The 121896-nt window shown below is 38.6% G+C and overlaps 6 protein-coding genes across 9 annotated transcripts; 3 read left to right on the top strand and 3 right to left on the bottom strand.

Annotated features, from left to right (window-relative positions):
- Positions 1 to 2457: 2457 nt before the first annotated feature.
- LOC122648782 (probable arabinosyltransferase ARAD1) lies at positions 2458 to 7771 on the top strand. The gene is made up of 2 exons (XM_043842003.1): positions 2458 to 3467; positions 7026 to 7771. Exons 1-2 carry the CDS (start codon positions 2547 to 2549, stop codon positions 7581 to 7583), a joined length of 1479 nt encoding a protein of 492 aa, XP_043697938.1. The 5' UTR covers positions 2458 to 2546; the 3' UTR covers positions 7584 to 7771.
- A 1389-nt stretch (positions 7772 to 9160) lies between these two features.
- LOC122647663 (probable lysophospholipase BODYGUARD 4) lies at positions 9161 to 11441 on the bottom strand. Its single transcript, XM_043841023.1, has 4 exons — positions 10966 to 11441; positions 10170 to 10519; positions 9669 to 9862; positions 9161 to 9588 (listed from the first exon to the last, which is right to left on the bottom strand). Exons 1-4 carry the CDS (start codon positions 11414 to 11416, stop codon positions 9267 to 9269), a joined length of 1317 nt encoding a protein of 438 aa, XP_043696958.1. The 5' UTR covers positions 11417 to 11441; the 3' UTR covers positions 9161 to 9266.
- A 2952-nt stretch (positions 11442 to 14393) lies between these two features.
- Positions 14394 to 26689, bottom strand: LOC122647641 (zinc finger protein VAR3, chloroplastic). Of its 3 annotated transcripts, none has more exons than XM_043841008.1 (6): positions 26067 to 26689; positions 25791 to 25908; positions 18337 to 18620; positions 16584 to 16682; positions 15000 to 16475; positions 14394 to 14900 (listed from the first exon to the last, which is right to left on the bottom strand). In XM_043841008.1, the coding sequence occupies exons 1-6, from the start codon at positions 26519 to 26521 to the stop codon at positions 14507 to 14509; spliced, it is 2826 nt and encodes a 941-aa protein (XP_043696943.1). In that variant the 5' UTR covers positions 26522 to 26689; the 3' UTR covers positions 14394 to 14506. The 3 variants fall into 3 exon arrangements, with proteins under 3 accessions (XP_043696943.1, XP_043696951.1, XP_043696937.1); XM_043841016.1 differs by having other exon boundaries at positions 14394 to 16139; positions 16383 to 16475; positions 26067 to 26688; XM_043841002.1 differs by having other exon boundaries at positions 14394 to 16475.
- A 5120-nt stretch (positions 26690 to 31809) lies between these two features.
- LOC122659613 (mediator of RNA polymerase II transcription subunit 27-like) lies at positions 31810 to 59251 on the top strand. Its single transcript, XM_043854713.1, has 7 exons — positions 31810 to 32111; positions 37026 to 37191; positions 42802 to 43276; positions 58493 to 58552; positions 58643 to 58711; positions 58860 to 58903; positions 58973 to 59251. The coding sequence occupies exons 1-7, from the start codon at positions 31832 to 31834 to the stop codon at positions 59154 to 59156; spliced, it is 1278 nt and encodes a 425-aa protein (XP_043710648.1). The 5' UTR covers positions 31810 to 31831; the 3' UTR covers positions 59157 to 59251.
- A 7801-nt stretch (positions 59252 to 67052) lies between these two features.
- On the bottom strand, positions 67053 to 80940 carry LOC122666743 (transcription factor CSA-like). Its single transcript, XM_043862844.1, has 4 exons — positions 80312 to 80940; positions 79562 to 79981; positions 79222 to 79378; positions 67053 to 67104 (listed from the first exon to the last, which is right to left on the bottom strand). The coding sequence occupies exons 1-4, from the start codon at positions 80826 to 80828 to the stop codon at positions 67053 to 67055; spliced, it is 1146 nt and encodes a 381-aa protein (XP_043718779.1). The 5' UTR covers positions 80829 to 80940.
- Positions 80941 to 104170: 23230 nt separating this feature from the next.
- LOC122648908 lies at positions 104171 to 117328 on the top strand. Of its 2 annotated transcripts, XM_043842216.1 has the most exons (6): positions 104171 to 104559; positions 109999 to 110063; positions 110143 to 110203; positions 110626 to 110803; positions 111403 to 111437; positions 114920 to 115109. In XM_043842216.1, exons 1-6 carry the CDS (start codon positions 104286 to 104288, stop codon positions 114940 to 114942), a joined length of 636 nt encoding a protein of 211 aa, XP_043698151.1. In that variant the 5' UTR covers positions 104171 to 104285; the 3' UTR covers positions 114943 to 115109. The 2 variants fall into 2 exon arrangements, with proteins under 2 accessions (XP_043698151.1, XP_043698150.1); XM_043842215.1 differs by lacking the exons at positions 111403 to 111437; positions 114920 to 115109 and adding an exon at positions 116815 to 117328 and having other exon boundaries at positions 104190 to 104559; positions 110626 to 110772.
- Positions 117329 to 121896: the final 4568 nt, after the last annotated feature.

Here is a 121896-nt window from a genome sequence, read left to right as displayed (position 1 = left end):
AAGAATTTCTACCTTACCATAGAAGCAAGCGCAGCAGTCATTTTGTGTAGTCTTGTGTATGGTTTCAAGACCGCACGCCACACACGAGCAAGTAGCGTTCTTCCTCCTAAATAAATTTTCACTATATTTAATTAGGCAAAGAAATTACTATCTAGTAACTAAGGGTGTCAAAATCAAATCGAAATCAAAATTGAATCGAATCGCTTAAACTGAAACCATGAAACCGTTTAATAAATGGTTCGATTATGGTTTCAAAATTGAGACCGTTTAGTTATGACTTCGGATAGGGCTTATTGGAGGGCGAGGATCCAGATAGCAGACCCCATTTAGCTGAGATTCTCCTATCATGTTAGGTTAGGCTTTTTTCCTTTTACTATCTTTCATCTTTCACTTGTCATTTTCTTTTTTCCATTTTGTATCTAGTGTCATATTGCATCTTTCTTCAGTTCCCATTTCTTCTTTCATGTTGCATCTCTTGCTAGAACTTTTTTTTTTTTTTTTTTTTTTTTTAAATTTTGAAGAGGGAGATATTATATTATAATAAAGGGTAATAAGATATTACGTCCGATAATATTTCTTCCCGTTCGAGTCATTCCGTATAATAGCAGAAAGAGTCTCCGGGAGGCAGTTTACACTAAAATGCAACTCTTGACAAGAATATAGGAACCCAGCCAATACCTCTTGTTAGAACTTAATTTTATTTTGTTGTGTTTGGATTCATGTAGCGGATCCCATTCAGTTGGGATAAGGCTGAGTTTGTTGTTGCTATTCTTGTTAGTTAAATAGGTTTGAACCGTACCATTTAATACTTTTAAATATACATAAATGTGCCAAAAGTAAATAGAAACTGTTTACCGAACTGAACCGTTTAAAAGCGAAATGTGATACCGTTTAATAAATGTTTTGATTATGGTTTCAAAATTGAGACCATTTACTTAAACGGTTTGAACCGAATCGAGTTGTTTAATCGAAATCAGACCGTTTAACACCCTTACTGGTAACACACAGTCGCACAAAATAACTATCATGCCCTCAGGGATTTCTGTCTTTTCATGTGGGCACGGTAGTCATTCCGTACGACCCTGTCTGGGCATAGGAGCCGCACGACCAGATAGCTTTTTTTCTTCCATTTAATTAAGATTTGTAAAGTCAACAAAACCCAGTCAGTGTCTCGGTGAGGTTGCACCTTCATTAATTAAACTAATTAATTAACCCCAATAGGCCGGATAGGGTCCTCGAAAACGATAGCACCTCCCTAATTTAGTACGACTTTACATGCAAAAATTCCAATTAAGTATTGGGTTAGATCCCTTAATTAATCTATCACTTACCTCTGGACTTAACTCCTCTAGAGGAGAAAATTTTCTTACCTCTCATAGGGGACTAAAAATGACGGCCTCACCCCCTGTCCGAATACACTACTCGGATGGGGTGAAATCGTCCCTCTCTATGAGAGGAACCTACTAACCTGACCGGACAGGAACTGAGAGGAGAAAAATTCCTTACCTCTGAGAATTTGAGGCTAGCTAGCTAGAGTTTTGGTTTTTTTGTTTTTTTTTTGGGATAGAACTACCTAGCTAGAGTTGAGAGCAAGCATTCTTGATAAATAACTCATAAAATGGAAATTGGCAAAAAAAAAGGGAAAATAAGTAGTTTCTCATACGAACCCTTTCAAATCTCAGCTGTTTTTTCTTTCTTTTCTATACAAAAATAGCAAAAACCCAAGAACATAGCGACGAGCCCGCGTCCACAGTGGTAGTCCCGAAGCTCACGCTTGCAGAGACCTTTCAATCAGACCTTTGTTTCGTCTGTCCCATCTCTCCAATGGTATGATACGAAGCATCATTTCTCAGATTTACCCATTTCCTTCTTCTCATTCTTTTATCATTAATCAAACTCAGCTGCCCTTAACTAGAGTTTGTTCTTGATTTTCTTCTTGTTTTTCTGCATTGTCTGTACTTCTTCGCCGATGGGTTGGTGTGAGATTCGATTTGTGGAGCTCCTTGTGGTGAACCATTTGCTTTCTTCTGGATATATGTCTGATTTATCTCTTGAAACATGGAGGTGAATGGCATTGTTCATGCCTGGAAATTTTTTTTTGGCGGGTTAATGATTTGTTCAGCCCATTTTGAATCCATTAAAACTTTCTTTGATGAGTTGAAGTAAGTTTAGAAGCTATTTTGGCTGATGGGTATCAGTGACTTTTCTGAGCGTGAATCACTATGATGTATTGAAAGAAAAGAAAAGTAGTTTTTGAATATTAGTATTTACTAGTAGGTTCTTTGCCTCTCTGGTTTTCTGTGCTTCTTTTTAATATTTTACAGGAAGAGCATTAAATTCTCTGTATGTTTGAACCAAACTTCGTTTCTCTCTCATTTCCTTTCATGGGGTACCCTTTTCTTTTCTAATACGAAAGAGTATCTGGCTTAGGGAGTTAATAGTAAATGAGTTTTTCTTCCTCCACACATGTGTGCCTTCAGCATTTTATCTTCGTTTAGGGATATAACAGTTAAGAACCAATTCTGATTTCTTATATTAGTATTGCAATGGCCGAAAGGAATCCTCACTTTCGTCGTTCATCTCTGTTTTGTATGTTAGCAATCACTTCTGTCCTCTTCTTCCTCTCTTGGTTCTTTGTCTTGCGTTCCACAAGCCGCCCTCACTTTGTTGACCTCAGCACATTACCCAATTCCAAGCTCTTTGCAGTGGTTGAAAATGGAAACTCTCAACCCCGAAATCAGGATAACGTTGACCTTTCAATCCCCAACATGCCAGTCTCTGTGGATTATGAGAAGGAAGCACCCCAAGTTGAAAAATTGATGAAATGCAATCCAAATAAGGTAGTTCTCAAGGTTTTCATGTATGATTTACCTCCTGAATTCCACTTTGGCCTCTTGAATTGGAAACCTGAAGGGGATAATGTATGGCCAGATCTTAAAACCAAAATACCTGATTATCCAGGAGGTTTGAACTTGCAACACAGCATAGAATATTGGCTGACTTTAGATCTCCTCTCATCAACATTTCCTGACTCAGCGGGTGCTCGTAGTGCTGTGAGAGTGCACAACTCAAGTGAGGCAGATGTCATCTTTGTTCCATTCTTTTCCTCCTTGACCTATAACAGATATTCCAGGCTTCAGCCACATGAAAAGAAGAATAGGAACCAATTGTTACAAGAGAATCTGGTGATGTTTCTAACATCTCAAGAGGAGTGGAAGAGATCAGGGGGACGTGATCATATAATCATGGCCCATCATCCAAATAGCATGTTATATGCAAGGATGAAGCTGTGGCCTGCCATGTTCATACTTGCAGATTTTGGGAGATACCCTCCTACCATAGCTAATGTTGAAAAGGATGTGATTGCACCTTACAAACATGTTATCAAAACTTTTGTCAATGATTCGTCTGGCTTTGACGATCGTCCAACTTTGCTGTATTTCCAAGGAGCCATATACAGGAAAGATGTATGTTCCTCCTCTTTGTAGAGCATCCTGTCGTGTACCTCTTATCTATTTATTGTCTGGCTAATGTTCTTTTTTATTATCACCTTTCTATTTTGCAGTTTATTCCTTTTTTGAGGGAATGCTAATTTTGTAGTTTATTCATCTATGGTTGTTGCAGTAGTTTTATATCACATTTTATTTGACTCTTGATTGTGTTGCTTTGTTCCTATATGTGATTCTTCTAGTTTGAATTAAGAAGAAATATGGTCTTCCAGTTACACAACTTGTTTATGTCAACTGTTGAAATGCTACAAGATTTTTCCATGTGAAAAGAACAGACTCCACATAGGTTCATCTTTGCCACTTTATATACTGTTATTGCCATTTTTCCTCCATGACCAAGTATTCAATCAAGAACAACTTGAGATCGATTATTGCTCCCCAATCAGGTTGTTACTCCAACATACTAGATTCCTTGAGAACTCATACATAATTAGAAGCTATGTTGGGATGGGTGCAGGTTTTTGTTTTCTATCCCAGATGAGTGTCACAACTTTACTGTTTTGAAGGCAATTTATCATATCAAGGAGCTGAAATTTCTGTTCAAACGATCGCAGAAAATTGATATTTGTGGATTGAGCCAGGTCAACTCATTAGTCTCTTGCAGTGCCAAGCCTTATAACTAATTAGATTTACCAGGGTACCTTAGCTCTGCGTCAGTCATATCCTGGGCCTGTCAGTAAAAAAAAGGGCGTACCCAGTGCATGAGGCTCCAGCCAGTGTGGTCCGGGGAGGGTTATTAATGTATGCAGCCACACCCCTGCTTTGCAGAGAGGCTGTTTCCCGACTCGAACCCACAACCACTAGGTCACAATGGAGAAACCTTACCTGGGCCTGTCAGTAAGTGCCTTAGAAATCTATTTACCTGGAGTTTACTTAACCTACCCCCATGTGACATGTCCCATTACTCACTGACGACCCTGTTATACATCAATCCTGGTTGCTTTGTTCAAACTCAGTGGGTATAAAAGAGATTTCTCCATAGGTTTAAACTTTTAAAGAAGCAGAACAGTGCCAAAAATAAGTTTGAAATGTACAAAAGACAGATAAGTTGGAATTTGGGATGGCCGGGTTAATCCTTAGATCCTTACAGCATATAGAAAGTTGAAACCCTATATTTGGTTATGTAGTACTTGTTGTTCCTGGTTAATTCTTAGATCCTTACAGCTAATTAATATTTGCTTAAAATTAGCTGAAAGGAGCACAAGCACAATGAGGGTCAGATTAATTCTATTGATTGCATCTTCTCCAGTTCTCTGAGAAAAGCATGGAAAAAGGGGAGATGGGGGCTCGGATGTGCAAGCTCTCGTTGGCCTGTAATAGGAGTTGTCTCATAGAACATGGTCTGTCAAGATGCATAGTTAGGTTTTTCATTTTCCAATAAAGCCCACTCCTGCAACTGTACTGAAGGGATCACTGTCCATAGATTGTAGGTGACTAGGTGATATATGAATCTCAAGCAGGCAGGGAGCTGTATGTTCTAGTTCGATAAGAAGAGTGAAATCAGTGTGTATATTCAGTCACATGCATGGCTAGTACATCATATATAGATGAAGTGAGCAGGACCCAACACATCAAATCCCACATAATCATGCATAAGGTTGATCTGTTTGATTCTCTTGGATAAATTCTATCCTCTGTCTGAATATTTGTTATTTCTGAAAGATCCAAGGATGTTCTATGCTATTCGTATCAAGTTTTTTTCTTGAATGTTGGTACCATCAATCACATACCGTCTACGATTTTCTCCAGTGTTCCTTTAAAGTGCTTAGTCTTTCCTAGGATTTCATTGGATTTTAACGTTTTCCTTAGATTTAACCTGAACTATTTTCATATGGACTATAATACTATATACAAACAAGTCTTTAAACTTCCCTAGCATGAACCCTTTGAAGTATTTTACATGTCTCATGCTTCCAGTCCTCTTGTTCTTCTAGCCTAGTAGTGTCACTAACACAACCCTTAATTATTTGTGCAACAATGTTGATTCCAATCTAGATATCTAACTCAACCACCATTTAGGATATGTTGTTAATGTCAAGATTATCCTTACGTACAGGACAAAGATGCCATTTGTGTTGAGATTAGAAAGCATGCTCAGAAATCAGAACTGTTAAAATGTTTTTGTCCTTTTGGATTCGCTATTGTCCAAAGTTTCTAATGGCCAGACCCTCCTATATAAGTGATGCTGGATCTAACTGTTGATTTGTGAATTGTTTCATGTTGTTTTCATGTCTCTCTTTCCAAATGAAGGTTTTTAATCCAGATGGAAAGTTCATCCTTAACGTCTGATTGGGATCAATTGACCTGGCTGAATTTTGACTTTAGGGTCCAATCCAAGGGGTGGTTAAGAAGTTGGATTCTTAGCATTCATATCAGATTTAGGTGTTTTTCTGTCTCGGAATGAAATTGCTGAATTATTTTCTACAACTTAGTCATAAATTTTCACTTAATGTGTTTTGAGATGAAAATATCTTCCTACATAAGTGGAAGTCTATGACACCAGTTCCATGGAGACTTCAATTTTATAGAATTTTTCTCCCTCCCTCTCACAAAGATAGTTTTGAGGTTTTTTCACTCCCAAAATGTCTGTCCATTTTTAAAACCAAGATTTGAAGTTTTGTTAGATTCCCCATAATGCCCCTATTTAATTATCCATACATTTATTGTATTCACTTGACATAATTGCTTCCCTCTTACATTAGCCAAAATAATAGGGGTAATGTTGGGGATAAAAAAAAAAAAGGTTTGAATTACTAGGTGATTAATACATTGACAACAAGCTCCTTAAAATGAGGGATTTTTCAAACTAGACGGTCTTTGTGGGATAGAGGGAATATTCAATTTAAACATTAAATTATCCATGCTCGAACACTTTCTGCTGATGTCTCCTCCTTAATTTCTCGCATATCTTCTTTCATCTCTATTGGAGGGCCATTATTTGGTCCAATCAGAAATAATTCTCTCATTGAGCTATCTGCAATTCAATATAGATCAGGATTAATCAGTTAGTTCATGGATATAAGTACTGAACATGGGAATATCATATCAGCCATCCTGTTCCCAAAATGATTGTCCAAAGCTCAACTTGTATATTCTTTTATGTAGTGTTATTTGTATGACTCAATTGTTATCAGTGAATTGTTTTCCATTTATTTTGAAAATCTAAGGGCAGCCAACTGGTTCAACTGGATCTTGCCTTGGAGTCTTCTAGACTAAAGAACAAACTCATTGGCTAATTCTAGATCTGCTAGTAACCTGTTTATCTGCGGGTTGTTCATACTTCTCTGCGAATGCAAAAGGAATCTGTTTTAGATTGTTTTCATGGTACCCTGAGATCATCTACGTGGTGATTATTTGCTTATTAATTCCTCCTATTTCTAGGTTTGTCTTCTGCATTGGTGCTTTGCTTTCTGGGTTTGGATTATCATTAAAACGCAGCCAGTGCTTTACTCTGTTTCTGCTCCTATATCTATGATTCTATTCTGAGCTTATTTTATTTGACTTTCTCATCTTCAGGGTGGGATTGTTCGACAAGAACTGTTTTATCTTTTGAAGGATGAAAAAGATGTGCACTTCTCATTTGGGAGCGTTAGTAGGGACGGAATCAATAAAGCTAGCCAAGGGATGCACTCATCAAAATTCTGCCTCAACATCGCTGGTGATACCCCATCATCAAATCGCCTGTTTGATGCCATTGCGAGCCACTGTGTCCCTGTCATTATCAGTGATGAAATTGAACTCCCTTATGAGGATGTCCTTGACTACTCTGAGTTCTGCATCTTTGTACGCACATCAGATGCCGTGAAAAAGAATTTTCTCATTGAGTTAATTAGGAGTATCAAGAAGGAAGAATGGACCAGGAGGTGGAAGAGGCTCAAAGAGATCGAAAAGTTCTTTGAGTTCCAGTACCCTTCTCAGGAGGAGGATGCTGTACAAATGATCTGGCAGGCAGTTGCCCGTAAGGTGCCTTCAGTTCGATTAAAGCTACACAAGTCCAAGCGATTCTCTCGGCATAAAGACAGCAGGAGGAAGAGGGAAATCATAACAGTTCCAAGAAATTTTGGTGAGAGATGAATTAATCCCAATGGATGTCAAAGTTCCTTGCCCCATTCCTTCCACTCTTTTCTTGAGTATAGTGTTGTTGCAAATCAGATAAATCATGTAAATTTGCTGCTATGGCTCCATTTGTTTCCATGTAAAAAGATGGAAAAGGAAAATTTTCTTGTAAAACAGGATTTTCCACTGTTTTGATGTAAAATACACAAATTTCATTGAGAAATAAGAAAAATTTTACATGGAGTAAACTTTTCACATAAAATATCATTTGGAAGGGAAAAGTTTACAGTAAACAAACAGGACCTATAGGAACGTGATTCTTACTGTAAAATTTGATCCTAATTTTGTAATGTTATCAGAAAGGTGTTTCATTTGACAATTTGGCTTCTGCTTTTAGTACAATAAGGTCGGACTCTTTCATTTATGTTAGTTTGAAATGCTCGTATAGCAGATGATATGATTGGGTTGACAATGCCACTCTGGATGCACAAACTTTACCCAACCCACCAAACCCACCCATTGGTTTGCAGGTCGTGTCCAGGTTGAAGAACCCATGACCATGAGTGGTGATGCATTGGACACTGTAGCTCATAATAATATTCATTGGTTGACCCTTCTTCAGTTCTTCCTGTCCATGCAAAACAGCAAGTATCCTTCCCAGAACCCGAATTTTGCCAAGATTGATTGAAATTCCTAAGGCTAATGATGACAATCTCAAGCTTCATTCAGGTGATGATCTTGGGTTGGTGAGATGATTTGTTGCAGAGGTCTGACGGAGTTGGTTCTGGCCAGATTTTCAAAGGTTGCAGTGTAGAGTGTAGCCCTAGCTAGTAGAATATGATCGGTAACTGAGTAGCTAACTAACTGAAACTAGTGTGACTTTATAGTTAGAACTGGTAAACTCAGTGCTCTCACCTAGATTCATCAGTAAGGAAAAGGACTGAACCAACTTTTTTTTTTTTTGGTAGTGTGTGTGTGTGTTGTGTGCACATGTACTTCACTGAACCCACAGTTCACTGATATTTTGTGGGATGTTTACTACTTAGTAATCAGTGAAGTTCACTTGCTCATTGACATAATAGATAATCTTCACCATGCATTGTCAAAGATGAACTAAGTATATATAGCATTGTTGGTAAAGATTAGAAGTCTCCAATTAATTTTTGTTTCAATTTCATTTCCTTTTCCTTCACTTTTTTTCTAATAAGACGGCCAAATGGAAACTGGTTGTTGTAAATCAGGTTCAAAATTTTCAATTAGAACCCTACACTAGAGGAATTTTTATCCTGCCCGGTACAGTTGTCCAGTTCCTCTCATAGGGAGGCACAAATGATGACTTAACCTCACTCGGGCAGTGTGTTCAGGTAGGCGGTTAGGTCGTCATTTCCGGCCCCCTAAGAGAGGAACCGGACAACTGTTTCATGCAGGGAACCGGAGAGGATAATGATCCACACTAGACTGGGTTGAGTTAGGGAGGGAGTTGCCACATCCACTGTTCAGTCCCTTCTCGTTGTGTTCAACTGCTCTCTGTAGGAATCCCGAATAAACATTTATACTGTGAAGTAATATGGAAATCCATTGAAGTAACTAGGACAAAAATTGAATACAAATAATTTGAATAATTGAATTATGCACCTTCAAGTTGAGGCCAGATGGTACCAAGTACTAACCATCTTTCTGAGCACATCCATTTTACAATTTTTATTTCCCACAAAAATGCCATATTTGTTCCAACTCCCTCATAAATTCCTTTTCTCTACCCGTAATTACAGTTGTGTGATTTGCATTAGAGATGGTCTTAACCTCCACAAGTGGAACTTTAAGCTTCACATTGTGGCTACACTCAAATGGAACCACCTGGTCTTTGTCTCCTTGGATGATTGTAACTGACACACCCGACTTGTTCAGAGCTTCCAAGTATTCATCCATTAGCTTTGCTCCTCCACATATAACATTGTGCATTGTGTGCCAGGCTGAGTGATGGGTGTGCCTGGTCAAGTCCACAGCCATGAAATGCGGGTCCCTAGAAAAAGTTAAATACGAGCTATATGAATATTTTCTTGAGTTAGTATTGAAGGAAGAACCTTAATTTGATTAACTTACCTTCTAGTTAGCAGCTTAAGAATCCATTCCCATCTCCGGTGGTTTCTGCAGACAAGGAAGCAGATGCTTCTTCCAACATGTTCATACCATGACATGACTGAAGAACCAAAAAGCAATGGTGGCCACAATTTCTTCCCAGCAAGTCTATTGAGTGCAGTTAAGCTCGCATTGTCCTCGGATGAGGGAAAGTAAGGCTGAAAATAACATCCATCACTGACCCCAAATGAGCATCATAGTGTGTAATAAAATTGAGGAAATAAAAGAATACGCAAAGCAAGATGACTCAACAATGAGTACAAAGTCAAGTAACTAAGAGTCTGGTAGTAACATGGAAATTCAATCCCACGGAAAGTTACTCGTAACCTATCTGAGTTGAACTCTGGATTTGGACGACTCAATAACTGGATTCTAACAAATTGGATTTCCATATGGGTTCAAACTATTTAATGTTATTCATCAACACTAAAAAATCTGGTCTATCAAATCGCTTCGTGTACTCACCAGTGCTATCAGTGTAATTGACCTCAAAGACTTCGGATATTTTGCTGCCAAGGCCAAAGCAATTATACATCCCATGGAGTGGGCAACCAAGTGGAAAGAGTTCAACTGAAACCGATCAATTACAGATTTCTCGATCATTTCCAAGTGGTCTTTCAACGTGTAAAGACAATCCCGTGGTTTCGGGCTCCTTCCAAAACCTAGGAGATCTACAGCAAACAATCTGTAGCTCTGCTTTGCAGGTTCAGAGAGATTTGGAAATACTGTTTCAATCCAAAGGGAGGAAGAGGATAGAAACCCATGTAAGAAAATCACATTTTCAGCTGGCTTTCCCTTGCTGTCTTCATTGGTAGCTGTCAAACATCAATTGATAATTGCATTAACAACTAAAATGATTTCAAGCACAAAGGCATATAACCACCCTAAGGTCTTCCATCATTTCAATACCACTTACATAAGTACTTAACTGGTAGCAACATTAACAATTATCACCATTTCAAGTACAAATCCATAACTACCCTGAGGTCTTCCATGAGTCTTACCCACAACTATCATCTTTTCAAAAAGTTCTCCAACTTATGCTTGTTTTAGTCGCATGAAAATCAAAAGTCACAGCAGACTGCCAACTCTTTCTATCCTTTATTTACTTAATTACTTGAAGAAACTGATTGATAAGTCGATGAAAGCTAATGGAAAATTTGAAAGCCCTTACTCTCTTAGGCAAAACAACCATGCTTCGACCAAATAATAAATCTATCAATAAAAACGAAGAAGGGAGAAATTTGGGTTGTTCTAGTACCTGGTGAGGGCTCTCTGACAACAACATGAAGTTTCTGATCTCCATTGAGCTGCCATGAAACACAAGATTCACAATTGCAGTCTGACCACCTATTCACCACTAAACTTCCTTTCTTAATGGAATCCACCCTCTTTGCTCTCAACATTGGAAGGCCTAAATCCCTGGAAATATTTTTCCTCCTATACAAAGTTTCTGAAATCTCAGCTTCTTTATCCCCATTCACGTTCGTCCTCTGTTCTCCCCTGTCCTGGCAGTAACAAGAGGAGGTGTTTACTTCCAGGAGCCCATCAATTAAACTGTAAAAAATGCAGAGAAGGGAATCCAACAAATCCAGTAACGCAAAAACAATGAACCCAATTGCTGAAGTGAGGCTTCGGACAGCTTCTTGGGGCCAATTGTGAGCAAATACGGACATGATTCTCAGAATTTTGCCGGCGAGAGATAATCTCATCACATTACAAGTTTACAACAACACATATATACATAGATTTGAGAGAGCAGAAGAGAGAAAGAATAGAACCTCTGGGAATCGAATATGGGAAATCTCAATTGGGCTTTGTAGGAAAGATTCCATTTCCTCGCTCCTCCAAGAGACAGAGAAGCTGAGTAGCCAGCACGCCACGTACTCCCTCCCTATTCCCTGAAGGCCTCGAGAGAGACGGGGATGTGAAGACGGACAAAATCATGCCTTAGCAAATCTACCAACCAATGTGCATACGACACGTTGAAGATGGCGTTATGCCGTTAAGATCTTATATGGGTACAGTAGTGTTTTAATGGTCAAAGTGGTTTTTTATTCAATTTTTTAGGGGAGAGAAAATAATAAAACATTCATATGTAAGAGAACGTAGGAAACGCCTAATTAGAGGCTGGATTACATTTTCATACGAGAACGCGTAGGCACACAGATGGAATCCATTCACTCTCTTGGATTCCATTCGTGCGTCTAAAGGCATATGATCGGGTAGCATTCTTTTACGTGTTGGTCTTTCATTCTTGTTGAATCAAAGGCTTGGGTTTTGCTATTTTGTTGAATTCGGCCCTCTTAACATCGAAGAAGAGAAGATCATCAAGCACTTGTACTCTGTTTCAACGATCGATCTATTTATAATTTATCTATCTATCTATCCATCTATGACCGTGGTTTTAGTGCACGGTATCGGAACGGTTATCCATAACCTACAAAACAGATACAAAACCGATACGGTATCAGCCTAGATCTACTGTATCAGGCAACTTTGTCCCTGATTCTTCTTTAAAAATGAGTTTTTGACACTACTGTGCTACCGATTTGGTATTGGTATCGGTATCAGTATCGGTGACTATCAAAACCGGTACCGGGCGATCCGATACCAATACTTCAAACTATGTCTATGACCCGTGCTTGCAGATCGCAAAATTATGCAACCAATGAATTGCCGAAATTTGTTTTCTATGAATCATTGCTTCTAGACTTGTCTTAATTGCTTAGTTGCATTGTTGATGTAGGACCTGGCTCTCCTCCAGTTGTAGCTGGAGCTGGAGGATCTAGCCCATCAAAAATAGGGGGACCGCCTGTGAAATGACCCAAATACCCTTGTTTTTGCTAGGAATCCAATGTGAGAGCTTGAAATATTCTCCTCGAGAAATGATGAAAGTCTTATAATTAATTGGGCAAGAGATTGTTATTTGGTTGTGTAAACCCTGCATCAGCACAGGGCCAATGAGAGCGCACACAAGGGCATCAACACGGATGGAGTTTTTTATTCCAGGGAGGGCTGAATGGTAGTTTCGTGCAATCTTGCGCCTGGACACGCCGCATACGCAACCAAACAGTTTTCTTTTTCTCTAATTAGAATGCCACCTGGTCACGCCAAAGACGCCGTCCCTGTGCCCTGATACAAGGGCACACGAAATGACCGCCGCACCCCTGGTCATTTCTGAGGTTCCAGGGGGTGCATCGGTCATTTTGCACTCCTTTGTATCAGGGTGTACGCATGCGCTGCACAACCAAGTGGCATTCTCAGATCCAACTCCTCTCCTACGACTTGCCCCACCTCCCTCCCTCCTACCAAACACAAATAGGGGTGGACCCCACCCAGACAGGGGGTAGGATGGTTATTTCGGCCCTATTTGTGTCTAATAGGAGGGAGGGAGGTGGGGCAGATCATAGGAGAGCAGCCGGTGGCATGGTCTTTCCCATAATAGGCAGCTAAAGAAAACATTTTGGAACATACCGGATCCCAACATTACATAAAACAGTTTGGGGCCTTACAAAGCACTAGGGATTGATGGCCTCCCTACAATTTTCTACCAAAGCTGTTGGGATCTAATCAAACTAGACTTCTGTAAATTTGTTCATGACTTCTTAACTACCCATCTCCCCCTAGGAAGTAATCACATCAACTTAACTCTCATACCCAAGAAGGAGAATGCAAGTTCAGTTGAGGGTTTTTGCACCATTAATTTATGTAATATTTCTTATAAAATCATGGCTTTGAGGCTGAAGCCATTTCTTGACCGTTTTATCTTTTTCTTTCAAGCTGCTTTTGTCCAAGAACAACAAATTTCAGACAATGTTATCATTGCTCATGAAATCTTCCACTCCCTAAAGAACAAAAAATCAGGTAAAACGGGATTATTGATAGCTTAAAATGCCCCAGAAATCACCCACTTACTTTTTACGGATGATATCCCCAACTCATCCTCAGTTGAGGATATCACTACCATCCAATCCATCATTTCCCTCATTGAAAGTCTCTCGAGCCAATAAATCAATCTTGAAAAAATGGGAATCTTTTTCGGCTCTAACACCCCATCTACTGTACGGAATTCAATCCAGAAAGTCCCAAGGGTCAAAGACATGGAAATGAATATGAATTCACAATATCTTCCCAAACCCGGTGGCTGACTGTATTGTACAGATTCCTCGTGGCTTTAATTCACAACCAGACCAGGTTGTTTCACCCATCACTAAATTTGGAATTCTTTTCACCAAAGCTGCAGCGACATTCCTGATTCAATCCCTTAACCCCTCCCTGCATCTTTTAAAAAATTTTGGTTGACTATTTGGAAGCTTAAACTACATCCTAAATTTAAAGCTTTCCCTATGGAAAGTCCTCAGAGAAGGCCTTTCTTATCTTTCAACTGTGTGAGAAGTGTTCACCGAGGTGCGAATGTGGACAATTACAGAAAAAATAAAGAACAAGTTTCCACTGTGTGAGAAGAGTTCACCGAGTTGCAAATGTGTGGACAATCAAAGAAAATAAAGAACATAGTTTCCCCAAACAATGGTGGCATCAAACATGGATCCACATGCCACAACTACTGCATTAGATGGTCGCCCAAAGTCTACGCATGCGGCAAGGTCATAGAAGAGCCTTCACACAATAGAAAAACTATCTTCAATCAACTCTTCTTGTTATTTATTAAACTATGTTCCATAAACAAAATCACTCAAATGACCAAAATTTCTAATAGTAAATTTCACCTTTAGATTGTTCTTACAAGTTTCCTTTCCCACTAAAAAGAATATGAACAGATTTTTTACCCACCCTTAATTTCAGCTTGTATCGTTCTCGTTCTTCACTGGATCAGAGCTCACAATAGGAAGGTTCCTTCTGTATTGGGGGGATGTCAACCTCCTTTCCAACGGTGTCTTACGCTTGCTGACAACAAACCTGTTCACCCCTTTCCGCATCGGCATTATCTCAGGGAAGTCTTCATCAGGGATATTGCTCAACTCTGAAATGTCTTTGATCTGAGCAACCCGCCGAAACCATCTCTGTTCCTTGGCCTCCTGAGACATATCCAAGGGATCTGGTTCCTTCACTGCTGATCCCTCCAAACTCTTACCTGAAAATCCCTTGTTCCAACTCTCCCTCCCATTCTGAAGGTTCTGAGGCTGTTGGGAAGGATCTCCTGTACTCCCCTTCCAGGAGGATCCACTATTCCAACTCTCCCTGTTATTAGCGTGTAAATTATCAGATCTTGGGATAGAAGTTCCCATGGTTGGTGAAGCTGTACTCCCTTTCCAAGATGATCCACTGTTCCAACCCTCCCTACTATTAGTCTGTAGATTATCAGGTTTTGAAGCAGAACTTCCCACAGTTGATGCCCCATAACCAGCACCATCAGTATGCCCCCTCCAAGATGACCCACTATTCCAACCCACCCCACTACTATTCTGTAGATTCTCAGGTCGTTGGGCAGAACTGGCAACAGATTGTAGCCCATAACAGCTATTGTTTTCACTATAGCCATTTCCAGCTTTGGTAGTGTTCCAGCTCTCGCTGCTAGTATGCTGATTCTCCAACTGTTGAACTGAAGATCTGGAAGCCCCCAGGTCAGCAACATTACCTTCAGATGACTTTCCCAACACATTTGCAATGTTTTCAGCTGGCTCAGCAATGGAAGAAGTTTCACTAACAGGTCTCTCTTTTGAAGCTTCTTTTTCTGGCTGTGTTTTCTTCTTAGCAAAATAGTCTGGTGGAAAGGGAACAAAAGGTACAAAGTTAGTGTTGCTTGATTGTTCCATGGCCATGCGTCTCTTGTACAAGGGTGAGGTCAATGATCGGTCCTTCTTCTTGCTGACAACAAATCTGTTCTCCCCTTTACGCATTGGCATAATTTCTGGGAAGTCTTCGTCTGATATTGCACTTGAGAGATCTGTAACATCATGTAGCTCCGCAACCTTTTTAAACCACCTCTCTGATTTTTCAGCCCGTTCTTTGTCTTCCTGGCCCTCAGTCTGGTTTACTGGTTTTTCTGAGAGCTGCAAGCCATCACTTGATTTACCAGATTCAGCATTCCCAGAAACAGATCCCGTTGGGTCGCTTCTCTTGGAAGCAAGTGAATCATGGTTTCCTGCCACTTGCTCATTTCCCGTGTCTGATTTCTGAGGTTTAACAAACATATCTGCAGGTAATGGCACAAAAGGAACATAGCCAGAATTGTTCCGTTCAGAATGTCCATACTGTGTAGAAGTGGGGCTTGAGAACGAGGACCTTTCTGCTCCAGCGTTTTCCCCAGCAGCACTTATATGACTACCAGTCTCTGAAGAAGCTGAAGAGCGACCAAGAATCCTATCCAAACTTTGGCTTATTGATGTGTCCGGAGTCTTGTTCTGACTCACCTCACCTCCATCCCCTGCCTGAAGATCATTCTCCTCAAGGGTACCATCGTTGCCCAAGTTCCTTCGGTATTGGGCATTAGCCAACCTCCGTTCTAATGGTGTCTTTCTCGTGCTGACAACAAACTTGTTGACTCCTTTCCTCAAAGGTATGATTTCTGGGAAGTCTTCATCAGCTACGGCACTAGTCAGGTCCGAAGCCTTGTCCAGTTGAGAGAACTTGCTGAACCATTTCTCTGCCTTTTCATCATTTTCGGCAAGCCTACTCTCAATATCACTCTTGTTGAAGTTGCTTCCATTGCCAGACCTGGACATTATGGTGCCATATTGGACATCTCCAGGCCGCATGCAATCACACCTCATACATAATGAATTTCTCCCATAATTGAAGAAATCACACCTGAGAGAAGTGTCAATTCTCAACATATATTATTAAAATATCAGGACCAGAAAAAGAAAAAAGAATTCTGCAATTAAGGACAATGGAAAATTAGTTAAAACAGCTTACTGAGGACATTCCCATTCTTCACCAGTCAGCTGTCTCTTGGGCCGTGGCCCATTGCACTCTAGGCATTTCATGTTCCTTGCGAAGTTCATGAAAGTGCACCTGCCCAAGAAAGAAGATGCAATGATTCCATCTATCAAAGAGAATAATATGAGGTCACTAATACAATGTGGGGCTTGAGTGAGACACTAATACGATGTGGAATGAAATGACTACTTGTATTAAAAAAGTTGCTAAAGATGTATAGGCAAATCGAAAGGAAAAACGTCATTTATCTAGGGAGACGTCGTGGTGGGATGATGAGGTTCAAGCAGCCATTAAGACTAACAAAAACTTAGTTTTAAGACATAGCAAAGGACTAAGGATGTAGAGGATCTACAAAGGTATAAATTTGCCCAGAAATGAAGCTAAGAAGATTGCGGAAAAAGCAAAGGCGAAGAAATATGATGATCTTTACAACAACCTATGTACAAAGGAAAGGAAAAAAATTATTTATAAGATAGCTAAAGTGAGGGAAAGGAAGAGTAGAGATCTCGACCATGTTTGATGTATTAAAAGTGAAGATGGTAAAGTACTAATAAGGGATGAGGACATTAAAAAGAGATGGGAAGGCTATCTCTGCAACCTACTAAATGAAGGCACTTCAAGTAATAGTGTTCCAGAAGACTAGATATATACGAAAAATTAGGGTGTCTAAAATAAAAGAAGCTTTAAGAAGGATGAAAGTAGGCAAGGCACAAGGCCCAAATGAGGTCCCAATAGAAGTGCGGAAGAACTTAGGAATCTGTGGTTTACCTTGGCTAACCAAGCTGTTTAATAAGATTATGAGCACAAGAAAAATGTCAGATGAATGGAGGAGAAGATCGTGGTTCTGATCTACAAAAATAAAGGTGACATTCAGAGCTGCAATAACTATAGAGGCATAAAATAATGAGTAATACTATAAAATTCTGAGAGAGGGTTATTGAAACCCACCTGAGACAAGAAACTACTATTACAGAGAACCAATTTGGTTTTATGCCAAGAAGATCCACGACAGAAGCTATTTACTTAGGAGACACATGGGAAGATTTAGAGATTGCAAAATAGTAACTAATATGCGTTATTGTTAAGAGCAACAACTATTACTAAACAATGAGTAAAAGAAATAGACAAATAACTAAAAGAATCTTCTAATTGTTCCCTCCACAAGGCAAAATAAAGGGCTCCTAATGGGCCTAGACTTGGCCCATTAATTGGGCCTAAAACATTAAACATAAGCTGCATGTGAGCTTAAGGCTGGGCTCAATGTTCTTCATGGTTGGCTCTATGGGGCCTATGGGCTGGCTGGCCCCTCTTCCTCTTCTTCCTTCTTTGAACTACATCATAGTTCTTTCACCTTTTCATCTATGTATTTCCTATTTTTTCTTACATCAAAAAGGCATAAACAAAGTAAGCGTGAATATGTTCATACTCATACAACCAATTCTTATCCATATTGATGTATAGATGAAATGGATATGTCCTTGTGCTCAAGAGTTGAGAGCTGGTATTTCAAATACACAAATACAACCAAATTCAGATCTTTAAGCACTAAAAAAGTATGAGACATCAGAAGTAACAGTAACTATTTTATCCATTAAAATTGACAGTTCAGAAATACAAAGCACTCAAAGAAGATAAGCAAAATACCAATTTCACCACGCTATTTGGTAGGAAAAGATCAAATGAACAAGAAGAAAAACACTGAAGTGATAAACAGAAAATTCAGACTTACTTTGGGCAAATCCAGTCTCCTCTCTTCATTTCAATGTTTGGACCAACAGGCCTCGTGGTCTGTCCATATCTATCGGTAGATTGATTTGGCATTGACTCAGAAAGGTCCAACCCTTGATCAGTTCTACTTGCATCAGCCAACTGACTCAACAGATTACGAACAGATGATTCAACCAGTTCTTCATTGCTGAGGTTGATCCTGTCTGAAGCAACAAGAGGATTGCATGCATAGCTCAACAGAAACTGCATCAGATCAACCATGTCTGCCTTCTCCATCTCAACCCCCTAAAATTCGACACCAGGTCTCAGAGCCATAAAAAACAGGTCAAGTGTTGTCACAGGATGTGATTGATACTTCAAGGGTTGAATTAGGAAAATAAAAAACATTTTCTATTTTCACATTAATCAAATTCTATTTTTTAGGTTGATATTTCAGGCAAGGATTAGGTCAATATTGGAGTTATATAGCTGAAATTTTAAATAAAATTCTAGATGCCTCATGTTCATTTGCTTTTTTTTTAGATAGATAGTTTCTAGTCTGTGTTATTGTCTTTCGTACAGTTTCTGGTCTACGTTTTTATCCTTTTTTTTGGGGGGGGTGATTAGGGAGGATCAGCAGCAAATTTCTATTTCCTTCCGAAGAGAAGAAAAAAGTCCCTATACAAGATATTCACATCTCTACTTATTACAATAATACACTTTACACAACCAAAAGAAAAGTAAATCAGTCTCTATTCCCCCCCCCCCCCCAAAAAAAAAAAAAAAAAAACAACACAAAACAAAACAAAACAAAAAAACAAATTCTTTCATTGCCACACCCCAACCTGTGAGGTAAAGGCCAATATCAGCATAAATCTCTGGAAAATTCTATTTCTCTCCTTCAATGATTCCCCCCCAAAAAAAAAATAATAGCATGCAGGACCAGGTTTCACAATACGCTTCCTTTCATTCCAAAAGGACCCTCCAGCCGTTGAGAAACAACTATTTGATACTGCAAGGCCAAGGTCATACTAACACCCACCAAACAGATCAAGGAAATAAATCCACACCAATTAGGCACAGGGACAAGTTTCATTACAAATATAATTTCATAAGGTTTGATATCTGACACAGATGAATCAATTAGTTCCTAATCTAAGGGTGCCAATTGGTGCCAATTCTTTCCCTTCACTTTCGCAAGATAACAGTACTTTCTCTCTCTTCCATTCTATATTTTTTGTCTATTCTAAAGGACCAAGAAATTGAGATCCCAACTACCATCTTTAATATGCGGATGACATAATTATTTCTGCTAATAGTAATGCAAAAGATATTGAGGAGCTTGCAAATTGAGGGAGTTTCTGGCTAAGAAAGTGAACTACAAGCGCAACTTTTATATTTCTATCAAAAGCAATTGCTGGCAGGATTTTTATGATTAAAAGTCCCACGAATTTTACAAGAAATCAATCCCCTATGCTCTAATTGGAAGCTCCTACTCTTAAGGGTCAACTTGAACTTCACCACTCTGGTTATTTGATTGACAGAACCCACAAGTACTCCAGCCTGCGTTTGAGAACCCCCCCCCCCCCCCTTTTGGGATAATTAATGCTTTGCATATGAGAACAAAAGGAAGTAAGAAAGATGTCGAATAAGTATGACACAAAATATGATAATTCAAATTCTATCATTTACTCCTGCTACTAAATCTCTACGTTCTTTAACTGATTTTAACTGATAAAAGTATGACCCAAAATTTTCAGGGGGAGGGATGGAAACAAAGATCTTAGATTGCTTGAAAGAAGTTGCATAATCCTATTGAAAGCAGTATCTTAAAATTTATCCAGGCATGACATTCAATTATGTGTTGCTTTAAGCACTTTCAGAGGCCATTTCTTGAAAAGACTATGGCAAATTTTCTTTGAATATATACATGATATCTCATTAATCTGCATCCTTATTTTCTAAACACAGGCCTTGAACCTTGAACCAGGGGGGTAATCAGCCGTACCAGGCATCACCTAATAGTAGATAGATATAGCTCATTGGGGATGCTAACACTAGCTCCTAGTTTGATGACTAGTTTAGGGGCATTCCCCTTTGTAATCCTTATTGTATGAGAAGCCTTAAGAATGTTTTCCCATGACATAATCTGGACCCATCCTTAAGTCCCAGCTGGTGTTCCGACAAAAGCGCATTCATAAGATAATCTACTTGGAATGAGATTTGTGCCAATTCTCATATAGTTCATTCAGCCTCTAAGATCTGGGACAAATAACTGCCAATCAAAGAACTGAATGTTCTGCGAAAAAAATCCATGAAAATGTATTTCATGAACCCATGACTACTATATGAGAATTGGCACATTCAGATATTTGAAATACATTTTCATGGATTTTTTTTATTTTATTTTATTTTTTTTGGTGAAGAAAACGTCAACTCATTCATTAAACATAATACCTACATTAACAGTAAGGTCCTCAGAAGAGAAGTTATTAAGTCTAGCATACCTGGATAGTCTGTCTACCGGAGTAATGTAAGATCTAGGTTGTTTTATAATTTTTACAGACCTTAGGGATGAAATAAGGTGGGAGATATCAAATAACCAAGTGTAAAGATGATACGGCCAGGGGTGCTCCGCCGGGTATTCAATCCAATCCACGACCTCCTGTGAGTCAGTCCACACAATTACTTCTTCGCAGTCCAATGGAAGTGTCCCGGAGCCCTGCTTTGAGTCCTCGCAGCTCGGCCTCTTGGGCTGACTCTACAGGACCATGATGCACAGAAGAAGCACAAAAGTTGTTGTTATGAATAACCAAAAACCCCCACCCCCCAATTTTGGTCGTGTGACAGAACCTACCATCTGAAACAATAATAGAAGCACTCTGTGATCCCAGCTGTAAAAAATCAGATTTGGAGATGTGTTGCAGGGTGGAAGGATGTGGTATGGTTTGAGTGTGAGCAGGGTCCTGAATGTCAGAGGGATAGAGATGCAAGTCATGAACCTATCACATAATATTATTCATGATGTGGTATGGGTTAAGAGTTTTGGTGTCAAAGAGAATTTGATTCCTATGGGTCCAAATAAAGTATAATGTGATGCAGATAATGCTTAAAGTTGAGGAATGGTCAGTGGTCATTGTTATGCAACTTTGGAACAAATTATGAAGGGCAGCTAGGGAGGTGGTGCCAGTAAGTCTTTCTGTGCGTAGCCCCAGTGGCCCCGCAGCCCAAATCCTTTTAGTTATATCACACGAAAAGAAGAGATGCCAAATTGATTCCTGAGCAACCAAACAGAAAGGGCATCTATTGGTCGACTGGTCAGCCCAAAAAAGCTTTGATTGTGTGGGGATACCATCATGAATTAGTTTCCAGGTAAAAAGGGTAAATTTCGGGGGGATCTGTAGCTTCCACAACTTCCTCCAAAAGGTATTAGGCATAGTTGCAGGGGCTATATGAGACTGGTTAGCTAGAAAAGCTGCAATTCTCTTAGTGGTTAGTTTCCCCGATTTGGACAAATGGGAGTGCAGAAAATCAGCAAAAGGATTGGTCGAGAGTTGGATGGAGAGAATAGATGAGCATATTGGTGGGGGGAAAAGGGAGGCAACCAGAGATCTGTTCCACTCCCTATTAATAAAAAGTTCATTCACTGTCTTAAAAAGGGGGTTAGGTAGGATAACCTGATTAAGTGATGTGAAATCATTACTGGGAACCCATGAGTCTTCCCAAAGAAGGACAGATGAGCCAGTACCAATTTTCCAACGGATCATTTTCCTCAAATTAGGGATTATGGCTCGAATACTATTCCAAGTCCAAGACCCTCGTTTCAAGGTGGTTAAAGGGTCAAGCAGTGACTGATTAGCAAAGTATTTGCTTTTAAGTACCTGAGCCCAAAGTGAAGTAGGCTCAGTAAGCAACCTCCATCCGAGTTTGATGATCAAAGCCCGATTATGGTTCCAGTGTGTGCGTAGACCTAGCCCACCTGATTCTTTGGGTCTACAAATAGAATCCCAAGCAATGAGGGACAAATGCTTTTTAGCAGGTGACCCAGTGTACCAAAAATTGGAACAAATAGAATCAAGTTTGGTACAAAGGGATTTAGGAAAAAGAAAACAAGACATGTGATACGTGGGGATTGAGTGGCGCACTGCCTTAATAAGTGTCAATCGCCCTACCTGAGAGAGGAATTTTGCCTTCCAGGTCGCTAGTTTGGAATGTATTCTAGAAAGAACCGGTGAGAGTGTTGAGGTTTTGGATCGGACAGGGAATAAGGTAGTGCCCAGGTATTTCGAATCTAAGCCCATCTCCTTCATTTCAAGTGCCTCACAGATTTCCTTTTTAACCCTTGCAGGTGTGTTTTTGCTGAACATGATACTACTCTTAGCGAGGTTGAGTTGTTGTCCAGAAAGGATTTCAAAAAGGTTTAAAATAGTTTTAATGGTGTGTACATCAGACAAGGTTGCCCGACAGAACAGGAAAGTATCATCTGCAAAAAACAGGTGAGTGATTTCTAGGCCATGCCTAGAGAGTTGGATTCCTTTAAACAAGCTCAGTTGCCTGTAGGTGTGAAGTAACCTGGAAAAACATTCCATAGTGAGGAGGAAGAGATAAGGGCTAAGGGGACAGCCCTGTCGTAGGCCACGAGTGGGTTCAAAGAAGTCAAAGGCACTACCCTGAAGTTTTATGGAAAAGGTGCAGTGTAGGAGGGCCGAGACAAGTCGGATCCATAGAGGGCTGAAGCCCAAAAATTTAAATAAAGCTAGGAGAAAGCCCCATTCAACCCTGTCATAGGCCTTGGACATGTCAAGCTTTAAAGCGGGAAAGCCAGTTTTCCCTTTACGGTTCTTCCTTAGATAGTGAAAATTTTCATGGATTTGGTCTCATGCACCGGGTATGCCCTTTTTTATGCAATATGTGGTCTTATAACTTCCAATACCATAGTTATCAAGGCGTCGCCTAGACGTCCAGGCTCCTTGGTCGCCTTGGGCACCTAGGTTCACCTCGTTGCCATCACCTAGATTTTGGGCCCTCTCCAAAGCCTTGGTCGCCTTACCACCTTGATAACTATGCCCGATACCCTCACTCCCTTGCTAATAAATTCATGCAGGCTTCATGTATAAGAGTTATATCCATATAGGACCAAAGACTTCTTTGGTTCTTCTTAGGACCTTCAAATGGATTTAGGGTGATGTTATTGTTTAGAACAATGCTTATTCCAGTTACTGTACTCCAATATCCTCTTTGCTTTTTGTGGACACCTTCTAACATATTCAATAATGGGAGGAAAAACTCAGTTTGAGGCCTCTCAAGATTTCTGTTGGAATATGAAAACCAGCCAAGAGGTAAAAGCAATAAAGAGCAGTTTCTTTTCCTCCAAGAGACTTCCAACTAATTCTTAGTTGGGGGACCAAACCTTCCTCTGGTGGCTCCAAACTGAAACCAATGACATTAGTCGGACCTGCCTAGGGACAGTGATAGTAAGGGAGCAATGACCCCAAGTACCCAGGATTTGCTTGCAGGGGCAAGGCTAAATAACTTAGAGGAAATCCTCTGATTTCACAACCAAGTATCTAGCAAACAGCAACATTCACCTTCATCTTCATCTCACCTGCAAATCTACCTACATCAAGGCTCACCTTCGGATCAGTAATCCCCTCAAAAAATTTAGTATAAATGACATAAAGTTCTTGTGCCCAACAGAAAATAATCCTACCATTAAAATGGAGATTGGCATACCTCCACACCATAATATGAACCCTTCAAGGAAACTGAGGTTTCAGTTGAAGACAGTATCTTCCTAACGACACTCCAGAAAATGATGGAAACAAGAGAGATAAAATGAGGAATAACTACCATCAACCAGGTGTTTCCTCACATTAATAAAGCATCTGTAACCATTGACCCATAATGCAGGGGTGGTTGGGGTGGTTGGAGACCTGCTCCACCGCAGGGTGGTCGTAGACCAGGGAATACAATCATTCAGCATTCAATCTCAGAAAACTTAGAGTTAGCAGTCCTCTTTGAAAGCATCCCTTCATTGTAACAATTGAGTAAGCTAAACATGTAAAAGGGCTTGGATTTTTACAATACTTCATAATTCTCTAACTAGGTTTTAGTGATTTGTTACCACTCCTCAATTTTAGTAATAACATATCATGTTATTGTTCATTTACAAGAAATTTGTAATTTTAAATTTCTTCTTCTCAACAACTCAATTGCTCAACTCAGCCTTATCCCAACTAAATGGGGTCAGCTACATGGATCTTGTTTCTCCAATCAGTTCAATTCAAAATCATACTTGTTACTACTAGTCCTAAACTATGCATGACGCCATGACCTTCAATTGAAATCAAATCACCCCTCCGCACTGGAGCATTCAAAGGCCTACGATGTATGTGTTCATGCCATCTCAAACAACTTTATCATAACTTATCATGTATCTAAGCCACTCCTATTCATTATTTTATATTTCTAGTTTTACTACTCATCCATCTCACCATCCTCATTTCAGCTACATCATGTTTGTTTCATATGTTATTTCTTTCCATGGTTTAATGACATAAATAGTATGTGCACCAATATCTTCCATAAAAGGACCAAACCATAACAAATGAGAAGCTATACGACTTAGCTCCAGCATAATTGCTCTGATATAGCTGCCTCTTTTTGGCCTGATTTGGTATGATTTCTATTTCAATTTCAGGGTGATTTCTATTTCAGAATTGTTGGGTTTGATTTTTGTTCCTTTTAGTGAAATAGAAATTCTGAAATAGCTGAGGATCTTCTTCAGTTTTGAAATTGAAATTGATTTCACTCTTACTCTTTAATGAGCACATGGTTAACTTGATGGGCAAAGCAGTAATTTCATGTTAAAAATAAAACACCACACTTCTTCTCCTTATGGTCTCACCACCACCATGCCCCCACTACCACCCCGCCCCCACCACCACCCTCTCCCAAATAAATATAGAGAATTTATTATCAAAAATTGAACTACCAAGTGGACTTCGTATTCTTGAAATATTTTAGATTGATGCAACCAAAATAATTTTAATTTCTTAACCAAAATCTATGTGTTGACTATTTCATAAAATCAATCCGCAATTGAAATAGAAATCATACCAAATCTGTCCTTAGGTACTTGAATGCTTCCAACTGTTCTGGTCCATTTTCAGTTATTGCGTCTGTGAACATAGCAGCTAAATAATCCTAACATGTTATACACGAACCATTGTGGATAACAATATCAGGCTACTCATGTGACATAATTTTAGTTTCCTGATAACAATATCAGGATACATTACCGATATAGCAGGTTGACTTAACATCACTATGTTATATGAAAAAAGGCTTTACAAACTAAGAAAGAGCATTGGTTGTTTAAGGGGTCTAAGAAAAAGCATCCTTTTGTGGAAATCAAGCTTAGTATGAGTTCCACAGGAGGATGCGGAAAAACACGGAGCAATCAGGTAAGCTTACATTGTTTCCGCTGCCTCCTAAGAATGATTTCATCCTTCTAGCTGAATCCAATGCATTTTTGAAAATGAATGGCGATCCATTTTCAACGACCACCTGCATATCCTTTCGAGAAAGCGAGCTGTTTCAAACAAATTAAGGAAAAGGCAACATGAGAACCCGACCATAAGTCCATAAGACAATAGTTGGCTCTTCAGGTCAAAAAGCTCAGCAAGAAGAACCCTGCAGAAGCAACTTTACTATTGCAATAAGTAACTGTTTTTAGGAAAAAGGACTCACCCCAGAAGATCCAACCGACTTCGAGCGAATGATAAACACGCATTTGCTGCACCTACGAACTCCTCTGGTATATTTCCATACCCCGAAAACTCTACCTCCAATGCCGCAGACGATGAATTCTGATGATCGAAGTATCCACCGGCTCTGAGATTGTCCACGAGCTTTGACCATTCCGGCCATGGATGCGAAACCCGATTGTTGGGTGAAAATCCTAAGGATTCCCCGCCATAATCCTCCCTGACACTACTGGTTTGGGTGTGGATCTCCTCGGAAGCTTTGATTGTAAAACAAAAACGAGGACGAGGGCCCAAAGAGAATCTATTACGGTGAACGGTAGAGGAAACGCGAGAGATAGAGACACGTGAATAACGGGCAAGTCGGAAAGCTGAAGGACGAGGGTAGAGTAGAGGTAATGGAGTGCTAAGCAGCATCAACAACTTCGAAGCGCCACCCATCACAAGTGGATAAGCATCCGATAATGGCTGGAAACTGTCGGAGCGAGGGGGAGTATAAGCGAGACGAGTCGTCGGTATCTTGAACCCTACAAACTATGTGGGTCTGAGGCTCTTAGCTCGTCGTCAGTCGCCACTTCGAAGCCGTTCTCCAATTGTAGATAAGAAGAGCCTCACCCAGGGCAAGGGGGGTAGGGTGGAAATATATTTTTGGGAACAAGTTACCTGCGTGCGACGCAGGGGCCACGCCTACGCACAATGGGTGATGGAATGACCTCCATGCCCCCATGTACGGTGAAAATTCCACCTCCCATTGTGCTGCCGCACACGCTCTCATTGGCTGATGTGTGTGGGGTGGCCCCTACGTCCGACGCAGAGAACGACTCTCCTATATTTTTTTAGACGAAAGAAATAATTAAAATAACTAAGGAGGAGCGCAAGGTCATGCGCACGACACACCTGATAGGCGGTGATAGTCAATGAAGGCACACCCACTATCATCTCTGGGTGGGATTTCCTCCTTTCATGGGGGGTGGGGCAGTCATTTCGTCCCTACTGTGTTTTGGGCAGCCTTCCCCTCGCCCAACAGAACATGATCCAAATAGTTTCTCCATCCTTGCCTGCCCATTTATGAGTAATAGATGCAACATTCATGAGTAATAGATGTAACATTCTTAAAATTCTTAGAAAAATTAACTCCATTAAAACTTTTTATCACAATAACCGTATTTGATAATAGAGTAAACACATCTCATGGCCATCCCTCTTCCTTTCCTTGAGTAATCCAGTCTATTACTTGTGAACAATCCATCCACACGATTAAAAACTTTCCACTCTTGCTCCTTAACTCGTTGTATCCCTTGAAGAAGCATACTCCAAGATCTTTTATTCCTGTGGCAACCCTACAAAACTATAATCCATTGAGATCACAACAAACTTAGAGCAAAGCATCAAAACCGAGGCCCATCCTGATGCTCCTAACGAAGGTTCATTGCTACCGTCACATATAAGGATGGTCATCCCCTTCTGATACTCATCATTAGATAACACATAACTAGGAATGGGACGGTCAGTAACATTAAGGCAATGTCTCTAAATATTAATACATTTAAACATATTAGAAACCCTATAGACATTCAGGATTAAAGATAAACCTTCCATAAAAACAAGACCAAACAAAAAAGGACTCAATGAATATCCTTGTTTAATACCACAAGAAGGCTCAAAGAAACAAATTTACTGCATTCCATTTTGATAAAGAGACAAGAGATAACTTATCATATCATACCAGGTTTGATTAAAAGCTGAAAACTAGAAAAAAAAGCAGGTAAATATCGTCATTCTACCCTATCATACATCATGGACATATCTAATTTGAAAGTAGCCCAACCCATTCAACCTTTATGTTTAAGAAAATTAAATTTTTATGAACTGCTATGATGTTATTCGAGATTTGCATATCTTTGATAAAGGTTGTTTGAAAAAGGATAAATAAGACGCAGCAAAAATGGTCTAAGCCTATTTGTCAAGATCTTCGCAACAATTTTCTATAAGATAGTACAAAAGCTTATAAGCCTAAATGCATCAACATGCATAGCCGTATCCTTTTTAGGAACAAACGTACTTAAAATATGATAGACTCAATAGGGAAAGACTATATTATTAAAGAAATCATGTACATAACAAATAATGTCGTTCATTCTTAACTAGATCCTAAGAGTCTTGATAAAAAGACAACATAAATACCATCATGGCCTGGAGATTTAAGAGCACTTATTTTAATTACTGCCTCCTTAATTTCATCTTCTAATGGAAGAGAAGTAAGAAACTTGTTATCCTCATTAGATATTACATGATCAAACAAACACTCAATAAAAGGAAGGGTCTAAAGGGTTGTAAGTAGTGTAGACGGATTGAAAATGATCTGCAAATAACTTATCTTTTGAGGGTGTATCAAATATTTTTGGTCATAACTATTCACAATCCATGGAATGAAAATTTTCCTAAAGTGAAATGTAACCATAGTTGGGTGAAAATATTGGGATTTTTTTTCGGGAGGGGGTTTGGGGGGGGGGGATTTTGTACACAGGAGATTCTAGGCATCGATTCCCCAAATAAGGGGCTGGGATGTTACTATCATTTTGAATGGACATTTGCCAATCTCACTATATTTGATGTTGACTGTGCACGTGCATGGCCGTGCATAAAAACTTCTGTTTTCCTTTTCTTTCATTTTTTCATTATAAGAAAAGATTGGGCATGCTGTCAGGATGTTCAACATGTATCATCATCTTTCCTCCCCTCTTTGCAAAAGACCCTTGCCCTCTTGTGTCCAGCCCTGTGATTGGTGTAACCACTAACTTATTGAAAGCTGGTAGCATGCGCAACCCTCTCCCTTTTATTATATATATAATTTTCTATTGAAGAGCATAGCATACGCTAATGCCCGTTGTGTATATTTCTCTCCTTGCTCCATGAAATAACATCTATGCCTTTGTTGGGGATGAGAGAAATAGTCCCACGGGCAGTGTACTCAATCCCATATGATATTCAAGATACTCTTTTTTCTTTTTCTTTTTTTGATGGGAAAGAAATATTTGTATTAGCTAAAAACTACAAAGTACAAGAGTCTATACAACAAGGGGAGTGGGGAGCAGTAGCATAAAACCATCTAAACCAGTTAACAAAAGGTAGATTAGGGTTTAGCTTAAAGGATATGTCAACAATTTTAGCAGAAATCGTCAGGAAATAGTCTTACACTCTGAGAGGCCACGGAGAAAGGGATGGAGTTGGAAGAAGTCCTGGTAACAATTCATATAAGCACCAAACTTCTTTCAGCTTCACACCTCTAAGGGCAGCAAAATCAAGAGCGTTGAGGATTCCAGTGAGCTCAGGCTCCAACAAATGGTTGTTTTTACTTTGACCAATAGTGAGAAAAAGAAGTTTTCCATCAACCAAAAAATCAAATACCCAGCCAACCTTACCTAGGGCTTTTGAATAAAATCCTGCGCATAACAAAACATGAAAAATCTAAAGTAGGTAAATCAAGACGAGACAAAGAAGCAGGGTTAGTAATTTCTAATAATTCCAAACGAGCGGGGGATAATATATTAGACGTAAGTTGGGGTGGGGTAATCTTTAAATCTGTCAACCACTGGTTTATTCTTTGAAGAATTTGCCCAGGGTTGGGAGTCACTTAATTAAACATAACATTGTTCCGAGCCTGCCAAATAACATAACAGGTAATAATAAAGACAGGAAAAGAAAAAACAAATTAAAGAAGGCTTGTCAAGCTGTCGGTCCAGTAAAGCAGAGATGCAGAAATGTCTGAGAGAAGGAAATGAAAAGAATTCAGTCCTCAGACCCAAAGGATTAGCTACCCAGATGTGCTTAACCCAGTCACAAGAGAGGAAGATATGCCTAAGGGTCTCATTACAAGTGCCACAGAGAGCACAATTGGGATCGACCTCAGTCCATTTCGAAATAAGATCTTTAACCGGAATCCCTGCATATAATACACGCCAGAAAAAAAGTTTAAACTTAGGAAGAATTTTAAGTTTCCAAAAAAATTTCCACCAAGTGATAAAAGAAAAATCACTTAAAGAATTGGTAGAAATATAGGAGGACACCAATTTGGTTTTAAAACGACCATCCCTAGCAAATGTGCACCACCAGGAGTCAGGGGACTCCGAGCACGGAACAAGCAAAATTTGATTAAGCAATGTCGGGGCAGCATTCCGGAGAAGATCCACATTCCAACCCTGATAAGCAACAAAAAGATTCACCCTTTCAGGATATAGTCTATGGGAAAATCTAGGTCTAATCGTGAATCCAGGAAGAGAAGGGACCCATGGGTCAGTCCAAAAGTAAGTGTCCCTACCACTACCAATCCTACGGAAGCTAAATGATTGGAGAGGTTGAATAATCTTCGAGAGACTATTCCAACACCAGGACCCTTTCTTAAGCCTAGTATCCGGGTGAAACAGAGAGGTACGAGGGAAGTATTTGGCTTTTAAAACCCTAGCCCAAATTGAATTGTTCGCAGTTAAAAGCCTCCATCCTAATTTAAGGAGCAAGGCCAAATTTTGAGTACGAGCGGGTCGAAAACCCAGGCCCCCAAGGTAGGTAGGGGTACTCATAGTCTTCCAAGAAATCAAAGAGTGCTTTTTGGTAGTAGTAGTACCATCAGACCAAAAACTATAACACACGGAATCAATTTGCTTACATATAGTTTTGGGAAAATAAAAGCAACTCATAAGGTAAGCAGGTACAGACTGTAAAAATGATTAAATCAAAACACCGCGCCCTGCAAAAGAAAGATGGTTAGATTTCCAGATAGACAATCTAGAAGAAATTCTATGCACCAGGGGAATAAGTTGCTTAGTCTTTGATTTCCTAGGAAAGAGTTTAGTTCCTAAATAAGTGGAGTCAGACTGCAACTCAGGGATACCAAGGATGCTGCACAACCGAGATTTATCAGTCATAGAGACATTCCTACTAAAGTGTACCCCACTCTTGGAAAAGTTAATCTCTTGTCCTGAAAGATTAGAAAAGATATCCAAAATTGCCTTAATGGTAAGTAAATCTTCCGAGGTAACTCTGCAAAAGATGAAAATATCGTCAGCAAATAATAGGTGAGTAATCTCAAGAGCACCTCTAGCCACCTAAATGCCTTTAAACAGATTAAGCTCTCTGTAGGCAGCAATCAATCGGGATAGAACCTCCATACCATTGATGAACAAATAAGGACTTAGAGGACAACCTTGCCTGATACCACAGCTCCCCTTAAAAAAACCAAACGGAGAACCATTAAGCTTGACAGAAAAGGAGGTGGTGGAAAAGAGATTCTTCAAAAAATCACACCACTATTGTCCAAACCCAAGAAATTTAAAAATGCCAGAAATGAAGGACCACTTCATACGATCATAGGCTTTGGACATGTTGATCTTAATGGCAGCCCAACCCTCTTTTTTTCTTCCACAAAAAACTAGACCATTTATTCATCAACAATCACCTTTTCTCCATGGAATTTTCTTTTTCGGCACTTTAATTATGGTAAGGGTCAAGCCGGGCTATCATTGTAAGCTTGTAAGGACTCAGGACAGTCCAAATTTATATCACATGGTAAATTGAATAGGGTTTAAAGTATGTGGAAGATGGACCAATAGGTCTAAGAAAAAGAGATGGGCCGAGCTTGGGTCTTGGGCTGAAGTTTGTTGCATATTTGGAAATCCGTTTATTCAATATTACCGTAAGTCCGTAACAGTGACGGTACCTCCCTCCTTTGAAAAAACACTGTTGTGCGGGAGTAAAATGCAGCAGCGACTGCAGGCGCCGGCGACGACTACCACACAGCCGCTGCCGGAGGAAACCAATGAAACACCGGCGGACGCACCACCAAAGCAGGTGGCGATGGCAATGGAGTCTCTTGGGCGCGCGGGTCGCCTCATTGCTGACATCAGGATAGGTGTTGATCGCTTTCTCGAAGCACTTTTCGTCACCGCGCAGCCTCATCAGTCCAACAAACCCTTACATTTGATCCTCAAAGAGGAGGCTTTAATGCGTCAACACCTTCAAGATCTCCGAGCCATCGGTAATTTATTGCTACTACATTTGGACAAATTATGCCTCCTCTCTTCACTTTCCCCCACTCTCAGTCTGTAGTGACGGTTTTAGTTTCTTATTAGTCCAAAAGTTAAGTTCAGCTTTTAGATTGGGATTATTGACATAGTATAAAGAGGAATCATTTTTTTTTTGGGGGGGGGGGGCTTTTCTTGAACTTTGTTAACTATTATTTGACCCTAGAGTTGTCATTTGTTGCTCTAGAAGAAAATCAGTAATATTATGGAGGTGTTGTATGTTAGTAGTTTGCCTTTTCCGCTACTGCTCTTCTGTTGGTTATGACATTTTAGGCATTTTTTTCCCTTGAAATTGTTATAAATTTCAGGCGAAGAGCTGTGTCATAAGTGAAATGCAATTCATAAACTGTAAGTTGAAGATTCCAGGCTTTTCTTTTTTTTCCCATAATGATGTATAAACATTCATTTCGCTGAATTGGTTGGATCTGAAAAATTAAAGGACAAGAAGCCAGACATGGAGCAGTTTGTACCAGTAGCAAAGTTCATGCTTCCCATTAGCAGTTTGTACTAGTATCAAAGTTCATGCTTCCCATTGAGTATGCATGTTAATTCCATAAATTTATGGAAAAAAGAGGTGTCTCATTTAGCTTCTCAACTTGATGCTTCCTGCAGCATTAATGCGAAGCTCTCCTCTTTTGCTCTAGGCTACACATTTTTGAAGAGAAATAGGGTTCTGAATTCTGATCTCAACCTGCCCAAATTAAAAGTGTTAGGACAGTACTTAAATTGGCTATTCCTAGAAATAAGATCCGTGGGCATGGGATCCGTAGGGTTCTCTGTCCTTAGTTGTGGGACCTCAAATTCACCTATCTTTAGCAGTTGGACTTGGACTGGAAATTTCACTCAAGATTTTTCTCCTGTGATTCTGATTTTACTGGAAAATCTAGAAAGCCCCTTGGACTTCTATTGATTACTATTTTGTTGTACCTTAAAGAGCAGAGACTTATTAGTAAGGCCCTTATCTATGGAATAACATATTGATCCTTCCACCATATAATATTCCAGAACTGACCAGGATAGGATTAAGAAGCTATGTCTATTGGTTTAAGGACACTGGTTTACTTAGGGTCATGCATTTCAATGACAGAGATACAACATCTTATCATATAAAGGGAAATTGACTAAGATACCGTTCATAGCATTAGAGAGGACAGATGAGATAGAGAGGTGCTTTTGGAGTGTCATGTGTTCAGCACATTGCACTAAAGCTCAAATGGAAATTTTCTTGGACATTAATGTTTGTATGGAAGTGACTGTTAGGTGACAAAGAAACACCATATAAATAAAAATAAGGGTAGGTGAGATGGGGATGTTGAGGTGGATGAGTGGCAAAACTAGTATGAGAAATTAAAATATTTTCGTGGCAGTTTAGGAGTGGCTGTACAAAAGCCTTATCTTGACACGCCGTGCGCCATCTTTTCTTCCTCTTAGCCTTAGAAGGCTATAGTTTTTATAAGAAGTATCCCATAAGACTCAATAACGACTAAAAAGAAAAAGGTATACGAGCCGGTCAGGTCAGGCTTAATGGCAGGTGGGATTGCTACCTGATAGGAAAGATGGGACCATCGGAGACAAGGTAGGCTAATGACCAGGGTGACTCAGATGCCGTGACAATTATGCTTGCTTGTTCTTAATTATTACTCAGTAAATGATCTTTAACTAAGCCAAACGCGATGATCTCCTTTCTCTGTCTAGCCCCACAATTGTTCGTTTTCTGTGGTACTCCTGTCTTCTATTCTATCCTGTTCTCATCTGAGTCACATGACTGTTGGGCAATTTAACTGAAGATTGAGCCATTCTGTATTACTACTCATTTATTGAATAGAGGGATTGCTATTAGCCTATTACATTCACCAAGACAACCATGTCCAATACTTGCTTACTGGTTGAAGATAGCCTTGAAACACATTTTACAATGTTTTGTATTACAACTATCAAAATCTTCAAGTTATTTTCTAGACCAGTTTGGATTTCCTATTCTGGATATAAATTTAAGACAGACAGAGGGATAATTGCCTTCATATTAAATTTTGTTCTTTTGGAAAATAGATTGGTATAGGTGTTATGTACAAAAGACTTTCTAAGTCTGACTCATCACCACCACAGAAGAAGCTTTGGTTTGAAAATAGATTGGTATAGATGTTATGTACAAAAGCCTTTTTAAGTCTGACTCATCACCACCACAGAAGAAGCTTTGGTTTGTATTCTTCGCTTATTTATTTACTTCTCTTTTTTCTTTTTGTTTTATTGGATTTGCTGGTTATCCTGAGGCTATCAGATCCTGTCTCCAGAATGGGATTTGTCAAATTTTTATGCAATCAGTGCCCCTTGCCACTGTGGATAACTTAGGTTATGATTATGGAAGAAGAACTCGGTTTTGCAGCCCGGACGAGATATAGGTCAACTTTAAATTCGACCTGGTTTCAACAGGTTTCGCATGGTTTCGACACTGTTTCGGCCATATTTCGGTAATTTCGCAAGTTTTGACCTGAACACTTATTTATGCCAGCTATCATTTAAGTATACATATACTTCAGATATTATTCATAAATAAGCAAATACCCCCTATTTGAATCCAAGAAAATTAGTTAAAAATCAAATTATAGAAAAATAAAAAGTCAACCCCTCCAGTTCAAGAACAAAAACTGGATTTTCGGCGGTAGGTGCAATTTTCTACTTTTAAATGCTAGGGTTTTCCTCAAATCTAAAAATTCCATAAATCTTAATAATATGTCATTGCTAAAAACAAAAAATGTTGTAAAATATTAATTTGTTTCGATGTCTACAAATTTATTTCCATTCATAGCATAATGTAAGAGTAGAATACTAGTCCCAAATAACCCACAAAACCAAATTAGAAACAAAGGCAGAATTAGAAGGTTAGGGTTTCAAACCAAACCAGCCATGGGAATGCAACCAAACTTGGATCGATTGAAGCTTGTATGGAGGGAAAGCACTGCTGAAAGTTTCACTCAATTCGGGTGGCTGAGTTGGGATATGGCAGATATACCAAATTAAAAGGTTTGTAGAAAACTTGCAAATCAGCACTGCACTTGGTCTCCAAGAAGGATCGAGTGTAGGGCTGGGTATGAAGGAGCTTTGCTGCAATTTTGGTGAGATTCTGATGGATAGAAGTGAAGATATGAGAGTGGAATGAAAATAGAAGGTTTATGAATATGGAGCAATCCAGCCAACGGGATGGACCAGACTTGGGATCGAGTGGGGTGGTTGATGGTGTGGTTCTATGCTCCAAAACCCAGCAGGTTTTGATGGAGGACTGTGGGAGATATGCAGCTTTGCAGTAGGAACTCAAGTCCAGGAGCAGCAGCAGTCTTCACTCGAATGGAGGAGGCAGTAGCAGCAACAGCCTTGGATTGTGGAGTTGTTTGCAGCCTTCGATTGAATCTTCGCAGCACTTGTATTGATCACAGGGAAGCAGCAGCACACAGGGTTCGATTGTAAGGGAAAGAGAAGACAGAGAAGAGAAGATAGAAGAGAAGGGGCTAGAGGAATGGCTCACTCAGTTTGGGTCTCTCACCCACAGCTATCCCAGCTGTTGAAACTGGGAATTACTCTCATAATCGATGGCAAACTTGGCTAGAAAATTCTCTTCTTCAAAATCTGTTTCTATTACAAGAGGGGCTACCTATTTAATGGAATCGGTCAGCTTACAAAATTAGAAACTTAAGAAATAGTAACTCCTAAAAGAAATAGCAACTTCAAAAAAAAATAGAAACCTAATGAAAATAGAAACTAGGCTTTATAGTTCAGCCAACATGCAAGGAACACAATTAGAAACTAGTAAATATAGTAACTGCTAAAGGCAAAATTAGAAACTAAGATGCACCAATCCTAGTTGACTGGTCAAAGGAGAAGCTGTCAAAATCGTGGAGCATCTTTGGGCAGCTTCTAGAAGCCTGGCTGGGCTGGCTCGAGTTGGTCCTACTGTGCTGGCTCGAGCCAGTCCAGTTATGGCCCAAAAAAGGACCTGGTTCGATGGTTCTTCTGCTTCTTCCTCTGGCCAGAATCTACATCATAGCAATTTTAAAAAACATTTGCGCGCACCAAATTAAGTTTGACAGGAACAGAATTCCTTCAATATAAATCAGATTTAAGGAATTTTGGATTTGTTTAAATCTGATTTATATTGAAGGACTTATGTTCCGGTCAAACCTTATTTGATACCATGTCCAAGAACAATATACACTATCAAATGTGGGTCAAAACCACAAGTATTATTTTGAGTGTTCTCTATTTGAAACTAATGCATGGATTGGGTTCAAATTGTAAAAAATAGGCAGCACAACAAGAATTAGGCAAAAAAACAACTTCTGGGCCTCAAAACCGTGGTTTCAAGTTGGCCTGGTACTTCAAAATGTCAAAAATAGGCAGCACAACAAGAATCAGGCAAAAAAACAACTTCTGGGCCTCGAAACCCCGGTTTCGAATTGGCCTGGTGAAACCAGTGTCAGCACCGAGTTCTTGATCCTTGGTTATGATCTTCAGCTTCTAATACTATTTTTATTTTTTTAATATTTTCTTTTTCCGGAAAACAGTGTTTCCTATGAGCATTTAAATCTATTTCCTTTTGGAGATAAACAATGTTTCAATTTGTAAAAAATAATCTTCAGTTCTGATTGAACTGCCAAAAAAACATTACTATGTGTCACCTTGCCTTTCTGCTGACTGAAGGAGATTGTAATATGATTGATTTACACCTTTTAACCATGTCTGACTATTCAAAGGATGGAAATTGGATATTTCATTGATGAGCACCAATGAGATGCCTTTTTTTGGTTGTTTAAGAATGGAACTTCTACTGTGATATAAGTTAGCATTTTTTAATATTTGCATTCTTTAATTTATAGGAAGGCAACTGCAAGACTCCGGGGTTCTAACTGCATCTCTTTGTTTGCGAAGTAATTCTTGGGGTTTGCATATGCCCCTTGTTTGTCCAGATGGTGCTGTCGTTGCATATGCATGGAAACGTCAACTGGCTGGCCAGGCTGGTGCATCAGCCGTTGACAGAGCCAGGTAGATTGAGAGAACTTGGACATTGTGGTAGAAGAAGTTATTTAAGTTGTCAATATTTTACACTCATTGATTAATCACTTGAGAGTTTTCCATATTTTTCTTCTGTTTCCTCTCCATGGTGTTACATAATATTTTTTTCTTGGCATTGACTATGCTTTGCACGCACAAGTTTCGACAGAAAGATTTTGTTACTTCTGAGAACTTTACTGGCAACATGACATATGAGTATGACACTGCTACAAAATGACAACATGTGTGAAAATGAGGTTGAATGCGTAGAAATGTTAATTAATGTTTAAATGGAAATATGAGACTAATGTTGGTTTTATTGTTTAAACTTCACTTTAGGGTGGCTGGGAAGCTAAAACTGTAGGAAGTTCTCTATCTAAGGTGGAGGATGGGTGATAAGGATCACCTGTTAGATTGGTTGAGTGTGCTGGTCTACTGATGATGATCGGTCTATTTGGGAAGGATAAAAAAAAGGGAACTTTTTTGAGTATGACACTGCTACAAAATGACAACATGTGTGAAAATGAGGTTGAATGTGTAGAAATGTTAATTAATGTTTAAATGGAAATATGAGACTAATGTTGGTTTTATTGTTTAAACTTCACTTTAGGGTGGCTGGGAAGCTAAAACTGTAGGAAGTTCTCTATCTAAGGTGGAGGATGGGTGATAAGGATCACTTGTTAGATTGGTTGAGTGTGCTGGTCTACTGATGATGATCGGTCTATTTGGGAAGGATAAAAAAAAGGGAACTTTTTTTCTCTCCTGAATGATAGTGGAACTTCTTGAGCTAGATCTCGGGGAGGTCCTTGGCGGGAAGAAGTGCAATGACCAAAGAGTAGGTATTCGTATGCCCACAATGTTGTGCCTTCTTATCAAACAACCATAGTCGTCCAAGAAGAATGCGACATGCCTTCAGTGGGAGGACGTCACATTGTACCTTATCCACGACCCACAGATAGAATAAGTGAGCAAACACCTATCAATAATTTTAAGATTAGCGTTGGTCACCCATGTAACCTTGTATGCAGTGGGGCGTGGCTTTGTCTTCAATCCCACCTTGCGAATGTTTTTAGAGACGAGGTTAGTGCAGTTGTCACACCCTGGCCCGGTTAATAAGGGCATAGTGTGACTGGCTGCCAACAGACACCCTAACAACCACCAGGATTGCAAGTGCAGTTTTCCAAATTCACAGATTATCACAATATAGTAATCAAATGCAGCGGCAGAAAACAATTAATAATAATAACAGTAATAGGAAGAAATCTAAGTGATAAACATGTTATATTGATTAAAACTTGCATTTCCCACTCAGATAGGAAATCCCAAAATTGACTGAATTTTCAAACTTCTCATATTATCACCAAACTCTAGGAAACAATAGTTAATAGGAAGGATAAGAACCCTGCAAAAGATAGAAATAATCCGATGAACGATTTGGGAGTAATTTAGGAAACGGTAATCTCATGGTTGAGATCCCAGAGATAGTGAAACTGAAATTAAACCCATGTTAAGAATAGTTGTATCAGGGGTATATATGTACATAACCCCTCTTTTATGTATTCTTTGTGTCATTTGTATAAGGCCAAGGGCTTGTGTTTAATTATATATTCTTTTCAATATAAGCATGTTAGTCTCTTGTTTTGAGACATAACACACCAAACCAAAATCGTGGCTGCTCTCCTAGAGTTTCTTCTCTTCTTCTTCTTCCACTCCAAAAGCTAACATGGTATCAAAGCATTGATCCTGCTGTTTGCAAATGTTCGAAGGAAGTTTGGAGTGTGAAGAAGGGTTTCATTCACTTGTTTTCTGCTGCTGTTCGAAGGACTGGTTAGGTCATCTTCTCCAGCTTGTTTCTCTCTCGTTTGGAATCCAAATGGAGTGCTTCCTAGTGCTCTAGTTTCGTTTCGGGGTCCTCTTTTATCTCCTTGGCTTCTCTCAAGCCTTCTGCAAGCACCCATTTATCCACATTGAATCTCGGTTTGGCTGTTCTGCCCAGGATTTCTGCCAGCTAGGGTTCTAGATTGGCACCAGCTCTTCAATAGAGCCTTGTTTGGCCATTTTTTATGGTCCATTTGCATCGTCTTTGGGTAAGGAGCATCACTCCTCTTTAATCAGCTGCTATTTCAGTATTTTTTGAAGATCTACAAGTGTTTCAAGCCTTTTTTGGCTATTGTTTGCCTTGTTTTTTGTGCCTATGGTTTTGAGACAAACCTGTTTGCTTGAAATGCTGCTGTTTACTCCTTCTAAGTGGTTGATTTAAGATCAAATATGGGTGAGAAAAATGTCGAAACACCCTTGCCCCTTGTGGAAACAGCTCCATCTCCCCCTTCTTCCTTTGAGAGCCCCAATATCCAACTTCCTATTGCCAAGCTTGAGAACCAAAACTATTTGTATTGGTCCCGATCCATGAAATTGATTCTTCGGTGTAGGGGGAAGATGGGGTACATAAATGGTAGCATCAAGGCCCCCCTTCCTACCGAGCAAGGGTACTCCAAATGGGACACTGGGAATTCTCTTGTGATGGCTTGGCTTCTTTTCTCAATGAAGCTTGAGATTGGAAGAAGGTTTATGGGCAAGGAGACTGCCAAAGACATTTGGGATAGTGTGGCCCGTATCTTTGATCGAGTTGGGGACTCTACAAAGGTGTACCAACTTCTCCAATAGATTGTTAGCCTGCGCCTGGGTGATAGGAGCATCTCTGACTACTATAGTCTTGTTGTGGGCCTGTGGGAGGAGTATGATCATCACTATAGAGATCTTCAGTTGTGTCCTGATGATGAGGTCAAGGTGCACCGGTTGTTTGAGAAAGAGAGGGTCTTATTTCTCCTTGGCTGTCTTAATTCTGAATTTGAGCCTCTTAGGGTACAAATCTTTGCCGGACCAAGTCTTCCCTCACTGGAGGAGGTGTGTGGATATCTACAGAGTGAGGAGACCCGTAGGGGTGCCATGGGGACTACTCCCACTATTGAGCGCTTTGCCCTTGTTTCTTCCACCCCTCAGGACTCCACTAAAGGAGCTGATAAGGGGGGGTGCTAAGGGAGCTGATAAGAGAGCTGCAAAGGGCCGATTCTTATCTGACCATTGTGGCAAATCTGGGCATACGAAGGATTTTTGTTGGGATTTCCATGGGAAGCCCCCTTCTGGTTCCTCTAGGGGACTGAAGGGATTGCGGAAGAAGGGGCCTAAGGCTCATGTTGGGGTCATTGAATCTGATCCATCCTCTCTTTCCAAAGAAGACATTGCTGCATTTCGCCGGATTGTAGCCCACCTAGATGGTTCCTCTGCTACCCCTACTTCCACTGCACTATAGGCCTCTTCCTCCTCCGGCACCACACCTTGAGTCATTAACTCGGGTGCCACGGATCATATGACTGGTAGTTCTCAGCTGTATAATTCCTATTCTGTTTGTTCTGGGAAAGGTAAGGTAAAAATTGCTGATGGTTCCTTCTCTTCCATTTCTGGTAAGGGAGATATCTAGGTTACCCCATTTTTACCCTTGAAGTCTGTCTTTCATGTTCCCAACTTTGCCACTAACCTTTTTCAGTTAGCCAATTGACTAAATCTTTGAACTGCTTTGTCACCTTCTTCCGTACCCATTGTCTTTTTCAGGATTTGGTGATGAAAAAGGATTTTGGCAGGTCTTCTTTATAGGAAGCCATGAAGAAGGATTTCTCCTGTCCTTCGTATATACCAGTAGCTCCCCCTGTTCTCTGTTCACCTATGCACTAGGAGGCTCCCCCTCAACAACGGTATCCACAGACCTTTTCTTTCCCTTGTCAATCTGAAAAGGGGAAATAGGAACAAGAGAGGAGAAAGGAAATGAAACAAACTCGGGATCTCTTTTCTTTCCCTTGTATTTGCTATGTACATATTAGCAAATCTGCCCACACTAAATTGGCTCCTAAGGCTCTAAAGTGCATCTTTTTTGGGTATTCCTCCACCTCTAAAGAGTATAAATGCTATCATCCTCCTACTCGTCGGTGGCTTCTCTCCAAAGATGTCCATTTCTTTGAAACCATACAATATTTTCAGTCACCTCTTCAGGGGGAGTGTTCATCTCTTGGTGGTGGTGTTGAGGGTGAAGAGGTTCCCGAGTTTGTTTCATTTCCTTTCTCCTCTTTTGTTCCTATTTTCCCTTTTTAGATTGACAAGGGAAAGAAAAGTTCTGTGGATACTGATATTGAGGGGGAGCCTCCTAGTGCACAGGTGAACAGAGAACAGGGGGAGCTACTGGTGTACACTAAGGACAGGAGAAATCCTTCTTCATGGATTCCTATAAAGAAGACCTGCCAAAATCCTTCTTCGTCTCCTCATCCCGAGCCTCCATCCATCGAGACAGGTATACCTTCCCCTACTTCTACATCTTCAGACTTAGATCTTCCTATTGCTCACCGCAAGGGAACTCGGGCATGTACTAATCCCATTGCCAAGTTTGTTTCCTATGATTCTATCTCCCTTACAGGTATAGCCTTCATTGTGGCTATCTCATCCATATCTATTCCCAAGAATGTAGCGGAGGCTATGGCAGATCCAAAATGGAGAGAAGCAATGAACACAAAGATGTTGGCTCTTGAGAAGAATCACACTTGGGACCTTGTTGAACTCCCTAAAGGGAGAATCCCTGTTGGATGCAGATGGGTATTCACAGTCAAGTTCAAGTCTGATGTACTGTGGAGAGGTATAAGGCAAGACTTGTCACCAAGGGTTATACATAGGTGTATGGCATTGACTATCAGGAAACCTTTCGTGTACTTCTCTCAATGGCTGCAAATCTTGATTGGCCATTGTACCAGCTTGATGTAAAGAATGCATTCTTACATGGTGACCTAAAAGAAGAGGTATATATGCACTCTCCTCCTGGGTTCAAGCATCCTAATGACAATGGGAAAGTGTGGCTCTTTATGGACTCAAACAGTCTCCTAAGGCTTGGTTTGGATATACTCAAAGCGTATGTGAGAAGAGGAGTTTGAAGAACTAGACCTATCTCAGGTCAGGTCTCGCACCCACTGTCTCACACAGTCTCTTAAGACTAAACATAATCTGAAACTTGGCTGAACAGCTTTACAATGTATTTATAGAAATCCTACTCCAACTAGGAAACTGATATCCTACTCCTACCATGAATAGGAGCCGTTACATCCTTGCTGAAATTAAAAACAACTGAAAACCAAACTCCTACTTTAATTAGGTATAAAAACAACTAATGAAAGCAACCAAATAAAGAACTAACTAGCTCATGCGAGCTTGAATAAGTCCAGCCCAGTCAACTGGTTCAAATAGGTCCAGAATTGGACCTCGGTTCAGATGCCGCCCTCCTTCCTTTCTTCCAGCAGCCCTGTATGTCTATCTACATCATTCTGACATCATGTTGACATAATAAATCAAAGTTGGTACTTCAATATTTTAAAATTGCTTTGCCAATTTGCTAGTTCGTAAATCTTTTGTTGCGGTGCCTAAAAACAATGGAATTGTGCTATTTGTTTTATCCTTCTCATGTAATTTACTTGGCTTAAAAAGTATACTACTGCTGCAGAGACTTCCAATGGCGTAGCATTCAGCAATAATATTCATACTTAATTTTTTCTTTTAACATGAATGCAGGCTGGCTCTCAAGGCATTCACTGGTCAGAAGAGACGATTCTTTCCCCACCTTGAAGATGAACCATTTGGCCAATCTTCTGCTGGAGAATCCTTGGTTTTAAAGAAACGTTGCAGTTCCCAGGCATCAATAGCAAGTCAAAAAGAAGAGCTTATTGAAGACAAAACATTATCTGGCGTTCTAATGCGTTTGGAAAAGGAGGCACCTAATGTAAGAATTTTCACTTACCAATGCTTAGACTGGTTGAAAAGGGCTATTTCACTGTTGCCTTCAGCTAAAGAGAACTCTCTAGAATCATCTAAGGAGCATAATTTCAACAGTTCGAATAAATTAAGAACAGAGTCTCTAGAAGCAGTTTCTTTGGATCAGGTTGCTGTTGTTGAGTTGGTGGTGCCTTCTCTTTTTAGGGCAATAGTATCATTGCATCCACCTGGTTCTATAGATCCGGATGCTGTAGCATTCTTTTCTCCGGATGAGGTAGTCATTCTAACTGGATGCCATTATCTGATTCTCAGTGCTATGATTTATTTAATATATTTTGCCATTTATGTGGTTCACCTATTGGTTTAAAGTTTTCCATGATGCCAATTAAGGTGCACTAATGTACAAATCGAAATGTTATAGGGTCCACAGACAATTGGGATCAGGAGGAGCAGTTTAATAGCTCAAAAAATAGGAACCTTGTAAAACAGAAAGTTGTCCATTACTATTAGGAAGCTGAAGTTGGGGAAAGTTACTACCCTGTTTGATTAAGAACCCTTAATCTACAATCCTAGTTGTATTAATAGAAGTAATGCTGCTCCAATTAGGAGTCTTGGACAGAATCATAGTCTTACTAGGAGACTGAAGTTTCCGAATCCTATTGGGAAAAATATTTTCGATTTCCAATCCAATAAAAGAGGTTCTCAGAATCCTGCTTCAACTAGGAAGGAGAGGTGAGATCCCAGTCTAATTCGGGAAGATAAAAGAAATTCTGATTCAGATGGGAAGTTGGATTCCTGTCTCAACTAGGAAACTGAGAATCCTTATCAAATGAGGACTAAAAAATTAGAAAAGAATTGGGAAATAGATTTTGGATTTGTAATTGAAAAATCAAATCAAAGAAAAATTACAACGCGCAATTAGGGATGTGGCTGGCTGCTGCTATGTTGAATAGGAGCTCAAATGAGAGTTTGGTTCAGCAGAACAGTGGTTGAACAGATTCAATGATGCACATAATTAATGCTTCATTTGCTTTAAAGCAAACTACTTTTCTAGAAAATGAATTTGTAATTATATATTCTATTTGTATTTGTTTCTAATTTGTCTCTTTTAAGCATGGCTTATTTAGCAAAAGAATCCAACCATATGATGGTGGAAGTGTCTTCCATTGGTGCTAAATGTATAATTGACCAAGATGCCTTTTGGACCATCATTTGAACTATTTGGGAGAAGAGAAATAACAGGACTTCCAGAGGTTGGCAGCGCTCAAGCTCTCATGTGATTGAGCTCATTATGCTTGAGACAACCAGATGGGATGTCATTGTGGAGGCTTTCAGGGTATTTCAATGAATCCTATATTAAGAAATTGGAAGATGGAGATTCAGCCACCCATTATCCATGTATTCAACATGTTTGGAACCACCTCCCCACAGTGCTATCAAGCTCAATGTTGAAGCCAGAGGGGCGGAAGGGGTTTTCAGAGATCATTTGAAGCAGCCAGCCGATCCTAATCGCAGATTAGGAGCCAAGGTTTTAAGGAGATTTTCTGTTGAGTCAAGGGCTGAGAAGCTTGCTGGTTTTTGGTTCCAGGGGAACACTTTGGGAGTGGAATTGCGTTTGGCAATTCCGGGTTGATTTTGTGTCCCCACGGAACGAATTGGTCCAAAACGTTCTCTGAGAATAAAAATGTAGAATTATTAATTTATTTTTATTCTTTTAGAGAATCACTTCAAATTTAATTAAGCCCGAGCATGACACTTGCGATCTCTCTCACCCCCACTCTCTCATCTCTCTCTAATCTCCACCCTCTGCAATCCCACACCCCCCCCTCTGCAACTCCCTACCCCACCTTTCATGTCCCATCTCCCTCTGATCACTCTCATCTCTCTCCGATCGCACTGAGGATTCCATTGACCATGATGGCTAGATGATCAGCCCAAAGAAGCTGAATCCTTAGAACTCCAAACATCTCAACCAACATTAATGGACTTTGAACAAAGAACATTTTTTCCAGGATCACAATCCATATTCTTACTAAATAAACTCCACATTTCTGATTCAAGACAAAAAGGAATCGGCGATAATTTGTAGAAGAGAACTTCAATCTACCAAATGAAACTGAGCATAAAGCGTCAATCCTCTTCTCTCATCATCTCAGAAACTCAAAATAAGGAAAAGGAAAATAAAATAAGAGAAGTTAATGTGCTTATGAAATAAATAGCGTAGACGAGAGAGGCCCAACGATGATACAGATGGGATTTCTCCCAACATTTTGCGCCTCACCCGATGAGGCCCCAATGGTGGCTGTCTACTGGAGGACTAGGAGGCGCAGTGGTTTGATGGTGGATGTCAAATGGTCGGAGTTCGTTTTGAATGCTTGGAAAAAGAAAAAATAATCGGGGCTTTGGGCCTTTCACTGGGTGTGACAGTCGGTTTTTCTGAATTCCGACAAAGCGGAGCAGAGGGTTCTTTTGTTTTGTCCTTCCCTCTCTCTTATGCTATCGGGTGAATTTCCCTTCTTTTTTGCTTTGTTTGTCGTTCTTCTTGTGCTGGTCTTGTCCACAAGAGCAACTTTGAATGAGCACAGCTAAGGCACGAATGGAGTAAGAGAGATTAGAGAGAGGCGGTTTGGAGAGTAGTTTGCCTTGAGAAGGTTTCTTTAGAGATGGAAAGTGCTAAAACTAGAGAAAGGAGCTTCAGCTGCCATTTTTTATTGCCCCATTTTGCAGCGGGAGGAGGTGGAGGTGGAGGTGGAGGTAGAGAAGTACAGAAACACTTCCATGTTACCAAATGCGTTTCTACTACCGTAGAATCTCACTCCCTTGGAATGGAATCACAATAAACCGACTTGTTGGACTATGGCTGGTGTTATTGTCATTGTTGTCAACACAGTCAGTTAAGCAACACATTCACACAGATAGCACAATGAGCAGAGGAATGGCAGTGATACAGTTTGTTGGTACAATGTGGTAGTTGACAGTGGGCACCAGTGGCCGTATAGACATGTACAGTGTTATGGCAGTGTATTGGTTGAGTTGGCATAGTCGGATTTGTCAGACTAGTCCGACACATGTTGGATAGTTTACTGAGGCTTCTGGGCATGTGGCAGTGTGTGGTAATGTTTAACAGAGGCTGGAAGCAACGAGATTTTAGTTTATGTCAGTTTCCAAAAGTGCATCGCAGGAGCACGCAGAAGGGGTAATTTTGGAGCCAATTTGAGATAGCCAAATGGTAGAATATGAAGAAGTCATTAACTGGAGAGTTGTAGTGTGATGAGTCATCTTCACAATGCAACTAGAATCACCGAATTCCAAGTTTGTGCGGAGAAATTATGTTGATTTCTGTGCAGTTGCACGATTTAAAAGCAAATCTGGGCAGGCTGCGAGTTTGGAGGGGATACGGCACATACAACACGTATTCTGAGGTGTTCTGATGGTATTCAGACATTTGGTGATGTGGGTCCCACTTTTCATGTTTTGAGCATATGGGTCATGTGGATGCACACGCATGGAAATGATATGCAAGTGATGTGTGTACATGGTGTAGCATGATGTCACATGAGAATATGCGATTTATGATGTATTCTTGTTACATGGAAAATGCATGTGGGTCATGAATGGCATGGATAATGCATGAGAAATGGGTGCATGAGCATAGACATGGCGTTAGAATGGTTGCATGTGGATGATGATATGGGCATGGGGATGCATTGTGATGCATGGCATTTCGTGGGTATGGTCATGATATCATGTGTGAGTGGCATATATGGATAGCCGATGTCATGGTAGCAACTCTTGAGGTGGCAGCCTAGTGTGGTTCTATTGATCAAGATGGCAGCATCTGGGTTGCTCATGAAGCCACATGGCTGTTGAAGGTTGAGGCCTCATAGTGGCATTGCATACAAAGGGCATAGGCAGCATGACACTTGGCCATGGCATGCCATTCACATCAGAGCAACACAAGAAGGTATTCCACATGCAGGCAGCACTATGCCCAGGCTACTCACAAGGAAGGCCTATGTGTGCAGGCTACCATGACAAGTCAGTATGTGTTGGGCGCAAGGCACATGTGTGCATGATTTGGCTTGTGACTTGCATCGAGCATTGTGGCAATGTTTTGCCTTAGAAAAATTTCAAGTCAATGAGTCTTTTTCTTTGCAGGGGTATGATGTTGAAATATGAAAAAATCGGTTGGGTATCAGAATAATGTTTAAAAGGCGCAGGTAATGTAGTCCTAGGTAGGAGTAATCCCACTAGGAACCAGGGTAATGGGGTCACACACAAAGGCTGGCCTATTGGGTTAGGGTTTAGTAATTTAGGGCAAAACTAGGGTTAGGGTTGGATATTGGGAAAGGGGTTTATAGGGTATTAATGGACAGGTCTAGGGGGTTAATAACTTAATATGGTATAAAAAAGCTAGGGTTTGGAGGAGTTTTGAAATTCTGCAATATTGGGCAGAATTGAATTTTAGGGTTTTGGGTTTGGGTTTTAATGGAGAAAGGAGATGAAGGGGTTAGAGTGGGAGTTTGGGGCTGAAACTTGGATCGAGTATAGGAGGGGATGAGAGGGTGGTTCGATGGTTGTTTGGTGGTGATCAGATGGCTGGAAGGGGGTTGCTTGAAATTCAAGCTATGGATCGAATGGGTAAATTGCAGGTTTAATGGAGGTTAGGGTTTAATGGATGGAGGGGGGGTTTGGATTAGGTCTAGTGAAGGGAAAGGCTTGACAGATTTGAAGGCTAGGGTTGGAGGATGAGAAGAAGATTTAAACAAAATTCAAATTCAAACTTACTGGATTTGAAGAGATCAAAGGCAGCAGCTTGAGAAACTTGAAGAAACCTCCCGATCTTCACGGTGCAAGGAGTCGCAGGAGTCCACCCACCCTATCCACCTTGAGATCCACAAGGATGTACACTCAGAGAGCAATCGGGCTATGGCAGCAGCTAGCTTAGAAGCAGAAATTAATTATTTGAACTGTGGGGGAGCCTCCCACGTTGAGCTTTATTTATAATAATATGGCCAAAGGCCTTACATCAATTCAGTTTAGGAATAGAGCCTAAACTGATTCCTAATACAAATCAAACTCCTAATTCAGTTAGGAATAAGAGCCTAAGACTAATTCCTAATACAAATCAAATCCTCCAGCCTCAATAGAAATCGTGGAGGGGGACTAATAAGTTTTAAAAAACACCACTTAAACAATTAAAGGGGCAAAAGACATATTTACCCTTAATAGCTAAGTACTTGAAATAAAACTAAGTGTGGGAAAGAAAAGGCTCCAATGAAAAAAACAAAACAGCAGCCATATCATGGCTTCTTCTTCTTCTTAGTGCTTGGACCTGCATCAGCTCTCCCCGGCTTAGAAACATTCATCTCCGATAAATGGGTGAAGACCATATATCGATCATACAACTCCGGATCAAGCTTCTTGAAGTCATCTGCATGGATCCAAGTACTGTCCTGGCGTGGGCGACCTTTCCATTTGACAAGGAAGGAATGATAACCAGTGCCGTGTCGAGTGGTCTTATGCATGTCGTCTTGGACCTCCTCGATCACATCTTCAGTGGGTGGCTTGAGTTGGGGCAGCCTCAGCATATGCTCCGAATCACCATCGTTTGAGTGATGTCCCGTGTACAAATATAGATCAGCCACATTAAATACATTGCTTATGCCCATATCAACAGGAATCTCGAGAATATAAGCATTGGGTCCAATACGTTTCAGCACCTTGTATGGACCCATCTTCTTCGGGTGAAGTTTACTGTTGACACCCGGCTGGTGTCTCTGAGGGTTCACCCTGACCATGACCATGTCTCCAGGCTTGAACTCAACGAATCGGCGATGCTTATCAGCAGTGGCCTTGTAGTGATCAGTACTGAGTGGTATCTTCCTTCGAACATCAGTGTGTACCTCGGTGATATGGCGGAGGAACTCATCTACTTCTACGCTTACCTTAGCTTGAGGGGGTGAGGGAATAAGATCAATGGGACGTTTGGGCTCTATCCCAAGAAGAATCTCGAAAGGGGTACGTCCAGTGGTCCTGTTCACAGAACTGTTGTATGCAAACTCAGCAATGTCAAGGATGGAGGGCCATGTCTTCTCATAATCTCTGACCAAACATCTCAACAAGTTACTAAGGCTCCTGTTTACTACCTCCGTTTGCCCGTCAGGTGTCAGTTTGGGGATGAAATGCTATAGAGAACAGAAGCTTGGTGTTTGTCTTCAGCCATAAAGTCTTCCAGAAGTAGCTCATAAAGTTTATGTCACGATCAGAGACACTAGTACTTGGCAGCCCATGGATGCGAACTATCTCCTTGAAAAATAACTTGGCAATGTGGAAAGCATAAAGTGTTTTTCGACAGGGGATAAAGTGAGCCATCTTGGTGAATCTATCAACAACCACCATGATGGAGTCGAATCTCTCTCTGGTAGGGGGCAGCCCAAGTACAAAATCCATACTGATGTCAACCCAGGGCTGGTGAGGGATCGGCAATGGTGAGTAGAGATCCGTGTTCTGCTTGGCACCCTTAGCTAGCTACATAGTTGTCATGGCATCGCCATGGACGCCATTCCACGATATGTTGGCATATCGGTCGATATTTTGACAGGTTAATCTATATTTTCAATTTTTCATACTTTCATATACACTAATGGATATTAGTTACACTTTCATGAATTAAACCATAGTGGCATAGTATATTAGTAGTAGTGTAGTACACTTTCATGTTGATTTTTGATGTTATAGGACATATATTATAGCATACTAAATGACATTAAAAATACAGAAAATAAAAAATTAAACATGGTCGACATGCTCGCCATGGCAACGCCATGGCGGGCGACATGTCGATATATCGACGTGACACCCTTCCACCGACTTGGATCGCCGTGACGCCGTGACAACTATGGCTAGCTGGCAAACTTGGCATCTCCTGATTATATGCTCTACATCCTTGGCCAAGTGAGGCCAATAGTACCCATCAGTATCTTTCAAGATGGTTTTATCTTTCCCAAAGTGTCCTCCCAGGCCTCCTCCATGTAACTTCCATATAATGTGATGCCGGAGGGACGAGTTGGGAATGTAGAGTCGTGTTCCTAAGAACAAGTAACCATCATGTATAGAATACTTAGGGTGCTGTCCACCCTGCTTCAAATCAGCATAGAGGACCTGAAAGTCCTTGTCACTAGCATACTCCTCGGATCTGCTCGATGCTAAGTACATGGGCTGAAAATGTATTCAAGGTCAGGACTTTTCTGCTCAGTGCATCAGCCACTGTGTTCTCCTTTCCTGACTTGTATTTGAGGGCAAAATTAAAATCCTGTAGATAAGCAACCCATTTAGCATGGCTGGTGCTAATGGATTTCTGTGAATGGAGGTGCTTGAGTGCCTCATGATCAATGTACAGGACAAATTCTTTACCAATAAGATAGTACCTCCAATGTCGCAATACCTAAACAATAGCATAAAGCTCAATGTCATAGGTAGAATACCTAGTCTTGGCATCATTAAGTTTGTCACTGTAGAAGGCAATGGGATGCCCCTTCAGCATAAGAACTCCTCCTAGACCAATATGGGAAGCATCAGTAGCAACTTCGAATATATGGTCAAAATTGGGCAGGCGTAGCACTGGAGCTTCAGTCATTCTCTTCTTAATCACCTGGAAAGCTTTGTGAGCTGCTATTGTCCATTCAAATTTGCCCTTACTTTGCTTGGTGCATTCGGTTATGGGTGCCATGATGGCACTAAAATTGCGAACAAATCGCCTGTAGAAAGATGCCAAACTGTGGAAGCTTCGTACTTCAGTGAATGTCTTCGGAGTAGGCCATTCAACAATGCTTCTGACCTTTTCCGGATCAGCTTCAACACCCATTGAAGAGATGATAAAACCAAGGAAAACAACCTTGGGCAGCATGAAGGAGCACTTCTTCAACTTAATAAACAGCTTCTCTTGCCTGAGTACTCTTAGAACTTTTTGCAAGTGATCTATATGGTCATCTGGATGCTTACTGTACACCAAGATGTCATCAAAGTAAACAACCAGAAAGGACGAAGTACTTGTATCATGACTCTCATGAATGTGCTAGGTGCGTTCGTCAGGCCGAAGGGCATGACCTTCCACTCGAACAGTCCATCTTTAGTCTTGAAGGCTGTCTTCCATTCGTCTCCAGGCCGGATGCGAATCTGATGGTACCCACTTCGAAGATCGATCTTAGAAAAGATTATAGAACCGGATAGCATGTCTAACATATCATCAAGCCTAGGAATTGGGAACCTATACTTGATGGTAATCTTGTTGATAGCTCTGCTGTCCATACACATGTGCCTCGAACCATCTTTCTTTGGAGTCAACAAGGCTGGAACAGCACAAGGACTTAGACTCTCCTCAATAAACCCCTTTTGGAGTAGCTCTCCAACTTGCTTATTAAGCTCTTCATGCTCTGTAGGGCTCATCCTGTAGGTGGGCAGATTTGGTAACATAGCACCAGGTACCAAATCGATGGCATGCTGAATGTCTCTCAATGGGGGCAGTTCGTTGGGCAGTTCCTCTGGCACTGCATCTGAAAAATCTTGTAACAAGTCATTAATGGGCTGTGTAAGCTTCACTTCTAACTGGGCAGCAACCTCTTGAGTCACCACGGCAAGAACCAGGCCTGAATCATGGCTGGTTTGCTCAAACTCCTTTTGTGGAACAGCTAACAAGTGGCTTCCAGATTCTGTCCCCTTCTGATTGGTGCGCATGGTACGGCGTCTACGCATCTCTTCAGGCAAATTAAGAGGGTGAAAAGTAACCTGCTTTCCTTTATGCTGAAACACACACTGGTTTTTTCTTCCAAGGAGAGCAACGTCATTGTCGTATAGCCATACTCTTCCCAATAGAACATCAGTCATCCTCATTGGGATGATGTCACACCTAACCTCCTCTGAATAGTGCTGGACCTATAGGGGAACATAGCTTCTCTTGTTCACTTCTAGTTTATTCCCATTCAGTAAGGAGACTTTGTATGGCATTGGATGTTTTTCAAACTTCAGATTTGCCTTCTTTACAAAGCCTTCGGAAACAACATTAACACAACTGCCACTATCAACAATTATCTGGGTAGGGCGTTCTCCCATGCAAGTATAGAAGATGCAACTACGTCACCAATCTTCACCTTTGGTTTCAGCACTCAATATATGTGCTACCACATGAATACCTCGGGTATCTTCAAAATCATCACCCAGGTCGTCAAAGTGAGCAGCCCCATCATCATCATCAGCAGGGGTAATGCATAAATACCCTGCTCATCAATATCATCAAGGTTTTCTTCTTCCTTTTCAGCTACATGAATTGGCCTATGCTTTTGTGGGCAATCCTTGGCATAATGGCCCTTTTTCATTGCAGTGATAGCATGTGTGTGGATCATTGTTGGTCATTGGAGCTTTGCCCTTGTTGTCTACACGTGTAGGATGAGAAGAGCTACCAGTAGAGTAGGCTGTCCGTTTAGAACCAGCAGTAATGTTGTTACCTCTATTGTAACCATTAGTTGGTTTGGATGCTGGAAAAGATTTCCTGGTATCTACAGCAGTGGAGCCAAACCTTCTATTAGGATTCAATAGGTCTTCAGCCTTCAGGGCTTTCTCAAAGCAGTCCTTGATGTCCAGAACATCAGCAACTCCAATAGCCCTAATAATGTTTGACCTCAATCCCAGCCGAAATTGAGACAGCATCTGAGTAGCACTTTCTCTGGTGTCAGTATGAGAAGAAAGACAATCGAACTTCTGCATATACTCGGATATAGTCATAGTCCCTTGCCTTAGGGAGTTGAGTTGATCTTGCATCTGAGCTCTGTAATGTTTGGGCAAATATTTCTCCTTCAAGTCATACCTCATGTCCTCCCAATTAGTAGGTGCAACACCTTCGGGTTCCATGTCTCTCTCTGTCTTTCGCCATCATTCTCAGGTAGGGCCAATCAACTTGGTACGTGCCAGTCTCATCTTTCGATCTTCAGGCAAGTCATACCAGTTAAAGTAATCATCCAGGGCAGCAAGGCAGTCATAGAACACCTGGGGATCTCGGTTCCCATCAAACTCTTTCAGCTCGAGTTTGACCTTCTGTTGGTGGTTTCATCTGCAGTGAAGTAGGATCTCATGTACTCCTCAAAGTTAGGTCTTCGAGGGTCTTCTCTAGTTCTGCCCCTGTCTTCTCTGTAGTCATCTCTGTCATGCCTACGTCGATCCCTGTAATCTTTGTCGTGTCTGGAATGATCTCTGTGTTGTCTGAAATGGTCTCTGTGGTGTCTGGAATGATCTTTGTGGTCTCTGTGACCTCTGGGATGATCTCTATGATATTCATCCCTTCCTAGAGTCCTATGTACCTCAGAGTGAACTTGAAACCTGTCCTCTTCTACGTAAAGAGGGTTATTTACAAGAGGCACAGTCTGCTTTTGTTCTACAATCTATAACCGATCACTGATCTTATGGAGCATGTCCATGATTGCAGCCATGGGATCAGGTGGGGGTGGTAGTGCTGGATCAACAATAGGATTGCCATGTTCGTCCATGGTTCTGATACCAATTTAATGTAGTCCTAGGTAGGAGTAATCCCACTAGGAGCCAGGGTAATGGGGTCACACACAAAGGCTGGTCGATTGGGTTAGGGTTTAGTAATTTAAGGCAAAACTAGGGTTAGGGTTGGATATTGGGAAAGGGGTTTATAGGGTATTAATGGGCAGGTCTAGGGGGTTAATATGGTATAAAAAAAGTTAGGATTTGGAGTAGTTTTGAAATTCTGCAATATTGGGCAGAATCGAATTTTAGGGTTTTGGGTTTGGGTTTTAATGGAGCAAGGAGATGAAGGGGTTAGAGTGGGAGTTTGGGGCTGAAACTTGGATCGAGTATAGGAGGGGATGAGAGGGTGGTTCGATGGTAGTTTGGTGGTGATCAGATGGCTGGAAGGGGGTTGTTTGAAATTCAAGCTATGGATCGAATGGGTAAATTGCAGGTTTAATGGAGGTTAGGGTTTAATGGATGGAGGGGGGGGTTTGGATTAGGTCTAGTGAAGGGAAAGGCTGGACAGATTTGAAGGCTATGGTTGGAGGATGAGAAGAAGAAGGTTTAAACAAAATTCAGATTCAAACTTACTGGATTTGAAGAGATCAAAGGCAGCAGCTTGAGAAACTTGAAGAAACCTCCCGATCTTCACGATGCAAGGAATCGCAGGAGTCCATCTACCCTATCCACCTTGAGATCCACAACGATGTACACTCAGCGAGCAATCGGCTATGGCAGCAGCTAGCTTAGAAGCTGAAATTAATTATTTGAACTGTGGGGGAGCCTCCCACGTTGAGCTTTATTTAGAATAATATGGCCAAAGGCCATACATCAATTCAGTTTAGGAATAGAGCCTAAACTTATTCCTAATACAAATCAAACTCCTAATTCAGTTAGGAATAAGACCCTAAGACTGATTCCTAATACAAATCAAATCCTCCAGCCCTCAATAGAAATCGTGGAGGGGGACTAATAAGTTTTAAAAAACACCACTTAAACAATTAAAAGGGCAAAAGACATATTTACCCTTAATAGCTATAGTACTTGAAATGAAACTAAGTGTGGGAAAGAAAAGGCTCCAACAAAAAAAACAAAACAGCAGCCATATCATGGCTTCTTCTTCTTCTTCTTAGTGCTTGGACCTGCATCATCCTGAATGACAGCTTTCAACTCAGCAGTAATTGAACCACAATCAAGGTTCAAGAACTTGGTGCCGACACTGGTTTCAACCAGCCAGAATCCAAGATTTCCTAGGTTTCGACAATATCTCAGTCGAAACTTGGTACTTTCTCCAAGCCAACTCGTAACCTTGGTTTCGAGGCCCAGAAATTTTTAATTTTTTTCCTGATTCTTGTTGTGCTGTCTATTTTTGACATTTTGAACTCAATCCATGCATTAGTTCACATAGAGAACACTCAAAATAATACTAGTGGTTTTGACCCAAGTTTGATATTGTATATTGTTCTTGGACATGGTATTGAATAAGGTTTGACCGGAACATAACTCCTTCAATATAAATCAGATTTAAGCAACCTTGGATTTGTTGGAAAGCTATTCAAACAAATCCAAGATAGCTTAAATCTAGTTTAGATTGAATGAGTTGTGTTCCAATCAAACTTAATTTGGTCTATGTAAATGCTGTTTAAAATTGCTTTGAATTGAATAAATTTTTAGACATCAAAACAAATGAATATTTTACCGCTTTTTGGTTTCAAGGTTCTAAATCTCGGTGCCGAGGCCGGTTTCGACCTGCCAGAAAATTGAAATTTCCCAGGTTTCTACCGAAACCAGGTGGAAACCTGGTATTTCCTGGGCAAAATTCGACATGTCATGTGCTATCAAAACTGGTCGAAACTACCGAAACTGGTCGAAACTTGTCAAACTACCGAAATTGGTCTAGGATGGACAAAATTGGTCGAAACTTGTCAAAACTACCGAAATTGATCTAGGCTCGACAAAACTGGTCGAAACTGGTCAAAACTACCGAAATGTGCGAATATGGTAGAAACCTGACTTGTACCAAGTTTCGTCTCGATTTTCTCCAGAGAGGTGCGTCCGGAGTGTTGTGTGATCGGCATATTCGTTTAAAACTTAAAGGAGAATTTTATAGGACGCTCATACAACCAGCTATGATGTATAGTGCGGAATGTTGGGCAATTAAGAAGCATTATATAGATAAACTCAGTGTAGCGGAGATGAGAATGTTGAGATGGATGAGTGGCAAAATTAGGATGTATTAAGTAAGGAATGATCATATTAGACCTGATTTGGGAGTAGCTCCGGTACATGATAAGCTACGAGAAAATCATTTGAGGTGGCATGGCGATGTTCAACGAAGGCCTTTTGTTGCTCCAGTCTGGAAGAGTGATTTGATTCAGATGAAGGAACTAAAAGAGTCAGGGGCAGACCTAAAATTACCTTAGGAGAAGTGAGGAAAGACATGCATAGCCTAGGCCTTGTATCAAGTATGACCTCGAATAGAGCTGATTTTTTTTTTTTGGGTGGAAAAATAGAGCTGATTGGAGGGCAAGGATCCATGTAGCAGACCCCATTTAGTTGGATAAGGCCGAGTTGTTGTTGTTGGGGGTGGGGGGGGGGTGCAGTTTGGAGATATCTCTAAACGCAGGATTGAAGGAATACATTTAGAAGCTTCAAATCCTTTTCCTTTTCTTTTTGGGACATGAAAGGAGGATTTTTTTTTTTGGGATAGGGGTGGGGGAGATATAAGTTGCCTAAGGCTTGGTTGCTATAGCCCTGGAGGCGAAGACAGGATCCCATCCCCTGTCTGGTGTACAACTCCCACAGGCTTTACAGTGAAGCATGCTGGCCTCTTCTGCAGATCTGATTGTTACTTGTTCAACAGGGGAGTGGAGTAAATTTAGCCAACTCTTGCTATGTCAAAGCTTTAAGTTATTGCAGATGAGTAACTCAAATTCTCATACCTATAAGTAGCACATTCATGTCATAACCAAGGTTTAAAGTATTAGTATCGGGTATCGTATCGGAGATACGTATCGATCGGTGCAGAAATGCATGAAAATGATCAAAATACACCTGGAAATACACTTTTGGACACAAAAAACAATATAAACAAGCAATATATGTCATATATCATGCATATACAATAAGACTTCTGAATAATGTATAACCAGACAAGTGCGGCACTTTGAAATTGTTATAAAAGTTGAGATTTCTTACATGTTGTAATTGTCTATACCCATGAAGAGTATTGGATGATGCAAAGGATGATGTTGTAGCACTCCTTGATTCATTTTTTAGTCCAAAAGTGTGAAAAACCAAGATTAAATGCAAGATTTTAGTCTCTTGGTTGAGAGTTTTCCTTCATTTTTTTGTTAGAATAGGACTTGTGTCGAGTCTATGAGTGAAATTGGCTTTTTTAATTCACCAAAAAAATGGCTTGAAGTATCGGTACATATCGTATCTATCAGCCCGTATCGGTAGATACAATCCTAGACATCATTTAAAAAAAAAAAAGAGACGTATTGGTACCGACAGATACCGATACGTATCGGCCGATACAATACGATACGTACCAATACTTTAAACCATGGTCATAACATGGGTTTGAGTATATTGCATCATGTGGTGGACAGCAGGTGTCACTTGGTTTATTCATTCCTCAATTCCTAACAAAGTAAAAATAAAAAATTAAAATTTAATAACTGATCGGGATCTGCAGAAGTTACAAAAAAAATTTGATGGGGCTTTGGAGAAGTTAAAAAAAAAATGAACCTTTTTTTTTTAGTTTCAAAAACAAAGAGGACCTATTTTTTCTCGCCTTTCCTGTTTCTTTTCCCTTGTTCTTTTACCTGTCCAGTATCAACAATCAGGTTGGTAACATGAAGATGTGAAGGGGATGGTAACAAGAGCCATGGCAATGTTCATCCACTTCCTTGAGCTCTCTGTGTTGTTCAGACCATGGGCTTCATGATTCTCAATACCGTTGAGCTGCTGACCCTGGGCCTCCACTAGAGCAGCCATCTCTTTGAAAACCTGGTGGTGATCAATCAAGTTCTTCTCAATGTCTTTAGTGGTGTCATGGAGCCATTGGTATTCTGAGATGGTGTCCCGAATCTGGACCCTTCCTTGCTCTGGATAGCCTTTTCTCTACGAATATCTGCCCCCCCACTTGATATCAGGTTCGTATTAGCCTTTTTGTTTATATTTGTTCTCCAACCTTGGAAATAGTCCAAATTGTCAATGAGCTTCTTCCAGACCCAGCAACCACAGATGTCTGCATGCAGAGGAGGGAGAGAGGGCAAAGAGAAAGGGTTTCAGAAAGGAAAAAAAGAGGGCGAACATGGGGTTGGGATGGTGTTGATCAAGAAAGCTAGGGGATTAGAAAAATATGATGAATTCAAAGTGGCGATCAAACAGTGAAGATGGTAATTTCTTGGAAGTATAGCACCTTTTGGTGCTTATTTGCCTAAGTACCACTAAAAGGCCATTTTCCCTTAATTTATTATTTATCATGTTATTAAATTATTAAATTTTATTTATATCTTATGTTAAAAATTACAAGCATGGAACCTGTGTAACTTTAATGCGTGTATACTGGAGTAGGGTGAGTGAACTTTATCTATAGGAATTATCTCAAAAATCATATTATTCCAATGCCTTTCTGAAGCAGTGTTTAATGGCTAGGCCAAAACTGAAAAATTTATACGTTTAGTGTCCAGGATATCCTTTCATTTGATACTTATTGCAGTTGTGGTATTTCTGTTCAAGCTAGCTTCAAAGTTTGAACTGTTGGTGTCATTCAAGATTTCAAGTAATGTGTTGTGAAGGAACCAATGAATTAGGTGTGAAGCTTCTGGTTCTCTACCTAATAGCTTGACTTTGCTAAATACATATCTTATTCAGTCCCCACTCCTCCCCTTTTTCTGTTGAGCTTTTAACCTTGGGTTATAGTCAGTGTATTAAATTCTTGAATTTTTTGTAGGGAGGAAGTTACATTCATTCAAGAGGGTTTTCAGTCTATCATTTATATAGACATATCTCGGTAAGATCTGTTGTGGCTTAATTATTTAGGTTTCCTGTAGTTTGACTGGATACGTTTTAACTTATGTTTCCATTCATCATGTTATTGTAGGAACATGCTGTCAAGGCATTGCAATATTTTCTTGGTATTAAAACTGATACAACACTATATCTTCTTTTGGTACTCTCTCTCTCTCGTGTGTGTGCACGCGGTGTGTGATGGGACTTGATAGACCTAGTTTGATTCCTGTCTTGAATGTTCTCGGTAAAAATTGTGCCAATAAATATTTTTTCAACTCTTCTAATGCTTGCATGAATTGTCTCTGTAGCATTGGATCTGCAGTTATCAAACACTGTTTACACAAGTTTGCAGGTAAGTTTCACTTTGAATTCTTGATCCATAGCTTTTGTGATATGAGTTCTGATGCTGTTTGTAATGCAGTAAGTGTGGGCGGCTTTTGACAATGGATTCAGCATCAGCCATACTGTTGCCTCCTGTTCATCGGCCTTATTGGCACTCTTCTGGTACTAAAAGTTCATCAATCCCATCTTCCTTGTCAACTAGGGACCAAAGCTTAGATCTCGCAACAGCATATCATATTGGGTGTTCCTCAGATCAAGTATAGCTACATCCATTGCTTATCATTGTCATTAGCTCAGGTACGCCTGCAAGGCTTAATATCCAAGGAAATTGTAAGTCCTGAAATGATATTTTTCTTCTAAAAATGATGTTATTACACTTTTATTGCCTCTTTATTTGGAAACCCTTTTTTTTTTTTGGGGGGCGGGGGGGTGAGGACTGTTTTGGAGACCATTACATTTCTGTATAGTATTGGGGATTTGGGGTAGATTCACACTGTCATATTAAGCATTATTCAGATTCTAAACAAAAAAGGGGCCTCTTGGATAATATGTCCACAATGAATTTCTCTACTCGTTGTTGTGCCTTTTTGTGTACATATTTGAATGTATGTGATGCAGTCAGCCAATCCTAGTTTCCATTCAAGGTATCAGAGATCAGATCGGCTGCTCCACAGGCCCAAATATAAAATTTTCCCTGAACCAGGGTTGAAAAAGGCTCGCTTATTTGTTGATTTTAGTAGCCTGCATTGGGAAAAGAAACAGAGAAGAAAGAGAAGAGATAGTGGGTGTTCTGGGATTGTGAAACGTACCCGACTACCCGTGAAGAGTAACTGAAGAGATAGGGATAGGGGAGAAGAGAGAGAAAACAAGAAGCCTTTTACACAATTCAATCCAAATTCTGTATTTTATTCCACATGTAAGGAGGGGTGTTACATGTATTTAAAGATAAAAAAAAAAAAAAAAAGAATCCTCCTAATACCTAGTTTCGTAAAATAATTAAACTAACTTAGAATCTACTTTTAGGACTCTTAACTTGCTAAACTACTAAAACTCCTAAACAGAAACTATATCTAATAAGACTTTTTCAGATTTATCTATGACAGCTAAGGAATGAGCGCTACAAAATCCCTATAATTACCACTATTAGATAAATACTAATCTCTAATGGGTCCTACATTGTTTTTTTGTGCACCCCTTTAGACCCCCTACTTTTGGGCCTTATAACTCAGCCCATTACTATTTAAACTCAAAGAATAAAAAACCCATACACCATAGATGTTAAAAACTTGAGGACGTTTCCAATAGACATGAGGTTTTCTCTTCAACTTGAAGAACTGATTTAGAGAATAAAATCTGCATTTCTTTCATCTAATATACTTTTTTCCATAGACACTTTTGCTTAGTTCAATGGCATACAAAGATTGCTTTGGCAATTTTGCAGTATCTCCATTCACTTCAAAAAAAAATTTGTTTTACAACCAACTCATAAATGATCATCAAATACAAACCAAGTCCATATATTGTTCTGTTCAACAGACAAAACAAAGAAACAAGATGTAGAAGATCCCTATTAGATCTTTAACAAGGTTCATTGCAGCTAGAAATACAGGTACCATCTACTGGCTCTACTGCCATTGCTGCCACCAGTTCCACCACTGCTGCTATAGTTTACTTCAAATTTGATTGAAAAGGACTGAAGCTCCATCACACTCTTCCTCAACTTAGCCCTCTTGGGAGGGGCACCTCTATCAGGGACCCGAGCCTTACCAAAAGCCTTCATCTTCCTTCTTTTCCTCTTCTCACTATCGCATTCATCTCCTTTCTCCCTGTCTGCATTGCTTGCCTTTGCAATGCAGACAGGCTTAGTAGAAAGACCAAGTTCATTTTCTGCTCAAAGGGACTGAACTTCTTCAGCTGGCTTAGTAGAAACATCAAGTTCTTTGTCCTGTTTAGCCTCTTTCAACACCAACACTGCTTCAATCGGATTAAAGAGGTATTATGTTGCAACCATTTCAAGACAATAGTATTTTTCAGCCTTCTAAATGTAGAATTTTCGAGTAATAGTGCCCCAGAGAGCTGTGTTACTGATCGTGACACCACTTGTTGCAGATACATATGCAAGATTAAGGTGTCTGAGGTAAAAGAAGCTTTAAGAAAGATGAAAGTAGGCAAGACACCATGCCCAAATGAAGTCCCAATAGAAGTGTGGAAGAGCATAGGAATCTGTAGGTTAGCGCACTCCGGCTAGAGAGCACGACGCTCGAAAGCCGTTGCGCGTTAGCACATCTGTCCCCCCAAATGATTAGTGTGGCGGTTAGGAATCCTTAGACGAAAAGGATTGGTCATTGTGTGTCAAAACACTTCTTTTTGAGCCCCTCATTATAGGCGTGGTGGTAAGGCCTTCGCCTTTTTATCTTCCATTTACCTTGAGTTTGACAGATGAGTAGGGAATCACCTGGCTAACCAACGTGTTTAAAAAGATTATGAGTACAAAGAAAATGCTAGATGGATGGAGGAGAAGCATTGTGGTTCCGATTTACAAAAATAAAGGTGATATTTAGAGCTTCAATAACTATGAAGGCATAAAACTAATGAGTCATACGATGAAGTTATGGGAGAGGGTTATTGATACCCACTTGAAAAAGGAAACTACTATATTGCAGAACCAATATGGCTCTATGTTAAGAAGATCCACGATGGAAGCTATATTCCTACTTAGGAGACTCGTGGAAAGGTATAGAGAGGGCAAAAGGGATCTCCTTATGGTCTTTATTGACCTAGAAAAGGCCTATGACAGAGTCCCTAGAGAGCCAATCTGGTACATACTAGAGAAGAGAAGGGTGCCTTGTAAATATGTTGACATAATTAAAGATATGTATGATGGTGCGGTGATTAGCGTAAGAAAAGTAAGGGAGGGGGGTCAAGGTCATAGTTATCAAGGCGGGAAGGCGACCATGGCGTTTTAGAGGGCCAAAAATCAAGTTGACACCGCTATGGCGGCAAGGCACCCGCCTAGGCGTCCAAGGCGACCAAGGAGCGACGCCTTGATAACTATGGTCATGGTAGGAAGTTCCCAATTACTATTGGGCTACATCCAAGGTTTGAGGTCTCAGTTTTGGGCATGGTTTTGGTCAGGCTGAAACCTCAACTTGTCTCGGCCGAAACCCAAGATTTCGGCTGAGAATGTATTTTTTTTAAAAAACATTCAGCCCCTGGTTTTGGTGGCCATATGATCTAATAAGGCCATGAAAGTTGCAGGGCAGCCTATTTTAGGCCCTATAAACATAGTGAAACCCTTAAATTTTTAAAGAACTAACCCAAAATGGGAGTTTGAATTTGGACCTATGGTTGGTAATATACATTGTATATATACATTGATATGCCCTATTTCACACAATCTTTAGTACTAGAACACATATACTCAAGTTAAAAAAAAAAAAACGCCAGGAATGAAAAGACTTCAAATTATAAACTATTAAATGAATCATACATTATTACAAAGAGTCAAAGAGTGACATATAAGGGTGAACAATACAAGCAACAAATCAGTGAGTCACCTAGTATTGGAACGATTGCCCGGCCGATCAAAACCACTAGAATGCTGCTGATGCCGAATCACAAAAGCTGACCATGTCATAGTATGGCGGAAGAAACGCTCGAAGTCATCCACATCAGCCCTATAGATGGAATCGTTGGCGTACTCGAGGTACCCTGACCTAGGGTATATATCTCTGAACCGTCCAGAACTCAAACGAGAGCCACTATTACTGGATGGTTCATGTGGAACTGGAATTGGCGTGTATGGTTGGGGGGCTAGAAACCCGAAGATGCTGTCCACAAAACCTGACCCGGTGTGTGATTGACCCTCATACTCAGAGACAAAGGTAATGATGATGAAGTGCTATCCTACCCAAACTGACCATATCAGTATAGTGATTATAGTAGGAACCGGTGCTCCCCATGCCATATCCATATGATGGTGCACGCCACTGCTCCCCATACATACCACCCTCCATACTCTTGCTCTGAAACTATCAGTTAAGCTCCTGACATTAATGTCCATGGACTTTAGTGTATCACGCTGCTACTTAGGTGGTGGTATGAATTGGCGATGCGGGTCTCTCGAGTAGCCTACAATTATTGCACGTGTGGGGGCACGTGCATTGTGGTCGTCATCCTGTGTGTTGTGAGTATACTAAGTCTCGCCTATAAAGCGCACCGGCCTTGGCTCTGGTGCAAGCTGGCACTGGTACCTCTTGTGCAACCCCTCATTAAAATAAGGAGAAAGAATGCTGCCAAGCTGCATAGCATACGCTAGCACTTCCCTATGTCTATCTCTCTCCCTCCTATGAATTGACATATCTGCCCACTATTGTGGGAGGAGAGAGATAGACATAGGGAGACGCTAGCGTATGCTATGCAGCCTAGCAGTGTTCTTTCTCCCTTAAAAATATTAAGGGAATGAGAACGCTACCTGAGCGCGTGCGGTGCGCTGCCCCTGCGCCCAGACACAGGGTTGAGTAAAGTGATTGTCGTGACCCCGTGAAATTCCGCTTTTCCATGGGGGTGTGGCGGTCATTTTGCTCACCCCTATGTCTAGGCGCAGGGGCAGCGCACCGCACACGCCCAGGTAGGGTTCTTTTTCCAAAATATTAATATATCTATTTATGTCTTATACTCAAATTATTTAACATATGTATCTGAATGGGGGCGTGGTGGTCATTTTGCTCACCCCTATGTCTGGGCGCAGGGGCAGAGCACCGCATGCGCCCAGATAGCGTTCTTTTTACAAATATTAATATATCTATCTATGTCTTATACTCAAATTATTTAACATATGTATCTGCATGTCATTATTCTTCTTCAATCATGTTTAATACACAACGTATGCTAGATAAGGATCTGTCCCTTAAAATATAATAGTAAGTTGGTAAGTAGATCTAATTTAAAAAATAAATAGAAAGGGTGATTTGATGCATAGAGACCTAGTTTATTTCTCTGTTAAAGAAAAGGTTAAATGAAAGTGAATTGACCTAATTTAAAAAAAAAAAGAAAAAAGAAAAAAAAAAAAAGGAAAAGAAAATGAACAGAATTGTAAAAAATTAGTAAAGAAAATGTAGTTCAAACAAATATGCCTGTCACTTGCTTTTCTTCATTTTCCCCCCTGCACTGTTATGGTGATATCGCTCCCACCCCCCCCCCCCCTCCCCCGGGGGTAAGGCCCTCTCTCTCTCTCTCTCTCACACACACACCCATACACCCAACAACAGACATGCAAGGTCCCCTGTTCTTCATTTTGTGTGTGATAGCGTTTTTGTACAACATTGAGAAGGTTTTTTGTTTTCCTTTTTTTTGTACATCTTCTTAGAACCTTATATCTTTTTTGTGTATTGTGGGACGGGGACAAAAACTAATGTCTAGTTCATCCCATAACTACCAAATTATCTAGCACTGACTACACTTAACTCAGTAGAGGTATGACTCTGCATTCAAATGTACCCTAGTCTGTGGAGAACAAAGTATCATTATCAAGTAAAATCTGTAAAACATTAATATTTATTCCATCCGTCTGATATGTATTTTCAGAAGGAAAAAAATTGCATATTACCATTGGTCTTATTCTAAACTTGTTGTACTGCTCTGCTCTTTAAATAAAATGATTTGTCACCCGACCCGAATTACGTTGACTTTTCCATTTGCATATATTACCATTGACATTCTAGATTTTATCGTAGTGCTCTTTAGATCTAATGATCTGTCACGAAGCCCGGATTTTGTTTACTTTTCCTGATGATGAGAAATCAACGTCTCATGTCTTATGCAGGTTTCACTTGCGGTATACAGGAGAGTTGAAAATCATGAGTACTGTAAGATCAAATCACATTCTTTCCAAGGATGATTTGTACATCATTGTAATTCGTTCTCAGAATTCAGAAATAAACATTTCAATTAAATTCCCCACCTTAGATCTAACAAATATTGGATATAGACATCTGCATACAAATTTGGGAGAGATTAGGTTATGGTTAGATGTTTGATATTCAAACTAACCCCTCCAATTTTTTTTGGCCCAAACTGTTTTCAGGGGTTAAAAAATGGCCCAGCTGTCTAGAATTGTACATATCAGATGTTGCTGGATTTTGAGTTTTCCTTTTGTTTGATATGATCTTAAAATGATAACCTTGTAAATGCGCCATGTACATGATTAATGCTTTTCCATAGACAATTATCATGTTTGAGAATGACATTACAGGTTTTGCTGACATTTAATTGACTAATTTTTGTTTTCTCCCTCGGCACATGAAATCAATAATTTTTTTTTGAACAATTGGGGGGAGAGGGGGGGGGGGGGGGTTATATCTGCACGTGAAACATGAAATTAGTTGAAAAGATTCTAGACTTAATAAAACATTCACTAGACAAAATCTGGACGGCATTCCGAAAGTATGATAGTTTGAAGAAGATGTTTTTTTTATTGTGGAATTTGAGCTTTCCTGTCATAATAGCGGCATTTTTGTTTTGCAGATCCTTGTTCGTGTCCTCTTTTATTAGGAGATTTTTAGCTCCTTGATAACAATATTATGTACTTAAGATAATGGCACAACAAAGACCCATCGTCTAACTTTTGATTTGTTGTCCACATCAGTGACCTTTAAATTGGATTACTACTAGTAAGTGACCTTCTACGAGAACAGAAAACGAAAGAAAAAACGAAAATTTGTAGGGCATTCCTTGGTTTGAAGTTTGAACATTACACTTCACTTTCTACCAAAAAAGAGAAAGACAACCTACCGTCCCTCTCTCCAATTAAGCACATTTTTTTATTCCCGTCTTATTGATTAGTCTCTCTCTCTCTCTCTCTCTCTCTCTCTCTCTCTCTCTCTCTCTCATGCATATCTGTTGCTTACAAGTCAATAATGACTGCCCCATGTCTCGCTGTGAGAAGATGATATGAAAAGGAAAGGACCAACCACCTGTAAGGTATAGGCCTATGATATATTTGCTACTTTGGATGAGTCTGACTGACCATATATTTTTTATTTTATGGTAAAATTAGCAAAAAACGGGATTGTTGCATAACGTCGTTATGTTTAGATGATTCTTCAAAGGTAATTTCTTTGGGACTAAAGAAAACTAGTATTTGGAAATTAATGAGAGAAGCTAAGACTAGGGAACAAAGTTGTGTGTGTTCACCTGGGGCGGTAGAGTTAAACAGTTTGACATGTTAAAGATACTGAAGCTACTACTGCTGTTATAGGGATTTGGATGTTAAGAGCACTTAAATTGATGATCCTAACGTTTGAAAGAGGAACACTATATTATATGAACTCACAACTGACCCATTATTCATGTGTAGTTGTAGTGATGATCAAAATTGTCACCAGCTATGGTTAGCTTAAGGTGTTCTGTTCGTTTTGGATAAAGTTTGGGGGAACATTGTGGTGGTCCATTGGTTCAATATTCTTCTCCCTTGTTATAGTTAGGTTCTCGGGGCAGTCAAGATTTTACCTTACCTGGTCGGTTAGGTCCATTTTAAATCTGTTAATTAAAGGTGAAGTAAGCTTGACCTCTCTTCTTCTTGTGCTCTTCTGAATCTGTGTCTCTCTTTTTCTCAACAATGCTTTTGTCCACGTCACACGTATCAACCCCCTTCAACCATCCGTCGTGAGTCACCCATATATCGAATCCTCTTATCTCTAGAGAGAGAGAGAGAGAGAGAGAGAGATTCTTCATGGGTACATTCACTCGTGCCAAACGTCACTGCTAATGCAATCGATGTTTTTAAGATTCTTGTAAACAGTAACAACAAATCTGTGTGTTTAAATTTAAACACACAAAACACACGCACAGTGACGATTGAGGGGGAGGCAGGAGGAACGAGTGGAAGAGGGAGAGACGCATCAGCTAAGATTCTCCACCTGCAACCTTGCATGCATGTCACTGCAGTATCCACAAATGGGTTTGGGGCCTTTGGGGGGGGGGGGGGGGTTAAGAGAAGGGAAGAGCCCTTTTAGAAGAAGATTGAAGAAGACTCTGTTACTGTTATAAAATGCGCTTTCTTCAAAAAAACAAAACTATAGTCAAACAAGCAACCGAACAACTATCATGATCATCCTTTTGTTTGGTTGGTTGGGCCCATCTCCCATTGTTGAAACTGATTAAGACTCTTTGGAAGTGATGTATCTCCTCTCCTTCCCCTCTTTTATCAATCTGCCAAAGAATTGTCAGAAAAAAAGCCATCTTTTCAACACTTGTAGACCCAACAGTGTCTCATCTACAGTATTATGATTAAACCCTTCTCCTCAACTCAGAAAAACTCTGGACTCTGGAGACGGGAGGAGTGAATCCAGAGGAAGGGGAATAGAGATTTTACAGAGCTCTCTTCTTCCCTTCTCTCACTTATTTTAAGACAAGTCAATTCAGGGCCGAATTAACAGTCATCTAATGTTTGTGTAAAAAGTCGTTTTATTAAGCATGCTCAATTTTGCTATTTATAGCCAAAGTAGGTTCATAATGATTCATCTGGGATTTCGATTCTCTTCATCACTCTCATCAAACCTAATTTTGGTAATTCTTGTGGGTCTTTTTTTCTCCGTCCGGGAGAATCTGTCAGGCTGTCACCAGGTCCCAGACCAGAACAGAGAGACTTATAGTTATATGTATATGGACTCACCTAGTCACCTACTTGGCTTTTGGGCTCTTGCCTGTCTCCTCTCCTGCCAAGTTATGATGACTTGGCTGCTGATAGAGAGACTTGGACCATCCCATCCAGGGTTTTTTAGTAATCTGTATGGTATCGGTGTATACTCATCCGATATTGATCCTGATTAGAGAGATATACTCTTGTTCCCTTTATTAAAAAAAACAAAAAAAAAAAAAAAACAAAAAAGTTTCCAGTCCAACTGTGGCCTATGCCAGCACTCCCATGTGTCTATTTTTCTCTTTCTTAAAATAAAGGGCAAAGGTGTATTTTCATAGAAAAAAAAGAAAGATAGACTCAAGGGAGTGTAGCATAGGCCATATTCCCAACAAACACAGAACTTTCTCCCAAAAATATATATATATTTTTGGGCAAGAGATCTTTACTTGGTCCCATGGTCTCTACACAAGCGTTTGGATCAATGGGGGGGGGGGGGGGGGGGAGAGCAAGCCTGGGTAAATATTCAGGGGCAGAGATGTCATTTCACAGTGCCTTGAGAGAGGGCATAGGAAACACCATCTAATAGAGATCTTTTTTCCTATTTTTTTTTTTTTTATAATTTTATCCTTATCTATACTAATCCATTGGTACGGATTGATTGGTATTGGCCTCCAACGTTATCGATATGAATCGATCAATCTGATACCAATTCGTCAAACCATTATCCCATTCCATCCCATTTATAAGAACCAGATTGGCATTATCTCTGTTGTCCCGTTCCATTGATTGAAATATTTTCAGTTGATGCAATCAAACAATTTATGTTTCTAAACCGAAAAATTATTGATGACTTAGTTTAAGAGATCAATTCAAAATTGAAATGAAAATCCAACCAATTACATTGCAATTGGCCTTAATTCTACACCCTGAGCTGAGATGTAATGAAGTAGTTGTTCATCTGCCTTGCAATCATCCTCCTTTCGACCCTTTTTGTAGGTTAGATGTAGGTTTTGACATGTAGAGTTATACAAGTAAATTAGTATTGATTAATTGCAGAGTAAGAGAACCCAAATGCAGTGATTTGCGCTATACCCTCTTAATTGTTTGAGGTCAGTACTTGAGCTGAGCTAGGCTAGGATCATGGACTCATGGACATGATCATGAAACTTGATCGATGAACCTCACTTAGAGCCTCACATTAATACCCTATCTCCAACTGCAGATACACAGTAGGTCCTGTTGCTCTAATTCTTAATACAACTAGTAATATTTATGTGAAGGAGAAAGTGCCCTTTTATGTAACAGTGACACTTTTGTATGGAACTTTTTATATACATGGCCCCCACTGACTCTCTCTCTCTCTCTCTCTCTTTTGCACCTATCAAGGGATTAGAGTCAATTTTTGACAGCCATAGCCTAACCTTATATTGGCATGAACCTAGTCTTGTTGAAGATCTTTAAGGGGACCCCACCTTTGATAAGTGTTGGAGTTTTAATCAGAATATATGGATCTAGCATTCCATTAGTCCTTGGAGATTGAAGATAGGAATTGTTAGAAAATGACATTTCTTATTGCTTCCAAGGGTTTCTAAGAGTTTAAAAGGACCAGCTCTCCTACCTATTTCTGTCTTGTTAGTCCTAGTTTTAAATCCCTTTCAGTCAGCCTGTCGGGCTGTCATATATAGTTTTGCTATAGCTACATTTTTCCTTTTATTTTCTTCAATGAATGTGTACCACCATTTCAAAAGCTTCCTCAAAAGCTTTTGCAGACAAGTGAAAGAAGTTACAAGGAAATAATACCAAGACAGGAGAATCTCACGGGCCATGGTTCGACCATGGCTTTTTCCCCTCTTTTTTTTGCCCTCTCTCTCTCTCTCTTTCATCCTTATCTTCTTCCCTTTCTTAATTTTCTTCTCATTTTAGGTTTTGATTTGTTTTCTTTTTTGTATTTTTTTCTTCTTCTCATTTTTGGTTTGATTGTATTTTAGGTTTTGTTTGTATTCGCTCTAGCAAGATTAATTTAAGAGCATGCATGTAAATTGGATTATTATCCTCTTCAATTCCTAAAGTGTGGCAGTGCGGCAGTGCTAGGTGGAGATGTTGATATCTGACAGCTGTCGCATTCAACGATCCAAGCTCCTTGACACGGACAGTTGGATACGACAGCTGCCAAATGTCGACATCTCCACCTAGCACTGTCGCACTGCCACACTTTAAGGAATGGAGAGGATAATTTACCCATGTGAATCTTGAAATTTTAAGCACATCACATTGGCAAATATTTGTCTTGTGGTGGTTAGTTGCATTGAAACAAATTAAACATGTTCTTCATGTCATCTTGTACTCATATGTTAATTTTTCAAATTCACCGTCCATCATTGTGATTAAAAAAAAAATGTATCGATTTAATATTTGAAAAATCAATTCAAAATTTGGTAAATTAAAATAAAGGGAAGAACACAATACATGGTAGATCATTTAATTGAAATAGAAAATTAAATTTGATAAGTAGCCAATCTAAAAATCAACATTTACTAATTGGTTAAAATGAACAAATCATCCCTTTATGTCAAAGAATTAGTTGTTGATTTTAAAAGTCCTTTTGTTTTTATCATATATATATATATATATTTATTTTTTTTATTTTTTTTGTTATTTGAGACTTGGTTGGTGGGAGTGTGGGATTAGATCGATGTAATGTCTATTAGACTAGCTATAGATAATTGATAGAAAGACATAAAAAATTGTTTGTCATACTAAAAAGGTAAAAAAGTAAGAGTACAAATTATTTGACCTCTTGAGAGATGTGAATAAAAAAATCTCATTTCTAAAAGTTGATTTTTTAACTTTATACTAGAATTGGAAAAAGAGAATCTCCTTATTATTGTTAATAGACTAGTTTTTTTTTTCTTTCTTTTCTTTTCTTCTAACAATTATTTTGATTGAATGCATAAATAGAATTAATAATGGATGGCATTCTTAAAAAGAAGTAAATCTCTAAGAAATGAGTATTAATCTTGAAAAGGATTCATGAGGTTATTATTCTAGATCTTGTAATTGTTTTTTTCTTTGGTGAATAGATCTTGAAATCTGATGTTGCCTACATTGCCACCTTTGTACAGGTTTTGGTTTGAACCAGATACAGTTAACCAGTTTTTGGGTGAACCTGAGTATCAAAATGACAGAATTCTGTCATACTTGATTCTATTGAATTCATTAGGTAGGACAAATTCTATCCTTCAGTCACGATGACATGTCACCTGAGAGTACCATTTTTGGTACTTTAAGCGGATGTTTTGTTTTATTGCACAAAAAAATAAAAAAGATATGTTTAAGGGGTTGTTTGATTTTAGTGCTACTATCTAGAGACATTAAGGAGCTGTTTGCTTTTAATATTGTTGCTGTTTGACTACATGAAGGGGTTGTTTGATTTTTAATGTTGTTGTTTGGATAGTGGCTTTTAATGCCGTTGTTTGGGTTTATAAAGTAGTTGTTTGGATTTTAAGCTAATGTTTGGCCGTTGTTAAGTTCAATTTGATTATTTAAAATCCAAATTGGTCATATATAGTTTTATTTGGCCATATAAATTGTGATTTGTCTATTTTAAAAGTGTTGTTTCGCACGATTGACCACCCAACCAAAACATTCAATTCGTCATAACATCATTGCTGACATCATGCTAACAACACACATTTTTTATTAAAAAACTATGCTAACATAGTTAGCCCGAGTCAACCCACGGCTGACTCACGGGTTGACCTATAGTTTGATCAGCGGTCTAAATTATTTTATAATATATTATTTATTTGAAAAGCAATTTTCTATCCGGAAGTGTGGCCTACGTCAATATTCCCATGTGTTTATCTCTCTCCTCTCCAAAATAAGGGGGCAAAGATGTCTTTTCATATGAGAATGAAAAAGATAAACTCATGGGTGTGTGGCACTCCCGGAGAGAGTTCTTTTTTCCTATTTTTTTTTTAAACCTTAAATCTTTGAAAATTCATAATCTTTAAATCGAAAGTCCCTTTTCATAAATCAATCTTCGTTACAAAGCTCGTACTGATCACTAATTTGGCCACAAAATTGATTGAGAAATCTTTTCAAGTGTAGGACCTATATGACCATAAAACACATAAAATAATGTTAAAATCAAGCCGTTTTTACACCATCATTAAAGATAAGACATTTATGACTATGTAAATTTAATTCATAAATTTTGGACTTCTCTTTAAGGCAGTTTAAATTTTGATTGTAAGCATCACTTTTAAGTTTGTGAAGATCTTCCACTGATACAATTTGACTTGAATTTTGCACAATATCTAAAATTGAATTGTTTTTTTTTTTTTTTTTTTTTTTGATCTCTTTTACATCCACCAAGGACTTTCACCAAGTTATCTGCTAATTAGCTGTTCTGTTTTTATCAAAAGCTTTTTATTGGTTTCTTTTCTTCATGTGTCATTGGGATACATATTGTTGCTACTGAATCTCTCCTAATTTTTCAATGCTTTGTTGCTATTTGGCAAACTCCATTTAGGCTTAAATTTGATATGTGAGTTGGAGACCGTGAGGTCTACTAGTTCACAGAATTTTAGCCGCATCCAATAAGCCATGTGACAAATATATAAGTATTCGATTCTAGAATTTGTTTCTAAGTCCATTAGTCTAGGTAGCAGTGGCGAAAAACTTTGATAGACAAAAAATGACTTTTAGAAAAAATTTTCTGTTGAAACAAACGGAGTCTAGAAAACTAAGAATGGGGAAGTTGAACCATAAAATGATGTGCTTAATTAACAAAAAAAAAAGGGGCTAGGAATGAAAATTATGAATTACAAACTAAAAGATTAAAAACATGTTAAATATCATTATTCAAGCTTTAAAAATATTATATAAAATAAATACAGGAAAAGAAAAATACCTAAGGCTACAAGTGGTTGCAAGGGAAATTAAAGGGAAGGGAAGTGAAAATTTTTAGACCTAAAAATAAAAAAATTTTATTCATTACTTAACATGATTGTATAAACTACTTAAATTTCTTATCATATTTAGTAATGATGTTTTTTAGATGTAATTTTTATTTTACCTTTCAAACCCATGGGATTTGGATGCAAAGTAAAGTGAAATTTACTAACTCAAAATGGAATGATTTGGAATTAGTGATATAACCATGTGGGGTAATGAATACAAAAGTTTCTTATCTAGATTTGAAACTTTCACTTATTTTCCCTTTAACTTCATTTGCAAGCAAACAGAGCCTAAATTTGAATTTGAATTCATAAGAATTACCTTCAAGATTTCAAATTTGAAGTAAAAAAATTTTGGGACTTGATCTCTACCTCGTAAGATCTTCAAGACTTCAAAAGATTATGAGTGGGTTAATGCATATTAAGACCACAAACCCTAGGATTTCAAGGTGTTTCTCTCTAGAATTGTGGCTGATCAACTGGCTCATATTTCTTTAACTACTATGCATTAGGTTTCTCTATATGTTGTCTCAACTGTCAAGATAATAAAGCCTAGCTACCTACGTACCTATTTTAATAATTGGTTAGCTGATGTGATTTTCAGGTTTCTCTCCATGTTGTCGCGGAATCGGGCATGGTATTGATCCATATCACTTCCACATTCAAATAGTGTCCTCGAATGATCATCTTGACTTTGGTTTAAATCAGCCTGACTTGGTAGGACTCAATACGTGAAGACTTGGGGTTAATTGGGATTGGCCATATTTGATGGATTCAATGCCATATATCTTCCTCTCTCTCTCTCTCTCTCTCTCTCTCTCTCTTGGTGTTTATGTATCCTTTTCTCATATAGGTGACTTAAAGCTAATCATTCTATTAGTTTGTACCTTTTTTCCCAATCAATTAATCAAGTTTATATTAAGTAACCATGTTATGTTGCTTTCTCAATAGTATTTTAATCTAATTGTAGTGATATTAGATATATTTATAATATTCTATATAAATAGTTAAAAGTAACCAATCAAAAACTTCTATTCTAATTAGAACTTAAATAATGTAATATTACCAAGTTTTTCTAGAATTAGTTCAAACCATATATTTCTTCAATTATATACTTATCTTTAAATATAAATAAGAGGCCCAATTATAAAATTTGTATAAATTTTTATGGGTAATTTTTTATGAACTAATCTCACATCTCTCATTTCATATTTTGTGAGTTTGTCTCTTAGTTTTTTTTTAACTATAAGCTATAAGAAGTATTGCCTAAAATCTAATAAGGTTCTAAATTTGAGTTGTAAAAATATATTGGTAATTTGGTCAATGGATGTGGATGGGTAAATATATTATCACTCTTATTGTTACTTTTCATATACTGCTTTATTTATTTAATTTGAACTTATTATTATTAATTACTAATACAATAATCATGAGGATAAAATAACAAAAGAGAATGACCATACCACTCTTGGTTTTTTTTTTTTTTTTTTTTTTCCCCCTCTAGTTTCAGGATACTATGTAGACAAATTTCCTAAAATAAAGTCCTTATGGTAAAATAAAGGAGATATGGATTCCTAATGGTAAAATATTTCTTGCCTGTGATGATATAATTATGTTACCAATAATTGAAATCTTAAATCATCAAACAAAGTGATTTGGTGATAATTATTAGTGGTTTATTCAAATAAATTAATGTTGTACTTCTAATAGATGTGCAGAATTACTAATAGAATATTAAACAAGATGACATAAATGTGTCGATAATTAAGAAAAATTACAAGTTAGATTCATTAATATAGCGAAGCTAACACAACAATTGACAACTTAATCTAACCGATATATTAAGAACAAGGAAGAAAGTTCCCTAGCTATGGGGGAGTGTACCATTTATGTCCAGACACATAGGGACGGAATGACCACCCCACCTCCATGAAAGACAGAAATCCCATCCCCCATGATGTCAATGTGTGAACTCTTATTGGCTTTGCACGCTCCCCACAAAAAAATCCGACCATAAGAACAATAGAAGTTGGAGTCGTTAATATCGTGAAACTAACAAACCAATAGACAACCCCATCTAGCCAACTCCCATGCTAGGAAGAAACCAAATTTGCTATGCCCATCCAGGCTTCTTTTTGTAGGCTACCCTAATAATTCATGAGGAAATCTGTCCTAATTTTTTTACTTATACTCACTTTTGTAAACATAATTGCTCACCATTTGATAGGTTTCTTCCATACGTGGGCCCCAAAAAAGGTGTAGCTGGACCCTAGTTTGGTTGAAATCCTTTAAATTGTGAGCAAGTTTATTGGAGAGTGACTTAGAGTTCAAAACTATTATAAGTTCATGACCTGAGAAATTGATAGTATGCCGCGTTAACCATGCATGCTTTTCTTCTTTTATGAACTACTATGGTACGTGTTGGAAAGCCATAGTTCATTTGAGTTTCCTTTTACATATTTCTGCGAATGAATTTCAAAATTGTCTTAAAATTAGATAGTCACAAAAATGCACATACAGGATAGTGATCAAAGATTACTAGTTTGACTGCTCAATTAAGAGACCATTTAGTTAAGTGTCAGTTTGTGATGGGACATGAGAGAGAGAGAGAGAGAGAGAGAGAGAAAAGAAAAGGATTAATAACCAGGGGTAGAGAGGTCATTTCAAAAGAGGGGAAGAGAGATAGACACAAGGGTTTAAGAGCATAGGATGTACTCCCTCCCGCACAGAGAACATTGTCACTTAAAATAGTTAACCTAAGTCGTCATTAAGAAAATGAAAATAAATCTAAGAGAAAAAAATAAGTGAGAAATTTTTCTAAAACGGCTCGTCTTTATAACATTTTCAAGACGATCCAAATATCTATCACACGGTAGATTATATAGGGCTCAGATTTTGTGGATGTGTAGACCTGAAGGTCCCCTCTACCAAACTTGTTAAGTTTAGCTTGAAAGGAGCTCACCGAGTGAAAAAGTAAAACTTTAAAAATCTAGGGACTACGAGAGGGTGCATGGATCATCATAGACAGTTGAAAAGTACAAAAATGCATGTATATACTTTATTTTTTTGGGAGAAAGAACGCCACCCGATCATGCCAGACACGTCGCCCCTGTGCCTTGACACAAGAGTGCACAAAATAATCAACGCACCCCTGGTCATTTCGGGGGTTGTAGGGGGTGCGGTAGTCATTTTATGGGTCCCTGTGTTAAGTCTAAAATATAACACGTGACTAATCCATTAGGTGTTCTACTAATTGAACGATCATCCTGTCAAAACCAACTGTCCACGTGACTCAAATTGGTAAACTATCATGATAAGCTTATCCTGATTGATCGGTTAAGTTAACTTTTGCCAAATTAAATGTATTTAAGTCTAAAATATAACACGTGACTAATCCATACAGTGTTCAACTAATCGAATGATCATCCGGCCAAAACCAACTATCCATGTGACTCAAATTAGTGAACTATCGTGACTGATCATCAAAGTCAACTTTTTCAAAAAGAGTAAGGCGGCTCCCAAGCGAGGGGGGAATCCTTAAAATATAATATAACAGCCGTGACAGTGCAGCCATGGCTGCCATGCCGCGAGAACGATCATCTGGCCAAAACCAACTATCCATGTGACTCAAATTAGTGAACTATCCTGGCTGATCATCAAAGTCAACTTTTTCCAAAAAGAGTAAGGCGGTTCCCAAGCGAGGGGGGAATTCTTAAAATATAATATAACATCCGTGACAGTGCAGCCATGGCTGCCATGCTGCGAGAACGATCATCTGGCCAAAACCAACTATCCAACAACAACAACACAACACAACACACTTAGCCTTATTCCAACTTAATGGGGTTGGCTACATGGATCCAAACACAACAAAGGAAAACTGAGTTCTAAAAAAATGGTTAGAAGAAAGATGTAAATTGGGGAATGCCAAATGAAAGATGCAATATGAAAGATAAAAATAGTAAGAGGGAAGAAGCCTAAGCTAGCACGATAGAAGAATCTCAACTTAATGGGGTCTGCAACATGGATCCTTGCCCTCCAAATCTCCAATAGGCCCTATCTGAAGTCATACTTGGTACAAGACCTAGGCTATGCATGTCCTTCCTCACTATTTCTCCTATGGTCATTTTAAGCTTGCCCCTAACTCTTTTAGCTCCTTTAATCGGGATCATATCACTCTTCCTTACTGGGGCGTCCCTAGGCCTCCGTTGAATATGATCATACCACCTTAAACGACTCTCACTAACTCCACTTGAGTCAAATTGGTAAACTATCCTGGTAAGTTTATCCTGACTAATCGTCCAAGTTCACTTTTGCCAATTAAATGCATTTAAGTCTAAAATATAACACTTGACTAATCCATAAGGTGTTCAACTAATCGAACGATCATCCGACCAAAACCAACTGTCCACATGACTTAAATTGGGAAACTATCCCGATAAGCTTATCCTGACTGATCATCCAAGTCAACTTTTGCCAAATTAAATGCATTTAAGTCTAAAATATAGCACGTGACTAATCCATACAGTATTCGACTAATCTAACGATCATCCAGACAAAACCAACTGTCCACGTGACTCAATTGGTGAACTATCCTGATAAGCTTATCATGATTGATCATCTAAGTAAACTTTTCCCAAAAAGAGTAAGGCAGTTCCCCGGGAAGGGGGAGTCTAGAGCCCTGTACCTGCTATGGCTTTTAGAAGGGAATTCTTAAAATATAACACATGACTAATCCATACATTGCTCAACTAATCGAATGATCATTTGACCAAAACCAACTGTCTACGTGACTCAAATTGGTGAACTATCTAGATAAGCTTATCATGATTGATCATCTAAGTAAACTTTTCCAAAAAGAGTAAGGCGGTTCCTAGGCAAGGGGAAGTCCAGAGCCTTGCATGGTTTTATCTGCTATGGCTTTCAGAAGGGAATCCTTAAAATATAACACGTAACTAATCCATACAGTGTTCAACTAATCGAACAATCATCCGGCCAAATCCAATTGTCCACGTGACTCAAATTGGTGAACTATCCTGATAGAGGAAGTATCTCTTTCCCTATATATGGTAGAAGAAGTAAAAATAGGAGAAGAAAGAAATGAAGCTCTGATGTGCACTAGAGCTAATAAGTGTTTTGAACTTATAAACACATAACCAGTTCATTAAATGGTAAATAGTGTTTTGAAAGAATGTACATGAATATCTTAGAACATTTAATAGTTAGCAGTAGAAATTGAAGTTTATCATTTAATTGGGTGGTTTTGCTAGGAGTACCTCAGGAGAATGTACTGTAGGAGGCAATTCAGGTTACATTAACATGCATTCACATTCCATATTAGTACAATAATGTACGTGGTTTTGCACGATTAATGAAGTTAATTCAGTTTCTTAAAAAATAATTTAGTATCAATGGCACACCACATAAATTAATTATTTAGAGAGCATATTAATTTGAATTTCAATGATCCAAACAGATTACATTAACATGCATTCACATTCCATATCAGTACGATAATGTACGTGGTTTTGCGCGATTAATGAAAATTAATTCAGTTTAAAAAAAATAATTTCCATAATACAAACAGAGATGAGTATCGACGTAAATTAACTATTTATAGAGCATATTAATTTGGATTCTAATGATCCAAACAAAAATAATTCAAAATGTTCTAAAATCAATTTCCCATCCGACATAATTTGATTAAGCAGGAAAAAACAATATAGTCTCTATAATGCAAACATGGGGGATGCCTAACTTTTAGTTTTGCAAACCAAATAAGCATCAACTATTTTTATTTTATTTTTTTCTTTTGGGGTACCTTTTTTTCCCCTTTTAGGTAGATGAAGCATTAATTGCTGTAACTCAATTATCAAAAAAGTGGCACAGTTCATGCCTCATTTAGGATTGTCAATTCTCTAACAGAACATAAATTGATGTATCTAATGTAATAGTTAGAAAGATTTTATGAAAGCAACCCCAACACATAAAAAAGATAGATTAGCTCTCCAAACATCTCTGATTGCTGTTTAGGTTTAAAGACCATGCTTGTACATATTGTATTGGGTCTTCAAAGGCACACACATGATGAGGACATGGTCAAATATATCAAGCTGGGGTTTGTTTCCCTGGATGAGATATTATACCTAAACTGAAAACTGATCTTGTTTGTATTAAAGGGCAAAGAAAAATGGCAGATTCATAACTGAGATAACATGGGTTTCGATCACATCATTAGATCATAGAATCATGGAGGAAGATAAGTCCAAGCAATTGTCTTTGGAAGATATTGAAAAGGCAATTAACTCATGCTGCTTTTTTGTTTTTCTTTGTTTTCCCAAGAACATAACTTTTCACCTCTTCTTCCCCCCTTCAATCCTTTTCACTGCCTAGTTTATGTTTTTTTTTTTTTTTTTTTTGAAAAGAAAAAAAAAAAAAAAAAAAAAACTATACAGTAACAGTAAAATTACCATCCCAACCCTTTTTCTATTCATTGGAGGAAGGAGGAAAGCTCAAAAGCAAACACTCTTCCCCAAACATCTCCCCAAAGCACAAAGTGCTGTTCCTGTCCACCTGTTCTCTCTGCTGCCCCCAAAATCCACACTTTAAGTGGCTCCCACTCCAAAGAAATCAAAGAAAGGCAATTTGTTGTTCTTCTTCTTCTTCTCATTGGCATTATCAATCTCCATATTCATATGGCGATTTGTACTATTGTTGGCCACTGACTCAGTTGCTGATACTTCAGAGTTTGAATCTGAAAAGCCAGATTTATCCATTCCCATAGCCATCACCTTTGGTTCATGTCGGCCGACGCCACTGCCAGAATCAGGAACCTTTTCAAAACAGTCATTTTTCAATATCACCACCTTCTCTTCAATTGGGTCTGTAAGAACAGAACAGAACAGAACAGAAGAAACACATGAGAATTCAATTGAAACTCAATCAAATGAACTATTATTTTTTGAATAACAGGAAAATAAAATCACATGAAATGTGTTGGGGATCACCACTCTATTGTTCAAGATTTAATGGGATTAAACAAGAGGAAGGGAAAACAAAAACATACCCAGTTGGGGTGGACTGAAACTGGCCAAGAAAGAAGGAAGAACTCTGGCTGAAGAGGCACTCAGGGAGAGATCTGTGCAGGTTGAGGCCGACTCATCCCTGTTGCTTGTATTGGTAGAATCGCTGCATGCATTGTTCAGTTGAGTCGTCTCAGTCGTCGCATGGCCTGTCTGCAGAGAAGATGAAGGCTTCCTCCTCCTGTAAACACTGGCTTGCTCTCTGTGTTTCCTAGCCATGATCACATGCCAATGGTTCTTAACTGCATTATCAGTCCTTCCAGGGAAAAGCCTTGCTATCGTTGCCCATTTGTTACCGTACAGTCTGTGCGCAGCTAAAAGCCTCTCCTCTTCATCATCACTGAAACCTCTCTTGTTAATCCTTGGGTCTAACTGGTTAAACCATCTCAATCTGCAACTTTTCCCTGCAAATATTACAATAGAAAACCGTAGGGGGAGAGGGTGGATCATGAGAACCAATCAAACAAAAGTACATCGAAGAATCAACAGAGCCAAAAAGGAGAAAGAAAAGAAGTGGAGACCATAGAAATCTATTGATTCCTCATCCCGATGAGATTAAAGATACAGAACCATTAGATTTTACAAAATCGTTTCTGGGTTCTTTCCGAAACGATCAATCTACGATCTAACAAAATCTCTTCTTTGAGAATTATTGATCCTTTTTAGATTAATCTGTTTGTAAAACTTTCTATCTAATAACTTTGGTACTTGGTTTTTTTTCTTTTTAAATTTACCTGATCTTCCATCGAGCTTCTCAGCAATCAAGTTCCAGTTTTGAGGACCATACTGAGAGACAAGCGCTTTGAGCTTGGAATCTTCAGCTGGTCTCCAGTGGCCTCTAGCACAGAGCTTCGATTGTCCATTCCCGCTTTCTTTCCCTGTACCAAAGCTCACATCTTCTTCCGGAACTTTGTTTAAATCAAACCCAGTATTCTTTTTCCCAGAATACAGCTCTCCCTCTCCATCACTCACCTTCATGTACTTGCCCTCCATGGACTGGACAGGCCGAGCTTTCTTCTGCTGCTTCAATGCAGGGCCCATGACCTGGATGGCCAACTCAGCGTTCTCACACTCCCTCCCCGCAGGAGTGCCCGAAACGCCAAAACAGGGAGAATGAGAAGATGAAGATGATGGAGTATCAGGAGACAGAAAGCTCACCCCAGCAAATCCTTTGGACCCTTCTCCACCGTTGTCCTGAGTCTCCAGACAAATGGTGGATTTCGGGTGTTGTTCTAAACTCATCTTCTCCATTGAACCCAGAAAATGCTACACAGAAACAAGCCAAAAAGATTGAGTTTTAAAAACTAAAAAAAATAATCTATACTAAGGGATCACCGATTGGTTTTCCCCTCTGAATCACTGCTAAAGATTTAGAAAAAAAAAAAAAAAAAAAAAACAGGAGGTTTTTGATTGGAAAACGCAAGACCCAACAGGGGATTTCCTCTCTGAAACCTCTGGGAGAGTAAAAAAAAAGGTTAGACTGATCAGAAAACTAAGAACTTTAAGCCCCTCCCATATTTTAATCTCCTCTCGCTTTCCCTTTAGTGGGGTTTGGAGCAGGAAACAATGGGGAGGGAGTTTCCTCTCAGTGGGGTTCTGTTATCTCTAACAGGACTTTGAGGATGAAACAAAAATTTATAAATACAGTGAACAAGAAAGAGAGATGGCACACTCACTGTAAAAGCTAAAGAAAAACAAAAAGAAGCATCAACTCTTTCCCCCTCACCCTCTCTCTCTCTCCCTGTCTCTCTATATATCTGAGGTCAGGGTCCTTACTTTGAGACTGATCTTTTTCTCTCTCTCTCTCTCTCTCTCTCTCTCTCTCTCTCTCTCTCTCTCCCTTGCATGCAACTCAAAAACCGCTCGTGTGGATAGGAGGCTCTCTCTCTCTCTCCCTCCTTATATCGGCCTCTGTTCCCTAAGGTAAAAAAGGGGGGGAGGGGGGAGAGAATAGGAGAAGAGAATGCCATCTGGTTGCGTTGCGCATGTCGCCCCTGCACCATGACACAATAGATGTAAAATGACCATCACACCCCTCTTTTGTAAAGTTTAGTCCTTTTTCCTTTTTAATTATCCTTTATCTATATCCTCTTTGTTGTGATTTTCCGCTGAGTTTGACTGAAAAAAAAATTGGCCCATTTCCCCATTTTAATGGAATGAAAACCATTATGAACATTAAACTCATTCCTCTTCTCCAATTTCTCATAATATTAAACCAAGGAATCAAATTCTTTGCTTGAAAAAGGTAATAATAAATTTATTTATATTATATAACATAAGGAAAATTATTCTCATACTTGCAGTGTCATGTATCCTTTTATATTGTGATGTCATATGTCATTTTACATTTTCTTTCCTTCTTGACACTTTTTCTCTTGTATATGATCGAAGAACTTGGGCCGAATCATGCATGAGCTATCAAAGTTCAAATCCAATGGCCAATTTCAAACCCATGATTAAAACCAAGTGCTTGACCAGTTTTCCACAATCAAAGTCTTTAATAATCTAAACCTACTGTAGAGAATAAAATTTTCATTTTCTCTTATTTAAAGTTCTTAACTAAGACTCACCTCCCCTCAACCCTTTAAAATAATTTCCATTTTAGAGTTGGTACTCTGTTCAAACTTCTTTTTCTGTGGCATTGAAGCTTTCTTAATTTGGTTTAATCTTTTGATTTGACAACCCAGTTCGGTTAAACCCCATCAAACTCCAAAAAATTCAGTTTCTCATTCTCCTTCCCTACCCTCCTAACACCTCTATCTCTCTTTTTTAAGCCTTTTGACTGCTTAAATCATTGTCCTACTTGCTTTTTTGACTCACATTCCTATAACTAATTTGTCATCTTTATGGAGTTTCATATACTACTTAATATAATTCCAAAAACCTCACTATTTTTTTCCCTCCTCCTTTTCTAGATTAAAAACTAAATATAATAATTAGCTGTCTACGAAATCATTAAATACGATTATTAAGATATTAGATAGGACCATAAGGGTATAACCCTGTTTACTAAAGATGTGTCGTTGGGATTATATTTTATGCCCTCTCACATACTCAATCATTGGGGTCTATATTGGCATTCTCTCTATTTAAATGAAAATATGAACCTTTTATTAAACAGATTTATCTCCCCCCTTATTGATACGATTTTTCATTTTGGCGGCCTGAGAAACCTCTATCCAAATACATAATATATGAAATATAAACAATTATTTTTAATTAAATGATGAGACCTGCCTAGAAACACAGTTTCATTTCCTTTTGGTCAGGCAAAAAAATCCTCACCACACGATAATATAGTTACTTTTCACAAATAAAAATCCATATCCTTTGTTTGTGAGAATGGAATCCGATGCTACCTTCTATGAACAAAACAGTCCGGAAAAAAAATCCCACCAAAGTTTTGAGAAAATTAAGTTTCCCACTAGAAATCATAAACGGGATCCGTTACGGGGTATATAATTTGCTATTTTCTATTTTCAATTTTCTCATTTATTGGAAGCGTTACAACAAGTGGGTCCCTCCCCCTATCATGACTTCAGAGCTATTTCGGACAAGGGGTATTTTGGTAAAACGAGTATGGCAATTTTATTATTTTTTATTTGGAGTTTTTTTGTCTCGAAGTATGCCCTACGCCAGCATATTAGTCTATCTCTCTCCTCTTTAAAAAAAAAATTATTAATGTAACTCTCATTTGCCACGTAAGTGATACATATTTATTAAACATTAAAACAAGTGGGACCCATAGCCCATGTAACGGGGTTTGTTATGTTTCCAGGCTTGCCCTCCACCTGTCATGTCATGAGGGCATAGTGGGAATATGGAAAGTAAAACGAGGATGGCAATAGTGCTTTTTGTGTCAGTTACATATTCCATGCAAACGGCCCTGTCATATGGTTGAACACCGAAGTCACGAACTCATCGTTCATTCGTGTTCCCCGTTGGGTTACTTTCCCTCCGTAGAAAAAAAGTACAAAATGCTTGGGATTTGAGTGTCAAAATTTGATTTTTAAGGGGCAGTATAGTCACTACACATTCCTATGCTTTCCTGTTCCGTTTTCGGGGCAATATAGACTTTTCAAAAAACAGTCTTTATTGGATAAGGCCGTCTGCGGGTCTTTCCTATCCTATGCTTTCCTCTGCCCATGTATTATGGGTACGGATGTGTCCGTATATTGATTGTTGACCATGTTTGACTAGTCCATAAAATGGATCTGGGTATGATCCATGATCCAAGATCCGCTCTCTCCAAGTCACAACCATTTCAGCACATTGAGATACTTAGGTCTTCTTTTTCACGTGGTATGAGGTATCCGCTGCTCAATCGATTATTTATGAAATATCATTAACTCTATGTGTGTTATTAATATTTCTAACGTGTGATTTGTTGGGAGTTGGGACATAAATTTTTTATTTAATTTAATCTTTATTTAAAATTTTTAATTTAATTTAGCTTGGTAATTTGTCCAGGTTGAGTCTTGGGATTTGACACCGGACTTAAAAAGTCATTTATAGACATTTTACGCTTAATATGAATAGATTATCCATTTTTATCCCACCTATCCTATTTTGAAATCGTAGAAATTCAGTTGTAATAAAATTCGTTCATTAAGGCATTAAGAGACCCTCTTGGCCCAACCCTAGGCACTCTATGTTTCAAACCTATTTACAGCAAGCATTCTTCTTAATTATATCGCTGGATCTAATCTCATGATCCCCACGTAAAGGAAAAAAGGAATTTCACATTCTTCCTTCTATCGTTTATGAATTGCCGCTCAATCGATTAATTATAACATACCGTTAACTCCATGTGTGTTATCAATATCTTTACATGCAATTGGTAGGGACATAAACTTTTATTTAATTTATTTTTTTACTTTAAATTTCTAATTTACTTTAACTTGGTAGTTTGCATTGCATGTCCAGGGTTGAGCCCTGAGATCTGATAGTGGATTTGAATTCCACTTATAGACGCTTTACGCCCAATCTGAATAGAATGTCTATTTTTATTCCACATATCTTATTTTGAAACCAAGAAATCAAGTAGTTTCTAGAAAAAAAAAAAGGAATTCGTAGAAATTCAATTGTAATAAGATTCTCATTAAGGCGTTAAGAGACCCTCGTAGCCCAACCCTACATTATGAGATCATTTTTCAAACATATTTATAGCAAGCATTCTTCTTATGGTTAGATCCACTCTCCCTATTAGAGTTTTAGTAATCGGTATTGACCCCAATCTAGATCAGTCTATATCGGTCTTGTTTCCTTGGAATAATGCAAATGTTTTTTTTTTTTAAATATTTTTACTCATGTCCGTACTGATCCACCAATACGGGATCGGTCAGGAATCAATATCGGTCTCCAGACTCTCCAGTGATACAGATACGAATCTATCGATCCGATACTAATTCCTTAAATCACGTTCTTCCTTTCTGTCCTAGTTGATCTAGGGTTTTAGTAATCGGAATTGAGATCGGTATCAATACGGCATGAGTAAAAATGTAAAAAAAAAAATAAAAAAAAATTTGCATTATTCCAAGGAAACAAGACAGATCTGGATCGACCTATATCGGTCTGGATCGGATGGTTTTACCCCTAAATTTCAATAAAAATGAATTTTATTTACACTTTTACTCTTTGTTAATACCCATAGACCGATATCATATCGATTAGAATCGATATTGATCTCTACCAATATTGATACGAATCCATAAATACGATTGATCTGATATGGATTCCTTGAACCATGAGTTGATCCTGATTCAATATTAGAAGTATATTGGTTTGTTCCCCCAATAACCGAATTAGACAAATCAAAAGTTCTCTCTCTTTTTTTTTGGGTGGTAAGATCCAAATGCAAACCCGAAAATTATAAGATAACCCGGATCCACTTGACTCCCATTGTGATAAGGTCCATATAGACTACGAGGGCACACCGTACACTACATAGGATGTAATTATGTGGAGTGGGCCAGTGGGTCTTCGAACCCTAGCTAATAGAAAATGATAGAAATATCCTTCCCATAATTCCTCGTACATGTTGAATGACGAAAATAACCTTGAAGTTGGAGTTGTTCAACAGTAATGTCGTAATGATGCGTTTTTAACTTTGACCGTTCTCTGCAAAGAACTCTGACACCTTGACAGGGAGACAATGAGCAACAGCCTTGCTTGCCAGTTTCTAACTTCCTTTTACACGTAATTATTACTAGGATTATAATTACTACCCCTATTTTGAATGGATTATTTTAAAAAATAAAAAATAAAATAAAAATTGAGAAGGAAAGGATCTCGTGACTTCTCGTCTTATTACTGCGAATCTCAGAGGCAGTAACCAGTAAGAGAAAGAGAGAGAGAGAGAGAGAGAGAGAGAGTTGTACGTGCAATTCCACGCGCGTGAGAAAAAAAAAGTAAGGTAACGTATGCACCCGTCTCTGCTCTGTCGTATATTCCCTGACCGTTTCGTCTTCGTAGTTTCGTTTGTCTTTCCTCTCTCTCTCTCTCTCTCTCTCTCTCTCTCTCTCTCTCTCGCTCACGCGTTTGGAGAGTTTGAACGCACTTAAAGACAAATCCAAGTCTACTTTTTCTCACACTTTTCCCCAATTTTACCGACTTTTCTTTGTAATTTTCTTTCCGTTTCGCAGCTACCTTTGGAAAACGGGGAGAATAACACGTTAAGTCCATTTTGTTTGTTAGCAAGCTATCTCAGAAACGGTTTCCTCTTTTCCCTCTCTTCCTCTTTAGCTTTTGCATGTGAAGAAATCCATTACTATTTTTTTTTTTTTTTTAAATGAAAGGAAAGCGTGAGAAGAAATACGTTACACGTGCATGTCTGTGCAACGATGACACGTGTACGGCCATCACGTTGCCAATCCTTCCAGAAATAAAGCCCTAGTAACCGAATTTTTATTTGAACAAAAAAAAAGAAACAGTCGTCAGTCTCAGGACTCAGGAGGAAAACAGGAACAAGAATCGCCGAGGATCCGGTGTGGGACTTACTCTGTTAAGATTTTTCTTTTAATTTTTCGTTTCTTTTTTTCCCTCCAACTTTCTCTTTTATCCTTTTTTTGGGAAAACCGGTCGCTGGACAAGCCTGGGCAAAAAGAAAGGCGCACCCTTGACCAGAGGAGTGTCGGTCTTTTTTTGCTGGGCTGTATCTAGGTAAAAATAAAACTTAAAATATTGGTATTAGGTTTTATCGAGAAAATGATTTTAAGAGACGTATCGTATCGTATCGAAGATATATATCATATTCTATACAGACATATAAAAATGATCAAGATATACATAAAAATATACATTCTGAGCAAAAAACAATATAAATCAACAATATATAACATGTATCGTGTATAAACACTAGAATGGAAAACAACGTGTAATGACACAAGAGATTCATCAATTTGACTACAAATCCTTGCAAATGATCAAGTTTGATGCATCAAGTAATTTAGGTTTACCTAAATATATCGATTTATAGAAAGAAAAAAAAAAAGAAGATTAAAACCATGATATAAAGATAAATATCAAGTTTTTCTAAAATCTATCCTTTTCTGATCACATGAGCCTTTAATGGCCGACATGTACCAATTGGTATTGACTGTATTGGTATGTATCGAATTGTATCAGTCTATATGGAGTCATATCGATCGATAAATATCAATACGTATTGATACTCTCACAGAACCATTTAACGTACATACGAAAAGTATCGGTATGTATCGATCTATATAATACAAGCAATTGAAACATACAATTTTCTATAAAAAAAAAAAAAAAGATATGTACCGATATATAGCATATCAATTCCTACCAATACCGATATGTGTTGATATCCCAATGTTGCCACTATAAGGATTAAGATCGAAAACAACTTCTTTGATTTCACTCGGAGAAGGCAAGGCAATAAGTCCTATTATCTTCGTGAGTAATAAGAGATGGGGCATTGGAGAGAAGATCTGGCAAAGGCATTACTTAAGAAGACTTTCTGTGGAACTACTCATAGAAATGCACAATATAGCTGCTAATGAGCTCAGAATTAGAAATGATAGACCCTAATTGAAAAGTGAAAAATTTTGTGTTTTTGTCACCACACTTCAACCATCTTATTCTAGACTTCTTAGCCCAAAATTTTTCTTACACTAACAAGGCCTTCTGATAAACTTTATTAGCAAATGCTTCAAATTCAAACAATGTATCATTTAGCCTAACCGTTTCTATCATTTCATGACAGTCCTCCAGCTCCACCTTCAATCTAGAAACTTCAAGATTGATATTAGGAAAAGCTTCTCTGGACTAAGAACGAAGGAAAGCTTTCAATCTCTTCAATTTTTGAGAAACATAGAAGATGTGGCTACAAGATATAAGCAGACGCCAAGAAGCTAAGACCACCGACTTAAAGTCTTAATGCTCCAACCAGAATCCTTAAATCTTAAACAAGGAGTTCTTGGCCTTGGGACATGCTCAAAGATAACTAATAATGGAGCATGACCAGATGAAGATCTTGAGATCACCCTTTGAAAGGAGTTATGGAAGAAGTCCAACCTAGCTTCGTAGCAGAAACATCGGCCAAGGACATCAAGGGCATTCCCTCTCCTTCTGTTGTTAGATCATATGAATTTATTTCCACGTGATGGCAAATTACATTCAAAAGTAGGCATCATAGTAATCAAATAGATTTCTTCATAACTAGAACGTCCAATAGATTGCTATGTAACGACTGTAAGGTTACACCAGGGGAAAGCCTAACCACACAACATAGATTAGTTGGTCATGGATATATGTCTAATTATATAGAATCGTAAGAAATGTGACCTTATTTGCCGTAGGATAAGGTGGTGGAGTTTAAAAGGAGATACTTTGAAATCATTTATTGATAAAGTGGTCAAATAAGGAAAGTGAGAATTTGACGGAGACACTAATACGATGTCGAATGAGATGATTACTTGTATTTAGAAGGTTGGTAAAGATGTCTAGGAGAATGAAAGGAAAATGTCATTTTTCTAGGGAGACTTGGTGATTGAATGATGAGGTTCAAGCAGCCATTAAGACTAAGAAATGTAGTTTTAGAATATGGCAAATGACTAAAGATGTAGAGGACGTAAAAATGTATAAACTTTTTAGGAATGTAGATAAGAAGATAGTGGGAAAAGCAAGAGCGAAGAAGTATGATGATCTTTATAACAATTTGAGCACAAGAGCGAAAAAAACTATTTATAAGAAAGCTAAAATGAAGAAAAGGAAGGGTAGAGATTTGGACCATATTAGACATATTAAAAGCAAATGTGGTAAAATACAAATAAATGATGAAGACGTTAAGGAGAGATGGAATGATTTTTTCTACAGCCTACTAAATGAAGACATTTCGAGTAATAGTTTCTCGAAAGATATTAACCATCAAAATATCACAAGTTATAGATATATACAATAAATTACGGTGTTTGAAATAAAAGAAGCTTTAAAGAAAATGAAAGTAGATAAGACACCATGCCTAGATGAGGTCCCGATATAAGTGTAGACGAGCTTAGGAATATGTGGTTTATCTTGGCTAACCAATCTGTCTAATAAGATTATGAACATAAGGAAAATGCTAAATGAGTGGAGAAGTATCATGATACAGAACTTCAATAATTATAGAGCCATAAAACTAATGAGTCATACTATGAAATTATGATAGATGGTTATTAAAACCTATTTGAGACAAAAACTACTATTATGGAGAACCAATTGAGTTTTATGCCACGAAGATCCACGATCGAAGCTATTTACTTACTTAAGAGACTCATGATTTAGAGATTGCAAAAAGGATCTCCATATGGTCTTTATTAACCCACAAAAAGCTTGCGATAGAGTCCCTAGAGAATTAATCTGGCAAGTATTAGATAAGAGAAGCGTTTCAAGTAAATATGTGGACATAATTAAAGGTATGTATGATGATGGTGACTAGTGTAAGACCTATGGGGGGTCAAGGTAGTGAATTTTATTTGATTTTTTTGGTATAAAGAAGGTTATTTATTCATGCGCGCCCAACGCCAAACAAAGAAGAACAAAATACATAACACTGATAGATAACATGATAAATACGAGGTATGGATATACGGCATCCAAAACCAAGGAGTGAAAATTGACCCAGTCTCACATGCCATTGACTGGGTCATCCAGACTAGGGGTTGTTTCACAACTACTACCCTAGAAGACAGGCTGTAAACACAACTAAGTTTAAGCGCATGCACATACTTGCCAATAAAAGGGTCCCCAAATAGTACAATGCTACACTGACCACGCATGCCAACGCGTTGCCACAACCTACTTTCAAACAGACTTGCCGGATAGACAATGCTCTGATGGATCGATGAGTGGAGTTTCGATTGACGGCAAGAAGATCACCAGAATCGCTGCCACAACCTACTTTTGAACAGGTTTATAAGAGTTTGTTGGATCGACGAGTGGAGCTTCATCTGGTGACCGGGAAGGGTTGGTGAAGATTGAACGGCCATTGGAACATCTGAGCCGACAATAACCTCGGTGCCATCGACACCAGAGTCGGCATCACCTGCAAACACACAGAAAAAAAGAAAAGAAAAAGAAAATCACCCTTAACTGGGTTCCCTTCGATGCTGTCCACAGAGAACCCAATAACCGATATAGTTATTTGGATCACAAATCCGTGGAATGTTTGCTAACAATGGCAGGAAACCCCAAACAGCCACACAGTAGGGAGCTTAAGGGGAAGGGTATCGCCGATGAATTTCAAATTGCAATTGGCTTATACCAATGGATGATTCTACTAGAGATATTCAAGATGAGATTCCTTGGTGTGTACTTTTTGATGATAATATTGTTTTGGTAGAAGACAAAGTATAGAGTATGAAACTTTGGTTACAATAGGATGAATAAAGAGGTGTTGAAAATAAATGATGAGAGGGAAGTGGTGAATAGTTTAGGCCTTGTACAAATATGACCTTGATTAGAATTAATGAAAAGACATGTTTCTATGCAATTTTTCTCCTCTCAGGTTCCTGTCCGATCAGGTTCGTATGTTTCTCTCATAGGGAGGGCGGAAATGACAACCTCACCCCACCTGGGTAATGTGTTCGGGTAGGGGTGAGGTCATCATTTTCGATCCCCTATGAGGGGAACCTACGAACCTGATCGGGCAGGGAACCTAAGAGGAGTAAAGTCCGTTTCTATGTAACCCATACTATTTAATCGGGATAAGACTGAATTTTTCATTACGTGACACAACAATAAAAAGTAGCGAAAGAAATTTTTTTCTATAAATCGAAACCTGTATAAAAATTGATTTATATTATAAGTAGGTGAAGGGATTCTTCCTTCCTTTGAAGTTTGTATAAATTTTTTCCCTATACAACACGTGCGTAGAGGGCCGACCGAAAGAATAAAATCACGTTGAACGTCTACGGTATCCTAGACGACACAACTACACCACTCCAGACCCCATTGACCAAAAGATGACAAAAAGTAAGTTCTTTTCGCCAACACTTGGAAGACATGCACTTCATCCCCACACACTTTTTAACATGTTTACACGGATCCCCATTTCCCACGCCCCTCCTCGCTTTCCCCCTCCTCCTTAGTCCTAAAGGCTCATACTCCTAAGCTGCACGTGCATAAATTTTTTTAATTGGTTATATTAAGGATGTGGCCGAGAGCGCCCCCTCGAGTAAAGGCTTCCACGGCCGGTTGGTCAAAATGAGGATCCCAAATTGCATGGGCAATGGGTCTTACATGTAAAGGGTTCTGTACCCATGACTCAAAATTTTCGATCTAACTACTGGATGAATCGAACCAGAATATGACAACAGTGAAGACTCTAGTATTAGGACCGATACGAATTAGTAGTTAAAACTGTCCGATCTAGACTGATACAGATCGATACTCTTGTACTAGTACGTACCAATATCGGATCTGGACAATTTTACCGATACTCTAGTATAGACTATAGTCTTCACGAATTTTTATCCTCTGTTGTTTGCTGTTCGAATAGTACAGTGCTATCCCCTCAAATGGGGCACGAAATGACGACTTAACCTCCCTCAGACAGTGTGTTCGAGCAAGGAAGTTAAGTCATCATTTCGCCCCCATGTGAGGGGACAACAAATGCTGTTCGAACAGCAGACAACAGACAGCAGAGGATAACGATTCTAGTCTTCACTACTGAGTCATTCTGATTCGGTTCATCTAGTGGTTAGACTATCGGATGAAACTGCTGAGTCATGTGCATGTAGGACTGGTCTCATCCAGTGGTTAGACCACTCTACCTCCGCATGTTCGATCTAGACCAAACCGGATCAGTATTACTAAAACCCTGGTCCTAGCCGTAAGTCATAACTCCCACGTGCGCATTTAGATGTACGGTCGATCTCCACCATTTAGTGGGCCCATCCTTGTACAACCGGAAATTCTCCCCATGGACCCAATAAATTTTCACTTTCCAAATACAAAAAACCAGTTCGATTCCTATCTTAAGCCATTTGTACCTCTGCATAATAAATGAAAAATTAACACATTTATAAATACCTTAACCTGTTTCCGTACTATTGCTTTAACCAAAAAAATATTTTATTTGATAATCTTTTAATTATTTATAAGGGAGAAAGAGCGCTAACTGGGCATGTGGTGCATAGGGGTGCGTGAAATGACTGTCATGTCTCCATGCAAAAATAAAATTTTTTAGGTGCACGATGATCATTTCGCACTCCCCTGTGTCTGGGCACAAGGGCAACACATCGCATGTGCCCATGTAGCGTTCTCTTTCCCTATATATAATTATCCTTAGAAATTCTTCAAGTTAAGGATAATTTTTTTTTGAAATTAAATAAAGTAAAAGTGATTACCATTTTATATATATATATATATATGTATTAATTATTCTCAAGAAATATTAATATGTTGTACGAAGAAATGTGTTATAATAAAGGTGCATCTTATTGTCACCAAGGTGATGAAATTAGAAATTACAACCTTCTTTTGACCTTGTTTTATTCCAAATATTATTTTAGTCAAGGGTGAAAAAGTATTTCAAAATAAGTTGAAAGCAACTGATCATTATATCATTTTCAATAGTAGTCCTTGTTCATATGAAATTACATGATTCACTCTCATGGAAGAAAGAATTGTGTTATGCTAAAAGGGTTAAAAAGTAAAGTTACAATCTTGTTCTAACCAATTTTGATGATAACAAGATTTTCTCTAGTGGGCTAAATTCTAGCACTAAAAAAAAAGTAAAATTTACAATTTATTTCACCAACATTGATTACAATAATATATTTTTTATTTTTAAATATGAAAATAAAAAAAATAATAGGAGATGAGTTCAACTCTCCATGGGACCTATCTATAAAAATAATAATAAAAAAATTATTAGATAATTTAACACCATATAACATTCCATATTTCTATATGGTGTCAAACACAATTTGTACAACTTCACGAGCTCTTGAATTATACCTTAAATAAATTTGCCCATAAATGGTTCTACAACGTTTCACATAAAATGAATATATATATATATGGGAAAAAGAATTCTGTCTAGGAGTGTGGCCTACACCAACACTCCCATGAGTCTCTCTCTCTCCTTCCCATGCGAAGGATGTAATTAATTATTTATATATTTTAATAAAAATAATTTTTTCTCAAAAAAAAATAATTTTTGTATGATTGTATTGTGTAAAATAAGATTATAATAGCCATAATCATTTGACACTTCAAAGGGATGCAACTAGCTAGCACTTGATGAGCCACTTTGAAATAGATGGATTCATGCCAACAAAAGGTAGGGTAGGGTGTGATCATAATCTAAATCCATTATTTAATCAAAATCATAGAAAATGCCTTCTTCATAGGAGACATCCAACAGGACCTTGACCCCCTAACAGTGATGTGGAGTTGGTAACCTTAAAGTGTCTGTTAGATTTAAAATATATTTTATTTTATTTTAAGTTTCAAAATTTTTTGATTGCTTTGTTATGGTGTGGGACCCATGTGATTAAAGAAGTAATTCCAAAGGTTGTAACATTCTATGGGTACCCTAAAGTCTATTCATGGTCACTATCATGAGTGGGAATGTGGGTCAAGGATATTGAATGAGATTGATTTCTCAATTCATGGCCATAGGTGATGTCTCTCCCTTTATGGGTATTAAGGCCTTTATGGTCTTTAGTGGAGAATGACCATTTTATGGGGTTTTAAGGCCTTTATGGTCTTAGTGGAGAATGAATGAATTTTAAGGTCATTCATGACCCTTAGTGGGGAATGACCATGAATTTGGAATTAACCTCCAATTCATGTCCATATTCATGCCCATAAATCTTATTCTTCAATTTGATCATAAGGGGATGGTTATTCTTGAGAATTCCAAGGGAATGCAAGGATTGGTCTTGGGCTTATATAAACCCAACCAATTGCTTTGTAAGAGACATCTTTGGATACATGTTCATGCCCATACTTAACAATCACTAGGAGTATTATTCTCTCTCTCTCTCTTTTCTTCTAAGTGTGTTAGAGGGTTGCTGTGTTGAAGCTCTTGGCTCCTTCAAGGGACTAGAAGGACTGCTTCATCTTCTAGTTGGAGGTTGTTTTATCTTGGGGTAGTGGTGCAGAACACTCCTTGGCAGTAGGAGGCATCAATTACCTTAAAGGCAGCACCACGAGTGTGACTCAACCTCAAGCTTGTTCAAGTTGTTGCGGGTGTGGTTCTACATCAAATTCAAGCTTTGGTCTTCTCATTTCAGCCAAAGGTCAAGCCTAGTTTCTACTGCTTAATCTATTGTATTGCAATTCGTGTTATTTCAATTATTTGTAAGGAATTGTAATACAATTACCCAACAGTGTCTTCCCCCTATATGTAACTGATAGCCAAGTGATATATTTGGTTATTATTCTTTTCCATCTGAGTGTCCACTTGATGAAAGAAATCTTAATATCACTTGTCTTCTTATACAAAATCTTCATGTACCAAGATTTGAAATCACACACACACACAAAATCTTCACTCTCATTTCATATAGAGAGCCCTAAATTCTGAAATTTATAAAATTTCTTTATGACATATGATATCAGAGCCTAGCATGCTTCTCATTGTGTCAAATCTCTTTCTCCTTATTAAAATCTCTTATTTTTATAAACCTCATGAATTTCCTTAGCCATGTGTTACATGTTCAAAGAATTAGAACATGTAAGATTATGCCAATAAAAACCAACATGATAAAAGGATTTTGGCCATTTGTTATAGATGCAAATCTTGGGTCTTTTTGAGATGCTATTAAAATTCTTGTTGTCGTTCAAATAAATGAATGAAATGCACAGGATTGGAACCATCCATTTAATTATGTCTCCCAATTTTTAGTGGGTTGTAGTTGTCCATGAAACAAATGAATTCTCGAATAGAGCATTGGGCACCCACACATAAGAGTTGTAGAAAAAAAGGGAGTACCTAGTGCACAAGGCTTCCATCATTGTAGGGTTTGGGCAGAGTCATAATGTATGCAACCTTACCCTTGCTTTCATAAAGAGACTGTTTCCTGACTCAAACCAGTGATCACTTGGTCACAATAGAGTAAAAAAGAATCATAAAAAATCATGATCAGAAATAGAAAACTTGGTATATGGAGAGATTTAATAAGATTCACCTTAGGTATAATAGGATTTCAACATTATATTTTCTACCATTTATATTGAAAATTAAGTTAAAATAGGATGACAAGGACTATACTATGCAAATAATTTGAGTGCTAACTATGCTGCCAAAGATATGAAATTGGTTCATGGAACAAAGGTTGATTGATGCATGGTCCATCCACATAATTGAGATGTTTATATATACATTCTTACGCATAAGAATAATGAGGTATTGGCAAGTGTACGTATGTGAGACATACTTACGCCAGTACTCCAATGAGTCTATCTCTCTCTCCTCATCATATGGAAGGAAAGACATCTCTGTCTCTTGTTTTGAGGAGAAGTGACAGACTCATTGGAATCCTGACGTAGATAGACCGTACTTCCAGACAGAAAATTACTTCTCAATATTAAATTCCAAAAAAACTGAAAAAAATAATATATTTTAACTACATTAGAAATGTCATGTCATGTCCTTAGCACAATATATAGAAGAAGAAAAATGACTCTATAATTTTAGGTTTTGGTCCTACAAAAAAAAATTTTGGTACATGGAAGTTCCCACATCACAGTGTTACCTGTGAGAGAAACCCATAAGAAGTGTCGGCCACATGACTCCCACAGTACTGGGAAAATGGAGTGACCCCACCACCACACAAAAGCTAACGTACGTGTTATTTTGTTTTAGTGTAGTGGAGAAGAAGAAGAAAAGGGTAGACATCCAAACCCCTTTACATGATTTGTAAGACTTGAGTTAGTTGAGGTTGTTTCCTTTTTCTTACTAAAGGACATGAAAGGCAGGCAGCCTTTGTTGAATAAGAGGTAAGCTTAGCTTAGCTTAGCTTAGGGCATCACTTCACCCTCACAGGGCCACAAGTACTTATTCTACTTTATTTGACTCAAAAACCCATCTAGAAACAAACACATCTCTCTTTCCCCCAAAACAACAACCAACTTACCCTTTTCCCTTTTTTTTTTTTTTTTGTTTCCAACTTTCTTTCTCACATTAACATAACCAAGCTCCATCTACATTATTTTTTTTCCTTTACATCATTACATATTCTTTGTGGTACGTACTATATTGTTTTCTTCTTCACATCATCTTTACCACATATTATAAATGATCAAGTATGATAATTACAATGGGCCCCATATCTTTAACATAATTTTAGAGATCTACCCTCTTTCCCTACTGTCTAGGTAGCATATATATAGAAATGAACTACTTATGTTGCCCTTATTTTTGTCTCTCGTTACCTCATTCTAAATTGGCACACTAAACTCTGAACACCCATAATTCCTGGGTCCACAACCTGGCCAACCTTTGAGAAAAAAACAAATTATTTCTTAAATATTTATTTCTCTTTTTTTCATATGAAATGATTTTACTGTCCTTTGTTACACTTTATTGATATGTTTCTCTATACCACTTGCTCATAGAGCCTTCTCCCATAAAAAAAACCTAACCTTACTCAATGGAGACATAATTGAACAACTCCTTACATGATTTAGAGAGTATATATATAAGTTCTGATGAGAAGATATAGAGATTCCCGGCCCAGATATTAAATCTATCACATGATTTGGTAAATGAACAGTGGATCCAAGTGAAATTGTCTCCATCATTGCAATCAGGGCAAGTGGCACTGTAAAAGCTTGTGTGGCCAAGTATTGAGCCTTTTTTTTTTTTTTTCTCTCTTTTTCTTGTTTTTATGTCTCATTCTTCCTTACTTTGTTCAATGCACGTGTTTTGGAACAGTAGAAACTAGAAAGAACAAAGGGGTGGACAAGGTGAGCATTATATGGTTAGATGGTCAGACACGTCTGTGAAAGTGGTGGCTAACAACTTTTTAAAAAAGATGGTTGGAGTCAGCGAATGAACAAGGTTTATTAGCGACAGTTGGATCACAACAACAAAATGAAGCTAAAGTTCTGTTTGACCCATGTGAATTTAAGGTTTGATTTTTTCTTCCCTTGGAAAATAAGAGTTATCTTTATCAGCAAGTGGGTTGTTGATTGACACACACACACACACTCTCTCTCTCTCCCTTTCTTTGTAAGTGGCTTAGGGTTCTTTAAGGTTTGGGCTACTAAAGAGTACTGTATGTGAGTTATAGTGAAAGGTGAGAGAGTCTCTTAAGGTTATTCAAGGTTTTGGGTTGTGAAAGGACTTGCATGGATTACAGTTTTGTTTTCGCTTGAGACAAGAATTAAAGGGCTATAGCTGTTCTTCTAATAGTTGTTAATTGTTGATCTCATTTTTGGACAAGAACAACACAGCTGAACCACATATATAGATCTTCTAACTTTCATTATTATATGAAATAGTGGACTATAATACACTTTTTTTTTTTTTTGGGTAAAAAAATATTATACACTACAATAAGTGAAAATGATCACATTACTGTGAATTGCTACTAATTTTTAGCAGCTTATGTGGAGAAGAAATTTAAAAGGTTTAATTAATAACTTATACATTTAAAATTGGGGGTACGTATTACCTAAAGAAATAAAAATTAAAAGGACAAAGTTTTCCTCCACTCATAGAGGATAGTTCACCCACCATCCTAGGATTCATAAACCCCTCCTAGAGTTTAGTATGTTCCAAAATACTCTCCCGATACCATTCCCGGCCACCCTCTCCCGCCCCCTCTGTGAATGGGATGCCATTCACCGTGGGTTTTAAAACATTTGGCCAAATATTTATTACTAATTTGTCATTTTGTTTTGCAAGCGATTCAACATAGCCTAGATGGACAAAGCTTAAACATCACTTAAAAACAACAATTGCTTTGCTAGAAAGGTAATATTGAGGTAACAATCCCACATCGGCTGTGGGTGCTCAAACTAATTAGTTAAAGAGCCATAAGAAGCCACCCCACTTTGAACCAATTGATTTTAAGATGGAAGCTTAATAGGGTATTAGAGCGGATATGCTGGGCCTTTGCCAATGATGAGTCATGCTCCACCCACGAAGACAAAAGCCTAAGAAGGTCTGCACATAAAGAGGAATATTGAGGTAACAATCACACACCGAACTGTGGATGCTTATACTATCAAGTATGAAAACCACAAGAGGGCACCCTGCTTTGAACCAATTGTTTTTAAAATGAAAGCTTAATAGGTACAAGTTTAGCAGTTGATAAAAGTATGGCTTGATTCAAGGATTAGTTCTGACTTCTGACACAGAAATAAAACAAGATAGTGTTGCATATTATTAGTTTAAACATGAATTCATTTAGTTAACATGGAACTAACAGTTCTTTGACCAATTTATTATTATAAACTTGAACATATATCCCTATCTAAGGTAAGAAGCATACCTTTTACCCTTTTCACCCCACCTGCCCTTTTTCTGTTGTATTAGTTTAAAATTTTTGCTAATGACGGTGAACTGCTTTGTGCTTTGGAAACTTGTAGTCCAAATTTTGTACTTAAATGATATTTTGAGTTTTAATTAATACTAATCAAGATGCTTCTACCAAATTTTTTTAAAAACCCAATAACCAAGATGCTTCATGTGTGTTTTGGACAAAGATGTTTATTATTATATTACCATATACGTGTGTTTTGGAAGTTCGAGTCATAGTATTGTAGAAGGATCAGGAATTTCTGCAGTACCGGCGGGGCGGCGATGCACATCCGACGGTAAAGCAGAAGCCAGGTGGCACACATGGCCTCTGTTGTGCCGCCGGATATGCCCCGTCACCCCCGCCCGTATTACAGAGGATTGGTTTGAACTACAATAAAAAAAAAAGAAGAAAAAGAAGACTCATAAACGGACCAAGAGAATCAAGTAACCTGCCTACACACAAGACACTTTGATTAATGAAATGCTGGTTAGTATCTTAATCCATTTTTTTAATACTTAAGGTTATACGGTTAGCTAACAACCGAATGTCTTATTCTTGATCGAGTCATGTTCCCTATCAAATCCCAATTCAAATTTCCAAGATTCCAAACCTTCTCCTAACTTAATATTAATAGACAAAACTAGCAAACAAAAACTTTCAAATTTAGGTAGGAAAAAGGAGACCATCCATGCAGGTTAATAATGCCAAGAAAGAATTAGGTTTCTTAATTAATGTACATTCCCCATACCCCCAAACAGTCTTATTTCTCTTTCCACGAGGTCAGTGAAGATACCTATAACTACACTTGCTTATGTCTAAGATAGAGACATTAAGATTTATTTAATAAGGGGATTTATGTATAATCTCAAATCTCAATAATGTCGGTAATTAATTACCCTTTTTAAATATTTTGTATGCTAATATTATATCATCTTGTTTACGCCGAATCGGTCCCTTTCAAAGAAGAAATTTGATTTGGAGATCTTGATGATTAAGAACTTAATTAATTAAGAAGGAGATTAATTTCGAGATATAATGACGACCTTCAAAGCATAACTGACGGATTGACATACACTTTACTTTTTCCGCATTTACGAGATAAAAAAATGACTTAAAAGATTCGTTAATTTATTAGACTGTAACTTAGTCATTATCTTCATAACAAAGCACCTAATTAAACAATTCACATGAGGTTCTCTATTTATATATAGAAAATATTCGTTTAAGATTGTTCCACGTCATCTGTTTATTTGGTTATTCATTTGTTTAGAAGCTTTAGTTTTTCAAGTCCATCATATCCATCAGCCCCAAAAAAACTGATTGATGCATTCTATAGAAATATGAATTGGGTATTTGTATGATTAAAAGAGTATACATTTATGGGAAAATCTTGTGGTAACTTGTAATTAAAGTTTGATGAAAATAGTCATAATCTTATTTTTTGTCCTTTTTTGTATAATACGTTAATTGTTTTTTTCCTTTTCAAATGAGAGTAAATTCTGTCATTTCATAGTCTTTTCTTTTCTGGAGTGTGCCAGCGAGCTGTGGCTCTTGATCCCGTTGGTTGAGCAAGCGAGGATTCCTCCTCAGAGCGATCTCCTAGTATTCATTTAGACCTATCACCCGGCCTCAGTAGGGATGATAGACTACCCCACCCCAACCACTCTGGTGGATGCCTTACCCGATTTGAATTGAGGGACCGGCGTTCTTCTCCAACCTTATTTCTTCTATAGGGCGAGTGACTTTGCGCCTCTCCCGTTGCTTCATTCTCTCCCGAAAATTCTGAATACCGTTGATATAAAGGCTATAGCCCACCTTTTCTTTTTTTTTGGTAACGGCTATAACCCACCTTTTTCGAGTCAAGTATTAACGCTCATCAAATAACAATTTGAAACATTTTTTTTACTCTGTTTTAAATAACTTTTGGGAAGAAAACAAGAGACAAGTAAAAGAAGTTAGATTACGAAATTTTTATTTACCACTCTGGTGAAAACTAACAACAAATCACACCTACATTTTAATTAAATAAACCCTAAAATGGAAATAAAAATGGATTGGGTCAGAAATTGACACCTCTATTCCTGTTGCCAGTTGCATGAAACAGTCCCATTAGCCTGAGGTGACTTTCCTTAATTGGTGTGGGTGAGGGCTTAAGTGGAAAGGGCTTAAGTGGAAGTGGTTTAGCCGTTTAGGCATAAAAAATTATAATTGTGTCTTTTTTTCTTCTTAAAGAAGAAGAAGAAGAAGAAGAATTGTTTATTTGTATTTGATTTATGCCATTGTTTTGAGGGCTTTTAGGGCAAGTGCATGTTCTTTAGTCTAAATATGTGGAACCTCCTAAGACAGGGGGTGGTTGGATTGCATAAATATGTGCCAGTAGTGTTCATCATTCAATTTGCTATTGAGTGTACTCAATTGATAGGATACTATAGAACACATTTTTTCAGTGAGAGAGAGAGAGAGATATTGATTGATTGATTGTTTGGGTCATTGAAACAAGAAAAGGGGTCCTCCTATAGTACAGTTTCTTCCAGTTAAGTTGAATTATGTATAATCTCAATGCATGAGGCTCCCGTTATTGAAGGATTTGGGGGAGAGTCATAATATATGCAGCCTTATCCCTTGCTTTCGCAAAAAAATTGTTTCCAGTGTATAAATCAATAACAAAAATGATTTTATTTTATAAAATCTAAAAATTAATAATGTTCAAGACAACATAATACCCCACCAAGGTTTCTAAAACATATGGATATGACCAAAAAATATTGAGATATATATATATATATAAAAGCACTGTTAGGTAACACATATAAATCAGGCAAATACCTTAACAATACTTGTGGTGCCTAACTAACTAACATGACTAGTTGATGAAAATACCCATGCAACTACTTTAGCAATATCCTATGTAATATTATATTAATCCATTGACTTGAATTTGCTTGTATGATAAGTTTGAGTTTTCTATAATCCAAAGCTATACATGCATGTAAGTAATTTAGTTCCTAAGATGGAAAAACTAAAATGCATCTCTATCAATTACAAATCAAATATTACATAATCTTGTCAATATTTTTGAAGTATTGTGATGGTTAATCATTTATTTTTAGTAATGATTAATCATATCTTTATGCAATGTCAAAAATAATGAAGCCTAGATTTAAATTAAGGTCATGCATTGAAAATGTTGAATTTGTTGAAGAACTATCAAAAAGGACATATCGCCACGCAAGCGTTGTGGAAAGAATGGCACAAATAGAATTCAAAGGCATTGTTTCTCACCTAAAAGTGTAAGAAACAAGATCCTGTTTAAAAGGGTACAACAAGAAAGCACCATAAAAAATGGCAAAGATGGTCTCTTGATTAAAATGGGAGCTAGGCAACATAATACTAATTCTAACTATGAAAATGCTGTCTCAAAAAGCTATGCAAGTGAGAGTCAGATCAGTTCAAGGATATGGAAGAAGTTCAGTCTGAAGTGAACCTATAAGGTTCTAAATATATATTTTAGGACCAAGTTTGCGGGAGAGGGTATCACAAGGGTATTTTGGAAAGATACGAACCCTATAGGGGTTTGTGAACCGTCCTCTACGGGTGAAGGAAAACTTTTTCCTTTATTTTACTACTGAAAAATAGCTGTATAAATTAATTACAAATCTAATCCAAACTTTACAGTTTCTCTGAAAACACTATTAATTTGTTAACATGAATTAGAGCCACTCAACGCTTTGAGTGTTAAAATTGTTAAATGGCATGGTTTGGGCCTGGTATTGTATACTTTTCTATAAATGGGCTTCGTTATGGTTTACACCTAACTTTCTGTAATGGGCTTGGGAGTAAAATGGGCATGGAGATCAGCTTAATGATTTTGTGCTATATGGAGACACAGAAATTAGATACTCGTCATTGCCCAAAGTCATGGTCTGTGGAGGTTTTAATATCTGATTGGGCAAGTCAGAAGGATATGGGTTAGATTTGGGCTTTTGTTTTGTGCCAGTGAACCATGACGGGTTTCAAACCAAGCCCATTAGTTTGGGCTTGGTTTTCAAGGTATGAGCAAGCAAGTTGAGATTGTTTAGCTCCCTTCAACTCCTGGCGTAAAGTTGGGTTTTCTCGGAAAATAATGCTCTCCAATTCCTTAAAGTGTGGTAGTGCGGCAGTGCCAGGTGGAGATGTCATACACCTAGCAGCAGCCGCATCCAACAATGAAGCTGCCAGGTGCTGACATCTCCACCTAGCATTGCCGCACTGCCACATTATAGGAATTGGAGAGGATTTGGTTCATCTGGAAATTTTCTTTTTATGCCTATTTGGGTTTTTGTATTTTTGGCCCATTTGGGTCTGTATTCGCTCTCATGCATTATTAAATAATAACAATTTCCTTTGACCCCTCCCTAACAAAAAAAAAGATCCTAACCTTTTTTTTTTGGTGAAAAGAAAAATCCTCACTTTTTTTTTTGGTGAAAAAAAACATCCTAACTTATAGATTTTAGACTAGTTGATCGGATTTGAGCACTCATGGGTTGGGCCCTGACCCATATCAGTATTGGATGGGCTCGGGATTGAAGCCTATCGAATGCAAGGGTCTTTTGTCTTCACTCAATCACATTGAATGAGGTCTCTCTAGGGGTGTAATTGAATAGCCGAAATCCGTTTCCGTATCCGTTTAGCACTATCCGAAACCGTTTGAAAGCTAAACGGATGCGGATATGGATAGGCTATAGCTATCTGGGAAGCTATATTTACATGTAAATGGATAAAATATCCGATCCATATCCATTTAGTACTATCCTAATCCATCCAAAAGCTAATCGGATGTTGATGTGGATATAGCACTATCCGAGCCGATTCCGATCCGTTTACATCCCTAGGTCTCTCACTTCAGGGAAGCCCAAGACTATTGCCCTGCTGCACTTAGAGGCCTGAAGGGAAGGGCGTGAACTGTGAAGTCTGGAATGGTTCTTTACAAGCCCAGGTTCAAAGGTCCCTGATTTTATCTTTCTACTAATTCGTAAAGGCTCCATTTGTTTCGTTGTAACATGTTTCATAGGTAAAATTTTGTGGATGGTATCATTCCATTACGAAAACAAATATTGCTATCAACAATGTAGATAGAGCTTTTGCTTCCCCCTCTTGATTGTCTTTGTCACCATTCGCGTCTCTTTTGAAATTACATTCTATGAGGTTAGATCATATGTTATGTGCCTAATAGGGTTCAATCTAGTGTATGAGCATTAGATTGGATCAACCTTAGTATGAGATAAGTTAGAGGGCTTGATTTAACTGTACCAAATTGGTTAAATTGCCCACTAACTCTACCGACCCTTGATCAAGTTGCAAGCAGGGTTTGGGGAATCCGATTTGAATCAGTCAAATTGGCTGATCGGAATTGGAATTGGAATCGGAATCGGAATCAAAATCAGTTTCGAATTAGCGGGATACCATTCGATATGAGCGATTTTACCAGGGTTCAGGCGATTCTGGCCCTGATTTGGAATGGGAAAAGGCGGAGGCAGATAATTTGTCATATCAAGCACATATGCACAGCCACTTATCTAGAAATCTCAATCTCTTCTTCTATAGCACTAATGGTTGCCACTTACTCTTCCACCTATACTCACTTGTACAACAAAAGCCCTTTTTATCCACACAAACCCATAAGAAGAACAGAAATGGCCGCTTTCGTGGCTGAGTTTTGGAGCTTCTTCACACTTCACAAATGGAGGCAACCACAGCTGCTCAGTCTCTGGCCTTTCTCAACCTTACAAAGCCTCTCTGCTTCTCCACTTTCCCATCTTCAGCTTTCTTTCATTCTCAGAACTCCATCTTTGCTTCTCATTCACCCACTTCTTTGGCCTTCAAGTTCTCTTCAAGAAAGCTGTTGCACTTCCAGCCTATAGAAAGACAAGTGAGGAACCTCACTTCTTTAAATGCTTCGGCTGCAGAAAGCCCTTCATCAGATAACGTGGAACGATGGCTTCTTGAACCTGTAGGTGTGTTAGCATCTTATGTTCCACAAAATGTTTGCTGCATTTTTTTATTCTTTTTTGTTTTGTTTTTTGGTTAGGTAAGTTATATCTTTGAAATTCACAGTTATTTAGGCAGAATTCCATCTGGGCTTCCCTCAATCATATTGGCCTTTCTCTTAGAAAACAATGGAAGCAAAGGAGGATAGAGTTTAAATGTAAATTGATCACAAATAGGAGAAAATTGGGTATATTGGAATTCAAGTGTCTTCTTACTGAATTTTCTACATTTCTCCATTTGTACAATATTGGCATGTGTAGCAAAAACCAACCAAAAGCACAAAAAGAAACAAGAAATAGCAAGAGGACACAGAGATATAACGTGGTTCACACAATGCATGGGCGAAGGCCAAGATGATTCACTGTGTAAATCGGAGAAAAGATTACAATGGAGATCTCAAGAACACCCAAACTGGCGCCGCTACTCTCTCCCAGAAACCCTAGAACGAAAAACCCCAAATCTTACTCACTTTACAATAAAGTGGGTAAGGAACATAAATACTCCTCCATCGGATCTGGGTCGATCCATCGGGTCGGGTCGAACCGTACCACGGGGGCTTCGCCCTCGCACCCCCAACAAGATCAATGATGGTAGCGGAGGGCTTGAGACGATACAAAAAATGTCGGAGCGGGTCATTCTTCGAAACGGGTCCAAGAATTCGAGACATACATAACAGCATGTCTTTACAGAAATTTCTATTTTGATTGCATTCTTTTTTGAGTAATTACGTGGCAATGCCTTCCTCCACCCCGCCAGGAAACCTTTAAAGGGTATTCAAGTTGTTATACAGAGAAAATGGTATAAACTACAGACCTTGTGATGTAGAAAAGAACTGTCTGGCTATGTATGTCTTATTTCATCAAAATAAGAACCGTACATTGTCCCAATTTCTTTTTCAGTTTATCCTTGGCACTTCCCAATTCTGTTGTTTAGGTTTTACTCTTAAATCTTTCACCAGTAACAATAAAAACCAAGTTTTATTTGCCACTCCACTTACTAAATGGTATTTATTTATTTATAAATTTTATACATCGTGGTCCTATTTGGTTATCCTTTTTCTGTGCAGACATGAAAACAGTTGGGGTTGTGATACATGGCATTATATGACTTTCTTTGTCAAGGTCAATCATGTGGTTCAAGGTTTCAAGCAGTTTTATTCTCTGTGACGTCTCGAGATCACTGATCAAATTGTAGCCTATGATTTTTTGTTTTGGGGAGTGTGGGGGGAGGAGGGGGGGGAGGGCTATTTTATTTACTATTCAGTTGCAATACATGGTACTCTGTATTCAAGGACTGAAATTACTTTTCACTTATGTACTTTTAAATATATCACTAATGCTCTCCTGTGATATCTTGTGTGATATGATGCAAGATTAGTTTTAAGAGATTTGAGGTCATGGTACTGCTTACTAATATACAGATGATTACGTTTCAGAAAAAAAGAAATGATCAATCTTTCTGATCAAAATGATCATATAATCATAATTTATCGGAGTTCGACTGAAAACCTAAAACCTTGTAGTTTTAACCATGGTTCAAAATCTCGCGATATTTCGCCGAAATATCGCTTAATTTCGTATATCTCGAGCTTACCGAGATGCGAAATCAGGTCGAAATGAAAAATACCATATTTCGTCGATATCTCGTGAGATATCGACAATATCTCGATATCTCGTGAGATATCGACGAAATATGGTATTTTGGCTTAAAGTGTCACGTGAAGGGGGCTTTAATACAATATTTCGCAAATTTCGGTCCATATTTCGGCCGAGAGCTGCATTTGCTAAGGAATTTCAGTCTTTTGCCTATTCTTCCACTCTTCCAAGCTCTCATCCAACACTCTAGCCATTGTTCAAGCACATTGTTGTCGGATTTTCGCGGTAAACTCATCGGAGGGTCATCTAAGCTCATCATCCAAGCTTTTTCCACTATTTAAGGTAAATTCTATTCCTCTAAAACTATTTTTTGAAAAGACTATGTACAAATTTTGTTGGATGGTGATGATATTAATATATGTTAGACACCTGGAGGCCGATCTATAGCCTCACAATGTAAATTTTTTTCCATATGTATTTTTTTTTTTTTTTTTGGTTTTAAAAATTCATTTTCCTACAATTAAAATAGGAAATAATTAGGGGTAATATGACTTAGATGGTAATGAATTAAATATATGTTAGACACCAATGGCCGATCTACGGCTTCACGGTGTCGGATTTATTTTTCTGCTCTTAAATAATTATTTTAATTTTCGCACATACCACTCCATTGGCATCGGATTATGGTGCATCACAACCTTACGATGGATATAGATATGGATCATCATCATATGGGCGGTTTAGTGGGGTAGGGGACTATGACTACAGTCCCAGTCCGAGGACATCTTGGATCATCTTTTGTAAATAACATCTTTGCATACCCTAGCGGACCTAACTACCAACCTCACCACCATACATGCGGCCAATGCCATCGCCTCTTGCGGCGCCAACATCATATCACAGTGGATCATCTTCTTCACGGATTTGGATCGATTGGTAACCCTAGTTTATATCCTAGGATAGGTTACCTACGATATGTTGATGATTCCATTTACGTGACACTTGTGGATGACTACACTCGTTTCTTCTCCGATTCTATACCGTGGTCCACATATGTCCTTCAAGCAGAGAGCAATGGGCGTCGACTCGGCGAGGCATGAGTGGGATTGATCCGGGGAGGCACAACAACTACTATTAGCGATTTAGCACTTGTAATTTGTAACTTAAGTTGTGATTTCATTGATCTATGAACTTGTGAGTTGTGACTTGCGAGTTGCGAGTCTTGTGACTTACTAACTTTGACACTTAGTGTATTGCCTTTAAGGCTTTAAGCGAGTTATTGAATATTATGGAGTTTATGAGAATCATGGCACTCATCAATGTGTATTGGCTTTAACTTGATATGTGATGAAGTTAAATACTATTATTAAATATTAACGCCTAATCTATGTGTATTTAACTATTTATACATTAGGGTCGGCGACAGTATGTCAATCAAGGGTGCAAGCCCAAAACACCAATTTGAATTCACATTTTTACAATTTTATGGTTTAAATGTGTTTATTAAGCTTAAATAAGGCTGTCCATGAAGTTTCGAGGCCTAGATATGGCCAAAAACCCCGAGATGGACCCCGAAATATTGCAGAAAAATGCAATATTTCGGTCATATTTCGCGATATCTCGGATATTTCGGATATCTCGGTAGGCCCGAGATACCGATATATCGCGAGATATAGTACTATGGTTTTAACTAATAAAAATTACCTATGGGCACTTGCTACTTTGCTTGAGAACCAATGTGGGAGGTTAAAGTCTGTTTGTACATATATTTAAGGATTGCCTTGGTAGCTTTGAATTGCCCACTTTAAAACCATTTTACCTAATTAAATTTTGCCCAGCACCACCTGGAGGAAAGTGGGGATGGAGGGAGCATTGGGATATCGAAGAATGTCAGTTTCAAAAAGAACACGTGTAACTTTTATAATGTTTCACCAGTGCCTCTTATTTAAATTTTGGGGAAGTGTTCTCTGTCCGGGAGTGTGGCCTACGCTAGCGCTTCCTGTGTCTATCTCTCTCCTCCCCAATACAAGGGATATATATGTCTTTGTACATGGGGAGGATAGATGACACAGGGAGCACTGGTGTAGGCCGCTCCCGGACAGAGTTCTTTTTCCCTTAATTTTTTTTTTCACATATGGAAGATTTTAAATACAGTAAATCCACACATTTTTAATGCATATTTTCCTTTAATATATATTGTTTTCTAGAATGGTTTCTGACCCCTTGGTTTTGTGATTTTTGATGTCTTATGGAATTAGTAGCAATTAGCAAATGATATTTACAGCTCAGCTCCATTGTGGATATAAACTTGGAAGCATGTCTTTTATCGGATGGCTATTAAATATTTGGGTAATGTAAAATGTAAATATGTGATTCTTACCTTTGTATTTTTGGATAAATTGAGTATGGATGTGCTGTAGTCATGCCCGCTCATATTGTTTCATGGAATATCAAAGCATAGTTTTACCATTTTCACAAAAATCCCCCAAATTTCTATATTATTTCTATGTATTGATACATTTCAGTGAAATCATCACCATTTTCAGTTTGCAAAGGGACTGACACCTACACTGAAAATTATATTTCAGACCATTTTTGTTGTTAAGCACTGTTATGAGTTGTTACTTATTAGTGAAGAACCTGTTTTATAATTTCCTTCCACAGGATAATTTGTTCCTTTTTGGGAACATTCCAGCATATGATACTGTAATATGGTAAGGTATTCACATCTATTCTATTGTCTGTTTTATTAGTTCAATGAAATTAAAATGGGCAAGAGTTCGCTGTCTGATCGTGTGGCCCCTACACTATTGCGGGGGCCAATGAGAGCGTGCACAGGGGCATCAACATGGATGAGGTGTTTTTTTTTTATTTGCAGCCTGATGGTTGTGGGTTCAAAACTTGGAAACAGCCTCTCCTGCGAAGCAGGGGGTAAGGCTGCGTACATTTGCTCCTCCCAGGCCCTGCAGTTGTGGGAGCCTCGTGCACTGGGATGCTCTAATAGGATGTGGGACGGTAAATTCCTGCGCTCCTGTGTCTGGGTGCAGGAACCACACGACCAGGCAGCGTTCTTTACCCAATGAAAATATACCGAGCTTTAGATGAAATTTACGCGGGGAGGAGGGAGGGGGTATTAATTGAATCAGGTTAGAACCTTAGATTCAGAACTTGTATGGGTTGGATAATGATGAGACATTGTACAGGATCAGATTCATATTGGGCATGTCAAAAAATGAAACTTATGAGTTAACTTGCATCCTAGACCAAAGTTTCCTTCACTTTCCTAGGTTGTTATGGTCAAAGACAAAGCTTTGTATGGATGTTGTATTGGATCTGTTCCAAATTTGACGTGGTTTTCACATTGATTTATTCATATAGGAGCTATTATCTTGAGAAATATAGTTAATGAAATATAATTTAATTTATGGAATTAAAAGCTCTCCCATTTTTAGCTTCTTCAAAAGTTGAATGCTTCAATTGCTTAAACAAATAACATTACAGTTATGGTACTTCCTTGTAATAAAAGGAATTTTAAGTTGTATAAGAGGTGGTTGTTTCTAAACTACTTGAAATATGCAAGTATTAAGAGTTGGAGTTTCAAAGCTTTCCTTCATTTTCTCTCTCTCGCTATGTATGTGTGAGTATGTGTTTGTACAATCTAATAATTTAAGTTCATATAGGAAAAGGAAATAGAACTTCAGAAAACAGAGCGAGGGCAAGCACCTGGGAACTCTATACTTGAGCACATATACTTTTCCTTAGGCATTGTTATATATTCTATAATCCATCAAACCATTTATCTTGGTACAGGTGATGGAGATTCAAGGCACATTGGTTTCCAAGTTCCAATGCCAGATGCATTTGAGATAACATCTGTAAGTACTTCTTGTTTTTAGCTTATAGTATTTTCATGTGGTGGACTATGTGAAATGGTCATTTTTGGTCACTCTGCAGAGTGTTGTCACTGTTGGCCGTCTTCCTGATAAAGCAGATATGGTGATTCCCGTGGCAACAGGTATTACATGATCCTCCAAAGTCATCAATCTTTTGTCAGAGCTACCAATATTTTGACCCAGCCTCCTTGGGGAAAAATTGAGCCAATAGGAAAGGATTGTGTGAACTGCTTTCTCTTGATGTGTGCAGTTGACCACCATACAAAACTACTAGATAGGCTGGATAGTTGAAATCTCCATGTTGCCATGTTGCATGTTCCCATCGTCTTTTCTTAGAGTATGCATAGGATGGTGATTCAGTTTTAGTGGACTTCTCCTGGGTCACATGTTTCCTGATCAGTTGATGTAAGCAGCACATTTTTCTGCACGTCTGTATCACACACCTATTCATTTATGACTAGTGCAATACAGATATGACACTTCCACAACAGAATTTACTGTTTGTTCAACAGGGCGTACTTACCTTTTCTTTGAATATTAACAGTATCTGGTCTACATGCCCGAATTGAGAAGAAAAGGGAAAGTCTTTTGGTTACAGACTTGGACAGCACAAATGGAACATTCATTGATGACAAGAGGATCAGACCAGGTGCAGTTGGCACTGCATCACCTGGCAGTTGTATTATATTCGGTAAATTATCTTCTAGTCGCATCCACCAACATCTGATTTGCTGCATTTGGAATGATTGCTAGTTAGGAAGCTTTTATCATGAACTCTCTATATAACTTGACAAGGACTTAATATTAGGTACCTCTTTTTGTTTTTATTTCTTTTTCCTTTTTGTCTTTTGTTTGGGGGAGGGGGTGAAAGTAAGGAAGAGTGAATTCAGAGACATGAAAAATCTGATTCGGATACATTCAGGTATAATTCACTTTCATAAGTTTAGAATACGGTTAAATATCTGCGTCAATGCATCATGTTTGTAATAACCATAGGCTGTGTAGTGAAATTTTCTCCTAAAATTGTATGAAATACATGTAAATTACATTATTGTTGGGTTTTTATGTCTTGTATTCCATAGTGGTCCATGTAGTTATTATTGAGCTTGTAATTATGTGTGGATTAGGGTTTTTAGGGTTTCCTATGTATTGTCTCTATGGGAAAAACCTTCGATACAAGCAAGGCATATCACATTGTGAGGTGGAGAGTATTGTAAATCTTTTTTTGGCTTAGTGAAAAAAATCTCCGATTCTCTCGGGTGGGTGTAGGCATTCATGCCAAATCACGTTAAATTCCTCATGTGTGTAATTGTTTGCTTGGTTTCTTCCTCATGTTTGCGCATTCGTCCCCAACAAGTGGTATTAGGGTAAGGTTCAGCAGATCATCATAGGTGGTACATTAAGATTTAGGATACGAGCATTGTGCAAGGAAAGCGAAAGAAGGTACAATAATAGTTTTTTCTTCACAATTGTGCGCAGATCTGTTTTTTATTTTTATTTTTAAGTCCAAGGAGGTGTAGGAGGAAAGAGAGAGAAACAAGGGATGTGTGGGAGCTTGAACTCGCTACCCAAGGAAAGTGAAAGGTAATTTATACAAACCCTAAGGCTCCGTTTGTTTTGGCGTAAAATAGTCGGTAAAACAAATTTTACCATGACATTAGATTTTCCGTCGTTTGTTTTGTACTTCAGAAAATTTTCATGAAGGTAAATTTTACCAAAACCTATCTATTTACCGGAAAATACCATGACAAATTTTACGCTTGAAATAGGCGTAAAATGGCCCGTAAAATGTTACAAATATCCTCGATAAATCAAAAGAACTAAAAAGCAGCCGAGGGCAAAGAACTTCACAGGTAGGCTATTCTCTCATGGCCCCTCTCCCATCTTCTTCCCCAATAGTGTCACCTCTGTGTTACAAAGAACTTCATAGGTAGGCTATTCTCTCTCGCTCTCTTTGTCTCTTCCTCTCTCAGGCACAGTTTTGTAATTTGCAGTTTTGAAATCCCCTTTGGTTGTCCACAATCCACTCCTCACGTAACGATCACTCTCGCAGATCCTTCTGAATATCGTTAAGATCAAAGCGATGGCCGTGTCAGCGAATAGAGACAGGTCATCATAACACCAATGTTTTCTATCCTTAGCTGATATGAGTGTAGGTATTAATAGTTACCGATTAAGTTGGGGTTTTGTTCTTCGTCACAGAGCCTGGGATTTAACATCAACCCACATTACACAATCATGATTTTGCACCACAACCACTTGAGATAGACAGAAATGCAGCTTGGGATTTGCCATGGTTGCCAGTTTTAGATTGTATGATGCAGATAAGTCACATAATGGGCTTATTTTATTGGAAATAAGCCTTTGGTGGGGTTATGTACTTATGTATACATTGGGCCTTTGATTCCGTGTGTTTTCTTTGTAATGGACCACTTTAATGGGCCTAAAATGTGGGTACATGGAAGACATACGGGATTAGACTTAGTAGTAGCTTATTTTCATATTTCCTAGGCATATTTATAAGCTTTTTCCTATTCCTAGGCTGTTAAATAAGTCTTTTAATTTTTATAAGTATTAGGCTAGAGTCTAGTGTTAATCTTTTCATATTCCTAGATTCATATATTATGTTTTTAATGTTTTATTGGTTTTAGTTTCTAGGTCTTGGGGGTAGTTTTTCATGTCTAGGATGTGGTATCTATGTATGGGGAATTCCAAAGAGGTTTTGGAATTCTAAGAGTCTACTTTAATGCTACTTGATGTACTCAAGGCTTTTAAAGCCTCTCCCACTTCTAGATAATGCAAACCATGGGCTGCTCTCAAAGGCACTCAATGAATTTTTACAGTAAACAATCTGAATATTTTCTTGTGTGACTCAAGAGGGCTTAGGTGAGATTCCTACAGTGGGCCTAGGTGGGACTCCTATGGCTGGGCAATTAGTGGGACTCTAGCTTGCCAAAGTTATCCTACTATCTTCAACATTCATCATTCATCATCCATCATCCATCATCCATCATCCATCATCCATCATCCATCACCATTTGCTCCATTTCCACCATTTCCACTTTCATCACACCAACACAGCAGGATCAGAACTAACCAAATCTGACCCAAGCTGTCTAGCACCTACCCCTATTCTCTTCCAGGTTCGATCTTGGCTTGCTTACCCTCTCGAGTTTGCATCAAATTGGTTCTTGGGCTCTGATACCAATTGATGGAAAATCCAGGAGGGATTCTTGCATGATTGATTCTGGAAGACAACCAGATTAAGACCAGGTTGTGTAGGACCAAAGAGGGATAGAAGGGTTGCAAGCTAGGGAAGATGAAGAGTCACCTAACCACAGTTTATTGAGGTGTTTTAATTGAACAATGACTGTTCAATCTCAACATCCAATTGATGGATTAATCTGAGATTAGACTATGTTATTCTCCTCTGTTGATATACATTTTGCTTCAAATCTGACCATTGAAACGTTGTTGTATTTTGGGGGTCACTTATTCTAACACGTTAGAGGGTGGACCTTGGTGCAACGGTTAGGTTGCTCCATTATGACCAAGTGGTCATGGGTTTGAATCTCTGGAAACAGCCTCTTTGTGAAGCAGGGTAAGGCTGCGTACATTATGACCCTCCTCAGACCCGCAGTGGTGGGAGCCTCGTTCACTGGGTACACCCTTTCCTTTCGTTCTATCCAAGGTGAAAGAGGATAAAAGGGAGAAAGAGGACAAAAAGAGAATGGAGATAAATCATCCAATGCTACTACTACATAAGAGTCCTGGAGTGATGGAAATGGCTTTCTCACTACTTCATCAGATACGGAAACTTCAGATTAGATTTTTTTTATTCTGGTTGTTCATTTCATATTTCTTCAATTAGAGATCAATTTGTTACATTTCATCCATGCGATAGTGGTATGGTCAAATGACAAACAATGCTAAAAGCCAGATTGTTGGGATTGTACAGATTTGCATGTTTGATGGGATTGAACGAACTTTGACTGGGGTTAGGCATGTGCTGGATCTAAAGAAAAATCTGATTTCACTGAGGACATTGGATTCAAGAGGTTTTAGATGCTCATCTGAAGATGGAGTTCTCAGGATCTCTAGTGGATCCATGGTTGTATGCATGGATAGATGATTAGAAATCTGTATAGACGCAGGAAGTGTTGAAAAAGATGGAGCTATTGTTGGAACTCAGGCAAGAGGTACAGATGGAAGATGAAGGCTGTAGACAGTTCAGGTCTAGAAAGTAGCGGGTCTCTATTGCTTCGGATCTTGTGAGTGGTAGTGATCTCTGCAATCAGGTTGGAGTGGTAGGAGAGGTGGAGCCACATCACATTGTGCAATAGTGAGTTGTGCAGGGCACCTCGGGTGGGGTGTGGGCCATGCTGGTTTGGGTATGACGGACATGCAGAGACAGTGGCGGAGTTTGCAGAATTGACATCAAAACCGGCCTTCTTCTGGGTGGCTTGCAAAATTCAAGCCATGATGGAGATTGTTGGGTTTTTATGTCTTGTATCCTATAGTGGTCCACATAATTATTATTGGACTTGTTATATTTGGGGTTGGATTTTTGCTCCATTACATGTACAGTGGTAAAATTGTAATTGTGTGGGGATTAAGGGTTTCCTTTATATTGTCTTTGTAGAGAAAACCCTAGATACAAGCAAGGGGGATCACATTTTGAGGTGGAGAATGGTGTAGGGCTTTTCTTTTGCTTAGCGAAAAATTCACTGGTTCTCTCGGGTGGATGTAGGCATTCGAGCCGAACCATGTTAAATTCCTCGTGCCGTGTGATTGTTTTCTTGGTTTTTTCCTCATGTTTGAACATTCATCCGTAACAATTATAACATATGAGTACTTTTGACATCATTAAATTAGGAAACAGAACTTTTTTTTTTTTTCTTTTCAAAAAAGTCTTACATATGCGCATTATAATCATCATATTATTTGTGAATTAGCAAACTATAGTTGATGACAATCCCACACATCCCCACAAAAGCTTGAACATGGTAACTGGAAAGAAAGTAAAAGTACATCTAGTTTAGGAAAAAAGAAAATTCCTAGCCTTAGACAAGAACTAGTTAGAATGAAGAGGTTAAGTGAAAGGATAGTGCAGTATAACCCCAAAACAGTAAAAGACCCTTTCAAATCGATCAATTATAAAACCGCAAATAAAACTCTGGTTTTGAAGTAGTAGCATCTGGTTTTCAAGTTCTGAAGTACAAAGTGGAGTTTTTTTGTATTTTTTAATTTTCTTCATTCATATAAGTCCAAGCTACACCCTAATTTGAATTGGGCCTTCTTTTTTGGTTTTTCCCCCCTCGAACTAAGTATTCTTGTCAAGTTTTAGGATGCAATACGCTGTTTCTGACCTGATTATCTGTGTTTCTTTCATTGCCTATAAAGGATCTAGAAACATATTCTAATCATTGTTTTCAACCCAAAAGGGAAGAAAAGGCTGGAAGGAAAATCCTGTGCCCAAAATCTTGGGCCATATGTTGTACAAGAGATATAAAATAACTTGGTAGTTACACAATCTTCTAAATAATAAGAAGTCTTAAACTGATCACCCTCAATGTCCTACATCTCCACGGCCTTCATCATTGACGTTCTGTCTTCTTTCCTTATAATTGGCCAAAAGAAAAGTTCCTTTCGAAGAAAATTAACTGTCAATATGCCTTCATAAGTAGAACATATGGGTTATAGTAAAATTCCCTTCATGGTCCTCAGTCTAGAGTAAGGACGTCTTTGGAACTGGTCACAATTTACAATTAGGGAAAACGATTCAGTATTTTCCAAATTTAGTGTAGTCAAACTAACAGTATTTGTAAAACTTCTATCATTTCCTTTGTAACTTATGCTTAAGTAACGTAAGTACCTCCTGATTTTTCAAATCGGCTCCTCCATTTGGCAGTGCTTATCATTTCATTCCATGGCTATTACGGCATGAAATGGTTAAAACTTTCAGAACAGTTTCCATTTGTGGCATTTCTACAGGCTGGTGTAACATTTTGGTTGTCCCTGTTGATGGTCATTGGTGCCACTTGTTAGAATCCTCCTGCATGAGCAGAAAATGAAGCACAGACTGTTGGGCCAGAGGTCTTTGTCCATTTTTCTAAAGCATAATCTACAAGTCCTAAACCTTTTCCTTTGTTTGTGATGATAGAACACCAGTTATTTCTTTATTTCCTGTAATGCGTTAATCCTAACAACTGTAAGTTCTCATATAATACACAGATAATACCTACAAGTATGATTAGGAGTTAGGGGTGGGGGTTGGAACAGAAAAGAAAAGAAACTCCCAGTCTCCTGTCTTTAACTTTTCGTCTTTATATATTCATTCCTGTATTGTACAGGTATATACTTGCACTAAAGTTTTAGCCGTGCTCTGACATCTCACATTATACTCAATCCGGAACTGTATTTTCTCATCCCAAATTTACTTTTGTAGTGGCATTCTATGATATATGCAACTTTAAGGATAGTGGTCCTTGCAAGAGTCTACATATTACTATCGGATGGTTTTGATTGGGAATGTTGTTACACTTATTTGTGGGTGATAGACTTGTGCATCTAATATTTTAGCCCATAAAACATGACCTAGAGGAATTTAGAGGTTGGCCATGTTTATGGTGTATCATGAAGGTTATGAATACTGTGTTAGTCCCTCATGTTCAACTAATATTTGAAGTTCCAGCTTTACTGAGATTAGTGGCTTTCTTTTTTGTGGTCTAAGGGGATACCCATCTAGCGATGTTTCGGGTTTCAAAGCTTGAGAATGTGGACCCTCCAAGCAAACCAGAAGAACCTGAGCTTATACTAGAGGCTGACACCCCTGCCAATAATCCAGAAGCTACAAGTTAAAAAGCCAGGGTAGTATCCTGAGAAATTGAGGTCAAATAAAATAAATCTTTATCATGATTTTTTTGGGAAAAATCTCTGTTATGTAATCAATAATGTTCAGAATATCATATTTTTACTAGTGTTCGTTCTTTTTTGTGAAATTGATTGTTATGGTTGAGTTGGACCGGAATTAGTGTCTTAAAGTGTAATATCACTAAATTGTGTCACCTGTTTTTTCTCTTCAAGAATTTTCACTAAAGGACAGTATAGGGACTTATAAGTCAACCTCTCCTTTTCTTTTGTTGAAACTTGGAGAGTTTCTATTTCGTTTTTTCCCCTTTTTTTCACCTCTTTTTTGGTGCTTATCCGACTTCCTTGATAATGAAAGACACTTGATTTCTTTGAAATATCTGGTTGACCGGCCCAAATGGGTAAATCATGGTCTGCAGCATAAATACACAAGGCACATGCACACGCACACACACACACAGGTACACCAAGTTAAAACGGTGATAACATTTTGCATGATATGGTTGTATCAGCATTTCATGCATCTGTTCTGTTTCTAGTATGAAACTTAATGCTGTTTCTCTGACCTGCATGGATTATTCCGAATTGATAAAGTAGTGTTTGCTACTGACACTCCTACTCTTACACAACACATATCCATTCCGATTTTCCCCTCTATTTAACGCATTGTCGTATGGTAAGTTTGCTGTTGAAAATATGACATTGCTACATAACACTAGTAATAATATTTATGCCTTGTGTTATGCCTATATGATAACATTCTTATTTATGCCCAATGCTTAGTTTAAGATGACAGAATGAAGTTGTTGCTTTCTTTGAAGATCGTTTAAATCTGCTGCAAAGTGAAAATCCTGTAATCTTAGTACTTTTTATGTGATGGTTTACCTTTGAACAGATGCAAATACACTCGCTGAAAGCAAAGCTAATTTACATTTTCTAACATGTTATTGAACTCAAAAAAATTGATCCTACCATCACCATTCAAATCATAAAACTCTAATCATCTTCTTGCAGTCCTCCGCACCTTTGACCTGTAACTTGTTCAGGACATGATGCAACTCATTTGCATTTGCATCTACACATCCATTTTGTTCAGATCAAACACAGAGAAAGCTGTTTCCAATTATTCTGCACTTGTTTCCAACAAAAGGACAGCACTTTGCAGTACCCAGCAGTTTCTACATTTGCCATCCTTCGGACTCTCACACACTGCAACAATCCATTCTGTGCTTATCCAAGATGGCATCAATCTCATTTCCAGCTAACAATACTTCATATTCCCCAGAATACTTAACAATCTTCATCTCTTACCTCAGTATGGTAGAGAGAGACTCTCTGACCAAATATGTCAATGTTGGTGTTGATAAACTATGCAAACTTAGTATAGAACCATTGGAACTTGACAAGTAGAGAATTGAAACCAGAAAACAGCAATGACCAAACAAAGTTGAAGATTGAACTGGCAAAGAGACTTGAGTTGCTGCCATGCTTGATGAAGGATTAAAAAGTGGAGTGTAGAAGTTTGTGTGATTGGTTCTAGTTGGAGCATCTACTCTCCCACTATATATTGTTAAGTAGGAGTGGTGTGGCAGAAGCATGATGGGTGGAATGTGGATGAGAAGTCAGTGAGAAGGTTCTCTGCTTCCCCCATCATTTTTAAATTATTTTGATATCTATGGACTGGCTTCCTTTGGAGGCCTGTGCAGAAGAATCAGATGTGAAGTTATCTGAAGGGTATCTTGGCAAAAAAATAAAATGTTCGATGATGGCCAAAAGAAAAATCTAACTTGCTTAGGCTTTTCAGGCCAGCTTGCACCTCTAGTTGAATCTGTAGATGGGGTTGGATACCATTGCTTGCCAGGTTCAAAATAACCAGTTGCTGCAAGGCAAATAAATAGAGGAAGTAATGGTATAACCTGATACCATCTACAGATTTTTGTCGGGTGAAGCATATCTGGTCGGCATGATTAGATAAGCTTATTTGGTTGGCCCAAAACCTGCCATGTGGCATGTTGGATGGGGCCTAAATTTTGTGGACAGATAAAGCCTTAGAACCTTGTTTATATGTCTAGCCTAAATAGAGTTTGTTAAATGGCAAAATAGAACTTTGAAAATCCAGGATTATGGAAGAGTTATACAATAGTGGTCTAATACCGTAGGCATGCATAGACTTACATGGGGATGCATGCAACCAATACACTTAGAAATTAATCAATTCCCTTGTGTATTGGCATGCATCCCCATGTATGTCTATACATGCTTACGATTCTCTGACCACTATTGTGCACTCCCTCTCCTATAGTCTTAGATTTTCAAAGTTTTATTTTGCCCTTTAGTAAACTTTGATTGGGCTGAATCTTGACATTTGAGCAAGAGGCTGCGGGTCTATCTGCCCATAAAGTCTGGGCTATTTGATCTACCATGTGGCAGATTTTAAGGGCTATTTAGGTAAGGTTTCTTAAGTGGACTGTGTCTGAAACCTTTGCCCTTTTATTAAACAGGCCAATATGAACTTGATTGGAATATACAATGTGAACAGGTTGCTGCAACATGACATGTTCAAATGGACAGGGAGAAACTTTGTTGGTGAATGATAGTAATAGATCAAAAGAGTTAGTTTCCCTTGTTCTTCTTGATCGGGTATCTCATCCTTCATCTTTGAAATAATTGCGTCGTGTTTTTTCAGTGTAAGATTTTACGGAATTTTCTTCCCAAAAAACAAAAAAAAAAAAATGTAGGGATTTATTTCCTCTACTTTATTGTATGTGAAAGGTTTTCTCACGCAGTTTTTTTTTCCATGTGAAAGATTGATTCAAAAAATTTGACCGTTAGATATGAAGGGAATTGTTAAATAGAATTCATGTCGATTTTAGCATCAAATTCAATCATTTGCCCTATCATCTTATATGATACCGTCCCACATATGACCATGTACTCCATTGTAGTCTTGTGCATCTCATGGTAGTCCCAAATATTTGAACTCCTTGTTTTGCCAATTGGCAAACTCGGATTTGTATGGAAGTTGACATGTAAACAAGGGACAGTGAGATTCAGTCCTTATTATCCATGTTGGAAAACCTGGTCCTTACTGAATAGCCATATAGCCTTATAGAATCTACTTAAAAATAGAAAGGCGGCCAGTTCATCCGCCACAGTCGGGTCTAAGGACTGTTTTCATTCTTGAATCCATGACCACTTGGTCACAATGGGGCAATCTTACCGTTGCACCAAGTAAAATTGATCGCAAACCCACAAGTAAAATTAATGGGTGAGCATATATCTTCTGCCACGTAATATGACAATTAGACCATTGGGTTTCTAGAAAATGGTCTAAATTTGTCAACTATCGAATTTCAACTTCAATTTTTTGTTTTCTCATTTGACATGTGAACAGGGATTTTTTCGTTCCACCAATTCATAAGTTTCTTTTTTCGGTTCTGGTAAACAATTCATAAGTTTCACCTCATGTGATTTGACACGTAGCAAATCTAGGGGTCCACCCACCATTTATACTTGTGGGTTGCTGTCTGCAGCCTCAGCTCTCGAAAATTTATTATATATGGTCAGGGAAAGAGATCGAGGCCTGATTCTCTAGAGCCTGCATGTATGTATTTGCCAATGGGAGCGCACGCACAAGTATTTTCTGGATGGGATCTTTGCCTTTTTAGGTGTAATATGATATTTTGGAATGCTTCAATGTCCAGGTGTAGGAGCCATGCAGGCCATGCTATCACATAATGTTCTTTCCCTTAGAATGCCCTTCTCCTTATTGTCAGATTCCAAAGAGGTTTTCCTCATTCATCTGAAATTCCACTTGGACAGTGTAGGGAACCCTCTTCCTATTATTAAATCAACATTTTACTTGCATCAAAATCTATAAAAAACAAAACTTTAGGTTTTTGGAAAGAAGATATAATCCAAACCCCATAATATTCAATCCAAATATATGAATCTAATAAATTGTGTTTGTGTGGTAGGTTTGCAACTCGTATCAAGTGCCTATGATATTAAAGCTGTGTTTGGTATGCATTCCAAGAATACATATCAAACACAGCCTAAGTGTCACATAAGTACACATCTGACGTCCATCGATCTCTTTTGTTATAATACTGTTGCAGCTCGGATTGGACTATCCTTGGCCCAGACCTTATTTTCGTTTGGCTTAAGTTGGGCGTGGCCTTTGGTGGTTGAAAGCCAACCGATTTTGGTTATGTGTTGGTTCATGGTCTGAGGCCTTCATGAACTATATGGCCTTTGGCTCAAGTCTTGACCCAACCCTGTATGTACCTTGGACCAACTGGAACTAACCCAAAATGATTTCAAAAATCAGTTTACGGATGAGCCAATTAGTGGTGGGATGGACCTGTTATTGGTGAAGCCTAATCTCCGTCTAATCCAGTAAGTACTGTTCACTCTTCTCCATATTTGAGAGTAGCTTGTAATAGGGACAATTTTGTATTTTTGGGAACTAGGGTTTTCTCTATATTGTAATGCACCAGACTCTATACATAAGGGGTTATCTTGCGAAGCAAGATGTGTGAGGGTTTTTTAACACTGGTCAACCCAAGGATGATTTAGTGGGTTGGCTAGATCACTAGAGGCAAAGTGTCACATGTTTCATGTGTGTGTGCAATCGTTGTTCTGTTGCATTGTTAATTCTTAACACTGGTCAACCCAAAGATGATTTGTGTGTGATTCTCTATAGCTCTTTTATCTTTTGCAATCGTTTTTCTACCTTCATTGTTCATTCTTAACACTGGTCAACCCAAGGTATGCGTGTGTTTGCAATCATTGTTTTGTTGCAAAGTATCAAACCTGCCCTAGGTGTACCCGAAATAGTCTTAGGAGCAAGGAGCATGCTTCAATAGCTTCATGGGCAGGATGCCACAGACAATATTGCCTTTGTGGTTCTCTTTCGTTTTTCTTTCACAATCGTTGTTCTACT

This window comes from Telopea speciosissima, chromosome 1 (genome assembly GCF_018873765.1).
Source record: "Telopea speciosissima isolate NSW1024214 ecotype Mountain lineage chromosome 1, Tspe_v1, whole genome shotgun sequence".
Classification (NCBI taxonomy): domain Eukaryota; kingdom Viridiplantae; phylum Streptophyta; class Magnoliopsida; order Proteales; family Proteaceae; genus Telopea; species Telopea speciosissima.
Note: the sequence above shows the minus strand (reverse complement) of the source record. Positions and strands in the feature narration are given on the sequence as shown.

Bases quoted from the DNA above. Each gene is read 5' to 3' on its own strand.
- LOC122659613 (XM_043854713.1), top strand. From the start codon at position 31,832: ATGCAGCAGCGACTGCAGGCGCCGGCGACGACTACCACACAGCCGCTG. The intron at 43,277-58,492 runs GTAGTCATTCTA...AATTTTTTGTAG, and splicing joins CATTCTTTTCTCCGGATGAG to GGAGGAAGTTACATTCATTC. The intron at 58,712-58,859 runs GTACTCTCTCTC...TTGTCTCTGTAG, and splicing joins CAACACTATATCTTCTTTTG to CATTGGATCTGCAGTTATCA.
- LOC122647641 (XM_043841002.1), bottom strand. From the start codon at position 26,521: ATGGGTGGCGCTTCGAAGTTGTTGATGCTGCTTAGCACTCCATTACCT. The intron at 16,683-18,336 runs GTAAGTCTGAAT...TTTCTTGGGCAG, and splicing joins GGAGACTGGATTTGCCCAAA to GTGCACTTTCATGAACTTCG. The intron at 16,476-16,583 runs GTAAGCTGTTTT...CACTTCTCTCAG, and splicing joins GAAGAATGGGAATGTCCTCA to GTGTGATTTCTTCAATTATG.
- LOC122647663 (XM_043841023.1), bottom strand. From the start codon at position 11,416: ATGAGATTATCTCTCGCCGGCAAAATTCTGAGAATCATGTCCGTATTT. The intron at 9,863-10,169 runs GTGAGTACACGA...TGTTATTTTCAG, and splicing joins CAATTACACTGATAGCACTG to CCTTACTTTCCCTCATCCGA. The intron at 9,589-9,668 runs GTAAGTTAATCA...AACTTTTTCTAG, and splicing joins CTTAAGCTGCTAACTAGAAG to GGACCCGCATTTCATGGCTG.
- LOC122648782 (XM_043842003.1), top strand. From the start codon at position 2,547: ATGGCCGAAAGGAATCCTCACTTTCGTCGTTCATCTCTGTTTTGTATG. The intron at 3,468-7,025 runs GTATGTTCCTCC...TCTCATCTTCAG, and splicing joins GAGCCATATACAGGAAAGAT to GGTGGGATTGTTCGACAAGA.
- LOC122666743 (XM_043862844.1), bottom strand. From the start codon at position 80,828: ATGGAGAAGATGAGTTTAGAACAACACCCGAAATCCACCATTTGTCTG. The intron at 79,379-79,561 runs GTATGTTTTTGT...CTGTTCTTACAG, and splicing joins TTTCAGTCCACCCCAACTGG to ACCCAATTGAAGAGAAGGTG. The intron at 67,105-79,221 runs GTCAGTGGCCAA...ATTCTTTGGCAG, and splicing joins TCTGAAGTATCAGCAACTGA to ATTGATAAAAGAGGGGAAGG.
- LOC122648908 (XM_043842215.1), top strand. From the start codon at position 104,286: ATGGAGGCAACCACAGCTGCTCAGTCTCTGGCCTTTCTCAACCTTACA. The intron at 110,204-110,625 runs GTATTACATGAT...GAATATTAACAG, and splicing joins GGTGATTCCCGTGGCAACAG to TATCTGGTCTACATGCCCGA. The intron at 110,773-116,814 runs GTAAATTATCTT...TTGTGGTCTAAG, and splicing joins TGGCAGTTGTATTATATTCG to GGGATACCCATCTAGCGATG.